The 135,117-nt window shown below is 43.0% G+C and overlaps 1 protein-coding gene across 2 annotated transcripts; it reads left to right on the top strand.

Moving 5' to 3' along the window:
• Nucleotides 1-22,036: 22,036 nt before the first annotated feature.
• Nucleotides 22,037-107,287, top strand: Dnaaf11 (dynein axonemal assembly factor 11). 2 transcript variants are annotated; one of them, XM_048802136.1, is made up of 13 exons: nt 22,046-22,180; nt 23,083-23,241; nt 29,455-29,622; nt 33,095-33,172; nt 46,840-47,012; nt 52,524-52,753; nt 58,583-58,774; nt 61,258-61,335; nt 63,974-64,039; nt 67,582-67,651; nt 68,216-68,311; nt 97,287-97,366; nt 105,547-107,287. In XM_048802136.1, the coding sequence occupies exons 5-13, from the start codon at nt 46,944-46,946 to the stop codon at nt 105,722-105,724; spliced, it is 1,059 nt and encodes a 352-aa protein (XP_048658093.1). In that variant the 5' UTR covers nt 22,046-22,180; nt 23,083-23,241; nt 29,455-29,622; nt 33,095-33,172; nt 46,840-46,943; the 3' UTR covers nt 105,725-107,287. The 2 variants fall into 2 exon arrangements, with proteins under 2 accessions (XP_048658092.1, XP_048658093.1); XM_048802135.1 differs by lacking the exon at nt 23,083-23,241 and having other exon boundaries at nt 22,037-22,180; nt 105,547-107,286.
• Nucleotides 107,288-135,117: the final 27,830 nt, after the last annotated feature.

The raw sequence follows: 135,117 nt of genomic DNA, 5'->3' as shown, positions 1-135,117 counted from the left end.
GTGTCAGTTGTCACAGCAACATGATGTCCTCTCAGCTAGGCAGCCTTCCTTCATCTTGCAACAACGCCTCTGGCCATGCACGGATGGCCTCCCAGCCTCCCTGCCATGTCCTCTCTTAATTGCATCAGGAGAGAGCCCTGCTCCTTCTCTTGTGGGTTGACTATGTGAGTCCATTTAGGCAGCCCAGTGAGGAAAGCAGGGAGCAGGTCTCTAGTGACTCCAGCCACGCTGTCCCATCCCTGTTTTGAAGGTGGGGAAGGGAAACCTCAGAGCAGAAGACTGGCCTGCCTGTGACATGCTCAGTGATGGTGGAGCAGGGCTTCTTCCACCCCAGATCTCCAAAGCTCCTGTGCCATTGCCCCCTCACACCCTCTCTGCAAAGCTTCTCCAAGCTGCTATCTACCTAGCCACTTCCAAACGACTGAGATGCAGAATGATCTGTCTGTGCTGCAGGGGATGCCAACTACCACCCCAAGAGGAATCCCCCTGCTGCTCACAAGGCAGCAGACGTTGACACCTGCCAACTTGGCAGACTTTGCCTCGATGCCACATCTCCCTACCAGGCCTTGATGAAGGTCTGATCATGTATTTTTTAAAAATCCATCCCACTGTGCTGGCTGTGTCCCCTCCATCTGTCCCATGCTGGGTGAAATCTGCTACAGCTGCAAGCTACACCTGCTAGGGAGCCAGGCCCAGTACCCTGGAGCAGGGGTACTTCAGCAGGTGCATGCAAAACCTGGCAACCTCTTTGCAAAAAATTTCTTCTCCTATTGTAGCCTTAAAGGAAATAAAAACAAAGAAAAAACGAAACGGCTGGAGAAAAACACAGGCTGGTGTATCAGGACTTGGATTTTCAACACCAAAGTGAGTCATTTTACATTTGCCTAGTGAAGAGGGAGGGCGCCCCACTCCTCCAGCCCCCTCCAAATCAAACAGCTACCTTTGTGTAGGTGAAACTAAAGTTCAGGCTGAAAATGATCTGCTGTTATTGGGGAGGGGTTAGCTGAAACACAGTGCCAGCGGGTCTGTTTTCTTTCCTTTTTTTCTTTTTCTTTTTTTTGTAAAAGGAAAATTCAAGGAGCACATTCCAGAACCTTGCACCTTCCCAACTTCCTGCTTTCTTCTCCCACTGAGTGGCATCCTTTGAACACCAGCATAACAGACAGCTTGATACTCCGAAGTCAGACTTGGCCCTGGGCTGGGCTGGGCTGAGCCCCAGCTACTTCACTGCTGGGTCTTTGGACCAGCACCTCACCATTCTAAGTCATCATCTCCAAGTCCTCAAATAGGACTCAATGTTGCTTTGTTCATGGCATTTTTATGAGAATTAAACAAGTCCATGCAGGCAAAGCACGTCGCATTTAACACAGTGCTAGACACAAGGCGAGCTCTTTCAAAGCGGGCTCTCCTTGCTTCCTCTTCTTCTTACCTTTGTGGCCGTGGTAATAGCAAGGTTAATAGTGGTAGCAGTGCCAGTTCCTGGGACCTTGGGGGATTTCTCAGTTGGTGGATGACTACTAGAAGGGAGAGTGGAATGAGGTCAATCCGGCTAAATAAATAATTTCTTCCAACATTTAACAGAAGGCAGAGTGGTACAAAGACCAAGTGTAGATTTTGAAGTCAGCAGATGTAGGCAAGCCGAAGACATAGAATTCCGGCTGTTCCATTGCTTCCAGCTTTGTGATTTTGGACCTGTCACTCAGTTCCTTTGGCCCTCCTGCTTCTCATCTGTGTAGCAGGCACGAGTTCATGTCTGTGGCCTTCTCTGAAGTGCTGGCTGCAGTATCCGTGTCACAGGGACTTAAAGAGTGGCAGGAGAAAAATAGCTTCTCTAATTCGATTTTCTTTATTTTGAAAGTGATTCAGCATGATTTTATTTAAGTAAAAAAGAAAATTCAAGTAAACACAAGTTAAAAAAATATGACCCAGCATCTCACAATGTATGAGAAGCTAACCACGACAGACAGCTTGATGCATATCCAAGAAGGCTCCTTGGATGTGGGCTGATAGGGGACCAAGGCAGGCCACGGAGAGAGCAGTGGATGGAGAAGCTGCAGCCATCTGGGGTCAGTCACGTCGCCATTGCCTGCTGGAAGCAGATAGCTCCACCAGATGACAGGCCCAGCTCCCTGCCATCAGCTGTCACAGTGCACCAATGTCACCCCACGCTACCCTCAAAATAGGGGCAAGCTGGCCACATAATGAAATTCAGTTTTGAAGACACCCTGTCTGAAGGGGAGCAGGACCTATGGTGAATCTGGGGCACGCAGTTGGTCACCACATTCTCCCTGCCTCCCTCCCCTCCCTGTTCTTTCAGTGCTCAGCCCCAGGTTTGTTCTGTGGCTGGTGCAGCTCACAGGCACAGTCTAATGGGTGAGATAGACAAAGAGGTGGTGACGTCAATGTGATGAGCAATGACATCTGGGCAGCCCTCCCCTCCTCTGCTTGGTAACAGGCGGATACTTCCCAGGTGTCCTCTGCACTGCTACAGCACTCAGACCACAGACCTGTGTCCAGGGCCTGTCCTTCTTCATGACCACCACTCCAGAGAGGCCACTGCAGTGTGGTTATCTCTCTAGTGCCTAACAGGCCTGCTGCAGGGTACTTAGTGAATAATGACCAGATAGATGCAGTTGAAATGATGTAAGACCTGGTGATGTCCAGTGGACATCTGTTATCATTGCGTGTGTTGCCCTTGGAATGTTTGTGTCCTCCCAAACTCAGGCTGACATTTCATGGCCATTACAATAGGATGAAGAGGTAGGACCTATAAGAGGTGGGTAGGCCACAAGGACTTCACCCCAAGCCTGGGACTAGTGCTCTTATAAAATGGCCCACTCCTGCTCTCTCTTGCCCTTCCACTGTTCCTCATGGGATGATGCAGGAAGTCGCCCTTTACTAGCTGCCATCTCCCTCCAATCTCGGACTTCCAGCCTCCAGAACTGTGAGGCAGCACATGTTTGTTCATTATAAATTACCCAGTGTGTAGAATTGTGTGATAGCAGCACAAAATGGTCTAAGACACACAGTATCCCTTCCTCTCCAATTCTGGTTCTTATAATGTTCTTTCTTTGGGCAATTATCCCTTTTGGGGGAATTCTGGGCTGATGAGCTCAGACCCAGACCCCAAGGACAATGGAAGCATGGGATGCAATGTTGGCCAACCAGATTCTCTTTCTTTTCTCACCTCTCTGGGGGATAGGAGGTGATTAGAGGAAGACCAAGAATGGGGTATATGCTCTCCTGCTGATGGGGTCCCCAAAAACCTAGTTGACCATGTCTTTCATAGAATCCCTGAGGAAACTCAGAGTGTTTTGAATGGATTCCTTCTTCTAATTTAAGTTGGTCAGAACACATTAATCTTTCCTGCTACCAAATACATGCACACACACACACACACACACACAATTATACCTTCTTAAAAAAATTTAATTGAGCCAAAAAATATATAACATAAGGTTAGACACTTAAAAGTGTACAATTCAGTGGCATTTAGTAGAGTCACAGTGTTGTGTACCCCCTTCATCAAGTTTTCTTTGATGGAGAAAACTTTTTATTCACTCCAAATGGCACCTGTACTCATTAAGAGTTGCTCTCCATTCTCCCTCCCTAGGGCCCAGCACCTGCTATTTTTGTTTCTATCTCTGGATATTTCTATTTTCCACATTTCGTATAGTTGGAATCATGTACTCTGGCTTTTGTGTTGGTTTGTGTCACTTCTCGTGATGTTTTCAAGGTTCACCCACATCCTAGCACGTGTCAGCATTCATTTCTAGTAAGGTTGAGAATATTCCACTTTGTGGATATACCACATTTTGTTTATCCATTCGTCTACGGATGGCATTGCTTGTTTCCACCTTTAATATATCACGAACCTTTCTGAAAGGCAAGGGTGAAGTATGGATTTAGCCGGTAAAGAAAACGGGAAGGAATTCGGAAGGAAAGGGAGCAGCTTGTTTCAGGGCATAGGATTCTCCTTCCTGATCTCCCTCTTTCCCCTCTTTCAGGGAACCAGCTGGCTTCTGCTGAGCGGCAGCTGGAGTCATCTTCTTCAACACGCCCCAATCTCTCTTCTTGCCTGTTAAAAAGTCCCCATCCCACCTTCCATTTCCCTTGTTGCCTACACTGTGGCCATCACCGGCCCCTGTCTGTCCTTAAAACACACCAAACTCACTCCACCTCGGGCCTTTGCACCTGTGGAACACCTTCTCCCTGAACTTCCCAAGGCTAGCTTGCTTTCATCCTACAAATGCCCCCTCCACAGAGAGGTCATGCCAACCACCCTAGGTGTGTCCCCCCCCCACCCCGTTCATCCACACCACCCCAGGTCACCTACCTACCTCATTATCAGAAATAATCCCTCTTGTTCATTGGCAATGAGTGACTTTTGTGTGAGCCCCTTTGTTATGTTTTTAATATACGATTCGTCTGCTGTTTCCTCTTTTCACTAGACCAGAAGCTCCAAGAATTTGTTGAGTCACCAGTAAAAAAAGTGGTGCCTGGCATAGAAAGAATTCAACAGATAATTGTTTAATGAGCAGATGGTTGGGCAGGACCCACTGAAGAACTGGCAAGAAATATATTGTGTCTGGTGCAGAGAAAGAACCTCGAGTGGTCCAGAGTTGGAGCGTTGACTGTGTCCCGATTTTCCAAGATGCCCTACTGAGAGCAGTCTCATTCTAATTTAGCTTCAGAAATTCTCTGTTGTTTTTTTTTTTTTAAATAGAACTGAAAGGACTTGAATGTTTTCTAATGTTTCTGTGTCAGAGTCAGCATAGAAATCCTAGAAGGAGTTGCCCTTGAGAGATGGTTTTGCAAGAAGGAGATAATATAGTGGTTGGGAGGAATCTGATTTTTTTTTTCTTAATATGCTGTGTGGCTTTAGAAAAATTTCCTAATTTCTCTAAAGTTCAGGTTTTTTATTGGTAACAATGGAATGTATTGGAGGATAAAAGTTCCCCATGGTCTATGACAAAATGTGAGGTGGGTTGTGCATACTTACTGAAGTTTCACCCTCAGAATCTCCCTGTATTCTGTTGTGCTATGAGGATGATAGGGACTATTATTCTCATTTCACTATTGAGAGACCAAGAGGGTAAGCCAATTGTCAACCACTGGAGGAACCAAAACGAGGGTCCCAGTTGTGTCTCCAAGTCCAGGGCTTCCTGCCTACCTCACTGGAAAGTTGTGATGATTATTGGTTGTTAGCACATGCATTCCGTTTCCTCTCCTGTGCTGCTTGTATCACTAGTCCACTGTCCGTCTCTCCTCCCCTGAAACCTGTGTGGAGCTCATGACACCAGGTGCATTGCACTACCCTGGGAGACTGGAAGCACCTCTTCCTAGGAGAAACTCTTTGCCTCTTCCTCTCTCCACAGCAACTCCTGCCATTCCTCTTGGGGATCTCAACATGCACACAGATGTCCCCTTTAACACTCAGTCTATCAGTGTCTTTCTTTGCTTTTTATTTTTGAATTTAAAAAAAAAGCTTTATTGAGTTGTAATTTATTTAACATTCGTTTGTTCAAATAGTATAATTCAATGATTTTTAGATTTACAGAATTATGACTGCAGTCTAATTTTAGGACATTTTAATCATCACAGAAAGATCCTTTCCACCATTTATGGGCTCTTCTGGTTCTGTTTTCTCAGCTCCAGAGTTTTCTGATATACCTCTGTCTCTGTGGGTTTTCAGGAATTTCATATAAATGGAAGCATGCACTATGTGGCCTTTGTGTCTGGGTTCTTTCATTTAGCATAATGTTTCCAAGTTTCACTTTTTTGTAATATGAATTGCTGTCTCATTTCTTCTTTTGTTATTATAATATTCTATTATATGGATATACCACATTATTAAAATTGGTAGATATATGTTGTTACAACTCCTTGGTTATCATGAAAAATGTCAATATGAAATTGATGCACAAGACTTTGTGGGGATGTATGTTTTTTGGATGGGGCCTAGGAAGTGAGTTGCTAGGTCACATGGTAAAAGTGTGCTCAATTTTTAAAGACAATCCTAACTGCTTTCCACAGTGGGTACACCATTTTCCCTCTTACCCCTGGTGTGTTAACACTCCAGTGTCTCCATGTCCTCACCAACATTTGGTGATGTCAATTTTTTGATAATAGCTGACTCTGGGTGTGAAGTGAGATGTCATTGTGGTTTCACTTTGGTTAATGGTGTTAAAGATATTTTCAGGTACTTCCTGTCTGGCCACTCACTTTCTTTACTGCCTTCCCATTTATAATCTTGTCTTTTACCCCAAATCAGCCATATACTCTCACAGTTCAACCCTAGAGCTCATCATGTCCAGCCAGTGGACCCCCTACAATATTGATTTTGAGCTTCACCCTCTTCACCATTACCATATTCCCAGCTCATTCCCTCTTCAACTTCCAAATTTTTCAACCTTATTGAAATCAAATTCCATGAACCATGGCATCTTGTCACTTGCCTTCTGTCGTGTCTTCATTTGTGCCCTTACTGAGCTTGAATTCCATGGACTAGCATGACATAGATTTTCTTGCACCTCTTTCCATTCACTGCGCTTTCCTGGCAAAATGACAGGCTGAACATGGCTTGAGATAAAGCACATAACAAGACCTTTCTTTAGGTTCACAACCATAGAGAAAGACAGAGCAAGAGCAGTGAAATATTTTCTCCTTCCAATTTTTCTTCTTTTTTTCTCTTCTCTATATAATCTTGCTCCAACTCTCTGCAACTTTCTTTTCACTTTCTCTCACTTTGGTTAATGGTGTTGAAGATATTTTCAGGTACCACAATGACATCTCACTTCACACCCAGAGTCAGCTATTGTCAAAAAGATTGACATCACCAAATGTTGGTGAGGACATGGAGACACTGGAGTGTTCAGTGTATGGGTGAAGTTGCACAAAAGATACAGTGCTGGATTCAGCTGGTTCTCAATGTCTCCTCTATTTCCTCCCATCCTCTTTCATGGTTCTGCACTCAGAGGCCACCCAGATCTTTCCTTTACCCCTCCTGCCTCTCTCACTGGCATGATAGACTTAGAGTCACCAGTGCAGGATGCAGTTCTGTCTAGAGTTGCTGATGTGCCAACCTTTTATTGCTGGAAGCTGCCCCTTTGTACTTGAGATGGGAATAGGCAGTACTTAGTTATTTGGGTTGGAACCATCTTAGATTCTCCTTAGATTCTCCCTATTACTTCTGCCCTCACATGATTGGTTCAAGTGGATACTTCTTTCTTCCAGGGAAATAGGGAAAATAAGAAGTTAGAACATGATATTCCCTGATAAGATGGAGACTGGTGAGTGGACCTGGGTAGGAATTGGAGGGGAGCCAGGATTGAAACAGAGGCTCTGCACAGGACGATGATGAGGTGCTACGAAGTGGGAGCCTGTGGAGTCCCTGTGCCAGAGTTGTATTTTGGCTGTGTGATGACTATGATGTCTCAATACGTGGACGTCAGAAATATTGCTTGGTATGCTTGCATTTGTCTGTACTGCTATCCTCCCTTCCTTGATCAACATCTATTATTAGAACAAACCATTTAAGAGATGTGCCTGGTTCCACTCAGTTCTGCAAAACTGCCAGCCCTGAAGTTCACTCTGAGTTGAGCTACTCCAACCTCCTCTTTTATTGATGAGAAAATTAGGGTCCAGAGAGGAGGAAGTGAAGGAAATGCATGCACTGAGGTCACTGGGAGGGTTAGGCATATTTTTGACACAATGTCTTACTAAAAAATAACTGTTTCTTTTTATGCCTTAGAGGGCCATCTTTGAGTTCTCTACCTCACCCCTGATTCAGCAATCAGCAAGTCCTACTGGCTCCCTGTCCCAACCACCAACTTATACAGCATTTACCACATCTCACTATTCCCACTGCCAGGGCCATCCCTTGACCCTGTTAGCCTCCACACTGGTCATCTGCATCTGCTCTCACCTCTCACCTGGCTCCCTACTCTTTACTTTCTCAGACAGCAGCCTGAAGGGTATCTTTAAAAGTCAATCACATTACATCACCCTCTTATTTAACCCAGGCACTGGATGCTCATTGTTCCAAAATGATCTCTGAACATTGTGATATGGACGGCAAGGGACTTATCTTTTACCTGGTTCTCTCTGAGGTTTCCTTTGGGCCTACTCACCATCTCACTCATCATCCCCCAGCCACAAAGGCCTTCTCAAACTTTTCAAACTCATCTTGGTTATTAACATTATCCTGCTATAAAAAGAACCCAGGGACCTTGGAGAATGATTGATTCTAGGACTGGGGGTATGAAATGTACAACAGGAGCTTGAGTCAACCTGTAGTGCTACAAATTAAGAACATGTTAAAAACAAAACAAAACATAAGAACACAATGATGGATAAAATGACATAGAAATCAGCTAAAAAAAAAAAAACCTCCCAATGTCCAAACATGAACTCATTTAAGCAACAAAGTAAAATTATATTGTATGCCCTACCCAAGGTACAAAACAAATATCCACCATACTGGAAATAAGTAAACAGAGGAGAATAGACCAATCTCCTGTGCAGAAGTTCAATCACCTACAGTCAGCCCATGTTCAGGGGGATGGGATATAACTCCCCACTCCTCCAGTGTGAGCTGTACAGAGGGATGTTCTTCTAGAGAGTGCATAATGAAAAGGAGTAGTGGGGAGGGGGTGGAAAACATTAGAAGCAGAAATCTGACATATAGTCCTTCAGCCAGTGATCGAGGCTAACATCAACAATGATACAATAGAGCCTTGGTGTAATGAAAATGTCACCCCAGCTCTGCAGTCTCCCTCTCAGAACCATCCCCCAAGTTCAATCATGAGAGAAGCTGTGGGCAGTCCCAACTGAAGAACATTCTACAAAATAGCCTGACCAGTGCTTCTAGTCCAAGTCATCAAGAGGGAGAAAAGAGTGACAATCTGTTCTAGCCAACAGGGCCCTGCGGAGACAAGACATGTACTATGGCATCCTGGATGGGATCCTAGAGGAAAAGAAGAACATTAGGTAAAAGCTAAGGAAATCTAAATAAAATATGGACTTCACTTTGCAATAATGTATCAATATTGATTATCTAAATTTAACAAATATACCATACTGATATAAGATACTCAGAATGGGTCAAACTGGATATGGAACATAGGAACTCTCTGCATACTCTTTGCAATTTTTATGTAAATCCTTTAAACTGAAAGTCTATAAATCTAGATTTTTTGGAAAATCTAAATATTCTAATTTTAATTTTAAAAAATGCCCCAATAATGCAAGTAACTTCTCTAATGCATATTAAGCAATTTTTTTTTTTTTTAAAAAGGGCTCTATTCATGGAGAATGGTGACGACGTCTGTTGATTTTTAAAAAGCATATCTTAGGGTCATGAATAAGAATATATTCTTATTTTAATAAAAACAAAATAAAATGGGACTAAATTGGAACGAGCATAAATGAGTGTGAAAGACACAGAAAACTGTTAACAACGTTAGTTTCAGAGCATGCTGTTGCATTGGTGGGATGACATTATTAACTTTTCCCCTCTTATCTTTGTATTGTGCACATGGTAAAATAAATATAAATCTCTCTAAAATGTTTAAAAGTCAATGAACTGGTAGAACAGACCCCAGATAGTTCTGATCAGTTTGGGAGCTGAGGCTCCAGTTCTCCCTACTCTATGGGGTTTGCATTTCAAGTACAAACAAGAGCAGCAGCTGGCGTTGGTAAGTGCTTCGGAGCTTCCAGACCCCTTTGCAGGGAGGCTTTCATCTGGTGCCCATGTAACTCTTAAGATAGAATTTATTATCACCCCAATTGACAAAAGGGGTAAAGAGCTGTTCAAGGGTGTTTTAGTCAGCTTTTTCACTGCTATGACTAAAAGATGTGACCAAAAAAAATTGTGGAGGAGGAAGAGTTTTTTGGACGGCTCATGGTTTCAGAGGTCTCAGTCCATAGGAGGCCAGCTCCATTCCTCAGGGCTCTAGATGAGGCTGAACATCATGGCAAAAGAGTGTGGCAGAGAGAAACAGCTCACAGGATGATCCGGAAGCAGAGAGACTCCACTCGCCAGATACAAAATATATACCCCAAACCCACGCAGGCAATGCCCACCTCTGTTAGAGTCTGTAAACAAGTCAGGATGGCGCCTGGCATTTTGCCAGAGGGAGTGGTTTGTGAAGTAACGCCAGCGAGCCATTAAGTGTGGAGATTCCTGATTGGTTGACTGCTGTATCTAGTTTATGCTAATTAAGATAAGCTGTGTGGAATGTATAAATATCCCTCCGGTCCTACAATAAATGGCTCCCTCTCCTGCTGTATCAACGTACACAAGTTGTTTGTCACCCCCCTGATTATTTTGCTGCAGCCGGACTGCGGCACACCTCCTCCAGCCACACCCCACCTGCCTTCAGTTCCCACTCAGTCAATCCCATCAAAGGACTGATTCACTTATTGGATTAAGGTTCAAATAGCTCAATCATTTCTACTCTAAACTTTCTTGCATTGTCTCACACATGAGCTTTTAGGGGACACTCACCTCCAAACCATAGCAGAGGACGTTCCCAAGCTTTCTCAGTGCATCATTAGAACAAGAAATGAATGACCTGATGTCTTCCCCTTGTGCCTTGCTTCCCCTCATGACCTAGAGACAAGCACCTCCTTATAGTCTCTACAGCAGACTGTGGAGAACTATTTTTGAGCCAGATTCAAAATCTTCTAGAGGAAACAGGCCATATTAACTTCAATTATCTTGAATTGAAATCCTAATGACACTGAGAAGAAGACTTGGTTCCTCTCCTGTATGGTAATATGTATCCACCAATCCTTTAGCCAGTACCTTTAACATAAGCGACCTTGAGGACATTAATAGGACTCCTTTCAGTTATAAGTGGTGTCTAACTCAAACTGACTTGAGAAAAGGAAGATTAATATTTTCTGTGTACAGAAAGCCCAGGGTCCACCTTTAGGTACAGCTTGGTCCAGATGTGTGTTCCATGTCCTCAGGGCTCTCTCCTGACTTCTTCGTCCTCCTCTTCCATATGCTGGCTTCACTCTTAGGTGGGCTCCTCTACTGACATGACCAGAGAGCCATCAGCAACCTCCCCAGAAATAAGTGTCTCCAAGAGTTCTAGGAAGAGTCTCCGTGTGATGCTCTTTGGTTGTTACCACTTCACCTACTGGCCTAGCGGGTCCTGTTTCCACCCTGAGCCAATTGCTGGGGCCAGCAGAGGGCAGAGTTCTTATTGGCCAGACCTTAGACAGGCTGCTAGACTATAGCCTGAAGGAGGGGTCAGTCACACCAAGACCACATGACATGGAGAGGGAAGCTCCTTGGTGAAACTTGGGGTGCCGTTACCAGAAGAAGAAAGAATGGATGCTGAGCAGGCAGAGCCAAGAGATGCTTTCTTCCCTGAAGGTTAAACACTGCCCATAGGGAACCAGATGTCTAGATGACCAGGTTGGGAAATAGGTAAGAGGTGAAAGAGAAAGTACCCACCTGGCTGGAATCCACTGTGTCTGACTACAGTCCTAAGCACTTCTAATACCCAAGTTGGATGTATTCAGAGCTACATTTTACCAGGTAGAAACTTTTAGAATTGGCCAGTCAAGTAACTTGCCCAAAGCCACATAGCTTGTAACAATTTCAAACCCAGATTTGGGGCAAAAGGTTATTCTTTGCACTAAATCATGAATTAGGGGGAAGAAAGAAAGAAATGTGTGTGGCTGTGGAGTAGATATCAGAAGGTTACATTTTTACATTACTTCAGCTTATCTGAAGTAGTTTAGCATTCTAATAAAGTAGTGATTTAATTTTCTATATGATTTTCACCTGGCTTAAATGTCCGAAAAAAAGTGAAGAAGACCATGCAGTTTCTGGAAGACCATGTCTGTTAGTGTTTGATGGATTCTGCAGAAAACTAGCATACATTTAACACAGGCAAATAGGGAAACCCAAAGCAGTGTAATTCAGTGATTGAGGCTTTGAGCTTTGGGGTCAGAGATGAGTTCAGGCCCTAGGATCTCCAACTTGGCACATTACCCATCCCCTAATCTTCCTTTCCCTCATCAGTAGACAGGGACGACCATGCAAGCTGCTTTGGGCAGGTGACGATTCAATAGGAGAATGCATTAGGAGCTCAATGAAGGTGTCAGTCCACTGCCAATGACAGAACTGTTCAGCTGCCCATTAAGAGGGGAAAGGAGGCAGCCCTTACTTGGGAAGGAATCATCAATTAAGGAAAAGCTCTCTGGCTGAGTCACCCCAGAGGGTGACAGTGACACTGCCATTATGCTGAAAGCAAACTTCTGCAGGGCACCCAGCTATCTTTGTTGGATAACTAATAGCTCAAATGTGACCAGTGTTGTATGTACGAACAGCAAGTAGGAGACAGGAGGAGACATCACAAACGGAACACATGCAGAATCTGATTTCACACCATCAGGCCCAATCCTTGGGCAGCCTTCCACCTCCCCCTTTCTCGTTTCAGTGAACCAAATCCAGGAGAAAGGAGGAGGCAGACAGGATCCCCCCACCCCTGGCCAATAGGATTCAGGACTCTTCTCCCAAAGCTTCTGAAATATGCCGGCTTCTCTCCATCACTGTCCTCCCCCTGTCCAGCTGCCGCACGGTGCCTTGCTATCCACTCCAGAAGCTTCTCTGCTGCTCTCCCTGCTCCTTGTCCCCTCTCTCACTCCAACCCACCACCATCCACATTCCACTCGGCAACTAAAATCTTTTCAAGACTTGAATTTGAAAAAAATCACCTCCAAACCATGTGAAGTTTCTGATCTCGATTGGAATAACACCCTGCCTCTTTACAAATACAACTATCTTCATCTCTGCCAATCCCTGGCATCCCCTCCTTGCTCCCTGGTCTCTCCATGCCAGCTTCCTTTTTCTGTTCCTTCTTCAGGAGGCCAACTGTCCCCACTCTGAGAGCTTTTGCATTTCTCTTTCTCTGGGAAAAACCTTCCCACAGCTCTTACCTGTTTCCTTCTCACCCTCAGGTCTCACTGCACATGTCACCTCTTCAGAGAGGCTCTTGATCACCTACTCTGACCAAAGTAGCCTTCCCACCATTTACTCAGCACTCCCCTCTCCTGTCACAGCCGGCAGCATTGACTGAACCTTTTTGCGTAGTATTTATTTGCTTATTATTTGTAACTCTCATGAATAGAGAGGTCCCAGGATGGCCTAAACCTTTTCAGTGTTGGTTCCTATTCTGTCCCCAGCTACAGGAAACTCAGTACTCTTTGCTGAAAGAAAAACCAAGCTCATGGATTAATGGGACCCTCATGTCCACCTACACCATGCAACTTTATACCAACTGCATCTTAGATGCACGCACTCACATTTACACAGGCATATATTCAGAGTTTGATCACTACACACTCTACACATGTATTAAACTATTATACTATACCTCAAATGTATGTACAGATATTATTTGTCTATTTTTTAAAATGCTGATTCTTATTTTAAAAAAAGAAAAAAAAACAGACTTTGTAATAGATGATGTCAGTTCTCCTCATTCATATAAGCAAAATCTTGAGACTACAATTTCTCTCTAAGCTGGAATGGACAACTTTTAATTCCCAAAGATCTGTGGGCAAAGCCTCTCTCTGCTTTTAGGACACATGATGCCCAGCAGAGCTGGGTGACAAGGAAGGTGAGACCCCATTCAGCAGCTGCCACCAAACTTGAGAAGGTTTGATTGATATGTCAAAATCTTTTCACAAAGAACATAAATCAAAGAAGATGACTGACAGCGAAGTAAACATTTTAGAACTACAGTAATTAGGAATATATTAGCAATTAAAATAAACTTATTATCATTAGCAAAATTGGCAGTTACTTTCGATTTCCCTGGGGGCCTCATTTCAAGTTTATCCTTGTAGATTATATTAGGAAGGATTAATATTTTCAGAGATACGATTTTAACTTTTGTGGATCTCATTTACTCCTCTCCCTATCGGCAGTTACTTGAGCTCAATGTTTCTCAAATAATAAACATGTGGACACCAGGGTTTCTATGCACTAGTCCCAGGTGTTCAACACTGAAACTGAATAAAGCTGTTGTTTGCTCATTTCTCAGAGAAAATTAAATTTTTTTTAAGTTTTTTTTTTTTCCTTTCCTAATTCTTTTTCAGGCCTTCAGCACCTGCCACCACTTGTCTCTTAGGAAGAGCCAGAAAATGACAAAAACATTGAACCTGACCAAGGGAAAACCTGGGACAGTGCGTTGCTCAGCTTGGACCGTGGTCCTACGTAGGGACATGTGCCTCTGCATGGTAACAGCGGCAGGAAGGAGCTTTCCGCCTCCCTCACGACCTGTGTTCCTGCTTTTCCTTGCCCAATGGGGAGAGTCTCCGCTGACATAGTAAGGATCCAGGTGGCATCAGTGATGGTTCTTTATTGTTAGCAATGAAAATGACCCTGGTGATAGAATCAAGAAGGATTGGAAGGATATTAAAGAGCTCATATAAATGACAGAATCTAGGTAAGTATGTAATAAAGAATTCAGTTTTAACCAAAAAGAAGTTCTGACCTTTGTCCTCAGAGATGGCTCTTGATCACCTACTCTGACCAAAGTAGCAGTAATTTCTGTTTTTTTGCTTCTGTGGGAACGTTGGGTCATAGTGATTAGTCTAACAATGTGATTTTGGGTAGGGGTTGGCTATACCCATGTAGTTTAGGGTGAGGGATGTCTATGCCAAAAATACTGACAATGTGACTGGCAGTAAAGGTGGGGACTTTTTAGATCACATGGTATCTGTTGATCTGGAGACTAAGATTAATGACATGAACAACCCACCAGTCAACCAATCATGCCTATGTGTGGAAGCTCCAGCAAAAATTCTGGACAACAAAGCTCAGATTAGCTCTCCTGGTTAGCAGTATGGTACTCCACGTGTACATCCCACATTTACACTGGGAGAGAAATGTGTCCTGACTCCGTGGTGTAAGAACAGTTGAAGCTTCTGGACTGTGTGTTTCTTCTTGGTGAATCTTCATCTGTAGCTTTCCCTGCAGCAGTAAACTGCAGTGGTGAGCATAGCAGCTTTCATAAGTTCTGAGGGGTTCCCAAAGTTTTGAAACTGACGGTGGTATTTTGAACCCTCCTACCCGTAAGTGTGCAGTTGGTAACAGAAGTGAGGGAAGTCAAAAATTTTGTAATCGGCCTTGGTGCTTTTCAATAGAATCAGCAAAATTTGCAATGGGCAGGAATTGGAGGTGCTGTAGAGAGCCAGGAAACTGGATGTGGGAACCATATTGACCTTCCCCAGGTGCTCCTTCCAGAGAAGAACCACATGGACAAATTTAGATCCTGTGTCTCCCACACTGGCTGTTTTTGCATGGATAGTAGAAAAATAGGAGCGTCTACATTTTACATTATCAAGCAAGAATCCAGATCCCAGAAATGCCCTTTGATAAGACCCAGAAGATAGATATTGAGCATAAAACATGCCAAATATCTGCTTCAAAAGTACCATTGCATGAGAGAGGATCAATATGAGCAAGAGACTACATTGGGTCAGAGATCCTCTATTCAGAGGAATCGGAAGACTGTGCTGGGAAGGAGCCAGGAATGACTCATGCCCTGACCTTCAGGGGCACCCACTGCCAGGATGGAGCTGGGAGGGACTGGGGAAGCCTGATTGGGTGAGGGGAGCAAATAGAGAAACAGGAAGCAGGTCAGAAGACCTGAAAAGAAGGGGGCATGCCAGGCGCCCATCCAAGAGAGCTGACATGATTGGAAATGAATGAAACAGTTTATCCTATTGCCTTTATTCTAAGTGCATTTGAGACCTGCCACTTAGTGAGATTGTGTTCTTTATGGACAATGATTAACTGAATCAGAGCTTTCACCCTGGGGCAACATGCAAGGGAGGTGTTATTCAAACAGATGTGAAATCATCTCTGACAGTGAAGGGCTTAAGTTTAATTAATGGGATTTAATACATATGCCAGTATTTTATGCTATTCTACTTTTCAGGTGAGAATTATTGGCTTAGTTGAGCAGGAAGGGAATCTGTGGTTATGGAACGTTGGGCTGAAGAAGAGCTCTGGAAACTGCATGGCACCGGGTTCTTTATAGGCTGATTGATCTGGGCACATACAGCACCGGCTCCAGTAGCATCAGAAGGTGTGGGAATGACTTTGATTCATGGTTTTCAAACCCGACTTTTGTTCAGTTACCCATGAGTTGGATCCACGTGTTGCACCTTCAACATCAAGCACCATCAAATATGGTATCCCTGTTCCCAGGCCCACACAGAAAAATCATTGATTAGATTGTCTCAGTTCTCCACACGTCAGTGTTGGACACCTGCTTCAACCTGAGATGATCTTCTCTTATGTGTCTTATATATTAGAATTTGAACAGAAAATGTAGGCTGCTAAAAGGAGGCTTGCAAACCACCAAATCCAGCTTCCCACCAAATGAGGCATCAATTTGTAGAACCCAGACAGGTGGCTCAGCCCACTAAACACAAAAGTGAAAGGGGCTTATCCACTTCTCTATGCAGTCAGCTCCAGCATTTCAACTGTTTTTCATTCCATTAAAACTAGCCACATATTCAAAACAAAAATTTAAAATGTCTCATGATTTTGTTAGTTAGAAATCCTGGCAGGGATTAGATGGGTGATTCTTTTGTTCCATGTGGCATTGACAGAGGTCTGTCATTCCATGATATTCAGTTGACAGATGAGCTGGTTTAGACACTCCTGTGTCTGACTCTTGGGCAGAGAGAGTTGGAAGACTGGGGCTTGGCTGGAGAGGACTTTCTCACTTGGCTTCTCCAGCATGGTGACCTCAGGATAGTCAGTCTTTTACATGATGACTCAGAGTGACAGGAGCCAGCGTTCAGCAGTGATGAAGTTGCAAGAATTCTGTATGAGCTAGTTTTGCAGTCAGAGAGTTTCTTTCCTTGCACTTTATTGGTTGCAATGGTAGGAAGCATGTTCAGAGGCAAAGGGAGAAGAACTGGCAAGGTCCTTCAACCGGAGGGACGGAAAATAATTTGCAGCCAGGCGTTACAAACTTGACCTCTCAAATAGAGATGTCAAGAGCATTAGTTACGGGCAAACACTAGGTGCTATTATCTCTTTTAAACCTTGTCAAAATCTAATGTAGTAACTGTTACTATTTTTAGACAAGAAAACTGAGACTCAAAGAAGTTGAGTAATTTGTTTAGACCTCTGTACTTGGTCACTATCTTCTGAATATACTCAAATTAATAATAATCCTTCTTAAAATGTCAACTCTTGCCTTATTAAGCTAGTGGAGATGGGCAGAAGTTTAAGCAAATAAATTTAGATAATCACAATTTATTCTACACTTAATTTTAAAGAGTATGTTTGCTCTTCCATTTGATTATTGAAGCATCTGATGTTTGGGTAATTCTTACTCATTTGCACTAATTGACGCCCCCGACATGGGACAAGGAGACACTGGACAGTTATCTAATCGTGCTGATCTACTTCTTTTCTCTTTTCCTGCTTCATCCCACCATGAGGGAGCAGTCACCCCTCAGACTGATTCCTAGACTGACTTCAATACTGCAACTCTCCTTCCATCTCCCTGGAGGCAAGCTGGGCAGTTCAGATTGATGGTCTCAGATCTTTTACGTTGGATTGGGACAACACAGACTGGATTTCTTAATCTGAAAAGTGAGCATAATAACAGTGTCCACTTTTGGGGGTAACCACCTATGGGGGAGATTACTTGTTTTTTTTTCTTAATCAACAGTTAACCCATTCTGTCAAGTGCTTTTCTATGGGTGTTATGCATATTGTGTCAATCGCTCCTCCCAGAGACTGCACTATGGAAGGAAGGGAGAGAGGGAGGGAGAGAAAGAGGAGAAAAGTGGGAGGGAAGGACAAGGAAGAACAAAATCAAAGTTGTAGAGGTACTAGAAGACTAGGAGGCTTGGTTTAGTGATTATTAAGCTGAGATGAAGAAACACTTTCGAAGGAAAATTAATGGAGAGTATAATGGAACTGGAACCAGAGTATTGGTTACACATCATAAAAATACTAAGTTATATATAGCAATGAAAATAAGAACCACAGAGCTTTCTAGGTCAATGTGACTGGAGTTTATCCAGCACAAATGAAGTAGGAAGACTATTTTCTTGTGATTGGAATTTAAAAAATAAAAACTCTTCAAGATTTATTTCTTCTACTTTCTACACACAAAATGTTGCAGCAGTTTGCTCAAGAAGTATTGCTCATCTTGTTCCAGGAGCCAAAGACACGAGTCTATTTGGAATGATGATTTGCATAAACAGACAGGCATCATGACTCTTTAAACTAGATCATTCATGTTGAGTGAAATAAACTCGTCTTTACTAGGAGATGTCACGTTGTGATTTATTTCCCAATTTCCTCTGCTGTCAGCAAGCTGTAATGATCACAGCACATTGCACACACGTCCTGCATACCCATGGGTCTAAGGAATGCAGTGACTGATGTGGAGAAGGACACAGCATGACCAGTCCAGGATGGCCCAGGCAAACAGCAAAGACATGTTCCTGGCTTCTCCAGGATCTCCAAACCTCGTTTCAATTCTTGTGCCACAATGAAAAAATGTAAAATCAGACACAAAAAGTCCAGCCAGGAATTTCATTACAAGTGAGAGTAAAGCAAGGCTCAAGCAAAGAACATTCGAAAGAGGAAGAGTGGGTTGACTCCAAGCAGAGAATGAGAACAGAAGCAATTCTGCTTCCAAATGTATTGTTGTTTGATATTTGCCAGGAGAACTGGGGTCTACCTGCTGCAGCCTTCACCAAATAGATATTTAATGCCTCCTTAAACTTGGGGGGAGGGGGGGGGGTTGACCTTAGTAGGTCTTTTCCAGAACAGTTGTGGTGACCTCCACTCAGGGAGTCTCCATCCTCAAGTCAATTCTATGTTCATGAGGATGCTGATGTCAATGACGAGACAAACTTCACCTTAGGGTGCCTGCGCTATTAATGAAATTTCCCTTCTAGAATACGTTAAGAAACCTATGGGGGACTAGGGTTGTAGCTCAGTGGTAGGACACTTGCCTAGCATGTTTGAGGTCCTGGGTTTGATCCCCAGCACCACATAAAATTAAATAAACAAAATAAAGGTGCTGTGTCCATTTAAACTAAAAATATTTGTTTTAAAAAAGAAACCTATGGCCATAAATCCTAATTTTACAATGACCTCAGTAGACACTATCAGGAGTTAGCCACACTGATCTTCTCTTCTTGACAGATTTCTTAATATTTCCCCTTTTTTCCCCCATGTTTATTCTCAGGATTGGTACACCTATCACTTTTCTACAAGAGACTCAATTATTTATTAGCCTTAAAAGCAATTTTAAGAAAACCTGTGACCCTGCTATGTTATTGGTTTGCATCTGCTCATTACTCTAATACCCTTCTTAGTGATCCTGCTGAGGCCAGGAGATGTGGTCCTTGCATGTAGAACAATCACACTTTTGGAAAGGTTTGCTCTCAGACTCATTTGGTTATTCAACAAATATTTACTGGGTATCGAATGAGTGTCAGAAATTGTGCTGAAAGCTAGAACTTAGAGATGGAAGCAAATGAACAAAAGAGGTCCTCCTCTGCCCTCTAGTAGCACTTACTCTAGAAATGAAGCAGTCTAGAACTTAGGCTGGGTACAAAACTCTGGCTTACCTCAGTGATACAATCTCACTAGAATTCAATTTCCTTATCAGCGATATATGATGATATCAAGTCTTTTCCAAAGGCTGCTTTGAGCAGCCTTGTTAATAGAGTTAACAATCTCCAAGTGTGTAGGTGGTGTTGAGCACACAGTGCATAAAAAGAACTTAGGATTGGTACCCATAGAAGGACAGCTTTAATGTTTGTTCACTTATGAATGAGGAACAGAATAATTTGGTCCTACAGAAATTAAGGTTCACAGAAAAAAAAATCCAAGTTTCTGCCCTCGTCCCGTTTTGCTACTATAACCCAACACTGGGTTGTTTGTAAGAAACAGAAATTCATTTCTCATGGTCCTGGAGGCTGGAAAGGCAGAAGCAGTTTCTATGTCTGGTGAGAATACAGCCTCTGCTTCCAACATAGAACACTGTCCGTTAGCCAGGAGGAAAACTATGTCCTTCCATGGTGGAAGAGCCAGAAGGGGTGAACAAGGGCAATTCCTTCTGTCAGACTTTTCCCAGGATGCCCACTATGCCCTCATGTCTTAATCACCTCCTGAAGACCACTCCTCTTAATACTGTTGCGTTAGGGATTAAGAGTCAACATAAACTTTGGAGGAGACAAACGTACAGCAGTTCCTTTGACAACTAGAGAGGTAAGCCTGAGGCTAGGAGTTTAAGAGTGAGTAAGTCTGAGGGTGAGGAGAGACGCCAGAGCCAACATGGCAGATCCCTGAACTGTAATTGCTCTTCAGAACTTTCTAGAGTCCTGGATTGACTCAGAGACTGATATCCTTTGTACTGAGCCTGATCACATGCCACTGTCAACTTAGAAACTAATCTTTCTACCTGAAATACCTCCTTGTTTTAACTTCCTGCCAGAAGCCAGATCCTTTTAAGCCTCAATAAACTTCTTGCTGTCAAAATGCACAAGTTCAAGCACAGGAACATTTGCTAAAATCTCCTGCCACTCTTGGCATTTCATCTTCTCCATGAGTAATCAGATGTCAGTGCTCCAATGTCTCAGAGGAGCATTCAAAGATGATTATCTACACTGTCATCTTCATATGGAAATGGAGGAGGAGTACAGCTCTCAAAGGTGTAATCATCTGCCCAGTGCCACACTGTAACAAACTTGTATGTAGACTTAATCACATTTTCAATGCCACAGCTCATAATCTTTATCACTACTGTCCTGCTTTAAAAAATAAATGGGGGAATGAGAGCAACTAGACTTTTGTGTTTAGGAACAGTAGAGGCCACCTAAGTTAATAGTTTCAGCACTTTTGGGGTCTTGTTGGAACTCCAAATATTTCTCTCACTATGGGGTCATGTCACTTGATGTCCCACCACTCCAGTTCAATTATTTTAGCTTGACATTTAAGGCTCCATTACCCATAATCTGTTCTCTGATGCTACTGTTCAAAAATTCTTCCATGCAGTTCTTTCATTGCCAGAGTGAACAGTGTCCCTGGTCCCTTCTTTCCTCCATCACATTTGACTTTCCTGCTTCTCTGCCCATATTCATACTTTTGGCTCCATTTGAAAAAACCTTTAAAAGGACCAATGATAAATTCTTAACAGGTATCTGCTGAAATAATACATTTATTTGCACTCAGCATTGGTCTATGAATCTCTTTTTAAAATGTAAATATTCATATTAAGTTAAGAAGCATGCGCTCCGTTTGTTTACTGTAACTGGAATGGAAGGCGGTTTTACCTTTTACATATTGCACTTTTTTTCTTTTCTCCAAATGAGATAATAGAAAAAGTTGAAGGGGGTAATGGATGGTGTTTTTACAAAAAACTGTTAGCAGGAAATTGGTGTTGGGCAGAGACTTTAAAGAGGTGAAATATAACAATGACAACTAGCCTTTATACTGAGCCTGTTGTTTTTAAGAAGTATCTTTCATTCAAAGAAATTATCTCATAAAAGATTCACCATGATCCTTTGAGATCCTTTGAGATCCATGATTCCCACTGGTGTTACAGATATAGAAATTGAGGCTAAGGAAGTTTGAGGTCACATAGCTAGTAAAGAGAGTGGAGCCAAATCCAAATCTCCTGGCTTTGGATAAGTTTAATATAAAACACACAGACACAGGAGCTAAATCAGACACACTCAGACACACACACACACACACACACACACACACACACACGCAGCGTGCTGAAAGCCCTGCCTAGGAGGCAGATCCCATTAGGAAGTAAGGGCGTCCCGTGATTCTTTGAGCAACCTGGACAGTGAATTGGGGGTGAGGCAAACAGCCTGCGGAAGCCGGGGGTGGGGACGTGGCCAGGACTAGTTTGGTTGGGAGAGACCCTGTGTCCTCCGGAGATCTTCCCCAGGTCTCCCGGCTTTTCCTAGCCAAGGGCAGAAAACACGGCTCCCCTTGGCCCCGCGCGGCCGCCGTAGAGTCCCCGTTGCCATGGCTCCCGGGTTCCCGCCGGACACACTGAGCTGTGGCTACTAGGCGCGAAGCGAGTCTTGGGGGTCCGGGTCGGGCTTCCCGGACCAGCGAAGCCAACAGGCGCCATGGGCCGGAGTAAGCGACCCCCTCCGCGTTCCCGCCCCCATCCGGCCCTTCCCACCGTCCGCAGATCGTGCGGGTCCCCGCCGCACCGGCCGGTTCCCGGAGGCCCAGGTTTCCCGTCCTCGAAACCCGCGAGGCGGGGAGGGGGCAAAAGGGCGTTGGCCTGGACCGAGGGCCGCGGCCGCGCGCGGGTTCAAGCGTCAGCACCGGGTTGGGGCCCGCGCCGCCCAGCCCAGCCTCGAGGTCCCAGGCAGGTCCCGGTCCCGGGCAGCCATCTGCGCACCGTCCAGGGATAGCATGCCGCAGTGGAGGGCCCCGGAGCCAGGGCATGGGGACAACGTCTCCACCCGCCTCGTCGATTTTGAGCCAGGGACCTCACCTCTGGGCCACAGCCTCCTCATCTCCGACGTGAAGTGTTATTTTACAGACATAGTAAATGTAAAGTGTTTAAAAACATTGTGAGTCCACAAGGTGATGGGTGAGCAGTTATTTATATGAGCTTGAACCATTCTGATCAACACGTTTTGGACCCCCTGCAAATGGCAGTTTAGTTTAGCTCCACCTAATTTATCACACTTGCCACTGTAAAAGTGCTATAAAAATTAATATTCTTTATTCAAGAGACTGTGCTACATGATGCGGTTCCTGCCTTGGAGTTGCTGACAGCCTGGTTGTGGTAGTGGGTGGGGGAGGATCTGAGAAGGTGGAGGGAGGAGTCTGTAAATGTTAGGACCACACTCCAAACAGTCACCAATAGATATTTCCTCTCAGAGCACCATCTGCACCTTTGGTTGGTCCCACCTATTTTATTTGATTTTTCTTCCTAATCAACATAACCTTTTTCTTTGTGGATTACCCTTTGCTCTTTCTCTGAATCTCACTCACTTTCATTTGTTACATCATTAACTTATCAGACTTACAGCCCCACTTGGAGTCATTCAGTGAGGATACACTGATGAACAAGACAGGTGGTCACCTTCCTAGCAGAAGGCAAACACAGATGTTGTGGTTGTAGCCCGTTTGGAGAGGGGTGCCTGAATCCCCAGAGGGCACACAGGGGCCCTTACTCTCAGGTAGGTTGAGGCTTCTCTCAGGTAGGTTGAGGCTTCTCCCAGGAAAAGGAAACATTGGAGGCTTGTGAAAGTGAGAACAGGGCCTCTTGATGGTCATTGGGGGAGCCCAGGTGAGGGATAGGAAAAACAAAACAAAAAAAAAGATGGAGGGCAGAGATAATGGAAGTCCCCAGGAAAAGGCTGGTGGGACTCAAGTCACACAGATTTTGGAGATTATACTGAGAATAGAGAAATCTGCAAGACTTTAAATTCACAAAAGAGTGACAGGGAAACCGAAGGGTTTTGTTCCGGGACATGACTTGGCCATGAAGAAGTTCAAGTAGGAGAGATGGGTCTAAACCCAAATCCTGGCAGCAGGACAAATGACTATTCCTCCTATGAGTACTCACTGTGTTAAGATGTTTTACATGCATTCTCCCAAAGATGCCCTCTGGACCCTGCATTGCACCACACTGCCCCCTGAGGAATCAGGGCAGATGGGCAGATTTGAGGTGGAGAGGGTGGTCCTCTCTGCTGCTCCCCTTCAATCCCTCTCACACATTGCATCTCCCCCATGCTTCCCTATAAATGGCCTCCATATCATGCTAACACTTCAATTTTTCTAGAAGGGTTGGGATGTATAGCATATTAGTTTTTCCTTGAATTTTTGGTAGTGTGTATCAGTGCAGACAGCTGTGCCTTCTTTGTGGGAAGGTTTTAACTGCATATCTGATTACTTTGGAAGGCAGAGGGTTTGCAGCTCACCCATGTCTTCCCGAGTGAGCTTTGGTAGTTTTTATCTTTTGAGGAACTTACCTATTTAATGTAAGTTCTTGAATTTTTTGCATAAAATCATTTATATTATTCCTTTATTGTCATCTTAACATCTGTACAATAGATATGACATCACTTTTCTCACTCCTGATATTGGCATTTCATATCTTCCTTCCTTCCTTCCTTCTTTCTTTCTTTCTTTCTTTCTGGGTAGAAGTTTACCTAATTTTATTTTCTTAAATCTTAATATTTATTGGCTTTGCCTATTTTTGGCTTTCCATTTTATTGATTGCTGTTATAATCTTTTATTCACTTTCTTCTGCTCATTCTAGGTTTAATTTGTTCTTTCTGGTTTCTTAAAGTGAAAGCTTTTATTCATGACTGTTCTCATTTCTTACTACAAGCATTTGGTGCTATAAATTTGTAGCTGTAGTCCATAAATTTTGATATGCTATTTTTTCCATTTTTTCATTCTGTTCAAAATGCTAATTTTCCTTTTGATTTCCTGAAGACTGGTGTTTTTAAAAAATTACTTTCATACATTTTGTCTGGATTTTAAGTTATTTCAGGCTGTGAGGATAAATCCTATCCTATGACTCCATTATATCTGGTGCCTAAATTCTCTGCTACTCTTACAGTTGGTCTGTCCTTGCTCCTACGCTTTTTCTGCCCTTTGGTTCCAAAATGAAAACCTCATCATATGCCACCACTGCAGTCCTCTGGTTTTTACATTTAGCTTTTAATAACCAATTAGCATCTCAGTCTTTCATTACCAATTGTTTGTAGCGTCAATCTGCCCAATACCACTGTCCCTTTGCCTATTGTTTTCCCCATATTTCTCTAATGTCTGCTGTATCACACTAGTGCATTCCCTCCAGCTGCTCTCTCATCTCTTTTCAACACCACTCAGCCTTGATGATTACTAGCTACCTCAGGCTAGGCACTATGTTCCACTGACCATCGGTGTCCATATTGACATTCCTGTAGCAAGGGATCTAACTACAAGTCCCCATCTTAGCGACCATCTGCTTTCATGGATCTCTTCTGGGGTCAATTCTTCCAGGAAGCAGACTTTCAGATGGAGATTAGCATGCAGGAGGTCTGTGCTCTTGGGGAATTTGGACCTTAAGGAAGGCCTCAGCTAACCAACCCCAGGAGCTCTAAACTCAGGATGGGCCTACTGACTTGTCCAAGTTCTGAGGAAGGGCTGGTCTTTTACAGCCACACAACCCTCTCTGAATAGGGCTCTCCTGGAAAAGATGTGACCTTGGTGGACGTGTGCTTCTTTAGCTGGGGTGACTCCGGAAGAAGGTGGACACTCCCAGCATCGAGGGGAATGACTCAGTTTTGAAGGGGAGACTGGGCAGCAGGTTGTATCATCCAAGATAGCCTGGGGTGCCCTCCTCGTTTCTTTTTCTACTAAACATCTACTCTCATTTCCTGATTTAGTTCAGGTTTCACCCCCTACAACCTTCTTCTGACATCCTTCCTCGGACTCAATAGCACTGCCCACCCTCCCTTCTGTCTAGCACTCTTCCTGGATGCTTCTGTCCTCCCCCATCTCATGTTGTGCTCTTTAATAGCACTCTGTACAGCATAGCTCCCAAAGGTATCACTGGATCAGTAGTATTGCTCCTGATGCTCATGAGGATGACCCTGAGCTAGTAAGAAAAGATAGGGCAAATATGTAATTCTGTTTTTTTAAAGTTTCCATTTGAAATGGTTAAAAAAGTTTAGATACTACAAAAGGTAAACTTCCTATTTGTAACTCCTTTATTTCTATTTAATATCTATTTCACATGTATATCTGCTAGGTCTTTCATGATGTTTGACAATACTGCACAATATGCTAGACTCATATTGGTTGATTTTATTCTAATCCAATGAAAAATATGGATATTTATAAAACATGATACTTCTCCGAGTCAATCTGACTCTTGTATTTTGTTATTTGAATTTTTCTAAAATAAGAAAGTGAAGGAATGTTTCATATAGTCCCTTTGTACATTCTTTACCATCAAACAGGTATTGTAATACCATCTCTCTTTAAACAGTCTTATGATGGCATACTAATGCTTCCTAAGAATGTTTAAATTCTTAGAGTGATCTCACCTAAGTGTAGTGCTGCATTATGCAGAGTAGGAATTTCTAAAGGTGACAGTGTTCCTTGGAGTTAAAGAATGTTTGGTTTAGATTAGTATGTAAAACTGCAAAATGCTTTCCCATTTAAAAGTGTGAAACGCTATAATCTCCACATACCATGTAGATATTTTTGCAATTTTCTTCTTGGGGACTCTGGTTTTTGCACTGATGTTTGCCATTGCAGGTGAAGTGGTATTGTGTAACAGCAGTTTCCTGCTGTAAAACCATATGCCACACAGCACTTTGCTTATTTTCAAAAAGTTCAGAAAAGGGCCATCGGGAGGTTTCCTACCATTGTGGCTCTCCCTTCCTCTATGCTTCTCCATTTTTAAGTCTGTCCTAATTGTGTTTACTTGCTGCTGCTGGGCAACCTGCCCTCCTCTCCTTTGTGTGCATAGGAACTAGTTATCCATGCTCTGGGATATCCTTACCCCACCCTTTTAATCTAATAGCGATTTTTTAACATCTTAAATCTCATGATTAGGAGACAGAGATCAACACAACTCTTTTCTGATATCTGCATGTCTCTGAAAGGGATGATTTGATAATTGCATGCAAATGATCAGTTTTATACATATAATAGTAGATGAAAAGAGTTTCTTAAATTTTGAGGATTTAGTAAGAAAATGTGGAATGATATTTGGTACCAGTAGGACTTTGTCAGGCCTGTAAATCTTCATGGTTAAGCAGATTGGAAAAGTCTTAAGACTGTAGAGCTAGGGAAGCCTGTGGTTGATACCTTTAGTGGCCCCCAAGAGCCAAGAAGGGTGTGTGGGTGCTCATATGACCATTCAAGGCCAGAGACCAGGTGATGCTTGAAATGCTACCAGAATTGCCCCAAACACATTGGATCCAATCACGGATGGCAGCTCCTTTGGAGTTAAAGTGAGGAAGGTTACAATTTCAATAGGAATGCCAAACTTAGGCCTCAACCAGGATATGGGCAAGAATATATGTAAAGGCCCTGTGCCAAGTTATAAATAAAACTGCTAAATTAAGAACTTCTTTCTCTCTTGGGAAGTATGCCTTGATAATAACCCTGAAGACTACATTTAATTTAAGCTTCTCAGATTCCTTGGAGTTGGCCTGGGGAGAGCTAGATCTCTGGTCTATTCCTCACTTCTCTTCCCACCCCTGGCTGGATCCAGAGCCCATGCTCATGTATAATGGTGGGTTCTGTAGCTACACACCATTAGGCACTGGAGATCTGATAAATGAATATCTACAACATTTCATTAAGATTGTTCAGATAATATTGGTTGTGCCATTTCAAACCCTTAACCCACATTACATCCTTGAGGAGAGAATTATTTTTGTAGATAAATTACAGATAGAGAATTCATTTTAAATCCATAGTAACTTTATCATATTCTCAAATTGGCTTTGCTCATTTACTCATTATCAGTTGATTAAAACTGTTAGAACTAACTTGGTGTGGAGGGGGTAGTTTTGATACCTTTCAGATTTAGTTTCAGGAAGTTTTGTTTTTTGTGTTTTTGCTTTTTTTTTTTCTTCCTTGAATAGAATACTATGTGTAACTTGCCCCATGAACTAGTGGTGGCATTTCCGGGACTGCACAGTATACCTTACAGGGGTCCCAGCAAGCCAGGGCTGGTGGCTGCTACCCTTCAGCCTCCTTTGCAGCCAGAGTCCCTTCCCAGGCCAGGTTTGCAGCCGTCTCTGCTTATCAGTGGAGCCAAAGCTTAGAGCAGCTGGATCATTCCTTACTTATGGTATTTTAATCTCCGTACCTCTACAGTCCCTTTGTCTTTTTTCCTAAATAACTGTCATTGCAGCACCCTCTCTCCTACCACAGAAGTACCTAAGTACACTTAACTGCACACAAATGGTTGATTCATACATGTTTTTATATTTAAAAAGAAGGACAAACTCCACTTTTAAGGATATGGTATAGAGGTGGGGCAGCCAAAGGCGCTGTGGAGAATATGCCTCAGTTAGATGAATCTGTATATTCGGGAAGCTGAGGAATCTCAAATGCCTCTTATTTGCTCATGTTGAAGTGGCACAGCAGAGAACTTGGGAACACCAGGCCTGGCTCTGGACTCCACATTTAAAACCCAGTTGGCACTGACTGCCAAGGCTCAAGCAAGTTACTCAAACTCTGTCCTTTGATTCCTCAACTGACAAATGTAAATAATAATTCTATATATTCACACTTTAATAGATGCAAAGCATTTAGAGTAGTGCCTGGCACCCTGCAACTGACAATGAAGAAGTCTTTATTGTCCCCTAGAATGGGCAAGCAGTATTCTGCTTAAAAAGTGAGGCTTCAACTATATTGATAACATCTTTTTTCCCCCGGCACTGGCGATTGAACCCAGGGATGCTTTACTATGAGTCACATCCCCAGCCTTTCTCATTTTTAATTTTGAGACAGGGTTTTGCTAAGTTGCTAAGTTTTGAGGCTGGCCTCAAATTTGTGATCTTCCTGTCTCACCTGAGTTGCTGGGGTTACAGATGTGCACCACTGCATCCAGGAGTAACATCTTTAACAGCACTAGGATAGCAGTATTTCTCCATTGTCATTGCCTCTTTGACTTTGGTGCATTTTATAAAGATGATCCATGATTTCATTCCTGGCTCCAGCAGGGGAGCATGGTATGGTCCCCAGCCACTTGGTGCCTATTCTTGATCTTCTAGTCTAAGAAGCCCCAGGCTATACCTCATTCTTATTAGGAAGTGGAAGCAACTCTGCTCCTCCTCTGAGCAGCATTTTATTCCTCCTGAAAGCAAACTAAGTATTGCTTACTTTATAAGATTGCAATCTAAGACTTAATTGTTCTTTTCCTTTCCCTTAAGCTGAACTTAAATTAATAAATGTTGGTTAAATAAATGAGTGAATGGCCCCTCCTTATTGAATGATGGGAGATATTCTCCTATTTCCTCCTCAGTTAGCCAGCCTGCCTCTGGGTGGAACTTGTTCTGTCTCAGATCAGTTAAGGGGTCTCATCTGGTTTGACATGGTGCCACCATGAGAGTCCATAGCAGCACCCTAATAGTTATAAGTTGCCAACTCTGTATGTATTCACACAGTAAAAGATACATAGACCCCACACAGGCCAATGCAAATGTGATATAAGACACCATCACATCTCTTTCTTCCTTCCCTCTGACTCACATGATGGCATCATGGAAACTAGGAGGGGACATCAATTTTCTGATCTCATTTCTTTTGAAAATCACTTGGGCCTGGCAAATAGACATTTAACTGCAAAGAAAAATAATGCATTAAGAATATAATAACCCGATGACGGACAATAGGGTTGGAAACGTAGCATGCAACAAATTTTCTTTCAGTCACGGAAGATCTCATCAGGCGGAATGCGGAACACAACGAGTGTGTAATTTTTTCTCTGGAGGAACTCTCCTTGCATCAGCAAGAAATAGAAAAGCTAGAACATATTGACAAATGGTGCCGGGATTTAAAAATTCTCTATCTTCAAAATAACCTCATTGGAAAAATCGGTAAGTTTCAATACGTTGTTCTAATGATGTTTTAGCATTTTGAATGGGAGAATTCTGGAAAATGCAGTGTTATTCTTAGAGGGAGACAGTAAATAAAAAAGAGCATTAGGGGATTAGGCTAGCCATCTCTTGGGAGAAGTGTTGGAATGTGTCCCTGAACCTTGCCATGTGTAATTGCTCTTGTTGCCTGAAAGACAACAACATGTTGGGAGATGAGTTAAATGTGAGGAACACATTAGTCAACCCGATTCTTTAAAAAGTTTACAAGGGAGGAAGATATAACTCAGACATTTTATGTCACTCTGGGAAACCAAAAGGATTGTGTGGGACTCAATACATCCTACTTAGGTTACCACAGACTGTGATGGTTAATTCTGCTGCATCCTATGTGTGCAAGGCTGCGCTCAGTATCAGACATTGATGGGGTTCTAGTTTAGAATGAAAATGAGAGGTAAATGCAGGGTTAGGGATATGAAAATCAAACACTAGTATTACAACTAATGAAGCTTTTGGAAGAATGTGGATTAGACTTGCAGCCACGTAGGGTTGCTAATACAGCCCCCCAAATAAACTTATCCACCTTGCCACATGCAAGATTGGACAACCACAGATTTCCCTTATCCACGAATGCCTGTGATTTATGGCAAGAGGGTGTTGGGACCATGTGCTTTCTGCTGACAAAAATCCCAGAAGCCAGGAAAGAGTGTGGGACTGAACACAACCAGTTTCTTCTTCCAGTTTACCCATCAGATAAATTGGAACTTCCCCCACTCCCAGCACTCCCACTCTACCCCCATAAGAATTAAGGAGCACAGAGAAGAGAAGCCTCTGGGGTCACGCTAATGGAGGTCTTGCCACTTGGAAACAGGTCGAGTGTTGGCAGCACTGTTGGTGGTAAAAACAAGCCCAGGCTCTGGCGTCAAGCGGACCTGACTGTGAACCCTGCCTCTGCCACTTATCAGCTGTGTGAAATTAGACAAGTCAGGTAGTGTTACAGTTTTGTCATCCATAAAACTGGGCTAATAATACCCAACACACAAGTTGGTGCCAGGCTCACCATGAGCTACGTGCTCTTCTTAGATGACAGCTGCTGTGCTGTTGTCATTTACCCCAGCCAGCCCAGTGAAGGTGGAACAGAGGAGAAGGTAAAGCAGTTGGAGGAAAAGGGCTGGAACCAGTTGAGGCAGCGAGTACTCACCCCTGCTCTGCACTGGAGCCCAGAGGTCAGCCTTCAAGTTCAACTCTCAGTGTGACATGTGGTGCTTCTCAACAGGGGGCATGCGGCAAAGTCTGGAGACATTTTGGTTTTCAGAGGTGTGTGTGTGTGTGTGTGTGTGTGTGTGATGTAGAGGGTGTTACTGACATCTAGGGGGAGAGACCAGGGATACTGCTATCCATCACACCATGCCCAGGGCGGCTCCCCACGAGAATTTCCAGTCCAAGATGTTAGCACTGCTGAGGTCGAGAAACCCTATGGATCATTGAAAACTGGCTCTGGGATTGTAAAAAGCCTAGATTTGCTTCATTTTTGGAAGATTTACTAAAACTCTATATTTCTTCAGATAATTATTTTCGGCATCTTTTACTTTACCAGAAATTAGAAACTCTGGCATATTGTTCAATTAAAAAGACTCTTACAGAACACCACCAGCTTTTCTGCACGGGCTGTTGAAGAGCGGTCCTAATTGTACACATCTAAAAGAGTTCCCGAATTTTAATCTCCACAGCTGGGTCCATCACAATTACTAATTAGTAGCATAGTATTTCATGCCTTTTCAGAGCTGTGAGAAAGCTTAAATTTTTGCTTCCAAAGTATTCTTAAATTAAACACTCTTTTAAATCCTAATAATGGGGATTTTCAGTGCTGCTCCACCCATAGGCATTTAGGCACTTATTTAGCAAGTGAAACTACTTCTCTGGGATTCAAATCTTGTGCCTTTTGAGGTAGAAGTTTGTGAAACAGTTTCTTTCCTAGAGCTCTGTTCCTGCTGGGAGATGCAGATGGGCTGTGGAGGAAGCTCTACGCAGCGCTGATCCAAGTGTGAGCTGAGGACCATCTGGGGTCCCTTTAAAGTGCAGAACCTGTGGGGGCGGCTCTAGTGCCCAACTTCACAACAAGCCTCATAAAGCGGGGGTCTGCAGAGCTTCTTCCACCTGGGAAGGAACGTGTCCCCCTCCAAGTTGATGGCTCTGCTTGTGCAGTGGGTGATAACTGCTTTCACATATTAGGGCTGAAACTCCCTCTTCCCGCTTCCACAGAGGGCCTTGTCATTTTTCCTAATGGAGGCTTTTTTGTTTTGTTTTGTTTTGTTTTTCTTTTCTCCTGACCAACCTGTTCCCTTGGTTCTTGATGAGTTATTTGAAGAAATTCTTCCTAAACAAATCTATGGTTATTCCTATCAGGTGACTTTGTAGGAGTTGGAAGCTATACATATGACAAAGACCAAGGAGGGGAAGGGAATTCTTCTTGGGACAGGTGTTTTCGTGTGGGTGGCTATTTTAACAAGGATGACACTGGGTATTTTTGTTCAGGATGCAGGCTAGACATTCTGTCTATCATAATTCTTGGCACGTAGACACCTCCAAATCTGTTGACTGTGGAATGCTCATCCGTTGCTAGGGAGCTTTTTGTAAACATTAGTATTACTTGAATAATTGCAGAGAGAAACTTAGTTTATCCACAAATCCTCATTTTAAAACATGAGTAGACTGAGACCCCAATTTCTGAAGTGTTACTCTCAGGTCCATGAGAACAAATATATGAGGTTTTATAAATTTTAGATGAGCTATTAATGATGACAAGGGTGATGATTATAAATCATCATGTTGGGTTTTCATAGTAACCCTGAGAAATGGGCAGAAAAGACATTATTTAAGTGAGGGTGTCCCAAACTCACATTCCTTAGCAGGAATTTCATCATTCATGTCATCTTAGAAAGAACTGTTCTTTCAAGGCACAGTGTAATGATTTAGTGCCAAGCTGCGGAGTCAAATTTCCTGGCTGTACCATGTAACCTTCGACAAATGGATTAATTCTCTGTACCTCGGTATTCTCATTTGTAAAAGGGAGACAGCAATAGATTTCACCTCACGGGGTTATTATGGGGATTAGATAATATATGCAGAGTGCTTATAACATTGAGTGACACATAACAGGCACTTGGCAATACCTGCTGTCTTATTAGCTGTTTTTAAAAGTCCCATTCTACCATGGTTCCTGGGCTTGTTTCTACTTGTTGTTTTGTCTATATGGGCATTCAGATTTATTAAAAAAGATAGTCTTGTATCAGGATGGTTTTGGCTTTACGTAAAAGAAACCCAATTCAGCTGTGGCTTAACAGTGAGGATATCTAGTATTTTACAGCATGATTTTAATAACCATAATAATAATCCACTGATCTTATCATTTTCATAATAAATGTGTAAAAATGTCTTTTATTTTGAAGGTTGATTACATTTTTGTATATTTCAGAAAATGTTAGCAAACTCAAGAAGCTTGAATATTTGAATTTAGCTTTAAACAACATTGAAAAAATTGAAAATTTGGAAGGTAAGAATTTTCTTTTATTTATGAGTTAAATCAAAATTTTAAATTAGTATTAAAGAGTGTTACATTTTAAACTAGTATTAAAGAGTATTACATAAACTATAAGTATACTTTTAGCTGTATATCTTATATAAATCTTTGTTAATTCTTGTAAAACTTCAAACAGTAAAGTGTTATATAAATTTCAAACCTGGGAGTGCACGCCCCTTCCTAACCTAGAGCCTCCCCAGGGAGGGCGGGTGCTCTGGTGAGTAGCCGGTGGTTGGCTTCATTTTGCTTTCCCTCACCAGGGTCCTACTACAGTACTGTTTGGGAATTGGTTTCTCCCAGGACATTCCCTTGCTCGCCAGGCATTCGGGAAAGTGGGCTGGCTGCAGATGGACATATCTAACCATCTGTCTGCAGTGGACGCTGGGGGGCTCCGGGCATTTCTCTGTAAGAAGCCTGGCTGCAGTGGGCATCCTTCCGCTTTTCACTCCCTATGCATGGGCACGGGGTTTTTCAAGGATTTTATTTAGAAATGGAATTCCTGGGTTACAATATACATATTTTAGAATATACTGCCAAATTTTTCTCCAGTGTACCAATTTACACTTGTCCCTGGTCATCTGTGCAAGCACTGCTTCTACCCAACTTCTCCGATGCTTTCTGCAAATGATATATTTTTAGGACAAGAATATGATGTTGTCAAATGATGGTTTTATTTTGTGGCTCACTTACTATTATTGAGCTTACCTAGAAACTTCCAGATGTTCGCTGAGTGTCCATATTTCTTCGAGTGTGTATTAGATGATGTTTCATAGCTCCTGCCACCTTTTCTCTGACTTTGTCCTTTTCTCTAATGTGCATACCAGATGTTAATCCATTGTCATGTATGTTACAAATATTTTCTCCTGAACTACTGGTTTTCATTTATTAAAGTTATGATGAGGATCTGTAGAATTCTTACATTTTAATATACAGAGTTATCTTTTCACTTGTGGTGTCTGAGTATAGTATTTCATATTAAGTTCTAATTTTAATGATTTTATTTTTTACAGTTAATCTATACTCCATCTCTAATTCATCATTTCAAAATGAATCAAAATGTATTTTCCCCTTACACTATCTCATAACTGAAATATAGGGACTGTTTTTTAAATTGAGATGATCCACGTGGCATACACTCACCACTTCAAACACACAGTGCAGTGGTTTGTGGTGCATTCATGGGGTGTGCCCTCATCGTCACTGTCCACCTCAGAACATTCTTATCACTCAAAGAGAGGCCATGTTCACGAGCATTCTCTTCCCATTTCTCTCTGCCCCAGGCCCTGGCAACTTCAGATCTACTCTCTCTCCATAGCTTTTCCCTATTCTGAACATTTAATATAAATGAAATCACAAAATAATGTGGTCTTTCATGTCCAGCTTCTTTCATTTAGCTAGTGTTTTCAGGGTTCCTCCATTACCTGGCATGTTCCAGTGCTGCATTTCTGTTTATGGCTAAATAATATTCCATACTATGGATACACCACATTTTGTTTTCCCCTTTCATTAGTTGATGATGATTTGGGTTGCTTCTAATTTGGGCTGTTATGAAAAAGCTCTATGAACATGCATGCACAAGTGTCTATGTAAACATGTGTTTTTGATTAATTTGATATTTGATTCATTGGGTTTTGGTTGATTTGTTACTTAGGAATGGAATTTTTGGGTCACATTGCTAATTCTATGTTTAACTTTTTGAAGAATGACCAAATTGTTTCCCAAAGTGGTTGCCCTATTTGATATTCACACTAGCAATTTACGAGGGCTCTAATTTATCCATATCTTGGCCAGCACTTGTTATTTTCTGTTTTTATTTTTGTTTTTATAATGGCCCTCCTAATGGCTGTGGACTGCTCTCTCATTATGGTTCTGTTTTAGTCAGCTTTTTCTCTGCTGCTGAACAAAAGACCTGAAAAGAACAATTAGAGAAGTTTATTTTGGGGCTTACAGTTTCAGAGGTCTGAGTCTTCAGTCGGCTTCATTGCTCTGAGCCTAAGGTGAGGCAGAACGTGCAGTGGAAGAAGAGTGTGGCTGAAGAAAGGGCTCAGGACCTCACGCCAGGAAGCAGGGAGGGACAGCTCCCTGCACCACAGACAAAGGCATTTATTCCCCCAGGACCCTCTCCTCCAGTCACACCCTGCCCCTGCCTGCCTACAGTGTCCCTAGTTGATCTTCATCAGTGGACTAATGTTCTAATTACGCTAAGGCTCTCATAACCCCATCATTTCACCATCTGAACCTCCTTGCATTTTCTCATCCCTGAGCCTTTGGGGGACACCTCCGATCTGAACTATAACAGGTTCTGATTTTCATTTCCCTAATGACTAATTATATTGAGCATTTTATGTGCTTATTGGCCATTCATATATTTTTGGAGAAATAGTTATTCAAAATTCTGGCCCATTTGTAAATTGGGTTGTCTTTTGCTGTTGAATTGTCTACCTTCTTTACCTCGTCTGTATTGTAGACCCTGATCAGATAGGGGACCTGCAGCTGTCGCCCACCATCTGATGGGTTCCTTTTTATTCTCTTGATGGCCCCATTTAAGGCCCCATCACCTTAATGAGGCCCAGGCTTTTCCTTTCTTGAGATGCCTTGGGTTCTCCTGTCAGGATCATATGAACCTGATATAGAAGGAACTCGAAATGTTTCTTCTATTTTTATTTTATTGGCAGAGTTTGTGAAAAATTGGTGTTAATTTGGTGGAATACCCTGGGAAGCCTTCTTGGTCCTAGGTAGAAAGATTTTTTCATTTTTTAGAATTTTCTTTCTTTTTCTCCCTCTTTCTCCCTCCCTCCTTCCTTCCTTTCTTTCCCCTTTTGCAGGGCTGGGAATGAAACCCTTGGCCTTGGGCACACTAGGCAAGTTCTCTGTTAAGCCCTGTGTAGGAAGATTTTGATGGCTGATTTAAAGTCTTCACTTGTTATAGACCTGTTCAGGTGTTCTGTTTCTTCTTGCGTCTGCTATAGTTTATTTCTTTCTAGTATTCATCCATTTCACCTAGGTTATCTCATTTATCAGCATACATTTTTCTATCTATTCTATTCCTTTTTATTTCTGTAAGATCAATAGTAGTGTCCCCTTTTCACTCCTGATTTTCAAGTTTGAGTCTTCTCTCTTTTGTCCTTGGATAGTAAAGCTAGAAGTCTGTCAATTTAGTTGATATTTTCAAAGAATAATCTTTTGACTTTGCTGATTTTCTCTATTGTTTTATATTCTCTATTTTGTTTGTTTCCATAATTTTTATTGTTTCTTTTCCACTTTTCACTTTTATTTTTCTCTTTATTTATTACTTAAGATGGAAGGTTAGGTTATTGATTCAATACTTCTTTTTTCTGTGTGGTAATTTACAACTGTGATTTCCTTTTGAGTACTACTTTCCTTATTTACATTAAATTTTGGTATGTTGTGTTTTTAATTAATCTCAAAGTATTTTTGGATTTCATTTGTGACTTCTTCTCTCATCTATTGCTTATTTAGAAGTATTGTTTAATATCCCTATATTTATGAACTTCCCAAATTATTTTCTTTAATTGATTTTTAGTTTCATTCTACTGGGGTCAGAGAATATACCTTCTATGATTTAAATCATCTTAAATTTATTGAGACTTGTTTTATAGCTTAATATTTTGTCTAATTTAGAGGATGTTTCCTGTACATTTTTGATGTACACATATACACACATAGTATACACAATGTATATTATGCTTTCCTTGGGTGGAATATTCTAGTAATAGTTGTTAGGTCCAGTCTTTTTTGTTTGTTTGTCTTGTTTTTTGAAAGTTATATTCTATTTACTTGTTCTATTATTAAAACCAGGTTATTGAGGTCCCTATTATTGTTGAATTATTTTCTCTTTCGGTTCTGTCAGTTTTTGCCTTGTGTTATTTGGGTCTCTGCTATTAGAAATGTACACTCTCTTAATTGTTTCATCTTCATGATGAATTGATCTTCTTATCATTATAAAATGTCGTTCATTATTGCTAATAATAATCTTTGACGTAAAGTCTGTTTTGTCTGATATTAGTATAACCCCTCCAGCTCTTCTATTTTTTTCTTCTTTTTTGGTTTCTATTTTATTGGTATACTTTTTACATTCTTTAAAATTACAACTATGTGTGTCTTTGAATCTAAAGTGTGTCTCTTTGGCATATGGATGGATCATGTTTTTATTTTTAACCCATCTCATCAATCTTTGCCTTTTAACTGGAGAGTCTTATCCATTTACATTTAATGTAATCAGTGATAAGGTAGAAATTATATCTAAAATATGCTATTTATGTTTTATGTATTCATGTCTGTTTTGTTCCTCTGATTCTGTATTACTGCCTTCATTTTTTAGTTTCTTTATCATATTAATGTCATATTTAGTGTATTTATTCAGTATATTGTTTTAATTTCCTTTTTGTTTCTTTTACTATATTATTTTATCAGTTGTGCTCTGAGAATTACAGTTAACATCTTAATTTATAATGATCTAGTTTACATTCACAGCAACTGAATTTCAATAGTATACAAAACATTGCTTCTATGTAGATGTTTCTCTCTCTCCTCATTTATGCTGTTTTTGTCAGTTACAGCTTTATATATTATGTCTATTAACATAGATTTATAATTATTTCTTCTTGTAGCCATTTTAAAAAATAAATTGGGAGAAAAATTAGAAAGAAAAAATATTTTATTGCCTTTTATATTTACCTATATAATTACCATTATGGAGGGTCCTTATTTTAAAAGATTTGAATATGAGGATTTAATGTTATTGGGGGAGCATGATACATATGTTTTTAAATTTCAGAGGGAGGAATTACAGACACTTTATAACAATAAATCCAACTCTTTTCCTGTATCATCTTTACTTGGGGTGGCTATATCAGTGTGCTGATACTTTCTTCTACCTCTGAAAGGTTCCTTAGGATTTGTTGACCTTGACCTTATCAAATTTCAGACATAGGTTCAGATTCCTGACTGTTTCATTGTTAGGTGATAGGGAAGGAGTGGAACCTGGGTCTGTACAGTCCTGTTATGACACTTTTCACATTTCTTTGACACTGACTACTATTCCACAATGCTTGCTTTGCCCTGTCCACTTTTCCCAAGTTCCAGCTCTGTTGTGGCAGTGGGGCGTGTTTGATGAAGTTCCCTGACAAACTTGTCATCAACTCTCCAGCTCAGGCCCCAAAGTCCATTGTTTCAATGGCTCTGGTTCATGAGGTTCTCAGATTTTTGTCTTATGGAAATGACAGTAGTTTAGATGTGATCCCTCCTTGCTTTTTGGACTGAACTCTCAAAAATGCCTCTACCTGTTTGAAATCTATATCTGCAGATTGAGGAGACTTAATAATTCCCCTCTGGTGGCACTTTCAGATGGAATTGACTTTGTAGCAGCTCTTTTATGATGCCAGGGTACCCATTGCAAGTGCCTTGGGCCAGGCCTCTCAGCAGCCCACATGGGGGACTGCACCCCCACTCTCCTGCCATGGCCTGGGAATGCTCTGCCCCCCTATGGCTGAGCCAGGTCAGATCTTATTTTTTCATGTGAATTTGAATTACTCCCTAGTATGAGTTGGTTTCAGCCTGAAAGATACCCTGTAGAATTTCTTATAGTGTAGATCTGGTTGTGATAAACGTTCAATTCTTAATTAGACCTACAATTTTTTTTCTCTTTTACTTGTTACTATCATCATAGTCATCATAATCATCATCATTGTTTTTGGTACTAGGTATTGAACTGAGGGGTACTTTATTACTAAGCTACACCCCCAGGACTTTTATTTATTTATTTGTTTATTGAGCGAGGATCTCACTAAATTGCTGAGACTGACCTTGAACTTCCATGTCTTTTAACCTTTATTTCTTATTTTAAATCCCTTTGTTTTGTTATTCTTCAGTCTTGGATATTTCACCAGATTTAAATTTCAGAATAATTATTTTACATTAGCTCCTGTTCATTCTCTAATTCAGTTCTTTTACAACAGGCTCTTTAATTTGGCCATGAATTTTATTCTTCTGAATTCACTGCCGAACTCTGGTTGCCGCTTTTCTGTGATGTCTGTTGTTACTTTATGGATGAGATAGCTTAAAATTTTTTTTCTAGGTACTTGTTAGCATTCTTTGTTTTCAATTTCTTTCCTCTTCCTTTGTGGTTTCTGTTTTATTTGCAGCCTTCAGTTTTGTGCTGTTTTTCTCTTAGTGGTAGCACTTTGTATCTGATTATCCTCACAAAGATTGGGGCTGTGAGGTGGCTGGTGTGGGCTGTGCCCAGGCTCTGTCTGGCCTGGCAGGCTGCAGTCTCTGAGTGGGTGGAGCATGCTGACTGGCAGCTTCGCTTCAGAGCCAGGGCCTGGAGCAGAGGCAGGCAAGCTGCTCTCCCCATGACTCCCATCTGGCAGTAGCTACAACTGGGAGGACTTGACTTAGATCACGGTGGGCTTTGTCGAAGGCCACTAGTGTGCCAAATGGAGATTTATGTGACTGTCAAGGTTAAATATCAACAAAGACATAAATATGCATCGTAAGTTACTTGTTAAAATTTAAGTCACAAAACCTAGAAAATCATCATAGGAAGCTCCTGAGCCCAGTATCAGTGCAAAAACTAAGATGAGTCTTCGTACCTTTTTGGCTTTTTCTGCCTGGGGAATGGAATCACTGCTCTCTCTCAGTGAATACTACAGCCCTGTCACTATGTTATCTATGAACAAATGCGATGACAGCATTTCCTCTGTGTCTTGTGGCAGTGAGATTTCAATCAAAAACTCAGAGAAGTAATTCAAAGGTTGCTCGCTCGGGGCTGGTTATCCGGGCTGGTTGCCTTACAGGACCTGGAGTTTTGTTTTGTGGTGGGTTTGTTCATCCACCACTAGAGGGCGGCATCGTCGCTGTTCTCGTTTAGAGTGCTGTGGGCCGCAGGCTGCGGTCCACCTCCAGCCTCTACCTGACAGGTGTGCCTCTGGTGTTCTACCTTCCTGCCCTAAGAGGAAGGACTGGCTGCAGGGTACTTCGGGGAAATATTTGATGGGGTAGAGAATGAGGGTGCATTTTATCTGATGTCAAATATGTGCTTTTTGTTTAATTTGAAGTGTTTGAGGCTAGAGGGGGGAGATGGATATCTGCACTCAGCCTGCCTACCTGAGTAAATCTCAGTATGATGTTTTAAAATAAGTCTTTTCCTTTTTCTTTTCTTGAATGCAAAACAAAGCTTGTTTATTTTCCTTTTTTCTCTTTTTCCTGTTGAGGAGTCACCAGGGTCAAATCAACTGTTCTGTCTTTGCGTCCTTTTTCTCCCACCTGGAAGTAGGGGTGGGGTTGCTGACAATGTGTGCCCCCCCACCATCCCACCCCTGGGGCAGTCATCTTGGCTGGACCTCTGCTGGGCAGGAGACAGGCTAGGACTAACCTGAAATCAGGAGCACCTGACTCCAGGGACAGGTGTCCTCCACCGGGCCAGCTGGACAAGATTCTGTAGGAGGCAAATGTGCTCTGATTTCTTATGTGCAGGCCAAGTTGAAGGAAAGTTAAGACTCATCACTTTGAGGAACATAATAGACATTTGGGGGGTCATGGGTTCTTCATCTATAAAATACAAAAATATATGAAATTTTCACCTTGTTGGACCCTTTCAAATATCAGCCTTTTCTTAGATAAAATGTTTTCATTTTCTTAGTTAAAATGTCTTCCAGAGACTTCCAAAGTAAACGTCATACTATGTAACCTGTATCTTTACGCAAATACGTTTTCTACATTGATCAAATCCACCTAGCATTTCTGCCAGTGTAAAAGGAGCATTCAGACAGGTAGAGACTTACTTGTGCTTATGTGCGACTTTATATTCATTCTTCATACAGTGGCTGAGTCTACACTTTTATAATTTGATGACTGCATTTTCAAATGTATTGATGTATTTTAAATAACTTTATACATTTTAGTACTTGAAGTATTACTAATTACATCTGCTATTATGATGGTAGCTGCTCTGACTAGCTTTGTGCAGATCACCTGTGCTTTGAGGAGAGGTGTCAGATTGGGACCTCTTCCCCCAAATGAAATTTTGAGGTGGGAGGGGCAGCCAATTTAAAAGTCAATTTTGGAGCTGGGGATGTGGCTCAAGGGGTAGCGCACTCGCCTGGCATGCGCGGGCCGCTGAGTTTGATCCTCAACACCATATAAAAATAAAATAAAGATGTTGTGTCCACCGAAAACTAAAAAATAAATATTAAAAAAATTCTCTTTTCTCTCTCTCTCTCTCAATAAATAAAAAAAATAATAAAAGTCAGTTTTATGTATTGGCAACTACATGCTGAAAGACATGACTCTTATATCATAGTCCTGCCAATATCTTTTAAAATTTATCTGTGTTTTTACTAATTTAATAGACATTGTGTTTTTTGTCCTTTATCACTTAGTTATTTTTGAAGATATGAAGTTATTGAATTTTTATCACCTATGTAGTAAAGTCTGAAATGTATATAAGTGTTTGTTCTTATTCATTTTAGGTACTAATATTTTTAATAATGATTTTTGACAGTTTAACTGATACATAACAATTATATATATGGGGTACTATGTCATCCTTTTATATTTGTCTATCTTTTATAATGTTCAAATTAAGGTAAATTTATCTATTGCCTTAAAAAAATTTTACATTATGGTGAACATATTTAAAATTCCTTCCAGCTTTTACAAATGTATATATACAGCATATTATTATCATCTATAGGCATCCTATAGTGCAATAGCACCAGGACTTCCTTTCCCATCTAAAGATAACTAAGCCATTAATCAACTTTATCCATCCCCTCCTCTCTTCCACTCTCTCCAGCTCTGCTCTCCAGCTGGCCTGGACCTCTCTACCACTGTGAACTCCAGGCCTGTCCTGCCCAGGCCACCCTTTCCTGGGTGGTGACAACTGCCTTCGCTTGTAGACCCAAATTTGTATTCTACAAAAGTTAAGTTTGGTAATTTTAAGATGATGATGATGATTTGGTAATAAATACTGTCACAGAGACCCTCAAGTGTACCAGTTCAGAGAGGCCTCTCAAATCCTAACTCCTCCATTTAGGAGTTGTGAGATCACTGGTAATGTCAGACTTGACTTGTTTTAGAGTTCTAATTATCTATCTCAGTGCCTCCAGGGTGGCCTGTGGTCTCCCTTGGGTCTCTGGCAGCACTAGAGCACCTGTTGTCAGAGGATCCACTTCTAAGATTGTTTTTGGTTACCTGCCTGGCGCTGCTTCTCGGCCTCTGTGCACACATATGGAATTTGTTCTTTCGCATTGTCCTTGAGATTCCTAGGGGCCTCAGGTCCCACAGCACCATGAGCTCAAGGTAGGCAGACGTTTCACGTGGCTTCTGACAGGTCCCAGTGTAACTCCAGGAGCAGGCCTGCCCAGGCGAGCATTCTAGAAACTCCAGCGGAAGCTGTGAGCTGTGAGCTTGTGGCCCAGCCTAGAGGCCCCAGGACTTTACTGTGGCCACAGTCTACTGCAGGCAAGGCACTAGGACTAGGCACAGGGAGGGGAGAAGGGATGGATCCCCGCTGTCCGTGAGGAATGGCAGAGCTCACTGGATGGCAGCCTCTCAGAGCCAGGCGCCCACGCTCAGCTATCTGACACAAATTATTCTCTCTCTCTCTCCCCCCGACCCCTCATTCCGTCTCTCACGGGCGTAGTATTAGGGTTAAGGATTAAGTAAGATACTGCGTGTAAAGAGCTTCATACTGAGAAAGCACTGGACCAGTATATTAGCCACGTGGTTACTAACCTAGTCTACGCCTCGAGGACTTATCTGTGACACCTGAGGACACCAGGATGACTTACACCTTAGTTTTCTATCAATTTCATGTATTTTTTCCTTTTGTTTATTTGTTCAAAATATCAAATATAACCATGTTGCAAATGTTTTGAAACTAGAGTAAAGTGTACTCTTAATTCCATCATTATTGGTGACATTTCAGTGTGTCTTCTTCCTATTTGTCCTTGTATCCTGTTGTAACTGTAGCTCAGGGCAGTGCTGTATCTTTTTCCACTTTCTTCAGATCTGAAGCTTCCCCCATGCTCTGATATAGCTTTGATAACCATCATTTTCACTGTTACTTAATAGTTTATGATTCTATTAGAGTTTGCTTAACAATTTCTCCAAATTGGGCACGTAATTTTCTTTTCTTTTCTTTTTTTTTTTTAATGTGTGCTGATTTATTTCTTATCCTAAAAGTATATTTGTCAAAACATAATGTTCAGCTATCCTGGTCACCTGGTGGCTCTGACGGAATCTGACCCAGACTGAGCCTTGTCAATTCCCTTCTTTTCCCTCTGCTGCTCCCTTATCTTTGAAGTTGAATTTCCTTGAGTTCTCACCTGAGCAACTAACTGACCTCCCTGTTGACTGATCTGCCCCAGTTACCCATGTATCCTTTCTTTGTGGCTTTCCTCATTCTTCTCTTACTCCCTCCCTCTCTCGCTCCTCCCTTCTCCTTTCTTCCTCAAGTATTTCTAAGGCCTCCCTATGCCAAGGAGTCTTTTTTGCGTAGTAAATAAAGCCATAGGCAAAACAGGGTCCCACTCTGCAAGGAGCATGAATTCTAACTGAGGGAGATAGGTCAACACTCAAGCAAAAAAGGAAGAATATCAGATATGGCAAATAGCATACAGAGAATTACAATGTGGTAATGTGTGCACGAGAGAGTGACTGTCATGCGGAAATAGAGGTAAGTCACCAGGAAAGGAAAGGCCGTGTCTGCCACAGGGGAAGGTTGTGTCTACCACACTTTTCTACTGTACAGTCATTACATTTCATGTTTTAATTAATGAGTAACTTGTGGAAGATACTCTGACATCGTGTGTCTATCTTATTCCTCATCATGCTTTCATACGTGTTTTAGCATTCATTAATGGCTTGTAATTCTGCCATTCCTTTTATGTTTATGAGATGACATTCTACTTAAGAAAGAACTTTGCCTTCTCTCCCATTTATTTATTTACTCCTTCACTCATGGCTCCTTGTATCAGTATGGACTCATGGATTCCTGTTTTACTCAGTGGATAATGTTACTGTCATTTTGTTTGCTAATCACATTGCCCCAGGCTGGGTCGAAGGAGCCCTTTCAATCAGGCCCCTGTGTTTTGATGGCTCTTATCCTTCTCTGGGTTCTTCTCTGGTTCATGGCATGATAGGATAGGATGCTCCACTTTTTATCTTCCATTTTCCTGATTTTTTCCCATTTCCCCTTCTTCCTTACTTCCTATATTTTTGGGATGGATAGATTCAGGAGTTATTTTCATATTCCATGTAAAAGGTGACAAGAATTAAAGTATAGGTAAGAAAATAAGAGTGGACAGGAAGTATATGAAAATCGAGGAGTTAAGACTGGGAGGGTTTGGCTGGTGACATGAGGTGGATGATTGAGAGAATAATTTTTCAAGTTCATGATTAGATCTTTGGTGTCAAACCCACATTTGACACAAAAGTGGTAGTGACACTAACAGAATTTAGACATAGACAAACTGTATTGATGACTGGAGAGTGAGAAGAAGTGAGGAGAGCTCTGTTCGGAATATGTTGAAGGTGCTGTGTCTTACAGGAATTCTGACATAGGAAGATGACATTCAACAGGAAGGTCAAATATGGAGTTTTCATGTGGGAGTCCTCAGAGTCTGGGATTAGTTAACTCAGTGACCTTCACTGTTGCCATCAGGAAGACACTGGAAGAATATTGGGTCAGGTTAGAATTAAGAGTTGGAGAAGTCCTACAAGAATGGAAAGGAAAAGATGGCCGTGTAAGGAGAACAAGGAAAGACAGTTGAGAGGTTTGAAAGGGAATCCATGGTCATTCATGCCACATGCCGTAAATTGTTTTTTTAGTGATAAAATAAGCTCTGTTAGTCTTGCTAATGTGAAGATTGTTGCTCGCTTCAAGAGGAAAAAATGTTGTACAATGTTGGGATTGGAAGCCAAGAACAAAGGTTGAGCGATGAGTCGGGACTGGGCAGGAAGAACCAGTGGCTGTAGGTCCTGCCTACTTCTGGGTTCTTCCTCACTTCCTAGTGCCTTTGTGTATTTAATTTTTCATTCCTGGAATACCCATCTCTGTCTCCTTTCTGTATCTTAGATAAACTTGAGGCCAGAGACAAAAGAATTTTAAAAATCACTGTATATTGAAGATCTGGCTGAGTAACTTGTACAGAGCAGGATCCCAGTAACTCCTGCATGGATGGAGGGATGGATGGGTGGGTGGGTGGGTGGGTGGATGGGTCTCTGAGTGAGATCTGGGTCTGGGAACACCAAGGCACAACTAGGTTTTTGGAGGAGCCTGGCTTGGGGTCTGACTAGATAAGAAAACATGGAATCTGGACAAAGGGAGTCAGGTGCTAGAGTCGAGAAAGTGTTCAGGTGAAGGGACGCTGTCATTCAGTGAAGTCAGTTCCATTGTAAAGCTTTCAGAAATGAGGAAAACCTTACCAAAGGTGATGCAGTTTGCAGAGTGATGAACCAGTGTGGAGTGCGTTTATATTGGTGATGTAAAGCTATCCGGAACCAAAGTTTACTCTTAATTTAAATAGCCACAAAACAGAGACAGAAAAAGCAACATAATCAGGGAGCATAAAGGAAGGGTGGTGTGTAGGTGTTTGAAGAAATAAGTGCAGACAGGTAGATCTTCACTGTTTTCTGGGATGGACTTCCTGAGTATTGAAGGCTGGAGAATCTGCCATGTCAGTCCCAGGAGCAGGAGCCGGTCTCAGGCAGAGACAGCCTGACACTGAACCAAACCAGCTCAGCTCTTCTTAGTTCACAGAAAGGACTGCAAACTCTCTGCTCGTGAAAACATGCTTCCTTCCTTCCTGTGGGAGCCCTGTCCAGGGAGCCACGTGATCATCAGAAGCGTGCTCACTGGGTGGCTGCGTCACAGCTGGTCTTCCTGAGGCCCTCTGAGTGTCAGAGAGCATGCTAAGCACCTCACAGGAACCATCATAGTTTAACTTCACAGTAACACGTGCCAATGGATTTACAAATACCGTTAGCATTCTGCAGATGAGGAGACCAAGGCTTGTAACCTGTCTGTCCAAGGTCATAGTAGCAAGGATGAGACAGAGGGAAGACTTCAACTCTTAATTCCTAACCACCAAATTCTCATGGAATGTCAGTGAGTAAAGACAGTTAAGTCAAATTTGAATTTGATTCAAGTTCACGTAGCATTGGCTGGCTGTGAAATGATGGTCGCTGGGCATCATCTTCTATGATGAAATATGTCCTATGTTCCTGGCAACTCCCAGGAGGACACCTTGGGACCTCCTCGTGGGGAGTTTTGCTCTCATGTAATGCCCACCCTTGTAGCCACCACCTTGGCTTTCTTCATGTTGGAAGTGACCAGATCTAAGCAGTCCCCAGGCTGGGCCTTGAAGAGGTGAACAGGGAAGGTGATTTGCCCTAGCTGGAGGACCAGAGGGATGGAAAAAGGGGGAGATGAAGATAGGAAAGTGAAACAAGACTAAGCCTTTGAGCTGGTACCTCTGAAAGTCCACTTCTTGGTAACCACGCAGTTAATCAGCAGATTTAAAATATTGTAATTCTTATACCTGTAATGTGCTTTCGTACACATTTTAATACACTGTGACTTTTCTTCTTTCTTCCTTTCCTTTTCTCCACAGGATGTGAAGGGCTGGCAAAGCTTGACTTGACTGTGAATTTCATTGGAGAGCTGAGCAGTGTCAAGACCTTGCAGTGCAACATCCACCTGAAGGAGCTCTTCCTCATGGGCAACCCGTGCGTGGACTTCGATGGCTACAGGGAGTTTGTGGTGGCCACTCTTCCACAGCTAAAGGTTAAGTTACAGTGGAAGGGCACAGAAAAATGAAAATGAGTAACTCCAGTAATTCCTGGTTTAATCACAGCATTGTTAGGGAGAGTGTTGCTGCAGAGAATGGAATATTCCAGAGAAACAAAATGAATTCTTTGATTTCTAAATTTTAAAGTTGCTTTCATACATGTTTTCCCTTAATTGAAGTATTTCTTGTTGAGTTCAGTTGTTGCAAACCGCATTCATCATCATCACTACTAATTCATCCGCACCACCAGTAGGTTAGTGTTCCAAAGGTAGCTGCAGCTACATACACTTATATTATGTAGTTACTCTGTTTTCATAATTACTTTTTTGTTGTTGCTTTTTATTAGCTCAATTTCTGAGGCAGGGAACCTTGGCGTTTGCTGTGCGTGAGAGTAGTTGGAGGGGTGTTAAAAGCACAGGTTTCTGTACTCCCCACCCTAGTTCCTGGGTCAGGTCTGTCACCATGCACACTATTTGCATTTTTGCTCTTGGATTATGCTGATGCTGCTAGTCCAGAGGCCTCTTCAGCAACAACTGCTCTCTGTGTTCGTCCAGGAAAACATTCAGAACACCTTGTTCTGTCATCTGCTCTCACACCAAGGCAACGTGGACACTTCCTACACTAGCTGTGTGGACTTTCCCCACACATAAGCTGGCAATCAGCTCTCCAGCAGTGGACCCCAGCCGGGTGTCCTCTAATCCAAGTGTCTTCTACCTCCAAGTGGGTAGTGTAGGATTCTACAGATTGAGGGCTCAGTCCTAGAATGCAGGACTGCGCCCCTCATTTTAGGCCCCACGTGTTCTTATCTGTGCTTCTGACAGACGGGCTGTGCGCTGGGCTTTCTTGAGTTTGCTTAACTTGCTTCAGCAGCTCACCGAGAAACACTTACTTATGTTTACCCGCTTATTATAAAGGACACTGATGAGGAGAGGATAGGGTGAGGTCTGTGGGAAGGGTGCACCTCCCTCCAGGGTCCTCCCCGTGTTCAGCAAACCGAGAGCTCTGTGAGCACTGTTGTTTTAATGGAGACTTCATCACACAGGCATGGTTGCTAACAGGGAAGCCAGAAAGGCCTGTTTAGTGTCTTCAGTCTGTCTTCCCCAAGGAGTGAGGTGAGGTGAGGAACCCTCAGGAATGAGGAGTCTTAAGGCCTACTCTCAGAAAAGGTCAGTCCGAGAGTTTCTTTATAACCAGGCAAAGGCAGGGGACCAGCCTTGGGGAGGGAGTTACAAACTAGGAACCATGGTTGACAACCCCAAAATATATATTATAATATGTGAATATAGCCCCATTATATCCCTGGATTTAATAAATTTAGAGCCTAGGAAAATATCATTTTAAGAGGAAGTATACAACTGAGAATATATTAAAGTGGTAATTTTAATTTCATGTCCTTTCAAGAGTCCCCAGCCTCCGTGTGACTCCATGCTGCTACAAAGAGGACACACAGATGGGTCAGTTTTGTGATCAGCATCTTCTCAGGTCTCAGAGGGCATTTATTTCTTAGATTTCTGTGTTCTGTCTGCAGTTGAGAGATTGCTGACTGCTAAATTAGTGGGACACATTCCTTCTAATGTAAAATCTCCTAGAGTAAGAGAATGAGTGATTTAGGTTACTGAATCTAGAATCAAACACAGCAAGACTGATCATCATTGTACAGTGGCTTCTTAGAAAATGAATGAGAATCAGAGTATCACAGGAGCGGAGCTTGTCCTCTAACTCCAGGGCCACCTCTTCAGAAGGACTGAGAAGCTATAAGACTGGATGGCAGCCACAGCTGACCCCGTGTCAGTGCTGCTGTGTCAGGCTGGCTGTGTGAGACTGTCATCCAGGTACTGGAAATGGGATGGGGTAGTGGCAGGTGCTGCGTGCACAGTATCTCTGATCCTCCTGTGTAGGAAACAGTGCAGTGCATTCAGAGATGAGGAGGTCAGGGCTCAGGGAACTGACACCCTTGGTTTACACTGACACATCTGGCAAGTGGGCCAGGTAGGATTTGAACCCACATGTGTCTCATCACTTGCTTCTTCTTTCTGCATGAATGCACAACCACAGGATCAAAGCTTTCATTTCAGAAAGACTGCACTAAGTCAGTAGCTGTAATAGACACTAGCTACAATAGCCTCTGTTGGAAAATGATGTTCGTAAATGTGTTTGTTCATATTTAAAAATGGATTGATAAACTTTAGAATCTTAATTGCCATTTTATTAAGACCTTGTGATCTGGTTGAAAAGAATTATGTTAATAGATGTATTATTTTCCCGGGACTACTGTAACAAAATGCCACAAGCTGGGTATCTTAAACACCGAGAAATTTTTCCGTCTCACAGCTCTAGAGGCCAGCTGTTCAAGAACAAGGTGGGACAGGGCGGGCTCCCTGAGGGCTGGGAGGAGAATCTGTTCCTTGACTCCTTCCTAGTTCTGAAGATTCACTGTCAGTCTTTGGCCTTGTCTGTCTTGTTGGCATGGTACCTTGATCTCCACCTTTGTCTTCATAGTATCCTTCTTGGGTCCCTGTCTTTTCACATGCCATGTTTTCTGTAGACCTGGTCAGGTTGCATTAGGGTCCACACTGCCCATGTGATTAGTCTTCGTGAATTACACCTACATGGACTCTACTTCCAAATAAAGTCAGGAGGTTAGAACTTCACCCAATTCAACCCATAACGACGGAGTAGTAGTTGACTTTAGCAGCCATATGAAGAGTTGTGAAGAGAGTCAGCCCTTGCAAGCATTCTTTCCTCAGTGTCTGGGCCACTTCAGGGAGGAAGTAGTCACTGTGGCCTTGTGGAAAAGAGGGGTGTGAGCAGACAGTGGCTCTGCCTCCTTTCCCACTGCCTGCGAGCTGCCCCCTCGTTCCCCTTGTGTAGGCCTGGATGAGAATTCCCACACAGAGGAGTTCTGGGAGGACCCAGCCAGGCTCAATTCTTCTTTTCTTTGCTGCAGCAAAGCACAATCATGAACAAACATGATTGTGTGGACACTACCTCTGTCACTAACAGTAAGTGTGGACACTACCTCTGTCACCAACAGTAGGTGTGGACACTACCTCTGTGCTGTGGGATCAGGAGTAAAGAAAGTTTAAGGAATACTGGAATGCTCAACGTAAGACTCCATTCCTGCTCACCAGCACCTCTGAAATCAAAAGTGATTTTGAGGGACTGGGGATGTGGCTCAAGCGGTAGCGCGCTTGCCTGGCATGTGTGCGGCCCGGGTTTGATCCTCAGCACCACATACAAACAAAGATGTTGTGTCCGCCGAAAACTAAAAAAAAAAAAAAAAATGAATATTAAAAAAAAAAGTGATTTTGACTTGAAGGCCAATTTCAAAGAAGACCTAATGGAAGTCATCAAGCAGACTGAGGTCCCTGGAGTAGGTGCTGGGGCACAGTCCCAAATTTGATATCAACTCAGCATGAGGTCTTTTGTTTCCTGTCAGTAAGGTGCCAGGGGGCATTTGTCATCCTCCTTTAGAAGCAGTCAGCCTAATTAAATCAATAGTTATTTAAACCAAGTATAAAGACAGATTATCAATTAAATAAATACATAAATAAATGTACTCCATATTTGAGTAAGAGATATCACCTTTACTCCCAATGGTCATTAAAATCCCAGGTGAAAGAACTTAAATTTTTTTAGAATTTTCCAAATTGTTATAAAATCATACACTTATATACAATATGTATATATTTGTGGTATTTAAGTATGTTATTTGTATAGTATATCAATACTTATATATTAATACTTATATTTTATGTGTATTATAGATATGTATTACATTTATACAATTAATAAATTTTTTTATTGGGAATTTTTCAAATGATTACATCCTAACCCTAGCTTAAACTCTGTTAATTTAAGTTTGTGGATCGCAAGTATCACCTTAAGGAATAGGTTTTATGGGAGGCACTGAGGAAGAAAATTCACCAAATTTTATTTATACCATTTGCATGTATAAGTATCTAACCACGAATCCCACTATTATATATAATTATAATTCACCAATAGAAAATACAATGCAAAAAAAAAGGAAAAGGTTTTATTAAATTTATAATTGTGACCTCATCTTACATTGAAGGGTGCTAGAAGAAGTCTGTTTCTCTATGTGGTGGTGTCAGTTTCTGATTTTCCTCAAGTTCTCCTTTATGAAACTCTGCTTTAGAAGTGTGTTTTAGAGCTAAGTATTAGAGGAAAGCCAGAAAATATCATACTTTTTCATTAAAGATAGAGAAAATTGTGTAACTGATCATGTTTTGCTAGTTTGCTTTGATTGCTGAGTGCTTTAGAACCTAATGACCAGCCAATCTGTAGCAACCATGTGTGTTCTTATTTTAAATTATTTTTTCCAAATCTGCACATTACAATTTGATTTATAATTTAACTTATCCCAGTAGTTTTTTATTTTATATTTTACTACATTTTCTGGTTTTTTTTTTCCTTTGAATTCCTTTTGTAACAAATTAACACAAATTTAGTGGCGTAAAACAGTACAGATTTATCTTATAGTTCTGGAGGTCAGAAGTCCAAAATGGTTTTACTGGACTAAATTCAAGGTGTTGACAGGGCTCTTTCTTTGGAGGCTTCAGGAAAATCCCTTTCTTTGCCCTTTTCAGCATCTCAAAGGCATCTACATTTCTGAGCTGTGGAAAGCCAGTCATGTATCACCTCCACAGCTGTCCCAACTCCGACCCTGACACTTCTGCCTTCTTCTTTTAGTTACAAGGACTCTGTCATTCTTATAAGGGTCAGCCTGCCATCTGAAATCTTTAAGTCAATCGTGTCTGCAGTCCTTCTTGCCATGTGAGATAACCTTTGCTGAGGCTACAACGTGGACTTTTCTGGGGAACCATCATCTGCCCAGCACATCTTTCCCTACCTTAATCTTTTTGTAGAATGAGGCTAGGCAAATAAATGGATATCTTTAAACTGAGAGCTTTGTCTTTTCAGATTTTAGTTGGTGTCTTGTTTTAATATTTTAATTTAGAAAATTATAAAAATACCAGAGGGATACATTGACTATAACAATAGTTCACTCTGTATCTTATTGTCAAGGGTAGAACATGGGCTCCTTTGTATTGAGCTCAATTTGGTGAAGATTCAAGGTCTTGATTGTAGAGAGCATTTGGGAAGTGTCATTGTTTTGCTTTGGAGCTGCAATTTGGTTTAAGTATTCAAATCTTTAATACAGTGAATAGTTATAAATTAATATCCATATTTTGAGGGCTTTGCATTAATTCCCAATTGTGACAGAAGGACTGTTTATTGTTAGTACCAGTGAAGGTGCTTTATAAACTGTTAATTGTATGAAACAAACATTGATTTAGAGGAGTGTTTCTGATATTTTGTATTAATTACTTTGTATTAATTCTCTATCACTATGCTACACTTATTATTTCTAATTTCAAGATATTTTATTCAGAATCATTGTGGGCTTCATTTGCGTTCCTACTTTTGAATAATTGTGCTTTTTTGTTGTTGTTGTTGTTTTGTTTTGTTTTTTATTGAAGTGGCTGGATGGCAAAGAAATAGAGCGTTCAGAAAGGATCCAGGCATTGCAAAACTATCCAGTGGTTGAGCAGCAAGTCCGAGAGCAGGAAAAAGCTTACTGCCTCAGAAGAGCCAAAGACAAAGAGGAGGCCCAGAGGAAGCTGGAGGAGCAGCAGGACAAGGAAGACAGGAGGAGGCGGAGGGACCCAGGCTTTGACGGGCGTGGGTACACAGACATCCACACTGCTCCGTAGGTCAATCCTGGCTTTGCTTCTAGTTAAGTCTTATTAGGCCAGCCATCTGTGTCCTCTCCCCAAGGTGTTCACAGTACCACTTACATTGCAGAAGATTAATTTGAAGAATAAAGTATGATATAATTTTGGAGGGGGAAATGGAACATCTCATAGTTCATGACAGTTCTAGGAGGCTCTCTTCCCTTAGAGAAAAATGTCTCTTCTAACTAGCAACTTTAATTTGCATCTAAAATTATCCTCAGAGAAATCTGTATAAAAGATTTACAGGAAAGATGAATTAACAGGTGTACTTTGATTTATAAAGTAGGAATATCTTAGAAAAGTTAAATGCAAATCAAGTGCTAATAAATTGAATAATTCTGATTGCATCACAAAACATTCTGTTTTGTGAATTATATGATGAATATACTTTTAATGAGATTAATAACCCTCTAATTGATCTTTTTTTATGAATCTGATTTTTTCATGCGATTTAAGTGAATTGAAACTGAAGTCAGTTGATTGGATTCCAGACAGTGAAAGCTTTAAATATTTAGATAACAGATTCTCTTATAACTCAGAAAATATGATTATAAAATATTTCAGAGATAGGCAAATGTCTTAAAAGTAATTGGATAGGAAGCTATAATTCCACTACCCAAGTTGATAAATGACAATTGTTTATGTTTGCTTTGCATCTTTTTGAAAGAACAGTGAAATGCCATTAAGAGAGTTATAAGCGTGCTGAGAATCCAGTTCTTTCCTTCAGGTGTCTGCCATCCTGAAGTTGGTATATATTTGATATACATTGACCTCATTATATTTTTGATGCCCTTAAAACATGATTCTGGCTCTTTAAACAAGAGCAGTTTGTGAGTGAGTGTGCATGTATTTGGTATGAATGGCATCTTTCTGTAGCTTTGCTTTTTGTTCAACATGTTTTTGGGATCTGTGCCGAAGAAGACAGGTGAAACTAATTCATTCATCCTAATTATGGAATAACAAACATTTCATTGGATGAATAAATTCTAATTTATTCTAGAGATAATATTCAAAATATTTAGCAGCCAGTGGTTCTCTGGCCCTGGCAGATCAGAATGCACACGGCTTTAACAGACTGAGGCCCTACCAGTGAGTGCCAGCTGAGCAGCCCTGGAGCAGCCGTCCCTCTGTGCGTGGTCACTTGCATTGTTTGCCCTGCTCCATTTTCTCAGACAACGTTGCACACATTTCCTTGTGAAGATATCAAAGTTTGTCTGGGATATTGAATAGAAACACTGTTACAAATAAGTTATGACATATTTTCAACTTATATGTATTGCCAAAATGTTTTCCAAACTTAAGCTCATCTATCAGCAATATAGGAAAGCTCTCATAACATGAGATTTTAAAATATGGTCAACAAAGTTTGTTATTAAATAGCACCTAATTTTTTAACCTAATTGGCATTTGTAAAATCAGAATGAATTTGAATTATCTTCTCATATGTTTATATCCATTCATATTTCCTCCATCCTTGTCTTTTGCTTATATTAAATAAGTTGCAAGTTTTTTCTTCCTGATTTATAGTTTTTTTATGTTCTGAATACAAATTCTTTACACATACCTTCTCCCAGTCTATCTTGTGTCTTTAATTATAAATGCTTCTACTTGTAGAATTAAAAAATATGAATATACTCAAACTTATTTTTTCCTTGTTTTTAATGGAATCCGCCTTAACCCCAGCGTCATCTCTGACTATCTGGAATGAGCCTTTGTTGGCACTGAGGGTAGGGTGCTCCATGCTCCCTGGATAGGAAGCCCGCGCTCCTCACCACTTATTAAGATGCTCTTTTCCCCACTGATAAGAAGTGTCGTCCTCACCAGGTCCTTCTAAACCTGGGTGTACTTCTGGTGCCCCTTGGCTGCTGCATAGCAGCCCCTCCACTTGATTTGAATTTCTCTGAATATATAGTGAATCTTGTATTTGACAGGAGATACTCTCATTTTTTCAAGATGATCTTGGCTGATCTTCGTTCTTTACCCTTCTGCATGAATTTTAGCATCCACTAATCAAATTTCCCCCAAACCCCTAGTGGAACTTTAACTGGAATTGCTTTTAATTTAATTAGCGCAAAGTTGACATCTTCATGGTATTGATCCTTTCCTTGCTGAACTTTGGAATTGTTCTTTGTTTATTTAGATCTTCTTTTGAGTCTTTCACTAAGGTTTTAAATTTTCCATATAAAGGTATTACATCATCTTTCATTAGATTTATTCCTAAGAATCTTGTAGAATAGAATAAAAAAATACAATTGGTTTTTATTGATGTATAAAGAGACAAATGATTTCTGGATACTGATGCTGTATTAAACAGTCTTGCTGACCTCCTTAAAAGTTGCAGTAGCCTATAGGATAAGCTGAGTTTTCTGTGTTAAAAAAATGAAACTACATAGTTTATAAATAGCAACTTTAAAAAAGTTTTTCAATCCTTCTGCCTCCGCTTTATTATTATTATTATTATTTTTTTTTATGGTATCCAGGAAGATCTTCAATATGGGATAGATCAACAGAAGTAAGAAGGGGTATCGGTATTTCATTCCCAACTTAAAAAAAATGCTCTTGGGGTGTGGTTGTGACTCAGTGGTTGAGTGCTTGCCTAGCAGGTATGAGGCACTGGGTTTGATCCTCAGCACCACATATAAATAAATAAATAAACAAATAAATAAATAAATAAATAAGCAAGCAAACAAACAAACAAACAAATAAAGGTATTGTGCTCATCTATAACCAAAAAATTAAAAAAAAAAAACATTTTCAATTCCTTGTCATTAAGTAAAATGATTTCTTTGTAGTTTGGTAAAGTTTCCTTTATGCAGTACGAGGTATTGAGGCCAGGGCCTCCCAGAGGGAAGGCGAGCCTTCTACCACTGAGCTACATCCACAGTCTAGTTTTGTATTTTATTTTATTTTTTAAACAAGGTCTCACTAAGTTGTCAGGGCTGTCCTCGAATCTGCTGTCTTCCTGTCTTAGCCCCCAGAGTAACTGGCATGAAGAGCTTTAATCATCACATACATTGAATTTTTATTGAATGCATTCCCTATATCTATTGAGATAATCATGTTTTACAGTTAGTGTGTTGAATCACATTAGTAGATTTTCAAATATCAAGTTATCCATGAATTTCTAGAATAAACACACTTTATCTATAATATGTTTATTAGTGCATTTTTACATTATTTTTATTAATACTTTATTGATGCGTTTGAGCCTGTGTTCGTAAGTGAGTTTATACTATTAGGTCCTTTTCTCACTGTATTTTTTCCTGGTTGTTTTGCTTCAAGGTTATAATAGGCACATACATTTATTGGAGATCACTTGCAAATCTTGGTTTATAAAAACTCACACAAATTGAAATTCATCCTTTCCTTATATTTTAGTAGAAACTTGTAGCTGAGCTTCTTGCAGATGCTTATCTGCTTCCCCCGCAAGGCTGGCTGGTCCTTCACCACCTTCACCCCATCCAGCCTATAGGAGCAAAGCCTGAGTGTCCTGGAGGGGCCTCCCTGGACTAGTGAGTCATTGGCTAGCTAGGGAGGAGCAGCAGGGTGCTCCTCTTGCCAGGATAGAGATTCTGAGACTTAAGCACAAAAAGTGAACATGCACCTCTCACCTCCGGAGGGCATTAGTGGGAACACTCACACTGAGAGCATTTCTCAGGCCAAGGATCTGAGACTGTCCCACAGGCCAAGTACAAGTGGTGGAAGGAGCCAGGTGGGACTGTCGTAAAGGGATGATGCCCAAGAGGGCGACGACGGTGAGAAACTGTGAGGTGAATCGCCAGTGGCATAAGCTGAGGAGTTGTCACAGGAGTTGACCAGCCAGGCGATCTGGTCCATTGACTGTTTTTGTCAGGGAGCAATGCCTGGAGGACTCTCCTGGTTAGTCTAAGAACAACAAAGCTGCTGGCAAGGCAGAGAAGCCAGTGTTGGGACCAGCCCCTGGGAGAGCAGCAATGGAGAGGTTGTAACAGCAGTGGCCACAGGAAAGACGCTCACCAACTTCCCCCATCCATCCTGCTAAGCCCAGAACCTGGAGGCAGGGGACCCCAAAGACCCCAGTGAGCTAGGACACAGGAGTGAGGAATAGAGGAGCAGTGAGGGATGGAGTAGCCGGTAGGCATCTCCCAGGGCCAGGTGGAGGGGCGGGGGTGCTGGGAGAGGGAGGTAAGTCTGAAGCTTTCCTTGAACTGTGTATCTTTGAATACCTTTTAGCAGACAAGAGACTCTTGTTGAGAGTGCAGATAGGACTGTGGGATCTGCGAATGGTTCAGAAGAAGGTTCTGAGAGAGCAGGTTTGGAGCGGGTGGTCAAAGGGGAATTTTTTTCTTCAAACCCTGATGTGCTTGGTCTGCTCCATCCATCAGTCAGCTACGTATATGATGTGTGTTTTGCCTTTGAAGATTTATGTTTCTTAGCTGACATTTCTGATAGTTTTTCTTAAATTCAGTTATTTTTCTAGTTTTTTTTTTCCTACTATTATTTTAGATTGCAAAGGTGAAAGTCGACCAAGTAGTCACTTTCCAGGAAGAAGTCACTTAAGTAAGGTTCCAATATTTTAGTATAACAATTAGCTAGAACATTAGGTCCCCTTCATAGATTGTTTTCAGTACCATAAAGAATTATAGAAAGTGTCTACTTTCAGTGATTTATATTATTTTACTTATTAAGATACCTTGTTGCATTTTATAATATGTAAAGAAGCTAAGCATAATTTTATTCTATATTCCATTTATAGTATTTAAATTTCATGTTCCAATGTTTTGGGATAATCCCTTGAAAAAACATCTTAGTTCATCTCAGATCAACCAAGCAAACTTTTTATGTTATCTCATTTCAGTTAAAACAACAAAATCAATATTTACTGAGTACTTACTATTTGAAATACTTGGTAATAAAAGCTTCAGGTAACTTTTTCATTTAATATCAGTTTCTAACAGAGTATATATTCCAGGAAGAGGCAAGAGACCATACCCAGTGAACATTCTTGGAATGAGGTCACTTTCCCTCCACTAGAATAGACTCATCTCCTGACAGCAGTGTCCTGCTCTGTCTTTACTGGAACCCTGTCTCTGATGCCTGGCACTCAGGAGATTCCCAACCAATATTTCTTGAGCTTGTGTTGAATGGATGCTAGTATCACATGTAATACCCATTCCGTGATGTATAGAGACACTGTTTGATTCTCGGACAGTCCACAAACAGGGATAAAAGAGAAATCAGGGAACCATCCCCACATTAAAGTCATAAAATCAGAAGTTAACCCTGAAAAATAAAGCAAGCAGAGGCCACACCACAGAAAGCCTTGTGTTTCCTTCAAGAAAATTTTGGAGGTAGAAGATCATTAAAGGACCTGGAAGTAATTGGAGCAGCGTGGGAGGGTGGCATTGATGGCTGCAGCTCTGCAGGAGAGGTGATGGCTCCGCTCAGTGATGCTTGCCTGTCATCAGAACCCCTGCAAAATACGCCAGGATACCTGGGCCCCACTACAGATTTACTGAAGGCACTGTGATGGGGGCCAGGCAGCTGGACTGTTTAACAAGGCCTCCCAGGTAGCATATCACCAGGATCATGAGCCCTCGAATCTGATACAACATGTTCTGAGGATAGAGGACCAGGGCCTGTCTCAGTGCTGTGAAAGTATGTCCTCCAACTTGGCTTAGACCCTCTGAGACACATTGTCAGTCAAAGGCAACAAGCTGATGAGGAAAAATCGGTGTATAAGATATTTAAGGGGCAGCATTAAGGATGAAACTCATAGGTCCATTTTTGGTCTTACGTGCTCTGTACTTATTGGACTTTCCTAGCCCATCTTCTTCAGAGACCATAGACCACTTCCAGGCACCAGAAACACAAGAAGAGGAATACAACAAAAAGAAATTGAATGAAAGTGAAGATGACCTGGAATTCTGGAATAAACCTTCCTTGTATACTCCAGAATCTAGATTGGAAACTCTTAGACATGTGGAAAAACAACGAAAAGATCAGGAAAAATTAAGGTATTCCATTTTTTCCCTTATCACCAGGAGTTTGGCAACACTCTTACGTTATATTTTCATAATTACACATTATTTTATCCATCAGGTGTTAAGCCTTTGTTAGCTCTCACACAAAGATTTTGCTTTTCCTACACACAGCATTTTATTGAATTGTATTGACTTACATTCATTAACATCTAAATACCTTCTTTAGAACATCACAAATTATGAAATTTCAGGTTTTATTTGTATGTCTTTAGCTTTTTAAACCATTTATATGTCTGCTAAGTATGGGTTAGGTTAGAAATACACGTTATCACGGTACAGAGGAAAATGTTGTTTTGTGAGATGAACGAGCTCCTTTGAGTCTATTCTATTAATTTTCAAAATGAAGAATTAAAATTACTTTCATTTTTTATTTTTATGATACAACTTTTTAGGATATTTAACAGTATGATTCCACTTTTGATGTGTTTAGATAAACTTTGATGATTTGCTAGAAGTTAGGATGCTTAAGCTGTTATTTTCAGAGTACTTTTTCCGAAGATAGGCCTGACCTATGTCATCCTATTTCACGTGATTGCTTAAGTCTAATGTGTAAAATATTTTTAAATGATTTTTAAAAATAATACTTCTGGGAATACTTGTAATGCACAAGCTTGAGAATATGATCAATTAGTTCTGAAATATAGTAATCTACATGGCAATGAGATGAATTAGACACAATATATCCCCTATGATTATAAAGCTTTTTCATTAGTAAGAAACACAGGATGGTGCAACAGTAGAGAATCATGTTTTATATAAATCACTTATTTGTAAAACATGGCATTTTGTATGTGGAGAGGTCACCATTGCTCTGGGAAGAGCACTGGAATAACATCAGAAAATGTTGCGACCTGGTCATTGGTTCTCTCTGTGATGTTGGCAAGTACCTTCCTTCTCATTTGTTAAGCAAGGCTTATTCCACCTGTTTTACCACCCACTGTGCAGTTAAGAGAATCAGATAAACCCTTTGCACACTTCAGAGTCACTTGAAACAGAATGTGTGTATGTGGTATTTCTAACATATCTACCCCGTTCCACATGCACACACGTGTGCATGCACATGTTTATATGTGTGTGTGTGTGTGTGTGTGGGGTGTAATCTGTATAGTATTGAGCCTGAAATCAGCAGAATTGTTTTTCTCTCTGACACCTAAAAGAGCTGGGCTGAGCTGGATGGAGGGATGAATCTCTCTGCTTAGTGGACGGTAGTCTGCCCAATCCATGGGCCCGTGGACATGTGTCTCTTTGGTCTCCTGGTATTTTCACCAGCTGGGGAAAGGCAGGGACCAGGCCAGCCTCTCATCCTAATTCAGCTCTTGTCCAGAGTGTATCGGGTGAAGCCAGATATTTCTGGATACTCTTTAATTGTCCTGAGTCATTGAAATAGTAGCTTAATTAGATCTGGAGGCTCAGTTTAAGATGCAGAAGAATGTGAGTGAATTTTTAAATAAAGTTGGCTGACGCAGAATCTCTATTAAAAGGACAATAGAAATTCAAGGCCCACAATTGCCTACAATCCCATCATCTCAACAAATTTTTCCATTTCATCTTCTAGATCTTGTCCACATGTGCCCTATTGAAGTTTTTAAAAATATTTTTTCAGTAATTTTTAAAAATAAAAATAACAGACTAAATTTACTTCACGTATTCCATAAATATTCCCCTTTCTGCTCTTTCCTTTTCCTCCTCTCCCAAAGTTAACAGACTTGGGTCAATGCCACCACACATTTTCCTCCTTCTATAATTGTGTAAGTCATCTCTGCAAATGTAGGACTTGGGGTCTTTAAAAAAACAGAAGACTTATATTTTATGTATTTGTTCTAAATACATCGTGAACGCTTTTGTGGGTTGCTATGGAAAGAGCAAACCCATTTTTAATAGCTGTAAGATAGTTCATAGTGTGAATGTGCCATGATGGACCCAATCACTCCTCCAGTGGTAGACATCCACAATAGTTCTGGGTTTTGCCACTACAAATAATGCTTTGAGAAATGTCTTTTTATATAGATCCTATGTAATGGTAATTTTTATGTCTGTAGAATGGATTCTACTTGGTGTTTTAAAAATTATACTTTTAACTGAAGCAGAAGCTCTACACACAAATGGAGAATTGACAGTTATCTGGGTAAATCATGCATAAAATAAGACTCATTTAAATATTCATGGGCATTTCATCAAAAAGAGTCTTCTTCCCCCATTCAAATTATCTGGCAAATTGTCTTGGTCACATTTTTGCTTTGCAGATTTAGATACAACCATATACAAAATCTGGTTTGATTTTTAATTCCCAGCATAGAATTAAAGGAATTGACTTCATAAGTGAATTGTTGGTGTGTTTATATATATGGTGAATTTTTCTTAAACTGTTTCACAAAAACATATTAATTGATTTTATGCTCTCTTTATTTATTTTCCCTTCCCCCACTGCCTCCTGTTCCCACCTTCCCCCTATTAAGTGAAAAAAAGAAGAATGTGAAACCGGCCCGGACTTTGATCACTGAAGATGGGAAGGCCCTGAATGTCAATGAGCCCAAGTGCGTGAGGACAGGGCAGGACCTGGGGAGGAGACACTGGTGGGTGGTGGTCATGATGGCTTCAGTGACAGGTTTGCTTTGCTAAGAATAAATTGACCACTCTTAACGAGTTGGATGAGTCTAATAATAATGTCATTTTGTGTATATTTAAAAGCCAAACATCTATTATGTTTTCAAGTAATTTTCTTGATATCCAGCAAATGACCTTGCCATATGGAATCTTACTTATTTATGTATCCCATGAAATTTTGGACTACATACAATTTTATGCCTGAAAATTGCCACTGTGCTGTTATTGTTTTTTTATGAATTTTTAAATTCTGCCATGAACAAGCTGGCTGAGAATACTTACAATTCTCCTTTACCTCTACATTATCCTCTGGAACACATCTGCAAATCATTCGAGAGCCAGGGATAGAAATTGGAATAAATATCTCAATAAACTTAATTAGAGAGGAAAACTATTCAAGCTGGGAATCCTCAAGTCTAATCACATCTGATCTACTCTGTCTGTCTGCAAGTTGGAAAGGAGAACGTGGGCTGAAAGGCCTTGCAGAGCCTAAACAGAGATCAGCAAGCCTGTGGACCAGATCCCGTCCGCTTCGTCTCATTAGTCCAAGCCTATTTGCGTCCATCATCTAATTTGCTGTTATTACCGTGAGGGAGGCAGAGTGTGGCGTGGCTCCCGGGCATCGCTCATTCTCGTGGCAATCCTGGATGGTAGGCAGGGTTTCTTTTTCACGGCTCCTAAGCCTGAGCTTCAGAGGTGAAGTGACTCGCCTGAGTTCACACAGCCGTCCAGGGTGAGTCTGATGTGCCACCCGTGCTCACCCAGTTCTGGTGATTGCCATGGTTGAGTATCCAGTGCCCACCACACATACACCTTCTTTATCCAGCCGACAGGAGTGCAGGTCCGGATAGGCCGGGCATTGCAGGCAGGCAACGCTGGGACAGGAGCTGCTTTGTGGAGCTAAAAAGTCCACTGAGACCCCTCTGTGGACCCCCAGTGAGACCACCACTCTTCTCACACTGACCACCGAACCTGCCCCTGAAACCAGTGTACTTAGGAAGAGTCCCTGAAGAACTGATCACTCACCATCTCCCTCTACTACTGCCCAGTTCCTCGTGGTCACTGTCCTCCTCCCGGACATTGCCATCACTATATTGATGTAAAATAACAAACATACGACGCAGAGTCCCTGCTTTCCCTTCCACTACCCCCCACCCTCATGTGCCTGGTCTCTCCCACCATTCTGCCTCTCCCTGAGAAACACCCACCCGTTGGCTGACCGAAGCCTGGGGTGTGTCCTGGATTCTCCTCTGATCAGTGAACCTCAGGAGCCCTTCCTGCAGTGAGCCGAGTCTCACTGCTCCTGGTCGCCTCATCACTACCCCCTAGGAGAAGGCAGCACTCCCTCTTGCCTAGACAGTTCCAGAAGCTTGTTAAGTAGTGGGCGTGGTTTGTGTGTTGGCCTCCTACAATCTGTTCTTGTCGGTTCTTGTCGGTGGAGTAATGCAGGCAGGAGGGCACCCACTCCCTTAAGGAAAAGCCCTAGAAAGTGCCACTGGACACATTCCCTAACTGTGTAAATCACATGACCACACCTGAGTTCATGGGGCAGGAAGGTGTAGGCTTCATTCTTTAAGCCACTTGCCTAGGGGTTCTGTTGCCAGGGACAAAGGGGGGGCAGAAAGTGAGGATGAAGAGCAACCTCTCTGAAAGTGACTTTCAGTGACATTCTCTTAAGGGAGAGTTTTCAAGCTGGCTGGCTGGGGAATTGAGGAACAAGCAGTCCACCTAGAAGGGACAGGACATAAAAAGGCTCCTGTTTGGGACAAGGAATGCACAGGTCATTTGAGACACTGAAGAGGTCTGTATGGCTGGACCTTTGGGAGCAATGAGAGGGCCCGCCCCAGCGACCACTGCTGGCAGCCACATCTGCAGTTGTTTTTTTCCAGACAATTTAGTTTTGGGTTCTTAGTTGGATAAGTGAGGGGCTCAAAAGAAAATTGAATTGCTAGGGAATTGTGGGTAGAGTGTTAACAGCGTGGAAGTTCTACCCGTGACTCAGTCTAGTCCTGTTGAAAGACCTACAGTCCTGAAATCCTGCCTCTGTTTCTTCATCCATAAAATGGAGTAACAAAAGACTGGCAGCATTTCCACCTTCCCAGGGCAAAGGAAAGGTCAGTCACAAAAGAAGGGACAAGTGGCAAGGGAAAGAAAGACGACAGCGCTCTTGAAACCCAAGGAATAGGGTGTCGGATAAAGGACTGCAAATGTCCCATTTAAGTTTCCCTAAATAACTTCAGTGCTGTAGGTGGCTTCCAGCAAACTTGGATGAAATGGGAAAGAAAACTTTAGCCACCAGATGTCTCCATCTCTGCACCAAAGCTAATTTTTTGCATGTCATTTACCTTAAGAGTCTCACGTGTAAACAACGCGAAGTAAGTGATTTATTGACGTGTTGTACGTTTCTGTTGATACTTAAAAATAAATATGGCTATTTTACTGTCCAACTACCAAAGTAGGCTTGTAATTGGAGAATTTTATTAAATTATTATCCAATTTACTCTTGATTACGTGGTGAGGTCACCAGCACAGTAGCTGAAGGACTTCTCCAAATGTGTTATATTTTAGACTTGACTTCTCTTTGAAAGATGATGAAGAGCGTAACCAGATCATCGTGGACTTGGCTGTCTACAGGTAAACCAGTTCCTTATGCACTTATCTCATGGCATTTCCTTGCTTGCATTCTCAGGAGCAGACCTTTGAGTTCCGAAACATTTGGAAATGGAATTTGGTTTGCCACGTGGTTAAATGGAAAAGTTCATTTTTCAAGACAGAATTTACTGTGATTTTTTTTAAAGCATGAAAATGAAAGGAAAAATCAGTGAATCCACAGTCCCATGACTATCAACTCGGGAACACCCCAGAGTCAGGTGATTCGCAGAGCTTTGCTGTGTTCTGATGCTGCTGCGGTGGGGACCTCTCTGCTCTTAAGACTGCCACTTCACTTCAATAGTCCTCTGTGTTTTTCCCAAACACTTTGACATAATAATAAGCTGCAGGTGGTCAGGCCCCTCCTCGGGCACACCTGGAGACCTGAGGCTGATCACCAGGGAGCTTGCCTGTCCCTCCTGCCTCCCCCTGGTCTCACTGATGCTTTATTCCCGAGGGCAGGTGGCCAGGGTGTCCTGCTTGCCTCTCGTCACCACAGCAGAGCATCCTTCCTCTCTTCTTCCTAAGACGCCATGGCTTTGACCCTCTGCCCTCAGCCCGTAGTACCCCTCCTTGTCACAAGTCACATTGCCTCCTTCCTTGAGGGTCACTTCAGGGTCCACTCACACGCACGTCCTCTGCCTGCACTGCTGACATCCTCAGTGTCCTTGTGACTTGTAGCCTCCTGTCCTCCAGCCACCTGATCAGATGTCACCTTATGGAGAGGTGGCCTGCCCCACTGTCTGACTCAAACAGGAGCTAGCCCTGCCCAGCGCTCTCCCCACCTCTCCTGCTTTGGGTTCCTATCTGACAAATCGACCTGTGTCTTAACAAAGCTGAGGTCAGGGCAGGAGCTTTGTTCTGCCTGTTCATCTCCAGCACCGAACTAGTCAGTGCCTGGCACCTCTTGGTTGGCACCTCATGGCCTCCACAAATATGTTAGAATGAGGGACGAGGGCGGTCAGGGGGTCAGTGAATGTGGGTGAGTGTCATTGGTGACATTAGAGGACGTGCCCTGTTCTACTGAACTTCCCGGTAACCCTGGGAGGGAGGAGGAGCTGCTGACCTGGAACTACCCAGGAGCGGGTACATTGTCACAGGGTGAGTCTCAACAAAGCAAATCGTGGCTTCAGAAGTCAGAACATAAATCCTTAGGTCTTTGCTTGTTTAATGGTAGTAAAATAGGTAGAACTTAAACTTCATCTTTTCAACTGTTTCAAAGCACAACTCGGGGTATTTAGTGTGTGCCCAATGTTGTATAATCACCAGCATGGTCTAGCTCTGGAACGTTTTCCTTACCCTTGAAGGAAACCCCATATTCTTTAAGCAGTCACTCTTGGTTTCTTGACCAGTTCTGTTTCTTGGATCTGCCTGTTCTGGATAGTTCATATGAATGGAGTCATACAACACACAGCCTGTGTGAGAGTTTCTTTTACTCACCAAAATGTCTTCAAGGTCCATCCCTGTTGTAGCATGTATCAAATACCTCCTTCCTTTTACTGGCCAAATAGTATTCCATTGTGTGGATAGATGACACATTTCTGTCTATTCACCAGCTGAGGGACATTAGCATGGTTTTCACCTCTCGTTTTGTGAATGGGAGCTGTGTTTCCCACTCCCCATACCCACCAACCACTTGCTGCCTGTCACCTGTTTTTAATGAGTTTCCAGTGCTTTCCCAGCTGCTTCATGTCCTCTAACACTACAGCTCCCCAAGCAGCCGTCTCTGTTGGGTTTCGTTAAGTGTTCACGATTTCATCCTTTGATCCTTTCTACTTTTAGGGGTTTTTTTCCTTTCTGCAGTTTAATGGTACACACAGCCCCTTCATTTGTGGCTCTGTTGGCTGCTGTCTATTCAGAAGTAAAAAATAAAAAAATAAAATAACAGTTTCCTGCATGGCTGGGGCTGGGGCTCAGTGGTAGGGCGCTTGCCTTGCATGTGTGAGGCCCTGGGTTCCATCCTCAGCACCACATGAAAAATAAATAAATAAGTAAATAAAATAAAGGTATGGTGTCCATCCACAACTAAAGTATATATATAAAGGTTTCCACAGTGGAAACTTTCCTCTTCCCCACGTCTGATTTTCAGGGTGGTGTCTTTCTCCTATATAGTAAACCCCTTCTATTCTCATGATTCTGTCTAATGACGTACATTTAAATTCTTTATTATCTTGGCTCATGAGAATGTACATGAAGTTAAATTCATTCAGTCATGTATCCTTCCTGGCTTTACTCAGCAGTTATCTGTAGAAACTTAGAGAATGCTGGGCTAGGAGAGATGGTAAGGATATTCTAGTTAACGTCAAAGTTCCCCTATGGCTGGGAAGGAGGATAGTAAGAGACATCTAACGAGTCTTACAGAAGGAGAAGAGAGCTCGTAATGCTGTGTGGGGTCTGTGGTTGGTGGAGGGGGCTGGTCGGGGACGTTGCTGACATGGGCAATGATAACTGAAGTCTGAGAAGTAGCTTGCTCTACAAAGAACTGGTAGAAGATCTTTTCAGACAGAGAAGGGTCCTGCAGATAGGAACAGACGAACATGTTAGGGGGCCCTAAGCATGGGCAACATTATACATTAAGTTGTAAGAGACCTTGTTTCTATTTTTATTATTATGAAATTATTTTATGAAATCACATAGAGTGCTACTTCATTAAGTATAGATAGGCACCGTGCACATGCCTTCAGGAATTCTTAGGGGGAGGCATGATCAGTAGCTTCACTGTACAGACGAGGAAACTGGGGTTTTGAGGGGTTAGGAACTAGAACCCAGGTAAGGAAGCAGGAAGCCATGAAGTCAATTCCCACAAGGCTGTGTGACTCCAAAGCCTGGGCCTGCAACCCCCATATTGACTTACCTTCCTTAATGTTGGTGTTTTTTGAATCATTGCTGTATGTTCTAATGTCCTCTATCAGTATTTTAAAATATATTACAGATAATTATTTAGTTAAACCACTTATTTTAATGAGTAATGTGAAATAGAAGTCTTCCATTTGCTCATGAGAAAAAGAAAATGTGGCCACCTGATCTTGGGGTCCCTGTCATCACCGGCAGCAGGATGTCCTTTGAGGGAGGAAGCATGCTTGTTTTCCAGGGGAGGTGGTCCCAGCACAGCTGCAGAACAGCTGCAGGTCCGGAGAGGGTCTGAGCAGGCAGCACTGTGGCTGCAGGCCCAGGCCCAGTGGATTCAGCACTCCTGTCTCTTTGAGTTGCAGGGGCTTAAAATAAAATATTCATGAAAGCACATGGCAAGCTGTTTTTGGCAAACCTCTGGTTTTTTAGACCTCAGATATTTTTGGGTTAGGGGCAATCAATGCCAAGTATACTTATAGGTCTGAAAATGAAATTGCTGATATATTGGAATTCCTCTGTTCTAGGGATTAATTAAAAACTAATTTTTAAAGAAATGTTTAGCATGGAGATTTTAAATTTTCTTCACTTAAAATGGGCTTAAGTGTGAATTTGTATTTGTACTTATTTAAACTTACTGTTTTTGGAAACTATAAGATTGGGTCTGTTTGGTTTTGCAGGTATATGGACACCTCTTTAATCGAGGTTGACGTGCAGCCAACTTATGTGCGAGTAATGGTCAAAGGAAAGGTAAGTGGAACCCTGGGACTCTTAACAGTATTAAAAGATAAGCCTTAAACTGAGCTGTGTTGCCTCAGAATTTGCAAATATTAGTGGGAAAAAAAGCAGAGTACTATTTTTTTTTATGCCATGGGAATGGTATAAAGTGCAAATGAGTGCTGACCATTGCATAGCTTGAGACAATGAGCCCTGTAACTCTGTCTCAAGTTGGGCTTTTTAAAAGCTGGTAGCATGGCCACACGTGTGGTGGTCCATGCATAAAGTTTAATAAATATCTAGAAAGTCAGTGATTTCATTCATGGCAACCATAATGTTTATCTATAAACTACTCCTTAGCATAAATGGACACATGAGTGTCTCACTGTTTGTGATTGGTGACCATCCTTTAGATTATTCCTTAAAATAGGTAAAACGTTCCTAGAGATCAAGCCCAGCTCAGGTATTACTTTTTCCTAATAAGTTTGGGCACACTTCCTAACTGAGCAGTGAACCTTGGACTTGTAATGAAAATATCTCTCAAAGTAACTCTCAGGTAACACGCCCTTGGTCCTGATCTCTGCTGCTTGTTTTCAGCCGTTTCAGCTTGTCCTTCCTGCAGAAGTCAAACCTGACAGCAGCTCTGCGAAAAGGTCACAGACAACAGGACATTTGGTGATCTGCATGCCCAAGGTAGGGAACCGCATGTGTGTTAATCTCAAGTCTATGACGTGGGGTCCTGATGGAACTTGGCCTGTCAGGCCTCATGACAACTTGTGCTGGAGGTGCTTTCGTTCAAAGAACCAGGAAATCTACTGGGACCAGCTCAGCAGGAGGCCGAGGTCTTGGAGGAGGAGGAGGAGGAGGAGGAGGAGGAGGAGGAGGAGGAGGAAGGAGGAGGAGGAGGAGGAAGAGGAGGAAGAGGAGCTGGGGCTGGTGTGATGGAGCCAGGGTGGTGCATTCTTCCTCACTTCCCATGCAGTTCTCTGCCACCTTCTTTGATCTCTGAAGACCAGGTCTAGGTGGCAGTTGGGAGGATATGTCACAGGGTTCTGAATGTGCGACTGAGCATTCTATTACATGGTGATTGGTATTTTCTATCCAAATTAGCTTGAGAGGAGAGATAGTAGACCTGGATCTCTAAAAAGATTGTGTTTGATTTCCAAATAGGTGGCTTACTAGTTTTGGGACTTTGGGCAAGTTATCCACATTTCTAGGTCTCTATTTTCTTATTTCACTTTTAAGAGAGAAATGCATGTAACATTCACAGCACAGTTAGCACTCAGTGAATACTGCTCACGTTATTTTAGTATAGTTTTTACGTTATGCACCAGATATTGCTTTATCTCAAACTCTTATTTCGGTGGGGGGGGGGCGGTGGTTATTGTTGGTGTTACATATGTATTTTTTATATGGCAATGGGATCAGTTTGATCCAGTTCCATTTAGCAAGCATTGTTGAGGGCCTAAGTTGTGTCCGTTGCTATCTTAAAGAACAATAAGAAACTCTGGGTTTTTAATGATTTATTAGGGGAATAAGATTAAAAGCAAATAATTTGCTACAATCTGAGAAAAAGCAGTAATGGAGTCATGTACTAGAAATAGTGGAGCAACTGACTCTAATTTGGTGAAGAAGAAAATGGCACCATGAATTTGAAGGGCAAGTTGCGGGTGATACCTGGAGGAGAGGAAGGCCATGTGGCAAGGAGGCAGGAAGCCGGTGCACAGTGTGTGACTGCGAAGTGGCTCTGCATGGCTGTGGCAGGGCATGTGAGAGGGGTGAGGAAGAGAAAGCTGGAGGCCCGCAGCAGGAAAGGCACAGGTGACCTTGGAAGAAACACCGCTCCAGGTGCATCTTGGTATTGGGGACATACTGGAGAAACCAGAGAGGCACTGCTGGGAAAATCAAGGTGAAAAATGACAAAGCTCTAAACAGTACTTTCATTCTTTAACATTGAGTGAGTGCAGAGTAGCAGCCAGACACTGCTGCAGGGGTGAGTGGCAAGGTCTCCACTCTCTAGCATTGAACAGAACACATGCAATTAAGCAAGCAGGTTGATTTCAGGTGGAGATGAGCACTGTGATGCAGACACAGCTGGCAATGGGCAGAGGGGAGCAACGGAGAGCACAGACTGGCCCCTGGAGATCTCACGGAGGTCAGCAAAGGTCAGGAAAGATCCCTGTGGAAAGAGCACTTAAGCTGAGACGTGGTCCAGGAGTGGAGATGATGCCTTGAGCAGAAAGAACAGCAAGCGCAAGGGACTTGGGTGGTATTTTAGTCCACTCTGTCTTGCTGTGACTCAAGATCTGATGAGAACTTAGAGGACGAAAAGTTTATGTTGGCTCATGGCTTCAGAGGTTCAGTCCAGCTGTGGTCCCAGGTGAGGCAGAGCACCGTGGCTGAAGGGTGTAGCAGTGGGAAGCAGAGAGAGAGCTCCCCCTGCCGGGGGAATGTAAACCCCCAGGCATGTTCCCTGGCCTGCCTCCTCCAGACACACCCTCCCTGCCTAGAGTTAGGCCCAGTCAATCTCCACCTGTGGATCAGTCCCCAGATGAGGCTGCCGCTCTCCAAGTCTAATCATTTCACCTCTTAGGATCTCGCGCTGTTTCACACATGAGCTGTTAAGGGACACCTCATATCTGGTCCAGGAACAGGGTGGGGGAGGGCAGAATATCTGGAACATAATGAGTGAGGAGGAAAGTGGATGAGGAAGGTGCCAGAAACACAGGCAAGAGCAAGCCAGCTCTGAACCCAGATAGAGAACATGAGTAATATTCCAGGGAACACCATTGGTAGGCTTTAAGCAGCAGAATAAAGATCTGATTTCTGTTTTAAAAAGTCAATTCTGCCTTCTTTGTGAATTAAGAATCAAAGGGCAGAAAGACTAGAAGCAGCACAAACAGCGAGACAGCTCTGCAGAGGTTGGTTGTGTTAGGGACTACAGCCAGGTGGGAAAGCAGTGATCAGTCACTGAATTCAGTCTGCACTTTCACAGGGGTGTAGACGAGAGTTGGGGAGGTCATGGACACTCTCCCTAGTGGGTGTATGCTGGAGCCGTTTCCTTAGATGGGAAAGACTGAGGGAGGATTTGGAAAAGCAAATCACGGATGGATGGGGCCATTTTAAATTGACATCCAGCTAACATCGCAGGCCTTGAGCTCAGTGGGGAGAATCGACCAGAGACATGAAAATGGAAATTGTGGGTATATAGATAATGGTTATAAACATGGGCCTGAAAAAGATCACGTTAGGAGAATGTGAAGACGGAGGGGAGAGGAGGCCCCATGTGGGAGCAGGGAGACATGCCTTCATTTTGTGGTCATTAGGGAAGGAGCCAGCACATGAAATCATGGATGAGTCATCAGTGAATTAGGAAGACAGAAGTGTTGGTGTCAGGGAAGCCTAAAGAAGAAATTGTCCCATTTATTTATTTATTTATTTATTTATTTATTTATTTATTTATTTATTTTGCTGGGGAAGGTACTAGAGATTCAACCCAGGTGAGCTTAACAGCTGAGCTACTCCCTACCCCTCTTTATTTTTTACTTGAAAACAGGGTATTGTTAAGTTGCTAAAGGCCTCACTAAATAGCTGAGGCTGGCCTTGAAATTTCTATCCTCCTGCCTCAGCCTCCCGAGTTGCTGGGATTGCAGGTCTGCACCACTGTCCCTGGCCTGAGAAAAATTGTTTTGCAAAGAAGGAGCTACTAAGCTCAAGTCCAGGAGCTCATCTCATGGCAAAACCTCTAAGATGGCTGTTGGGGAGAAGGAAAGTCAGCTTTACTGAGAATGCTACACCCGGGAAGGAGGCAGCCCTTTTGTCTCAAGTATCACCTTCCATGCCTTTGAGGAGGTAGGAACATTCATATGAGGATCGGGTGAGGGGCTACCTGCAGGAACCAAGGTTCTAAGAGCCTGAGTCAGGCGGCCTGGTGTCTTGAGAGGTGATGTCTCCTGGTGACAGCCTGCTCTTCTCCATGTGGCAGGATGCTTCAGGACACAGAGTGAAGGCTGTGTCCTGGGAATAGAAGTAAAGCAAGGTGGTGAGCACAGCAACAGGCTCTCACAAATGGGGCAGTCTGAGAACCCCACAGAGCTGATGGCTGGATTTGGCAAAGTGCAGGCCTCTACAGTCCTGACGAAAGCCCTTTCAGTGAGGTGGAGACCTTGGAAAGCTGTCAGGAAGGGCGGCCAGGTGAACTAGTGGGTGGGGTGGAGAAGACAGGAATTCAGACAACCATGTTGGGAAATTCTGTTGTGAACGTGAAAGAGTAATCAGTCGCAGAGACTGGAGGGGCTGGAGAATCAAGGGAAGCTTTTGAGGCTATAAACGGTGTAGCTAGAAGAAACATTAAAGAAGCAGAATAAAAGACTCTTTCCATGTCGAGTGGAAAATTGAAGATGAGAAGATAGGCTATACCTCCCTGGTGGGTTAAAATCATAGTGTTTACAACTTCTAAAGACTGGTAGGGTTGCTTCTGATGAATTTTAGATTCTCGGACTCCTTAATTTTGATCTCAGAGTTGACTATCTGAGACAGAATTTGTTTGAAAGTCTGACAGACTTATTATAGATGAAAACCCTGAAAGAATTTCAGGAAATTAAGCTTTCAAAATTAATTTTTCCATACAAAGTATCTGGGTTTCTCATCTGGGCTCTGTGAATGAGTTAGGATATTTTCTGCTGTAAGCTGCAGACACCCAAATAAAACTGGCTTTAACCATAAAGAACTCTTACAACAAGATAGGAGAAGATGGGGAAGCCCCTCGGCAGGCGGGGTCGGTGTCCTTCTAAAATGCCACCTGTCCTCAGATCGGCTGCCTCCCCGGAGACAAGCCCTAGGGTAACTCCGGCAACCGCCTCCTTGTTCTTACCTTTTCTGAGACAGAAAGAGAGTCAGAGAAAGAGACTCAGGGAGAGCATTCTCTTGCCACCACCGGTCAGAAGTTCCTCTGGATGGAGGAGGCCAGGTAGCTGAACAGCCCATGCAGTCTTGATTGGCTGAATCCTAAGGGATTGAGTCCATCTCTGGCCAAAGGGACAGTACCACTTGAGTGGTTTCTGTCAGTCAGGCCTCATCCCATGACTAGGGCAAGGTCACCTTCATCTAGGTCACTCAGATTTCAAAGGGGAAGAGTGAGAAACCAGTCCAAAGGGGGTTCTGCTGTCAGGAAGAAAAGAACAGGGAGGAGTGTCTGCTGCAGAAAAGATGAACTTGACTGAGCGCCAAGGCTTCTACAGTGATTCCATGATCCTTCATTTTTCTGTAGCCAGTTTTCTAGCAGAGCAATTATAGGTAATCAGTTATGAATCTTTATTTGGAGGCAAAATATAGCAAATAAAATTTATTGTCAAGCAATAAAAGTAACCAAAAAACTGTAAGAATCACATTGTCCTATGGGGTCAGGACAAATTAGGGATGCTTCTCTACTACTAGAGTATCCCACAGGGAAACCTAAGAGATGACGTAATCCCTTCAGCACTGTGACAGAGACTGTCTATGATGTGCTGATCAGCAGCCTTCTGTTTTCTGCTTGGAAACTGCAATTCTAACTAAAAAGGCAGAGTCGTTGGCAACTCTGGACTCTCCTAAAGGGAAACCAAGAGGTATGAATTGTGTACCGTTTGCAGAGTGTGCCACACAACTGGTGAGAGAAATTCTGCCATTACAGTTGAGTCTTTTAAATAAATACACCATTTTGTTTACATTTCCCTTTTTGTTTCTATAGCTGTCTAAATTTTTCATGTTAAATGAAAACTATAACGAATGGCTTATTAAGTAAAAAGCATTTTAGAAGTAGTTGGTTGAAGATAATTTATATAGAAGGACTAAAAACAGTTTTATTGTTTCCTCAACAATAAACTACAAATCATGTTTTTCCTTTGAGGTATACATTTGTGAAGATTTTAGACCACTATGTTAAAGTAACATAGATATATGTTATTGTTCCTTGCAAAAGGTAGTCAATAAAAACTAGACTTTAGACAATGATTTCTTGCTCCAAATTAGATGTTTTAAATTTATGAGTAGTAAATTATATACCTTTATATACCTGTAAGTATATAAAGCTTAGAAAACAAAAGTTATTTTTAAATCATTGAAAGTTATAAATAGACCACACACACCCCAGATGAGCTCTTGCGATTTGCCACTTTGAGGTAAGCCTGGAAGACATCATGGTAAGTGAAATAAGCCCAACACAGAGAGGAAAATACTGCTTAATAGGATTTATATGTGGAATCTAAACAAAATAGTGTTTCCCGGGAGTGTGGGCGGAGAGAAAATAAGGAAACAGAGGTCAAGAACACAGAGGAGCACAAGCCTACAGAACTAAGGTATAATGTGAGGACTGCATTGGTAAATTTGTATTCCATTAGGATTCACACTAAATGAGTTGATTTTAGCTGTCTTGCCACAAAACAAAACAAGCAACAACTATGGGAGATGATGGACATGGTGATCACATCAATAGAATAACCTTTTCACTTTCTGTGTGTATCCCATAACATCATGTCATATGACTTAAATATACACAAGAAAATTTATTAAAAAGAAGCTGGTAGAATTAGGATGAATTTGGCTTCAAATAACAGAAAATTCTGACTCAAAGAGGTTTAAATAACAAACAAAATTATTTCAGCTCACCTAAAAAAGAGATGCGGGTTGGCACTCAGGTATCATTTTAGTTCACTCATACAATACTGTCAACATGGTAAGTGAAACTTAGTACTTTCAGAAATATCCAAGGTAGGTCTCAGTAGTTTATAATATTTGCATATTCTAAAGCAATTAAAAGAATATCAGAATTGGTGCTTGGTAATTTCCTCTTTGTGATAGTTTTTGCAAATAAGCCTGTGACTGGCTGACCTATTTGTGCCTATATGTATCACAATACATCATATTTATTTGTAGAAATCCAATGATGAACTTTGTATCCATTTTCCAAGGACACATTGATTCCTCAAAATGCTGCAATTGATATTTCTTATTTAGATACTTCATTCCGCATTTTTTAACAATGTCAATTTTCTGTTTTTGTTTCTCCTGACCATAAACGAGTCTGGGTCCGTGCAGAGTGGGTGCTGAGCAGTAGAGCAGGTTTCACCAGGCTCAGTCCGTTACTGGTCACCTAGGTCAAGGCTGAGTTTCCTATTGCCCCATCCGTGGGTGCTGAAGCTGCACTCCCCTCTCATGAGGCTTCCCCTGGCTCTGCAGTCCTAGGTGGTTCCCAGCACAGTCTGCAGCAGTCTTTGGTACATTCTGGACTTAGTGACGTACAGACATCACAGTCCCAAGCACGCACCAGCTCCCTGATGCCACTTGCCATGGTTAGAGCTTAGCTGTGGGCACCTCCTCTGTCTGCCCTCTACCACTGAATGGACTGCTGCCTGGGGCAGGAGTGAGTAGCCGATGGAGTGGCCCTGTGGCCTTCTTATAGAGGTGGCGCCAGGCCTGGAGGGGAACTGCCCAGGTTACAGAGGAATGGGAAGCATACCATCCAGGTTTTCTTCTCAGCCTTGTCCACTGGCTGGTGGAACTGCGAGCTCTGGTACTTTTTATATTTCTCACTCTTTGCTTTGAGGATTGGCATATGAAGAACCTCAATGACCATCATCCATGGCCTCTTATTACATTAGATATGGCCACCTGGTGAAGAAACAAAGATCAGTGGGTACCATCTACTAACCAAGAATCCCTCCTCCTCTCTGGGTGAGTTAGTGATTCTTTTTTCAACACAGCTTGATGTGAGCCAGACTGTCCCTTTTCCCATTTCATTCAGAGTTCAAGGCCAGCCCCTCATAGGCTGCCCCTGTCATCTTTCTTCCACTTGCTTTCTCAACATTCCAGCCTCATTGGCTTCCTTGGTATTTCACAAACATGATGAGCACCTATCTACCCCAGGGCCTTTGCACAAGGCCCCTCTGCTGGAATGTCCTCCCCAGGTATTCCATGTTTGCTCTCTCACCTCCTTCAGGTTTCTGCTAAGTGTCACTCCAGCGAGGACTTTCCTGAGCCCTGTGTTCAGAAGCACCTTGCCCGTTGCCAGCACACCTCCTTCCCTCTTCTGCTGTAGCTTTCCTCAAGGCTTTAGACCACCTGGATGTTCAAATATGCAGTTGTTCATTTCTTTGTCTGTTTTCTCCAACAAGACTTTAAGCTCCAGGGTAGCTGGGACTTTCATCTGTTCCGTCACTGCCTTGTCACTGGCACCGTGAACAGACCTGGCAGAGCAGATGCTCAACAAGTATATGAACAAGTGGATAATCAACTACATTTTGATATTTAAAAACTGAATCTGCCCTAATTCCTAAGTATTTCCAGCCCTTTACTGATAATTTTCCATGTGTATTATTCCAGATTGACTTTATCAAATCCTGTCTCTGAAAAAGGCCGTGGCAATTCATGTTGCCATGGGTGTAGAGACAGTGGAAAGAAATCCAATGGACTTTGGATCCAAAGACTTGAGTTAAATCTCGGTATTTTTATTCAGCAGCTGTGAAACTTTGGAAAATTATTAATCTCTCTGATCCTTTGGTTCCTCACCCATTAAATGGTACTTCTAATAATTCAGGCTTCAAAAGGATTATGTAAATTAATGTAAGTAAAGCACCTAGGACAGTGCTCAGAGATAATGCACATTGCATTAGTGCTGATGTTTAAACAAAGCATTGTTCATTACTGTTAATTAATACTGTAGAATAATATTTATTTGTATTTGTTAAAAATGTTTTATAATTATTTATTACTTCATTTTCTTTTGCTGTAACAAAACCCCTGATGCTAGGTAAATTATAAAGAAAACAGGTTTATTTGGCCGAGGGTTCCAATGTCTGGAAAGTACAAACAATATGGTTCCAGCATCTGGCAAACACCTTGGCTATGTCACAACTTGACTGATGGCATCACATGGTGGGACTAGGAGGTCATGGGGTGGGGTCATGAGGCAAGAGAGGAAGCAAGGAATTAGCGAGGGCCAGGTCAGCTCTTTTGTAACAGCCTGCTCTTGGGAACTGGGAACACATTCACGGCAGGAGACCCACACTTGCTTCCCACCAGGCCCCACCTCATCAAGGCGCCACAGCCTTTCAGGATCTTTACATTGGAGCCCACACTTGTGGGTTTTGGCTGGGACAAACCACATCCAAGCCATCCGTAGTGGTCACTGAGACTTCACTGAATTTGTGGATCATAGTGGGAATGACTGGTGCAGTCACGTTATCAAAACTGGACCCCAGTAATGCACTCACCATTAGCGCTTCTCCATTACGACGCGTCTCAGAAGGTGTTGTTTGTTTTAGCTCTTTTCTTTCTATAGCTGCTGCACCTTTTCTAGAGTTCGTTCATAGATTCCATGCATATGATTTTAGCTCCTATTTTGAGTGGGATTATTTCCCTTCCTATTTTCTGAGAATTTATGTTTGCCCTTCAGCCTATTTTTCAGATGTGTAGTCGGACTGAGTTATAGGCACACAAACAATCTGATCATCAGCTTGGAATATTTGGCATATGATCTCACCACAGTCCAACTTAACAAGATTTAACTGAAATTTTGCATTCACTGAGGGGTCTGCTCGCTTGCATCGAGTCATTAAATTAAACTCCCATCTGATTCTCAATTGACAAGTTACAGGAACACTCTAAGAATATGCTTCATGATTTCCTTTGGGTGTTCCTTCAGAATAATTAACTGAGATTAAGGAAGTGGCTGTCTGAACTGAACAGCAAAATGTATTTGCAACTTCAGCTGCTGAGCATCTTGCTTGATGCTGTTTATGCCAAGCCCAGAAGGTGAAGGTCACATATTAAGGTCAGTGAAACAAACAGACCACACTGCAGAGAACAGCCTCAGACTCCTTCTCCCTGTTACTTGGACACAGTTCACGGTACTTTCTCTCTCCTTGGATAAACCCAGCTGGCTGCCACGTGTGTCTGTAGTGCTGGTCACTTCTCAGGCTCCCCTGTCCCCTCATGCCTCTGGTCTTTTATTTCCCATGTTCATCTCATTCCTAAAACTCCCACCATTGAAAAAAGTGGAAGGGCCCAAAGATGATGCCCATGAACTCCCAGCATCATGGCTGCCACCTGCCCGTCTCTCCGCTCACCCACCTCTTCTCCCTGAGCCCATGAGCCCACTGTCTGTGATCTGTCCGCGCCCTAGATGTCTGTGGCATCCTACTGCCACTCGCCTTTAAGGGGGATGTTTTTCCCTGTGGGAATTCTCTCCTCTCTACTGCTTCACTGTATTTTCCCTCTCTGGATCTTATATTAGAAAACATGCTGAAATATGTCCCCTCTAAAAACCCAAACAGAACAACACAAAAACATCCCCTTCTATTTATTGCCCTAATCTAATTTTTTTGCAACACTCTTAAAGCAGACATTTTTATCTGCTGTTTCAGTTCTTCTCTAAAATCTGTAAAACTCCCTAACTCTTCTCCTCCCTTGAAACATCTGAGGCCCCAGTCCTGTCCCCATTATCAAATGCCATGCTGTCCCTCATGCTCTTCCTTAAAAAGTAAAATAGTCCTATAAAAAAAAGTAAAATAGAGTTGAAAAGTAAAATAGTCTTGTCCCCCTCCCGGAAGAATTTTACCACATATTCAGAGAGAAAATACATCCACAGGTACTACCCTTGGCCTTTTATACTGTTTTACACCATTACTCCATCCCTCCATTTAGAGAAAGTTCCTGTTTTTGTTGGTGTGTTCCAGTTGTGCATGGTCTGGATTTGTGCTGACACAATCACACAGGAGTGGCATGTCATTTGCGTTTGGGGCCCCAGTACGTCCCCTTCTCTTTCTCCTCTCTTCCCTGTTCCCTTTCTTTGCTCCACTGCTCTTGCTTCTGTTACTTCTGGTTTGTTAACGTGATTGTTCTATAGATACTCACAAAGGTGAGATCCACTAGGTGACTCCTGTCTGGACACAGCGGAACTTGATCAATGTCATTTCACTTTTCCCCACTTTTCTCCCTCCCCTCCCCGCCGTGATTCCCTCCCTCTATTGAGCTGATCTCCCTTCTATTTTCATGAGATCTCCCCACATTTTTCAAGTCCTTTCTTTTTCTCTAGCTTCCACATATGAAAGAAAACATTCAATCCTTGACTTTCTGCCTTTTTTCACTTAGTTGACATACAGTTCCATCCATTTACCAGAAATGCTGTGATTTAATTTTTCTTTGTAGATCAGTAAAACTCCATGTGTATACATACCCCATTTTCTTTATCCATTCATCTGTTGACAGATGACTGTTCCCAGAAAGAGGCTCCAGCCACCAAGGCAAAGTATTATAATTGGAATTCTGCCAGAGGACATTGAAAGGTCAAAATGTTTCATAAGAAATTAGAAACTATAAAAGTAATACAGTATACTTAAAAAGCAACTAAATGAAAAAATTCCAGAGCTGAAATAGAAGAAATTTCATTTTAATGAGTGAATTCAATAGAAGATTTGACACACCTGAGAAAAGCACTAATAAATCAGAAAACAGTCAGAATATACTGTAAAGTGAAGAGAAATAAAATTTTAGCAGAAACACTAAAAACATGTGGAATACAGTGAGAAGGTGTAACACATGTTTAATATAATTAGTTCCATATAAAGAAGAAAGGGAAAAGGAGGCAGAAATAAGGTTGAAACCGATAATGGCTACCTAGATTATTTAGACTTGCCTCAATTTCTACTGGCTTCCACTCACATCTTGTGTGTGCCTAGTTTATCTTTGTGTGCTGGATGCTCATTTGAAATAAATTAATAATTTGAAATAAATTAATTAGTACTCTTTGGCTTACTGTGTAGCTCATCTTGTTAAACCCACTGGAAGTTAGCTAGGATTTGTGCATATGTACCCTCTGCACAAACTGAAAACGTATTACACAGCTGTTTGTGAGATAGTGTGCTATGCTTTTGAGAGTTGAAAAGTAAAATAGTCTTGTCCCCCTCCCTGAAGAATTTTACCACATATTCAGAGATAAAATACATCCACAGTCACTACCCTTTAGCAAATATGTTTAATGCTCTCTGCTAAGCAGTTTATATAACTTAATCCCTGCAATAAACTGTACAACCTAGGGATGTTTATTATATTTATTTTTTCAATAAAAAATGAAGGCTTATTGAGCTTATATCAATATAATTCTCCCCAGGATCACGAGTTAATAAATATATAATATTGCCGGGTGCCGTGGCACATGTCTATAACCCCCGTTACTCAAGGGGCTGAGGCGCGAGGATCCCAACTTCAATACTGTTCTCAGCAACTTAACAAGACCCTGACTCAGAAAAAAATAATAATAATAAAAAGAACATGGTAAAGTGCCCTAGGGTTCAATCCCCAGAACCAAAACCAAACAAACAAACAAAAGAAGGTAGTATTATATCATTAAAAACATGTGATTTGGGGGGGATGTCACAAGGTTTCTTCTGTCAAAAGTGTAATAAATGTAGTATTAGAGAGATTACTTAATCTCTCAGCCTTTTTCGCATACCAGTTAAGACTGACAACATAGCTAGCATTTATTTAAAATTTACTATGTGCCACACACGACTGAATGCTTTGAACTTCTGTGGAGCAGGTGTTCCTAGTATTCCCATTTGCAGAATAAATTAAAGTATTATGCTGCTTTATAGCATAAGGCATGTATCCAAATGAACATAGTGCCACATAATATTATCTCCACCAGGTAAGTTTTGCACCATTAATGGTTTGGATGTGAGGTGTCCGCCAAAAGCTCACATGTGAGACAATTCAAGAAGGTTCAGAGGAGAAATGATTGGGTTGCAAGAGTCTTAACCCAATCAGTTATTTAATCCCCTGGTGGGATTAACTGAGTGGTAAATAAGTGTAGAGTGTGGCTGGAGGGGGGGGGGCACTGGGGTGTGTCTATAGAGGAGAGACTCTCTCTGCTTCCTGACTATCCTCTGAGCTGCGTCCCTCTGCCACACTCTCCTGCCATGATGTTCAGCCTCACCTTGAGCTCCGTGGAATGGAGTCTGCTGTCTATGGGTTGAGACCTCTGAAACAGTAAGCCTCCAAATAAGCTTTTCCTACCCTACAATTGTCCTGGTTAAGTCCTTTAATCACAGCAGCAAAAAAGCTAACTAAAACAGTAGTTCAATATAATGCAGAGCTCTCTGCCTTCAGAGCTTGGTTTTTAAATTTCTACTTTAAAACAAGGGAGTGCTTGGGAGCCTTCACGAGGGTCACTGTTCTTCTTTCATCTTTGAGATTCTCTCCCCCATTTACAAAATTGTCCAGGGTCAAAATGTAATGAAATCTGCCCTTTTCTCCCTGATCCCTTAAGATACCTGCACAGTTACCTGTTGTTGCCAGTGGAGGAGACTGTATCGAGTTTCCAGGAAGACCTTTTTCAAAACCCTGGGCCTCCTGTGGGTTGGTAGGTTGATGCTCCTGTTTTCTGGGTTTCCTGGAATTTAAATGAACATGTCAACTAAATAAATATTTGTCAGACTAAAACTATATTAGATACAGTGAAGGCCAGGCCTCAGCTGCCAGGTGAATGTGATCCCACCAGGAACGCCTTCCCTGCACAGATGGCCTGGATTCACAGAGGGGTCAGTCTGGGGAGCACTGGGAACTCACAGGCCTCACATTGCCAGGTGAGGCTCCTAGGGACGAGGGAGAAGGGGGTCCTCTGGTTACAGACAGGGCAGGGGATGCTTACGAGACCGGCAGGACGTGGTGAGCTCTGGGGAATGGCCGCATCTTGAAGTGGATTCATGAACTTCCTCTGTTTAATTCCCTTCTGCATCCCCTGGGTCTGTCTATGGTTTAAGAAGGAAAAGTAGAGGAGGTGACCCCAGCCCAGATCCTGGCTGAGAAGACTCCACACGCCGTCTTTTGTCGTTGGTCTCTTAGCCTCTGCAGAACAAGAAGCTGCCTCCTAGAGCAGGCTTTGTCCCTTTTTCCTACCTTCCTGTCGGGGTTAGTGACAGGCCATGCTTCTAAATGCAGGAAACGAGGAGGAAAAGGCCAACTCGAGGCCTCTGTCAGAATGCCTATCCTTCCTCTGTCACGTCTCGACCCTGTGCCCTGAGAGCTGCGCCTCGCCGCCCTTACTCTGGGTGCTGACAAGACAGCAGGAGAGGGCCCTGGCTGGTTTTCTATCCCAGGGTCCCTGATTCTTGGCTTTCCTGCTGAGCAGTGAGGCTGGAGTATGCCTGGATGGCAGCCCGGATGGCTACTCACGTTTCTACCTAGTGGGAGTGCTCCACTGTTGTAGGAGGAGCTCAGGCCATGGTCACTTAGCTGCAGATGAGAGGGACAGAGGGGTGAACCTCGGGACACTGCTTATGTGGCACAAAACCATCCCCAACACGTTGGGATCTTCTCCCGGGGTGGTGCGGGAGCTAGCTACACCCTGTTTCCTACATCTGCAAGCCATGTCTTCTCACCCTAAGGTCCAGCTGCGCAGGCACCAGGAGTGGAGGCTGAGTGTGGCTCTGACTTTGGTCACTCTTTCCCTGGTGGATGAGCTCACAAAGATGATTCCACAGTTCCTCCTGCTCCTCTCTCACCCTCCTCCTGCTTCCTCTCGCTAAAGTCTCACAGCTTCTCCTCAAGATTGGGCTGACTGACAGTGTCTCTCAAACGTGCCCTTCTAACTGCCTCAGCTGGCCCTGCCCCTGCCCCTCTGTGAGCCTCTTGTGATCCACACTCCCAGTCCTCGGTGGCATCTGATCTCTAAGCTTTAGGACACGTCACATTGCTATGGTTTGAGTGTGTCTCCCCAAAGTTCGTGCAGTTGGAACCTCAGCTCCTCCGTGTGGCACTGTGGGAGGTGGGGCTTGTGGGAGGTGCCCTCATGAGTGGATTACTGAATGAACTGTCCTCACAGGAATGGGTTAGCCACTGTGGCTCCTTCCTCTCAGGGGCCCTCTCTGCCCTGAACTTCCAAAATTAGGAGACAGTATGAGGCCATCTTCAGATACAGGTTTCTGTTCTTGGTCTTCCCAGTCTCCAGAACCATGAGCCCAAATAAACCTCTTCACTTCTTACATCACCCAGTCTCAAGTATTCTGCAATATGCAACAGAAATATGACTAAGACAAGATGTTAGTTGAAGGTCAAGTACCCAGTCCTTGACTGTCCACATGCACCTTCTGCCTGTAAGGCAGGGCCTGCTGCTCACCAGCTCCATCCCAGGATTTCTCTGACTCAGAGGAAAGTGCCATTTCTCTTTGACTTATTTTTTCTAAGATGCAAAGTGGAGTGTCAATAATACTGACTTCTAGGGAAGATGCAACTGATCCCTGTTGCCAAGAAAAATACCTTTTGTAGCCACTTGACCTTTTCGTTAGGTGCAATTATAACAGTATTTTTAGAGAACTCTAAGTGACATTTTATTTCTCCTTTGTCCACTTTGTATCTCTTATAAGATCATCTCCAAGAGAAATTTAAGAAATCTCCTATGTGGATAGAAAACACAACAACAACAAGAGCAGAGGAGTCCCTATAAGCACAACCAATAGAGCAGGGTTTTTAAATCTTATTTTTTATCGGTTCCTCTTGGTTATACCTGACAATAGAATCCCATTTTGACATGATTATAAAAGCTTCTAGAGCAGGTTTTATTGTCTGCCTTTGCACGTAGTCTTGGAGGAGAGGGGACTCGCCCATGAACGGAGCCTGGGGAGAGAGGAGACCTGTGGAAGGAAGGAGGCAGTCCCACCTTTCCAGAGTGGCAGCCTTTCCCAGGGGGAGCAGACAGGTGATAAGACCAGGGACAGGGCCTGGCCGGCCCACATTTCTCAGAGCAGCTGGAAACCAGCACTCTGCGGCCAGGTCTGGGGAAGCCGAGGACCCCAGAGATAGAGCCTGAAGACCCCCTTGACTCCCTCTCGCACTCCCCACAGAGAACCCGCAGCAAACCCTCTTGCTTCTGTCTCAGAATAGATCCAATACCTGGCCAGCTCTGGCCACCGTCCTTGTGGTGCCACCATCTGCCTGCCCTGTGACTTCGGCTTCTTCCTCCTGAGGGTGCCCCTTTCCTCCCCTGCCTGCTGCAGTGTTTTCCCAACACCCCAGCTGGGGACCTCAAGGCAGAAGTGAGACCATGTCCTCGTCTCCCTCTGCCCAGGGTGCTCTGAGAGCTTCCTGTTACCTCCAGGGACAAGCCAGCGTCCTCAGCAGTGTCCCAGGGACCTGGCACCTGGCAGCATCACTGGCTCCTGAGTCCCCTTCCCCCTCCTCCTGGCCTGCGCCCCTCGATGGCTGCTGGTCTTCAGGGGCCTCTCCCCTCTCGTGGCCTTGGCACCTGCTCTTCTCTCTGCAGGAAACTTGTCGCTCCCCTCCTCCAAGCCTTCGCTGCGTCTCACCTTCTCAGTAGGGTTTTCTTAAGGCCTGCTTAGTGCTGTCACCGGCCTCTCTGCCCACAGCCCGCTTCCTTCATAGCCCTTGAGTGCTGTGTGTGCTGAACACCTGTTTTCTGTCCACCCACCGCTCTACCTGCTCCCTCCCGGAATGTAAGCTCATGAGCACAAAGGTTCAGCACCAAATGCTCAGGAAATTGCCTGGCCCTTGGCAGAGGCCTTCATGAATGCTCGCGGAGTGAACGCAGGATGGGAATAAGGGTGGAATTTGTAAAGCAGTGGAGGCTGGTTCCGACCGAGGCGCTCCAGCAAGATGGTAAAAGGATATTTCCTTTTAAAACATCATTATTATTCTTGATGTTTGTCTAGCTTAGTACAAGTTCATTTTCAGCTTTGGGCAGCTGGGTGTGGAAGGCTAGATCACACTTCACAAGCATGAGAGAATTGTGAAGGAGCCCAGTGAGAGTTACATTTGTTCTACTTTTTTTTTTCCTACTTTTTTCCCCCCAAATCACAGAAATATCTAATGTAACTATCAATAGTGATTTTTCATATGAATATCCAGTAGTAATATCCTTTAAAATTTTTCTCAGAAAACTTGGTAAGCAGAGCTCTTATTCTTCATATTTTTCTGATAAGTTTTATCAAAATTTAAATTTTCTTTGCTGAAATTATTCATTTATTTGAGATAGAATATACTTCAAAAATATTTGACTAACACAGGTATCTTTAACTGTTCAAAGATTTTAAAATAGGGCTGGGGTTGGGCTCAGTGGTGGAGCGCTCACCTAGCACATGTGAGACACTGGGTTCAGTCCTCAGCACTATATTTTAAAATAATATGCTAGTGGTAATTTACATGTTTTCTGATATTGTAGATTAATGACTTTCGTAAAATGTAAAAACAAATATCATGTGTTCTTTAAATAAGCTGTTTTTAATAGATTCAATGAATTGTGTGTTATTCTTTTTTTTTTGCAAAATTAGGGATTGAATCCAGGGCCTTGAGACTGCTGGGCAAGCATTCTACTACTGAGATGTATCCCCAGCCCATGTGCTTTTCTTAATATGGTCAATCAGAATGTAGTCAAGAAATAGTGAAATCTAAAATCAAAATATCAACAATTAATTTGAATGTCCCCTTTAATGCCATGATTAATGGGAGATCTTATTAATTCTAAGATTTTTCTATTACTAATTACCTTTCTAGGAGTCAGAACTTTGTATATTTACCTATGTAACACCAGTTTTATGGATAATTAACTAATATCAACACTAGAAATATGTAATAAGATGAACAATTTACAAGTGAGCAAATGATTCTCAAATTGCTATAAGGGTTGTTGGAAATGGTAGTCTATTTCAACTGTATGGCTGGCCTCGTTACTGAGCACTATTAATACAGTCTGATTCAACTCTTCCCAATCCCCAAGCCTTATGTCAAAGCAGGTTGATACCTAAAGAACATAGTCAGTCTGGAAGTTTTATAAAGAAAGAACGTTGAGGAGTTTTTAGAAGTTACTTACAAGGCGTAGGTGAAGATGTCAATGTGTATACTTAAGCAAAATGATAGTGGTGAAAAGGTATGCTATGCTCATGAAGAAATTATAGGGGAATTGTTAGCATATTTGGGTCGTCACGGAGTAAGATGCTAAAACACAGTAGTAGAACACTTTGTAAAATTTGGAAAACCTTCAGGCAACTAATGAATCATTAATTAATCAAATTAAATATTTATTAAATTAAACTAAGATTTATTAAGCACCTAGTATAGATAAATGTTTGTGTGAATTAAAGTAGAAGAGCAAAAACACAGTATGCGTCCGTCCCTCAGGTCCTCCTTCCTGCCCCCTCCTTGTTGAGCACATGCTATCACCCTCTGGAGACCCAGATTTGCGCTTGACCCAGTGTCCAAATCCCAGTTTCAAGTAGGCTTAGACTCTTGTCAAGTCTTTTCCCTGCTGCTTAGACTTTAAATTATGATGTGGCTCAGTCACTAGTATCATGGCCATGACTTCTGGCATCTGTTACGGCTCCCCAAATCCCTTTCCCTCCATTAGACCCAGCACCAGCAGGACCATGCCTATACAGAGTTTCAACCTGCAGAGTTTCCACTTCTCCATGTATAGACAGACAGACAGGAAGAGGCATCTCCAGGTCTCTTCTCTTAGCTCTAGTCTGTTGCCATTCATTCATTCATTCCAGAAGTGTACATGAGCACCTACTGTGTGTTAGGCACCTATACCAAGTTCCTAGAATAGGAAGGAGAAGGTAGACTTCCACTGATCTAGCCTCTGGTGGAGTGAGCTGGGAACTGGGAGCCCTGCCTGCCCTATTGCCTTGAACTGAAGACTTAGTGGGGGATTCTTCTTTCTCAGTCTCTGTGCTATTGCTTGCCCAGTGTCTCCTGCTGAGATTCTCTCTTCTCTCTCTAAAGTATTTCAATGGTTGTATGTAAATAGTTATTAACAATGCTTGCATAAATAGCTCTTAGCAATGCTTTATGCTAACTGCATTGAATAAAGTTTCATTGAAGATAAAAAAATGTTATTGTTTTCCAGTGTTGAAATGGCAAAGATGATACAAAAAGAAAATTATATGATTTATAAAACTCAGATTAAAACATTGAAAACAGGAAAATTATGGATAAGGAGAATAAACAAAAACACTTCATCATTCATAACCCCCACGTATATACATTGCAGTTTATTTACATTGATAGTTAAATATTTTCAAGGAAATTGAGTAGATTCGAATAAAAATGTATAATTTACAAAGTACTGCACAAACTAAATGCAAACAAAAGTTAATACATTTATATGGTATGAAAAACATGAGGAAGGAAATATAAAAATCTGAAAATCTGTAGGAAAGTAACAGATAAAGATTAAAAGAATCAATATGCCACCCAGCTTATAAGCACAGAAGAAATGGATAAAGAAAAGAATAGATAAAGTTGCACAGGTGAATGCAAGCAAAATTACTGTATTTATGGAAAAAGCATTTTCAGACGATATAATTTAAAGCAAAAAAAGCATCAAATAAAACCATGAGAATCATTCTGATGTTACAGAAATAATATAAAATAAAGGTCCAACTGCCTTTAATTCAGTAGATAGCTCATTATTTGTGTGTAAAGCATAAGATCTTAGAAACACAAGAAAATGTCAACAGAATCACTCTATTGGAAGATTTATGGACAATATCTTACTTTAATATATATGATCAACAAAAATATGATCACTATTTGAATAATATAATTAATAGTTTTTAATATCTTCTAACCCTTACCAGGAGGTCGAATACCTTCTTATAAAACATCAATAACTTTAAAAGCTTAAATAAACAAAATACTCTGAAAACCTTATTTTCATTTCCAAAGGAAAAGATTTTAGAATTACATCTAATAGTCATTAGAAAAAAAATGTAGATTATAAAATACAGAGAAGGCCAACAGATAAAATTGATACAATAAAAATGCTATCTTAATCTGGTATTAAACCACAAAAGATATAAAAAGTGTAATTGTAAGTTATTTGGGAAATTAAAGATGTAAATATTAGTGAATATATAGATCTGTGATCAATTTCAAATTGATTTTTATGTATGACATGAAGCAATTCCCCACATGGATATGCAAGTCAAACAACAAAGGCTTTACCTTCCTCCTTGAAGTGCTTTGGCACCTTTGTAAAAATAAATAAATAAATAAATAAATTAATTAATTAATTAATGGCCATATAAACGAGGGTCCACTTTTAGGCTTTGTATTTTTGTGCCATTAATATATTATCCTCATGACAGTGCTACTCTATGTTGACTTCGTAGTTTTATAATGAAGCTTAGAAAATATATTTCTTTCAACTTTTTAAATCATCATCTTGGTTATTCCTTGTATTTTTATAAAGTTTTAAGAAGCAATATTCATCAATTTTCATACAAAAACTTTGTTGAGATGAAAATTAGAACAGTGTTAAATTTGTTGGTCAACCTGGGGACAATTAACATCTTAATATTAGTAAGTTTGCCAGCCTGTGGTCGTGGAGTTTCTCTAAGTTAAGTGCTTTAAAATGTATCTCTTGACAGCAGTGTGTGGTTTCAACTGTAGAAGCCATGCATAGCTTTTGTTAAAATAATTCCTACTTTATGGTTTTTATTTTTGAGTTTTGGGTCACCATTATAGATGAAATTACCTTATAAATTCTATTTTTTCAATTACTAGTAGTATATGGAAATAAAAGTGATTTTGTATATTGACATTATCAAATATTCTCAGTTACTAGAGATAGTAATTTTTACTAGAAGTGGTAATTATAAGTTGTATAGAATTTCTCATTTTTAAAAAATTCACTTATCACTGTTTTACTCCCTGTATTCCCCTTCTCTCATAGATTACAGCTCTGCCTTGCCTGGAATCTACTGTTTGAAGAGAGCTATTTCATGCACATTAGCTCAGTGTTTTAGGTATCTGTGGCAGAGGTCAAGTCCAGTGTCCCTGTCTCATGGCCAGACGTAATGCACCTTCATTACTGAAGGGGGTTTTCTGTGGACAGGGTTGATAGTTCATGGACAGGTTTTCTTCTCTGTTGTTCAGCATTTTATAGATGTTGTTCCATTGTTCCCAAAGAGAGGAAATCAATAATTCATATTTTTGTCCTTACATTTAATATATCATTTCTCTGTGGCTGCTTTTAAGATTTTTTTTCCCTTTATCGTTTGTTTTAATCTATATTCCATTTGCTTTTATACAGCTTGGGTTCTCTGTGTCTTGGACAATTTTGCATATGTATTTAAATAAGTTTGGGGAGTTTGGGACCATTATTTCTTTCAATATTTATCTTGCCTGGTCTCTTTCCTCCTTTGAGGCATGTATATGCATAAGCACTTAAGTCTGAGAATCACCTGGAGAAATACAGTTCAATAAAAAATTTAAAAAGCTAGGTGCCCATGCCCCTACTTGTAGCTTGACATTGGCCACCAGGCACAGATGGTTTGCATTTCTAATCATTTTTCTCCTTCTGTTATTCAGATTGAATAATTTGTATAAAATTGTCTTCAATTTACTGACAATTTTAAAACAATTTTTGGCCATCTCTTCATGCTGTTAGTTCTATTCACTGAATTTATTTCAGCTATTATGCTTTTCAGTTACAGAATTTCTGTTTAAAATAAAACCACTACTTGTCTAGTAAGATTCCTGATATTTTTATTCATCCTCTAATTCCAACATTTGGATAACTTTATGATCCATTTCTGTTTTTTTTAAAATGTGAAGTCAGAAACACTTTCCTGTTTCTTCATATGTCTAGTAATATTTACTATGCTCTGGACATTTTGGAGTATAAATTGTAGAGACTCTCTATTCTTTTTTAAAAAATATCTTTATTTTTATTTATTTATTTTTATGTGGTGCTGAGGGTTGAACCCAGGGCCTCACCAATGAGTTCATCCACTGAAAGGTCAAAGCCCTCATGATCCTATTACTTCCTCAGCCCCCACCTCTGCATGTTGCTGCACTGAGGGGAGAACTTTAAACACCCGGGCCTTCGGGGATATCCAGATCCAGACCATTACAGTGTGTTTTCCCCTCCAGTAAACTATGAGCTCCTGAGACAAGAACAGCATCTGGGTCAGTAGCAAGTGGCAGGTCATCAAAACAACACACAACAAACAAACAGAAACCCAAAGCTTGTTGATTTAAGTTGAGTGGGTAAGTAAAAAAAAGAAAGAAAGAAAGAAAGAAAAAGTATATTTTACAATAAAATTAGGGAATGTTTTCTATTTGAAAAATATTAAGTCTGTCAACTTATTTTATACCATATACCAAAATAAATTCCATGTGGATTTAATACTTGAAAATTATTTTTAAAAAATTAAATATCTACTTTCATTTTCTACAAAGAAGCAAGATTTTTCAAAAACATGAAACAATGCCAAAAATTACACAAAAGCAATGGTTTTGATTAACATATAAAAGCTATATTTAAAAACTACCATTCAATAATTATTTGTTATTGATTTACATTGCTGAGGGTCTATTAAGTGCCCAGCACAGGTATTTCTCTCTGGTGGTGTTTACATTTTAGTGGAGGAAAAACAGATCATGAACAAATAAAGAAGTTGATATACAGTTTTCAAGCATTTTGATATGGGCCACTGTAAGAAACACACACACACACACACACACACACACACACGTAACCAAATAAGAGACACTATTATGTATAAATTACCTCTTCAGAGAACTACTAAAATCCTAAAAAATTAGGAAATTATTACAAAAGAAACATAGAAGACATGAGAAATATTTCTGTTTTATAATAAAATCTATATTGGTTCGTCAGAACATCAAACATTCAAAACTCTACCCTGCTTCTTATTTCTTATTTTGTTTCATAAACACATAGGTAATATGTGTTTATAAAACAAAATTCAGAACTATTAAGCAGTTTACAGGGCATGGCAGACTCCCCTTCCATTCCCATTCCTCAACCATCTTACTTTTTCTAGAAGCAAACACTTCTGCCAATTTTCTATCAAAAACATTTTTAAAAATCCAGTACTAGTGAGAGTACAATGAAATAGTACTCTCATAAACTGAGAAAAAATTTAATCTTTTTGGAAAAAAATTATCGAAATATATCAAGCCGTAAAATATATAAAATATATATTATGACTTAATTTTGTACTCTTTTCAAAGGAAATAAATAAACAAGACAAATTTATGTGTATAGATAGACACCATGGTATAATTATGAGAAATTGGAAACAACTTAAATATCCAAAAATGCTTCCCTTACAGAATGGTATGCACATAAAACAAGGTATTATGCAATTATCTCTCACCAGGATAGCTCGAAGGATACAATCCTGAATGTCAATGTAAAATATTTCATCAATGCAGTGACCATGTTTTTCAGGTTCACCAAAGCATCCCAGTTCCTAGAGCAATTCTGGTACTCTGCAGACATCCCATAAGTATGTTCTATAAATGAATTGCATTCAGAGAAGCCTGGGGCTGGGGATGCTGCTCAGTGATAGTGTTCTTGCCCGGCATGCACAGAACTCCAGGTTTGATCCCTAGCCCAGCAAAACCAAAACCAAACAAACAAGAGAAAAGCCTGGAAGCTGTGGGATCAGCCAGGACCAATTTCAAAACTTGCCTGATCTTAAGAACCACTCAGACCTTATTAAGATACAAGACTTTCTGGCCACTCTCTGCAGATTTTAATTAGAAGATATGAAAGTCTGTGTTTTATCAAATACCTCAAGGTTTGAGAGCCAGAGGAAATCAGTAAGCATTTAATGAAAAATCAGGACATACTTGAATATTAGAAAGTATATAGGACTTCTACAGGAATTTTTTTTATATACATGAATAATAACCAAGGGAAGATATTAGACAAGTGACAGGAAGTCTGGGAAACCAAAGAGGTAGAAAATTTGTAATAGCCAGAGGCCACCACCATTTCTGGGACAGAGAGGGGAGATGGTATTGGCAGAAACCAGGCCCTAGAGTCACCTGGAAGAAATCATAACATCCACAGCCATCTTGAGCAGGGTCTGGAGCCACAAGGAGACTCCCCTACCGCTGGAGAAATTGCTCAAGCAGACAGGGGTTGTGGGCAAAACTCCTGGAGCTGACTCTCCCCCTCCTTCAGTGCTTCCAGAGGCCAGGCCCAGCCAGAGCCAGATGTCCCGGGAGCCGGATAATGAAGTCTGCAGGGTTCCAGGTTTCATCTCCCTGGGATACAGAGCAGAGCAAAAACAGGGCAAGAGTAGACGTGAAGGCTAACAGGCTTGGTACCCGTGTTGTGATTTAGGGCCTCATGTCACATCCTCATGAAAATACTGCAGAGGTCTAGACTGAAGAGGGTGAAGGTCAACTATTAATGTTATATTATTTTAAAAAAAGTATGCATTTAAATTCATATTAACTTCCACATTCCTCCACTCTGGGACAATTGTGGGTAACCAACTGTATTTCACCCTTTAAAGGATGTATGAGCTCTAAGTGAACTTGAATGCAGAGTCCAGAACCTACCTTGTGTGAGACAGTGGTCAGCTAAGAAATCGGGACATTATCTTTAGGCAGGATGAGGCCCAACAGAGCAGCATGATTGGCCAGCAATGCAAATGTGAATATTCTTAGATGCAGTGCGAAGGCCAGCACTCACAGTTAGCCGGTTTTGCAACAGGATTGTACATCCTTGGTATTTTCAGAGTGGGGTTGGGTGGGGGCAGAAACATGAGTAGAGTCACATAAAAAGAAACAAAAAGTATATTTTTATCTAGTGAGAAAAGAGGACACTTGTTATTTCAAAGCTGTCACACCATGGGACTTAGTATTTTGTGGACATCACATACCTTGCCTAAGGAAAATAAGGAGTGAGATTAAAGCATTACTCTTGAGCTGAGATGAGCAACTATGTCACTAAGGTCCCTGCCCCACGTGACAGCTCTAAGCACCCAGGGAGGCTCTGCAGATCCGACTGTGGCCCAGCGTTTCCACCCCGTCTCCCGCTGCTCTCTGCCTAACATCCTGTGCTAGTTTTTGTGCTCATTTATTTTCCTATCTTTGTGCAGGTGTTTTTTCTCTCCCTCCTGGAACACTCTCTACCCCCTACATGGCCTCCATCTTCTGGAATTTAAATTTTTACCACACCTCAGCCTCCTTTGATGCTTTAATCCTGCTCCCCATCCCCTTCCCTGGGCTTAGACCTCTGGGTGTACCGTCACTCATCTTCATGGGCTTCAGTGTACTTTAATTGTTTATATATTTTTCTTCCTCATGAGATGGTCATGGATAATTTTGCAACCTACCATTGCATGTCTATCCCTAGTGCTATGCTTGGCACCTGATAGGTGCTCAGTAAATATTTCATTGAGCAGATTTAAATGGGGTAATAGTTAAAACTCTGAGAGAAAGTGAAATCTCTTAGAGAAAGAGAAATTTATATGATTTTCATGAATATTGTTATTTAAGAAGCAGACTAAATTCACAGATAAGTTTAAAAAGTTGGTTGTTTTATATTTTTTCTCAGAAAATATCTCTGATTATATTCCATTTTCCTCATCCATTCATTCTTCTACTTCACAAGTAACAACAAGTCTTAACCTAATCAGGGGGTGATTCTTATTCTTATTTAACTTCATGTTATTAACTGTTAAGTTCAATTATATGAGTTCATTCTTTCAGGGTCAAAAATGGTCATATATTGGCAATGTCTGTGGTTCAATCTAAAAAATAATGATTAAGAGCCAAGTCTTGCCCTTACATCTGCTACACAGCTCACACAGTCTGCATTTCTTGATGTGAGCAACTTTGATAGTTGAAAATGCAGCATGTGCATTTTATTAAAGACACTATGATTATCTGCGTGCAGCTTGATTTCTCTGGAGGTAATGAGACCTCAGCCCAGGGCACAATGCAAGCAAAGCCTGGCAATAGGCTTTTGCATTCTGGAGCAAAGTGAACTCTATCACTACCTCCATGTTCACTCCTAACTTCCCACTGCATGACTCTTTCAAAGTTAAAATCATGCAACATCATTAAAATGTTAATATGTACCTTTGTGCCTATCCCACAATTGAATTTTCAAGTAGTTGATTACATTTCTCTCTGTGGGTTCAGGAAACCATTAGACTCACATTATCTAATTTATTGGACATATTTTGGTCCTTACAACTTTCCCATTAGTCATCCCTAAATACACTTAGCGCAGATGAATAAGGCAATGTTTGATGTGAATGAGCATCGCTTCCTAGAGAAAGAGCAGCCCAGGACTGCAGGATGGTGGGAAACCTAATGTCAGGGGCTCTGAGCGCAGTCCTCCGATGACGTCAGGAGAGTTTTACCTGTGGGTCACGTGAGTGTTGGTGTTAAGAAGTATTTCAGTGTTAATATGATTGTCAGTGTTCGTATTTTTTCTTATTGCTGATTCTTTAATTCTCTGTAACTTTTAAACTTAAAAGAATCCTTGAAACTAAATGTGCTGAAAATATCTTTTAAAAATAAGAAACACATTTAGATTCTGGTGCACAGCAAATTCCCTGTGAAGAAAAGTTCCAAATTTGTGACTCTATTTGCATTTCCATAAACACAGAGAATCTTTGTCTGTGCTTATTATGTGACAAATAACAGTGTTAGAAATGGGGTGTTTTAAGACTCTAGTTATGCATGCGCTCCCATTCTTACTGGTGCATTTACTTACAATGTGAGACAATATAAAACTTGTAATTGGGGTTCAAGAGCTTTTTTCCCAAAAACTGATATTTTAATGAATTTTAACCAACACTGACCTTGTTTAAAGTAAAGTATTAAGAGGTAAAAAACATGTCACTGCACCCTGGGAAGCAGCTTCTGAGATGGAAATGAGTATGCAAAATATTGAGGAGTGCCCAGAGATCAACCCCTGGAAAGGGAGGGAGCCAGCGCAGGCCAGGCAACCCTCGTGAGCTCTGCGGCTGACACAGATCCTTGGAGTTGCTCAAGTGTGCTAAAGGGAGTGTGCGATTCTCCCACCTCCGTCAGAGAGGCTCCAGTAGGCTTCAGGTTCTCACTCTCACATGGGAGTTCCAGGTCCAGGTGTGTCAAGGAAGGAGGAGCAGAAGTTCCCGAACTGAAAAGACTCTGTGGTCCCTCCACAGATGAGTGAGGGGGAGACACAGATATTGTACTTCAGGCCTGAAGGAGATACAGAGAGTCCATCAGACGGCCAGCACACGTAGGTCTGGGGCTCACTCTAAGCATGTGTCTCTCTGGCTAGGTAAATACAAGTGAAAATTCATTAAAATTTCACAAAACCGTAACTTGAGTTTCTCACATTTCAGAGGCTCAGCAGCCACCAGTGACTGTTGTTGAGTTGCACGGCACAGGACATCTTGATCAGAAGTATTGGGATATTGGGAAATATCGGAATAAAAAAGAATAGCAAAAAGTTTTGTCAGATTCTCTGCTGTCCCATGCGGCATGTGACCCCGATGCTCAGAGGAGGTGTGCCTCCCTGAGGCTGCCAGCAGGTGCCTGCCCTAGCTGTTCATCCCCAGGGGCCACACTCTCCTCCCCTGAAACTGAGGGGACTCGCCTTCTGGTCTTTCTCCTTAATTCTGTTTTCATTTTCATTCACAAATGTTATTAATATGGTTCAGTGAACCATAAGTGGCATCTATAGCAACTGAAAAGCATTTCCATTCTCTTAAGGATGGGTCAGGAGATGAGGAAGTATTTGTATCCATTCCGCTCGTTAAAGATACGGAAGATAATTAGTTGTTTTTATATTAAAATAGCGTCGATATATATACCCCCCCACATTAACACCCCTCCCCCAAAATGGAAAATGATAAAAATTATGACAGTGTGTGTATGTACTTTGCTATATTGTGAAGTAGAGCAAATGAAACATTTTAGAATTAGCCGACTCCCAAGCCACTCGTGTTTGATAATAAAACCCCGCTCGGTGGGGTGGCCTTCCCGTGTGTCACCTGCGGTAAGAGTTCAGTGCACATTGCTCTGGTGGCTTGAGTCACTGATTCCCCCACACCAGTCTCCTACGAGTGTCTGTCATGCAGACTGGGACTCTTATAGTGCTTCCCAAAGCTCTCCCAGGCTTGAAATCCTCGCCCCTGGTAGTACCCATTACTTTTTCTTCCTGGGGGTCTCAGCGGGCTGTCCCTGGCCATCACACAAACCCTCTGTGAAGCTGTGGACATTGTTCATCCCCTGTTGGGTGTTCAAGGCCTAGATTGAAAGGTGGAGCTCAAGCAGATCTTCCCTTCGGCACGGCCTTTGGAGAGAGAGAGACACATCCGTGGTCTCCTGGGTAAGGGAGCTGAACTAAATCACACATACACGCACATGTTGCCTTTTTATACAACATGTTAGAGACTATACAACTGCACTCCGTAAAAGTCTGGCTCTTGCCCCACCTGGGGTGGGGGGCGGACACAGGAGAAGGATGCCATCCAGAGCGGGTATCCACAGGAGCCCTCAGTCCACAAGTTTGTGCTGCAGTCCCCAGACCATGATTCATTCCTTGGTTTTCTCGTCCATTCATTTATTGAAGCATATACCTGACGAGCCATGGGCTAAGCTTACTGGGGCACTGACCAGAGGAGCAAAACCAAAAGTCCTTCAAATGAGAAGCAAATTATCCTGGGTGTTAATTTGATGTAGAGCCCAGCTAAGATAGGCTTGGGGTTGAGGTTAGACCAGGGCTAACCACTCCCACCCACAGGCAGACTGCTGAGTCCAGCATGCCTCAGGCAGCAGATGGAGCGGGGTGGTGAGAGGTCCTTCAAGTCCAGCCTGGTGCTCTCCCTTAGCCAGTGGCATGGACCTAGACCACAACTGTGTGCTACTCCAAGACAGGCAGAGCAGAGAAAGGATGGCAGGTGGCCTCCGCCTTCACGTGCCAGGGAGATATGGCCAGTGAGTGAGTCCTTCCCTTGCAAAGAGGAATCAGGTCATTCTCCTTGGACAAGGAAGAAGCCCTTATCTTGGTTGCTGGATCCAAGCAACATGAGAAGAGGTTTTAAAATTTCTTCTGTCTGCCCTTGAGATAGAAGATCTTTTAGGAGTGTTGCTGGGAGATCAGCAGGGCTGTGTGTGTGTGTGAATAAGACACGTAGTGTACCTAGTGTTGGAGGCGTGTGCCTAGCATGTCACTGGAGTCTGTAAGTGCTAGCAGATTCTCTCCCCGTCCCCACTCGGGTATCTGATGAGTTTCTTGGGGAGCAGCCTGGTTCTGAGTAATGTGGGTGGGGTGTTAGCTGAATGGAATCAATCACTTTTACTATTGAGGGCTCCAGGTGCTTAGCACTGAACTAATTTAGTTTAAAAAAAGCAGTTGAAGTACAGAAATGTTTAGACTCAGAAGGGACCTTTGAGACCACAGAAATTCCCTCATCATTTTACCAGAGACCAGGTCCAGGGAGCCAGGACGATGGGGAGTCCAGCTTCCTGTTAAGGGGCTTCCCACGCTGCAGCACTCTTCCCTGGGGGCACTGTGTGGGCAGCATCTAGGTACATCAGTGTCCCCAAGACTCTCAAGTGGTGCATGCTGTTGGCTCCCAGATAATGTTTATTAAGCTAATTCACCAAATCCCATTCTTGGCTTTGGCAATAGTCGGCTAGCTTGTGGCTGTGTGGCTGTGGTGAACAGATCCAATTTGTGATGTGATCTTCTCTAGACTTTGTATAAAGGCTTTAATGTGGGATATGTAAAAAAGAATGAGAAGCTTTTAGCATCTTTTTTAAAAAATAAATATAGTATATATTTTTGAAGGTAAACCAGGGAGTAACTCATCACTTGTTACGTGTTGTGCTTTTATTTTAGGTAGAAGAAGTAATCAGAGGACGAACATCCAAGCCTGTGAAAGCCACCTCGAACAGCCCCAGAGAGCAAACCAAGGAAAGGTACCACTTCCCCGGCTGTCCCTAGTGTTATTATGTGGCATTCTTCATTGTCATTCGTTGGTTAAAATGCAGCTCCTAAGGTGATACAATTATTTAAAGTTTAAAAACAATTTATACCATGAATGTTCATGTTTGTCCCCAAGTCCTTACACTCTGGATTTGTCGGGCTTGGGAACCCTAAAAACCCATGACTGCTGACCTTGACTGGACACAAGCTCTGGGCCAGGCACTTTTCTGGGTGCTCTCCCCACATCAACACATTTAACTCACAGGTTTACCTTTGCTGTACACAGGGGAAGCTGAGGGAGACAGAAATCACGAGCACCCTGGAGGTCATGCAGCCATGACCTACTGAGACAACTCTCGGGACCCCTGCTTGTACTGCTGCTCCTACTGCCTCTCTTTTATGATCCACTTGTCACCTGAGACTTCATGACTCTGAGGACTGCGTGGTATACAGTCCCTGTGACGGCCCTCCTGTCCATCTCCCCACTGTAGGTCATCTTTGGCCTTTGCTTCAATTCATCTCCCAGCTGGACTCTCCCTCTCTCTTGAGAATATTCTACATCCTTAGTGTTCCCCAAAGTTAGAAAGCCTCTCTGCCTCCCTTCGATTCCTAAGTGGGGATCCTGGCTCTGCCTCCCGGAACACTCGAGAGCAATGCCAGCCTCCCTAGAACATGGCAGCCTGCAAAGCATTTCACGCAAGGCTCTCCCGTTTCTCAGTTCTCCTTTAGAATGAGGTCCCTGCTCTTCCAGCTCTCCTATTCTTGTGATTTTCAGACTCTTCCCATCCAGATGGTAAAATCTATTTTGAACCGAGGCAAACTATCTTTGTGACACAAATGTATATGCTAGAATTACCATCATAAAAATACCTGAACAAGAGCTATATTTATGTTTTGCATAATAAATTAGACACTTGTATATTCAAAGACAACTGTTGAAGTTGAACTGTTATAGAGATTTTTAAACATGGGATTTATTTGAACGACAGGTATGGAATTGAATTCCTACTGAAAAGTGGGTTGCTGTTTTTAACCACGGGAATCACTCGTATTTCCCAACTTAGTGATTTCCATTGCAGATACAAGATTCCAGGGTATCATGGCTATTATGAATATTCACAGTGGCAATTAACCCCCAGCACCCTTGACACATATAAAGAGTCTGAATCTAATTTGTGAGGAATCACAGGGATGGGAAGCCAAATCATTGCAAACAGTTTGGAGCTGGTTTTCAGACCCCAGGAAAACTATCATTACCGTGATTACACTTGAGGATTGGAGGTATCTTAGCACAGTTGTATATAGTTGAATATTTGCAGAGTCTTTCTTTTTCATTTTCATTACTGAGAAGTGCTTCCCTCATAACCATACATAAAACATCTCTGTGAAGGTTGGTTGTTTGTGGGGCTCCCTAAACATTGCACAATCTTGTTGCACTTTTTTTTTTTTTGGTACCAGAGATTGAACTCAGGGGCACTCAACCACTGAGCCACATCCCTGGCTCTATTTTGTATTTTATTTATTTAGAGACAGGGTTTCACTGAGTTGCTTAGTGCTTCACTGAGTTGCTTAGTGCCTCACTGTTGCTAAGGCTGGCTTTGAACTCGTGATGCTCCTGCCTCAGCCTCCCTAGGTGCTGGGATTATGGGTGCACGCCACTGCGCCCAGCTTCTTTGTGCACCTTTTCACACTATGTTGTGCCCATCACATCTGGCTGGGCAACGCCATTAACCAAACGGCTGCCCGTGAAGCCTGTATGCAGGTGCAGAGAGGGCCGCAAGAGGCCTTGGCCCTCTCCTACTGGAGTGGCCTGTTTCCTACTGTGGAGGCACAGTGGGTGGAAAGGACCCATGGGGCAGGGTTCTGCTCGTCAAAACTGGAGGGTGACTTCTAGAGAACTCTTGTGGTCCCATGACACTTTAATGCCAAGGAAGAGGTGCAACTCCCCAAAACTGCAGGTATCTATTGAGTGGTGACCCTGTGTTACCTGGTGCTACACATCGTCTCATTGTCCTTGATCTTCAAAATAGCAATGCTAGTACATAATTAGTGAGGTTCAGAGAGGGTGAACTTGCCCAAGGTCATGCAGTTGGAGAGTGGCAGGACCAGGACTGTGAGACTTGGGCTGCCCACTTACTCTCAACTTGGCATCTTTTGGTGAACAAGAAGATCTTTATTCTAGAGTAATCAAAATTTTAACGTTTTCATGATTGGTGCTTTGTTTGTCTTCTTGTAGAAGTCCTGCCCTACCTTGAGGTCAGAAAGATGGTTCCTTGTGTTGTAAGGCCTTGTGGTTTTGCCTTTCATGTTTATGTATGATCGGTCAGGAACTGATTTTTGCTTAAAGTATGTCCTCCTAATTTTTCCAGTATGGACACCTTCCTGTCTCATTGTCTCTTATTAAAATTTATCCCTCTGAATTGGTCACCAAAGTCTCTCTGTGTCACAGATCCAGCATTCATGTGTGGATTGGTCTGATTGTTCTCTCTGTTCCACTTCCTTAAATTCCACAGCGTTATAATAAGTCTTTGTAAATGGTGAGAAACATCTTCTTCCCTTATTCTTCAAGAGCAAGTTGGCTATTCTTGGCCCTTTGCACTTCCATATAAATTTTAGAATCAACTTGCCAAGTTTCACACATGAATTACATTGTCTATTTTGCATTACTACAATGAGAAAACTGAAGCAAGATAACTTACAAACTGTATTGAGTTCATGGTTTTAAAGACTCAAGGTCATGATGCTGGCATCGGCTCTGCTCTGGCAAGAACCCTCCTGGCTGTGCCACATTGTGAGGTAGGCACATGTGTGAGGAAGCAACCACATTACCACACAGGAAGCCAGAGAGAATCAGACCTCAGATTCAGGCTGTTAAGACCATTTCTTCTCCTGAGAACTCACTGGAAGACCCGCATTCCAGTCTGTGTGCAGCATGCCCTCGTCACCTAAGGTCCTCCCCTAGGTTCCTTAAGCTCCCACATAGTCACACTGGAACCAGACTCCCAACCAGCCTGTGACAGGTAGGGGGACAAACCACATCCAGAGCATACCACATGCACACTCACTCTCTCATACACATGTATAGGGATTTATTTTGAATTGGAGGTATAGATCAATTTAGGGTGAAAAATTTTATAATATTAGTATCTGTCTTTTTCTAATTTGTATTTGATGTCACTCTAAAATTTTATAAATTTTTTTATAAGGGTACCCATGTTTTATTAATTTTTAGTTGTGTGAATTTTTTTTTTTTTTGGCCAGGTAACCAGGGATTGAATTCAAGCCCTCAACCACTAAGCTACATCCCCAGCCCTATTTTGAATTCTATTTAGAGACAAGGTCTCACTGAGTTGCTTAGTGCCTTGCTATTGCTGAGGTTGGTTTTGAACTCGCAATCCTCCTGCCTCAGCATCCCAAGCCATTGGGATTATAGGCATGCACCACTGCACCTGGTGGTGTATGATATTTTTGATACCGGTATAAATACATTTTATTTTATTTATTGCATGTTGCTAGTATGTAGACTCATAATTTGATTTCTTTATTGCTTTGTTTGTTATGTGATAAAATACACATAACATCGAACTGACTGTTTTAACCACTGAAAGTGTAAATTCAATTATACTTATTTTGGTCAAAATTTTGTGTAGTCATCAGCACTATGTAATTCACTTTTATGTTTGATTTAATATCCAACAATTTATCTCTCTTACTATTTCATTAATTCATCTGAGGGTTCTTTTAGATTTTCTATATACCCATAAAGATGATCCCTTTCTTTCTTCCCAATCATGTTCCCTTTTATTTTTCGTGCCTTATCATATAGGGAAAGACCCCATAATAATGTTAAATGGAAAACTTATTTCCAGCACCTTAGTCTTATTGCCAGTTCCTGAGGGGAGCTTTTGTCATTTTATTACTAAGTCTAATATAGTTGAAAGTTAGTAAAAGTGGTTTTATGATCCATGCTTTCATTTGCTATTATCAGAAGGTTTTGTGTTTTTCTATTTCCATCCTTATTTCTTCTCCTTCTCATGCAAAGTGCCCTTTGCCCTGAGATTATTATTTTTGCTACGAGTTGTCCTATTCAGGATAGTAGTTCTCTGGGAAGCCTTCAACCAACCCAACTTTTGTACCTGACTTGCATTAGTTAGGTTGTTGTGGCTAAGATGGATTTTAAAATTTAAGGTGTTTAATTACCCCAAATTACATCTCCTGTGGAAGTGGGTGGTCTTGTGGGTGGTTCAGTCACTGGGCAATCAAGGCCTACCCAGTTTAGCCTTTCCACTCATGCTGCAGAGGAATCCTGCAGCTTCAGTGGCAAATCCTCTCATCAGCAACCTCCAGGGGCAGGTGCCCGGGGGGGATGCAATGGTAGGCAAAGTTGTGGCCCTTCAAGATGGACCTGTCCTAATACCCAGAGCCTGCGAATAGGAAATCTTATGTGTCCAGGGGAAATTAAGGTGGCAGAAGGTACCAGATGACCTGACAATAGGGAGAGTGCCCTGGAGGATGCAGTAGGCCCAGTGTAACCACATGGTCCCTTATCAGTGAAAGAGGGGAGGCGGGAGAGCCAGAGCCAGAGAGACGCAGCATGAGGCCGACTCGACTTTTTATGTGCACTTCTGCTTTGAAGATGGAAGGGGTCCCGAGCCGGGGAAGGTGGGCAGCCTCTAGAACTGGTCCAGGAGGCAGTTGAGCCCTAGAACCTCCACAAAGAAGGCCATCCTAGAACTTTGACTTTAGCCCAGGGAGACCCATGTCAGACTTCTGACCGACGTGACTAAGAAAATACATGCATATTGTTTTAAGCCTATGAGTTGTGGTAGTTTCTTTGTATACGTGTTCCAACAAAATTTGGGGGGCTCTAGCATTTCATTTGATTTTTACATAATAAATATTCCTTTTTAAAAATTTTCAACTTTTTTTTTAACAAAAGACAATCAGTTAAATTTTACTTTCCTTTTTAATTAACACATTCTTAGTAATTGTACACTTTTGTGAGTGCACTGTGATATTCAGTCTGTGTGTGCAGTCTGTACCGAGAGGGGATCAGGACAGGCTCCTGGTCAGCAGATATGCATCCCCAAGCACTGGTATGGGGCGGGGGGGGTTTAGTCAGCTTTTCCACTGCTGTGACTAAAAGACCTGACAAGAACAATTTTAAGGAGGCAGCCTTCAGGGGCTCTGAGTCTGCTGTACTTTGCCTGGCCTCCCACACTTACTCTGAAGTCTCAGCGGAAGCCTCCATGAATCCCCAACTCCAGCTTTCTATATTCCTGAAGAACCAGCCCCTCATGGTTGATGCCAAAGTTTGCCACCATCTCCAGCAGTAGCTAAGCCTCTTGGGACCATGGCTGCAGCCTCTGAGTGCCCAAGGAGATGCTCACCACGGTGTGGCCTTGCTATTGAAGCAGTATGCTCCTTGGTCTCTTCTCAAAGCTATTTTTACTTTTACAACTTGGAACCTGAGCTGCCATCAAAGCCATCTTTCCGATTGTTTTTGTGAAAAGCACTTAGCATTTCTTTCGTTTCTGTAATCTCTTCAACAACCACATCTTCCTTAGCCACAGGTTTACATGCAATTTTTTGGCCAAATTGCAAGTTTTTCAAAATTTCTGCTCTGCGTTCTGCTCCTGATTATAATAAACTTAACAAAGAGCCGCCAGCAATATCCATGCTACCACCTGAATAGCATGTTGCCTTGAAATTTTCTCCACAAGATAAATTAGCCCTTACCTGTAAATTCAGCCTCATAGAAAGTCTCAGAACATGGGCAAAATGTAGACAAGTTCTTCCCAGGAATATAACATGAATCGCCTCTATTCCATCTCCAACAGTGTCCTCCTCCTCCTCTGACACTCCAGGAGCCCAGCCTTTACTGTGGACAGTCCTATTGGCACTCTAATCTTCCGAGCAGTTTCATAGCTGTAATTCCCACAGGTCAGAGACTCCATGCAATGGAGGCAGCATGAAGACTCCCTCTTCAAATCCCTATTCTTGTGATCATGCCAGAAATATTTCAGACATGTTGTTCAGAATAACAAGATTGAGTTTATTAGAAGAGATAGGAAGGGGGAGAAGAGGACAGTCCCAAGGGAGAGAGTGGTCCTCTCAGAGAGGACAGGGCTGCTGGCACCCCTCTTCTGCCCTCCCAGTTTTATAGGGGGGGGGGGCGGGGGCCCAGTGTAGTTCTCCGAGAGTCCCACCCAGGTCCATGTTGACCTCTGACTGAGCAAAGGTACTGCATGGACTGCTTCCAAGAGAGGATGGTGTGGTGGTCACAGAATTGGGAATTTTAAGAAAATTGAGTCCCCCTGGTTTTGCTTCAATTTCCTGCCCCTTCAATCAGTTTATTACCCTTTGAATAACCTCCAGTAAGTCTATTTGTTAGGGTCTTGATGTTTTAGTTGCCAGGGTGATTGGGAGTTGTGACACAGTTTCAGGGATAGGGGAGGGTCCAGGCCACCTGGTAGTGTGTGACATGACCTTGAAACAATGGTTTTTCTTAAGGGGATGCAGCTATGACTGGGGGAGGTCGTAACATTTCAGGACCCGTCTTCCAGGTGCTCACCTGTCGTATGAGGCTCCTTGGGGTTTTCAATCCCTTTTACTGTCTTTTCTTTGCTCACCCATTCATGGCTGACTAGCAACCTATTAAAGTCACTGAATTCCACAGCACACAGGCATCTGGGAAGAAGCTGTGTCCAGGGGCTGCCAGTGCTCCAGCCACGTAGGTGGAGCAGCCATTCCCCTTTTCTGCTCGACTGCATCCTTGGGCATCTTTCACAGCACCTTCGGATCCCACCCCTTCCACCTCCTCAGAGAACGCACAGCCCATTTGTGACTTCTCCCTTCTCCTGTGGAACAATGGTGTATAGTGTGCAATTGGAGGTTTTAAAAGACACTAGTTTATATACTTTGACTACTTTGTACTTTCCTCAGCAGATCCACATGTATTTGTAAATATACTTAAAGGGATTAAAAACTCAGATGCCTGTAAGTGCTTAGCAGAGCACGAGCATGAGGGGGAGGGGTGAAAGGTGAACCTGACCTTCTTCTTCCCAACAGAAGGCTTCTGCTGGGGGATTGAGTCTAGGAGCACGAGTGTGGAGCTCTCACATAGGACTGACTGTTACTTTCTTCAGTTTGGAGAGCATTTATTACCTAATTTCATTATTCCTCCAGTAGAACAGTAACAGTTTTCGCTTACTCAGCACGTACTTACATAATACACCTGTATGTTAGGGATACAAGATGAACAAGAGAAAACCTTGTTCAAAGGTGTCAGTCTGCAGGAAGGCAGGCCATCACGAGACAGTAATGTGATTCTACAGCAAATTCTGTGTTAGAGCAAAATGAGGTACTACCAGGGACCTTGTCTCTCTGCACGACTGGATTCCCTGGTGCCTGCCATAGTGGTGCTTAACATATACCACCTGTTGAATGAATAAATGAATGGGCTAGTGATTCCAAAATAATTTGGCTAAGTATCAAAAACCACTAGGGAGACTTTATAAAAATACTTATCATTGGGCCCAACTCTAGGCCTATTGACTAACAATTGCCAGGAAAGTGACCCAGGTCAGTTTCCTCTATGACAATGACTTTGGGAATCACTGGGTAGTGCAGTGTCTTCCTGGTTCTGATTCATTTGTGCTATTGCTGAGAGAACTGGGTGGACACAGCAGGAGCAGGTTCTCATGGGAGAGGAGGTTAGTGGACTATTTGTTGTGCAACTGAACCTCAGTCCAAATGCCCCTGCTAAAGCCCGACAGGCTGGATTGTGAAAGGCAGCAAGCTCTGGCAACCTGACTGGCTGCATTTAGGAGTGAGACCTGTTGGATCCTGGCTGTGGGACTCTGCCAGGTGTCTATCACTTCAACTATCAAAAATCCTTAGGTAAGCAGAGCCTCCCAGGTGACCCCTCCTTCAGATACCTGTGCACCAGCACAGCTCTGCAATGCCTCTGAGCACTTCATTTCTTATGGGCCAGAACTGTGCTTCCACAAGGCCCTATGCTACTCAAAGCCGAGGACAGTATCTTGTTTTCATCCCTGTGCTACATAGATATCGAAACTTGCTAATGTTTGCTGAAAAATAAGTTGATTCTGTTCAAAACTTGATTATAAACGGTGTGATGTTAATTTCCCTTTGCCTTTTTTTGTTGTAGAAGCAAGCAAGCTGAGAAACTAGAAGTAGATCCTAGCAAGCATTCCTACCCTGATGTGACTACCATAGTTCAAGAGAAAAGCCACAGGCCCAGAAGACTGGCATCTGAACACAAAGTCATGCCAAGTGAGGAAGACGCATACTTTGAAGATAACCCTGAAGTGCCTCCACTGATTTGAGACATCAGGCTGCACTGTCATTGGCTATGACATGCCACGCCCCCTTTGCTCAGGGCAGAGAGTCAATGGTCGTCATTTATGGGGTAAACACAGAACTACCTTTCATTTTGCCACTCCTGTGTTTCAACTCCTACTTTGTACAGTAGTATTCTTAAGCAAGCTTGAAATTAAAATGAATATCTTTAATATGCTGTAACTCATTCTTTGTCTATAATAAAGGACTGTCTAGTGAAAAATTAAGTGAAGAGATAGGATTATTACATAAAATATTGATAATAAGTCACCAAGTACCTGCTTATGCAATAGTCATAGGTGTAAGGACTGACTATTAGATTGGTACTTCACCAAACCGGCCAAGCTCAGAAGTTAGAGCTGTAATTTAGACCCAATTAGAATGCTTTAAAGCAGTTTTAAACAGTGTTTCAATATCTCTTCTCCTGACATGTCTGCTTTCTCCGGTGGCTCGGTGACAGGGCAGGAATGTGAGTTCTGACATTAGATGCCCTGTATCGGGGTTCCAGCTGAGTCACTCTGTGAAGACCTTCAACAAGTTCTCCCATCCCCCAGCCTAGTGGCTTCATCTGGGACCATCGGTGGTGGTGCTCGTCCCGTGGGGTGTCTCAAGATCAGCACCTAGTCCAGCGCCTCCCGTGCCCGGGGCCCTGCTCCTCCTCCTGCCCCCTCCTCCCCTGCTTGCTGGATGGCTTTTCTCCCATTTCCTTTTTCTTCACCTTCTTCCTCCCCATCATCCCTTCCTGCTCTACTTCCTCCTTATTGGATATCTTTACTTCTTCTCTGTCGAGAACACTATGGACACACATTCATCATAAACCACAGGGGAAATTGCTCCAGCCATAATACAGCAGCAACTAAAATCAGATTTCCCCCAAACAGCCATTCAACAGGCGCTTCCTGAGTCTGTCTTGAGCGGTGCAACTGTTCACGTGGGACTCCTCAGTGCTGTGGCTTGGGTGCAGTCCGAGGGTGTCCTCCCAAGGTTGATGCACTGGGAGCCGGATTCCATGTGGCAGTATTGGAAGGTAGTAGGACCTTTAAACAGGAGGGCCTAGTGGGAGGCCCTTAGGTCATTGGAACTGCTGCCCTCAGAAGGGAGTACTGTCTCCTGGAGTGAGTTCTCACAAGAGCAAGTAGTTATAAAACCCTGAGCCTGACCCCTAGCTATCTGGCTACCTTCCTCACACTTGTGTTCCTATCATCATGTGACCCCATCCAGTGTGAGGCCAAACTACTGGGTTGTCTGATCCTGGACTTTGAGCCTCCAAACTGTGAGCTAAATAAACCTCTTTTCTTCACAAAGTCAGCATGCCTCAGGTGTTTGCTTACAATAGTGCAGAACAACTAATACAAGGGCAAAACTGTAGCCAAGTATATAAACAACCTCATGTCAAGTGGTGATAAGAGATGTAAGGAGAGTGAGCAGGGCAAGGCATTCAGGGCAGTTGGGTTCTTTTTTAGATAAGGCCTCTCTCTCAGAGAAAGGCTTCTGATAGGCTCTGTTAATAACTTATCAGAGAACCAAAATGCATCAGAGGGAAAACTGAACCACTGGGAACGTGATGGGATTGAGGGGTTGGTTACAGGAATGTGGTTGTCACAGGTGTGGGAGGAGCTGGGAGTGAGTGGGGAACTGGGGGAAGATACCTAGTGTAGGTGACAATCGGAGCTTGCAGAACCTGAGCTGCTGAAGAGGACAGTGTCCAGGGACTTCAGGAAGATCCGTGGAAACTTGCCTGGGTTTGGCTGCTGCCTGTGGGATGCCTGGCCACACTCCCCGGGTTGGGATGGGGATCAGCATAGCTCTCCTTGGGCCGCTGGTCAGGTGATTGCAGCTGGGGACTGGTGCATGGTTTCCTTCTTTCTCTACCTTCTCCGTTATTTTTCTCTCCCCAAGCACTTTAGCTGGTGATCGTTCTGGCCAGGTGGGGCCACCAACCTTCATTCCTGCAGTTTCTAGGCCACTGTCAATCCCACCTACATTGGGTTACTTAGTTTCCATGTAGGGTCACTTGTAAGTACTAAGAAATGCCCCAGGAACCACCTGAATCTCACTATATTCCTCCTGTGCTCCCCCCACCCTCTGTGGGCAGCAGCCTTTCCATTTCCTGTGACAGCCCAGCTGCCCAGCCAGTACACTGCGTTATTCTTGTCCTGTTGGCTCGCTGGACATGACTGCAAAGGGGCCTGACGTTGGAACTTGCAGCTAGAGGGCCACTGTCACGTTCTCTGTTGTGCACTCTTCCCTCTGGAACCAACATGCCCCCACACCAGCATGGCCCAGAGTTGCAGGAACAGGGATTTTAGTCGATGGCCCTGCAGTGCTCCTGCTGACAGCACCAACTTTCAGCCATCGTCCACATCCAGGCCGGTCAAGCCTTCCGACCACTGCATCCTGACCTATATTTGACTACAACAGAAGTGACTCCAAGAAAAAACTGCTGAGGTTTCCTAAAATCTAACCCACAAACAGCAGAATGCAAGAATTACATTAGTCTTCTAAATTTGGGAGCAATTTCTTTTGAAGCAACGGCAACAAGAGCAGGTTTGGGAGCTGGGAGTGGAGTGCTTACCTAGGACAAGCTTGAGACCAGTGGCCCAGGCTTGGGACCAAGGAATGGCCAAGCTGGAGAGACCTGGAGGAGGCTCATGCGCTTGGATGTCCAAAGGGAGAGGTGTTACTTTTCTGAGGCCCACCTCCATTTTGGGGTTCCTACTTTGTAACCCAAATTCACTGAGAGGCTCTTCGAAGGGTCCCCTAGGGCAGCTCTGAAGAATGTTTCCTGAAGTTGATGACTCATAGGTTGGTGCTTGATTCATGCCAGGAAAATTAGTCTGGAAGGCCAGAGAAGGACCGCGAAGAGTGTTCAGCCTTAGGGGAGAGTGTGCAGATTGGGACCGTGACTCTTGAATCTGGGTTTCTGTCTGCTCTTTCCAAATTCTTCCTGTGTACCCTCCTGCCTCTTTCCCTCTGCTGGTTACTCAGTTTCTTATTTCCAGAAGGCTCCTCTGCTGGTGCCTCCCACATCAGCACCAGAAGGCACAGGAAGGGCCTTCAGTCCTCCTACCTGTGCCCAGGAAAAAGAAAACCTCACCAGGTGTGATGGCCGGACACGCTCCAGCCTGGGCACCTTCCCTCTGTTTTCTTCCAGGCTCTTCCTGAGCTGGCCTGTCTTTGTCACTGTCCACCACATCCCCACTGTCCCCAGCACAGCTGTTCACAGCTCTGCATTCTGCTCCCAGCTACCATGACAAGCCTGCTGGCAGCGGGGCCCCCTCCATGTGAGTGGTCTCCAAAGGTCAAGAGGAGACAACTGACAGTGACCACTGGTGGGGGCTTGAGCAGGCTCAAGACTCCAGGCCTGAGCGCAAGGGTGCCGTTCACTCACGGAAAGGCTGCCCTCCGCTTAACAGCTGGGGCTGCACCATGCAGCGTGTGTCTGTCACCATCTGCAATCTGTCACAGCCTGCCTGACACATTGGGATGGAACGTGCTGCCCTTCTCCTGTTGCTGCTCGCCAGGCCAGTGGGTCTGCCGCTCTGTAGCAGATCTTAGCTAAAGTGAGCTGTTCCTTCACACGTCTGCCCCTTAATTGTTCTTCCTCTCCTTTGTCCCTGTGCTTCCTTGTCACAGGGACAGCTTCTGCTTGCCCGTCTGCGGGGCCTCCCCACTCAGCACAGACGTCTGAGCACCTAGCAGGTGTAAGGAGCACCTCGGTGCACGAGGGCTTCTCCACGGAGAGCTCACTCTCCCGGTTTGTTTTCTGCCAAGGACTCCTTTGTGTCCAGAGGCCCCTTGCCACATCACTCCTCTGCTTCTTCCCCACATCCCTGCTCCTGGAGGCTCTACCAGCAGGACGCTGATGCCTCTGGAGGCTCACTTCAGGTCTGGGCTCGTGTCCACATCCCCGTCTCGTCTCCTGAACACCCTACAGATGGTCATCGGTCACGTGGGAGTCTTCTTCCCACTGTTTCCTGCCACGGCACCTTCCCTGACTCTTGTCTTGCTCTTGTTCTGTGGAGTAGCTTTCCAGTCACCCAGCTTAGAAGCCACCATCACTGCAGCTATGTCCAACATTCAGTGGCAACAAAGTCTGGCCAATCCTGCCTCAAACAGAACATCCCCAGCTCCCTCCCCGTCCGTCTCTGCCACCCCCACTCAGTGCCCCCATCGTGGCTGTGCCCGTGCTGCCTGCTCCTTTCCCTCTTCCATATAAACACCCCCTTTGACTGTCACCTAGGGAATGAGTCTGAGGACACCAGGCCTGACCCCTGAGGGGCCTATCACACCATTTCTGAGACCCAGTGTGGGTTGTGTCTGTTGACTTGTCAGGGACATCTGAACTGGGGTGGGGGGTGTGTGGGCTCTGGAGGTCCAGGTGAGCGCCACTCAGAGTTGGAGAAGAGGAAGGTCGGGTTGCCAGGGTCCAGAGAGAGAAGATTCCCGCAGTGGAGGGGAGGCAGGACCAACACACAGGCACCTATTCCTCGACAAAATCATCAGTTGTTGGAATCATGATCAACAAGTGGAGTCCTCTTCAGAGACAAATGAAGTCCAACAGGGGCCATTACCTTGTCTCAGCTGCTCTGGGAAAGTGTCCCAGTTCACAGTGCTTCAAGGGCAAAAATCACTGACCACAGGGACCCACAAGCAACCCCTGCAGCACCAGGGTTTTAGAGAATCATGTCCCTCACTGCTCCCTTCCACATCAAAGGAAAGACTTTGAAAGCCTGTTCTGCTTACTGTTGCTACCAATAGACCATTCTGTATTCAGTGACAAAAAAAAAAAAGCAAGATTATTATGCTCACAGTTTCTATAGGTCAGAAATAGTGACAGGAACAATGGGGACAGCTTGTCCTGTACATAAAGGAGTTTTTTATGTCCTGAGCTTCAGCCTGGAAGACCCAGAAGCCTGGATAAATTGAAGCCTGGAGGTTGGACTCATCTAGAAGCATCCTCACTGATTTTGTCATGCATCCTGTTGCTAGTATAAGGCATCTATATGCTGAGCCCTTGAGTCCTCTTAGCAAATCACCAAATCCAGAGATGGTCCTGTGGGTCCCCAACACACTCCTCCATCAAATTCTCTCCCCCTCCCTGCCCCATGAGTCTTCCTTCTGCCGTTCTACTACTCCTGGCCAACAGCCATGAATAGAGCTGAGGTGGACCCAGCTTATATGTATGCCAAAATGCATACTCCCCAACCTAATTTTTATTCACATTTTCCTGTTTCATTAGAGTTTACCTGCATTACTGTATATCTCAAAATTCTGTGGAATGAAATGGTATAAATATATAGATGAAGGCTATTTTATCATGTGCAAGGTAGAAATTAATAACCCTATATTTTTGCATATAAACAGTAGACTACTAAATGCTCCTTGGGTTAAAAATGAAATAAATGAAATTACTGGGTTTAAATAACAATCAATACGTTCATGTCAAAAATTGAAAAAAGATGAACGTACAGCTCTCTTACAAATAAATAAATACCAAATATTTTAACATATGAATAAGTGAACCAATAGGATATTACAACTCGTTCAGAAGACAGTACAGGAATCACTAGCACGTAGGCAACAACATTGCTGAAATGAATTTACATTTATAGATACCAAACCAGCCTGGCCAGAGGCAGTGATGAGTTGCACATCCCTGACGTAATTTGCATGGTTACCAGTTTTCCACAACTTCCTCAGTTGTGAAATAAACAAAGAGCAGTGTCCCGCAGGCCACCCAGTAATCCAGGGTGGCCCATTTCAAAACCTCTCGCAACTTTTCTTGACACTTTAAATGCATTTTTTAAAAAAAAAAAATATCAAATACAGAAACAAACTTAGAACTCAACCCAGATAGTTAGAAGATAAACATGGACACTCAAAGTGTACAACCAGGGGGTGGGGATGTGGCTCAAGCGGTAGCGCGCTCGCCTGGCATGCGTGCGGCCCGGGTTCAATCCTCAGCACCACATACAAACAAAGGTGTTGTGTCTGCCGAAAACTAAAAAATAAACATTAAAAAAAAAAAAAAAACAAAGTGTACAACCAGAAGAATGAAAAGTTAAACTCCATTTATGTATGATGTGTCAAAATGCATTCTACTGTCATGTAGGACCAAATAGAACAAATAAAAAAAACGAAAAAGGTTGCACTGAGATTTCCTCTCACTCTAGTCAAAGTAACAATTATCAAGAATACAAGCAACAATAAATGCTGGCAAGGATGTGGGGGGAGAAAGGGTACACTCATACATTGCTGAAAAAAAAATACACCCTTCAGTGCCTGATTCATAGAACACTTGAAATAGTCCTTGAAGGAAGGGAACAGGGGGAGGGGGCGAGAGAGGCAGGTGAGCTTTGTGACTTTGGAAAGTCACTCATCCCAGACAGCACATGGGTAAGTACCCTGCCAGAACTCCTCCTGCCTGTGAACTCATTTAAATAAGGGAAAGGTGTATAGCATACACTTGGGAAATCACTTTATTTAATTATAAATTTAATAAATGGAACCAGTGGCAAAAACCACCCTGAGTATGGATGTCGATGAGATGACATTACTCACCCCATGACACAGAGCTACATTTAATCCTAGTAAATGCACCTATGTCATATCTGTCAAAGTTTATGCTCTGGCTTCTTTGCAACTCTCTTGTCACACTGAGAGGTCACTTAGGACACTTTCTGACTAGAGCAGAAAGGGCCAAGCCTGCCCACCACCTGTTTGTATATAGCCCATAATAGAATGGGTTTGCGTTTTAAATGGTTAGGGAAAACATCAAAAGAATATTTGGAATTCCAAATGCCCTGTCTACAGTTACAGTGGAGACCTATGGGTGTGTCCATGGCAGGCATCAGAGTTCAATACTGAGGACAGATGCCTCATGGCCCTCAAAGCCTGAGACATTTGGTATCTACCCTTTACAGAGAAGTGCTTCGACAGGTGGACTGGAGAGCAGTTTCTCATTGAGGACTGTCCAACCGAAGGCCCTAAAAGTAGGGAATTTCTTTACGGGTTCATGGGCTACAAAATCACCTCTCAGGTCGCTTCCTGGGAACCCAACATCTAAAGGCTGCTGCCAGTTGTCCACCCATCCCCAGCTAGAGCCTCGGTGACCTCCAGCACCCCGCGTCCTGGGGGCACAGACCTCAGGGTGAGCAGCTCTGACTGTGTGCCCAGGTCAGCACTACCTGGGGTGAAGCTGGGCTTTGCTCCAGCAGGAAACCAGAGATTCACCTGCTCTACCTTCCTCTCGGCTTTCCCAGTTGACGCTGTGCAAGTTTGCTCAGCAGGATGGAGGGGACAGACACAGGAAGAGCTTATCTTACCTGCTGCCAACCTGTCTCTCACCCTTCCTGAGTTCCTCTGCCTTCCGCCCCCATGCTGTGCTTGGCCTGGCTTTGACAGGTGTGACCAGTGATCCAGCTACAGTCCCCAGACCATTAAAATAACTTTAAATTTCTTTGGACTCAGACTGTCTTTCAGACTGCTCCTCACACCCTCTTTTGTATTTTGGGAAATAGAGTAAATTTACCCAGAGCACGACTGTGATTCTATTCTCTGTATCGAGATGGATTATGTACTACTTGAGGCAGGGGCTGGGATTAGGCCATTACAGTGTCCCCAGCACTCTGCACAGTGGAAAATATTTGTTCATTGAATTGGAAGAAAGTCCTCTTGTCTCCCCTCAAAAGCACACACAATTTTGAACCACCTGAAATGGTACAGGAGAGGAAACCATCTCTGCTCATGGTGGATTTATGTTGGAGTCCTTCTCTCTAGTTTTCATGCCCTTGTTCCTCTATTTCAGTTGGCACTTGTGGAGCTCTATGGCTGTCAGGGCCCTTGACGAGATTGTGTGGCACCTGTGTGAAGGCCAGTGTGACTCCACAAGGTCACCTCACATCCCCACCTCGTCCATCCTGGCTGCTTCCAAGTCTGTCTCCTGTGTGGCATTGGTGGCAACTTGAGGGCGGCCTGGGGACAGGAATGTGCCTCTGCATCCTCTCACCTGACTCTGAGGCAGTCACCCCTTCTGCCCGTGTTACTTAGGTCATGTCATGGATGGGAGCTCAGAGGCACAGAGAAGAGAGGCCACGTCCTCAGGCCCCTCCCACCCAAGAGCCGCTCTCTTACTCTGTCTTCCTGTGCTCCAGCCATGGCTCTGGCCAGGGGCCTCTGCTCCGGCTCTGGTCATTTCAGGAGCTACGCTCACTTGGCTTGCCACAAGAGGCATGAGGTAGATACAGCTGCCTCCCACAGGCACCCAAGCCCATCAAGGCACAGGAACCAAAGCTCCTGAAGTCACTGAAGGGTGCTGGGCACCGCTGAGCACTGGACCACAGGGTGGATGCCAAGTGTCACATTCTGAGACCACCCTCCACAACCGGAGGTGATGAGCCTGTCCCTGGTACGTGAAGCATGATGGTGGAGCAGGGAGGAAAGTAATTCATTCTGGTTAGAAGTGCTAAGAAGGGAGGAGGGACTCTGAGGGGAGAGGCCGGAGTGCCGAAATACAGGAAAACACGTGAGCCTCTCTGCAGATTTAGATTCAGCAATGCTGGATCCGACACCTCTTAGACTGTCAAACTCTGCTGTGTCCATTCCCACTCGGCCTCTGGCTGCTCCTGGTGGGAGCACTGACAAGGCTGAGGAGATAATAACAGATAACATCTGCTTTACAGATGAGGGAGCTGAGGCTCAGGGAGGCCTGGACACAGCCCAGGGCCACGCTGCTGGGAAGTTGGCCCTCAATGGCATTTAGACCTGAATCCAACCCAGATCTCTTCCCTGGGTGCCACAGTGGCCTGTCCAACTTGAGAATGTGGAGATAACCCTGTGTGTGCCTTGCCCCACCCTTCAGCTACCCCTTGGACTTGACCGACGTTGCCTCCGGCTGAGCTTGGAAACCAACAGCACCAACAGGCACGTAGTTAACTGGTAAGGATTTATGTCATGTTAGTTTGGATTCATTTAGCTGCATGTAACATAAAATAAGCATAAATGGATAAAAAAGAGAATAACATCTATTTTTCCCTCATAGAACCATAATCCAGAAGTGGGGAATCCAGGGCTCTTATGGAGATTCCATGGTGTCATTAGGGAACAGCCTTCTAATTTTCTGCTCCTGTAAATGACTTCTCTGTTGAGCGTTAACTCAGGGCCTGATAGAGCTGCTGGAATGCCAACCATCACAGTCACGGTCAATTTAGACAAAGGAAAAACTGCACATTCATAATTTCCTATTGGCTGTCTTCCAGGAGCCTTCTTGGATTCCTGCACACTTTGACTTCCTTCTCTGCTAATTGGCTGAAACTTAGCTACACAGCAGCTCTGAATTCCAGGACAGACGGGGGCATGGAGTTGGAGTCTGTTCTGCATGGCAATCAGCCCAGCTAAAACCCAGCCACAAAGCCAAGGCTGGCCATCTCCACCACACCCGGCAGACCACTCGAGCGCACGTGGAACCACAGTGGACCACGGTCCGAGATTTCTCTGCTGTCTTGCTCCAGTGTGTGACCTCATGTCAGTCACTGACTTCTCTGGTCTCCTCCTTTATCAGATGAGTGTAACCTGCCTGTTTCACACAGGGGTTGTGAGGGTCCAACAAGTCAGTACCCATAGCAAAGGGCCACTCCAGCTCAGCCACGTTCTCAGGCAGGGCTGCCGTGTCTGGTTGAACAGAAGTGGCTGCCCCAGGTCCAGCGGTTGAGTTGTCCTGCACCAGGACGTGGGCTTTCCCCCCAGGTAGATTCATGGCCCCATTCTACAGAGAAGGAAACCGAGTCCTGGAGCAGTTGCACAGCTCACTGGTGTGCACAGAAGCGAGCGGCAGGCTGGGATCTGTGCTGGGGTTCTCCTGGCTCCCCACCACCTCATCCACGCTGCATCCCTCAGGGCATGACCGTCCTCACAGGCTCCGTCCTCTCGGATCCCAGGGTGTTTCAAATATTCTGTTTTCTCATCAGATCATTCGTCAGACATTTGGTCACAACCTGTGATTTTGAAATTGGTTTCTGTCACTGTCCTCTCCAGGTGAAGCACTGGGTCACCCAGCGCCACCCCTGGTGGCCCTGTGTCTTTCAGGGCATATCACCTGTTCTTCATCATGCCCTGAGAGCAAGACAGTAAAAGTCTATGCCAGCCTTTAGTGTAGTCTGAAATGTCAAGACTCTACCAATTGGGAGTAAATGTGGCTCCAAGTGACTGAAAACTCAGCAAACCACAGTTCAGTGAGGGAGAGGTTTATGGGGCCTCGGTCAGGCAGGCCAGGGCTGGACTGGTGATGAGAACCCTGGCTCTTTCCATCCTCCCTAGCCCCTCATCTTCAGCACCAACCTCTGACTTCACAGTTAGGAAATGGCTGCTGGTCCTTCAGGCATCATGTGGGGATTCCGGACAGCAGGACAAGTCAGGAAAGCACAAACGGCCGAGGTGACTTACTGACAGCACACCAGGCCCTACGCAGTAATGCCCACTAATGGTGGTCCCATTAGCCACCACTGCAGGAGGCCTGCAAGGTGCCTGGACATCAGGGGCTCTAACTGCATGGCTTTGCCGATGTCGCTCTATGTCCGGCATGGCCAGCTGGGCCTGCGCTGGACACAGCCCTCACCCAGCAGGTCCTTGGACTCGAGCTCAGCCAATTCCCTGCACAGGAATGTATCAAGACTTTGATGACCAAAGAATTACAGATTCATAGACTCCACCTCAATCTTCCCTTTTCTAGTCAGGAAAATTCTCATACTTGACTCTGATTTATGACGTGTGTACTGGTGGCCAACACAACGCCAAGCGCATCACGCATGGCAATCTCCAATCCCAAGGTAACCGGCAATGCTGGGAATATGGCCTCGTTTATTTTATAGATGGGAAACTTAGGGTTTATTGAGACTGAATGATTTCTCCAAATTGATTTAAATAAAAACAGTCTAGATTCAAACTCAGGTCTATCTTATTAAAAAACCATGAGCTTCTCACTAAATATGTTTCTTTTTAAAATTTTTTTATTCTAATTTGTTATGTATGACAGCAGAATGCATTATAATTCATATTACACAGAGCACATTTTTTCATATCTCTGGTTGTATACAAAGTATATTTACACCATTTGTGTCTTCATACACGTACTTAGAGAAATGATGTCCATCTCATTCCACCGTCTTTTTTACACCCTTTGCCCACTCCCTCTTCTTTGCCCTATCTAGAGTTCATCTAATCTTCACATGCTTCCTCACCCCGAACCCAACCCTGAATCAGCCTCCTTACATCAGAGAAAACATTTGGCATTTGCTTTTTGGGGGATTGGCATCATATTAGCATTATATTCTCCAACTCCATCCATTTACCTACAAATGCCATGATTTTATTCTTTTTTAATGCTGAGTAATGTTCCATTGTGTATATATACCAAAGTTTCCCTATCCATTCATCTACTGACAGGTATCTAGGTTGGTTCCACAATTTAGCTGTTGTGAATTATGCTGCAATAAACATTGATGTGGCTGTGTCCCTGTAGTATACTGTTTTTAAGTTCTTTGGGTATAGACCAAGGAGAGGGATAGCTGGGTCAAATGGTGGTTCCCTTCCAAGTTTTTCAAGGAATCTCCATACAGCTTTCTATATTGGCTGCACCATTTTGCAGTACCACCAGGAATGTATGAGTGTGACTTTTTCCCCACAACATCGCCAAAACTTATTGTTGTTTGTATTCTTAATAGCTGTTATTCTGACAGATGAAATCTTAAAGTAGTTTTGATTTACATTTCTCTACATTTACATTTCTCTGAGAGCTAAAGATGTTGAACATTTTTTCATATATTTGTTGATTGATTGTATATCACCTTCTTAGAAGGGTCTATTCAGTTCCTTGGCCACCAGAAAACTTCTAGAACTAGTAAATAAATTCATCAAAGTAGCAGGATATAAAATCAACACCCATAAATCTAAGACATTTCTATAATCAGTGACAAACCCTCTGAAAGGGAAACAAGGAAAACTACCCCATTTACCAAAAAACAACAACAACAAAAAAAAAAAAAAAAAAAAAAACCTTGGGAATCAACCCAACAAAAGAGGTGAAAAACCTCTACAATGAAAACTACAGAACACTAAATAAAGAAATTAAAGAAGACCTTAGAAGATTGAAAGATCTCTCTTGTTCTTAGATTGGCAGAATTAATGTTGTCAAAATGACCATACTACCAAAAGCACTATACAGATTTAATGCAATTGCAGTCAAAATTCCAATGACATTCCTCATAGAAATAGAAAAAGCAGTCATGAAATTCATCTGGAAAAATAAGAGACCTAGGATAGCCAAAGCAATCCTTAGCAAGAAGAGAGAAGCAGGTAGCATCACTATACCAGACCTTAATCTATACTACAGAGAAATAGTAACAAAAACAGCATGGTATTGGCACCAAAATAGACTGGTAGACGAATGATACAGAATAGAGGATGCAGAGACTAACCCACATAATTACAGTTATATTAGACAAAGGTGCTAAAAACATGCATTGGAGAAAAGATAGCCTCTTTAATAAATTGAGCTGGGAAAACTGGAAATCCATATGCAACAAAATGAAATTAAGCTCCTATCTCTCACCATGCACAAAACTCAACTCAAAGTGGATCAAGGACCTAGGAATTAAACCAGAGACCCTGCATCTAATAGAAAAAAAAGTAGGCCCCCCAATCTCCATCATGTCAGATTAGGCCCCTACTTCCATAATAAGTCTCTTATAGCACAAGAATTAAAATCAAGAATTAATGAATAGGATGGATTCAAACAAAAAGCTTCTCAGCAAAAGAAACAATCTGTGAGGTAAATAGAGAGCCTGCAGCTTGAGAGCAAATTTTTGCCACTTGCACATCAGATACAGCACTAATCTCTAGGGCATATAAAGAACTCAAAAAGCTAAACACCAAAATAACAAATAACCCAATATGTTTCTTTTATACATACTGCAGCAAACAGGTTTATAAGAAAAACACAAAATTCCATCTATTTTCAGAGGCAAGATCATAGCCTTACCTCCATGGACATATATAAAATCTACACTCCCTCCTTGTATCAAAACATTGCAGTGACTTTTATTTTTTATTGCAATGTCTCTTTAAATAAACTCTTTACTATTTTTTCCCCATTAATTAGCCAGGTTGCTAAGCTGGCACAGTGAAGTGGTGTTAAAGTGTCCCCAAATTAATAGTGCCTCATCAGCACTGAGGCAGGGTGTGCAATTACCTCCTGGAGTGTTAGCAGGGTGCAGTTAGCACCCTCAGCTGCTGACTGCAGACACGAGTGGACACTCAGCAGAAATGCCAGTGGGTCTGCTGCAGGCTTCAGCAAATCCCAGGGTCAGAGAAGGCCAAGCCCTCGCTGCCCAACAGTGTCCTTCCCATTCTCTGCTCCCCGGTGGTGCTACCCTCTGCAGCTCAGCCCCCAGCTCCCAGAGCCCAGGGCTTCCAGGCTTGCATTCCAGGTTGGACTTTTCTATCTCTGGCTGCCCTTTAGATAGAATCCACGACATGTTAGGTAAGGAGGCAAATTGACTGTGAGGTGAGCTAACAGGACATGACCTGAGTGAGTTCCCAGCCCCACGGAAACACCACCTCCTGCAGCACTGGGTACAATCTTCAGGAACTCCTCTGACGGCAGAGGAGCTGGTGGCAGGTAAAGGGAGTACAGAAGGAGCCTCCCAGGGGTGCGTGTTCCAAGTAGGCCTTCCTACAGCCCAGCTGCGCTGACCTGGTCTGTGCTGTGGATCACTTCCCAGCATTAACCTCAGTGATGCCCAAAGCAACCAGTGTCTGGTCTTCACCTGTTTCACATGGGTATAAAAATTCCATTTGACATGACATTTTTTCATCCAGCTATTTACAAAATGGAGCAAACTCAAGCCAGGATCTCACATTCTCATGACCTGGAAACAGCCTTCTCTGGACCAAAGATGGCGGGGAAGGGGGGTACTCAGATTTGAAGGGAGGCTATGGCTGAGGGAGGCACCATGGTGGAATGCAAAGTCTTGGGAGACCTGGGCCCTCCTGGACCTGCCCCAGAGACTCCAGCAGCCATTTGCTTATTTAAATAGCGTGGTGAATGGAGTCCAGAAGCAGGGGCACCCAATGAGGGCACTCGATATATTACAAAGGAAGGACTAGAAAGCAATAGGGGAGGAGCGAGCCTCTGTGTGTGCGTGTGTGTGCATGCACATGTGTGCTTGCACGTGTATTTGCATGTGCAAGTGTGTATGCTTCCATAAATGCTGCTGGTCAAGTGCATATTATCTGAATAGAGAAAAATGAAACTTGACTCCTACCGTGCACAAAAATCCACACCCAAAATGTGGCTCCTAGAACTAAATGTGAAAGGCAACACAGAAAGCCTCCTAGAACAGAGCCACCTCATTCCCAAGAGGTTACTCCCACTCACTGAGCAGGCCACCCTTGAGGTACAATTAGTAGATAACAAGATAAGGATGTTTTAAAAGCATGAATAAGGGCAGCCAATTTCTCTTTTATTTCCCTCCCTCCATCCAGTGAAATCTGTTCTTGTTCTCATGTGGGGAGCCCCTGGACAAAGTGTAGGATGCACCTTGCAGGAAAGCCATCTTCTCTCTGTCCTAGGCTGGGTCCACACAGCAGCCTGCACTTTCACACATCCAGGAGTGGATGGCTTCCAGATCTGTGCTGCAGAACACTTGTATCCCTCCAGCCTCCACCAAATTCCTCATCCCAGAGTCTAGACTCAGGACACTGTTCTGTTCCCAGATGGCCTGCTCTGGAGGCAGAGGATTTGCAGAGTTGTGCAGAAATATCTGCAGTTCATTCTTCTTCCTCAGATGCAGGTGGCAGGTGATCTTTGTGCACAGCTCCATTGGTCAGAATCTGTCAGCACAGAAGATGAACGTAGCATTCACCTGGCCCAGGTGTCTGTGACCACCTCTGCAGGGGAAAAGTGACTTGTGTCTCTTGAAGGCCAGCTGGGCACTCAGCCTTGGCCAGGAGCACTCAGACCTCATTTTTAACCTGGAGAGCTGTCCACCAGCCACTGCAGTCCCAATTTTATAGATGAACAAATTGCAGAGTTATATCATTGGTCCGTGATCACCCAGTGAATGGAGCAAAATGCGAACCCCGGCCTGGCCACCTCCACAGTGCCCAGGCCATTCAAGAGGACAGGTAGAGAGACCCTCAGAGTTGCAATGCAGCCATGAAGATGCCCAGGTTCTGCCCACTCCTAATGGAGGTTAGGCTTCTCAAAAGCTGATGAGCAGGGCTGGCCTGGCTCCATCCTCCATATGACTTTCTAGGAGTTCCAGAGAGAAGGTCCAGGAGGTGCTGCTGGCCAGGGCCTACAGAACACCTCACTTCATTAGTTACCCCGATGCAGGCCATCCTGTGAGCTGACGGTGTTAAGTGAACAAGGACAAGTCACTTTCATCTCCTTTTTGAGATTTATTGTTAAAAATACAATTTAAAAAGTATTATTTCATCGTCAGTGACAATTCACAACAAACTAGAAAACTAAAGCTCACCAGCACATCCTTCCATGCCACATCTGGTCACGGGAGGCCAACCTAATACTGCAGAACTGATAATACCAGCATTTATTAAGCACTTACTGTGTTTCCTCCTTTTGCTCAAGCAAATACTGATTGAGCACTCACTGCATTGGAGGGTGAGGACAGAGCAATAAACAAAAAGGGCAAAAATCCCTGTTCTTAGGGAGTTTGCATTCTAATGAGACAGAAAATAAATGAACAAAGAACCAGATAAACAAACCAACCATATGATGTATGAGGTCCAAGTTACAATGAGAAAGAGAGTACAATAGAATAATGGGGTTTGCATGTGAGGCATCCCCAAAATATCACATATGATATAATTTAAGAAGGTTTAGAGGAGAAATAATTTGGTTATAGCCTTAACCTAACCTGTGAAGTAATTTCTGGTGGGATTAACTGAGTGGTAACTGGAGGCAGGTGGGATGTGGCTGGAGGAGGTGGTTCATTGGGGGTGTGGCCCTGGGGTATATATTTTGTATTTGGAGAGTGGAGTCTTTCTCTCTCTGCTTCCTGATCACCATGTGAGGTGCTTCCCTCTGCCACACTCTTCCACCATGTTGTTCTGCCTCACCTCGAACCCCAAAGAACAGAACCGGCCTTCTAAGGACTAAGACCTCCAAAACTGCGAGCCCTCAATTCAAGTTTTCTTCTCTAGAATTGTTCTGGTTGAGACCTTTAGTCACAGCAGTGGAAAAGCTGACTAAAACACGGGGCAACATTAAACCCTGTGGCTATGGATCCTGCCCTTAGAAGGTGGCATTTAAGCAGAGAATGGGTTTCTCAGGGACGAGGGTTCCAAGAGACTGTAGATTGAGGAATAATCGCCAAGGGCCTGCAGCGAGAGTGAACGCATTTTCTTGGAAGGTGAGCAGTGGCTAGACAGAGGGCTACTGGGCCAGACTGTGGCACTCGTGGAGAATTGCCAGCTCTTTGCCTTCATCCCAAGTGGAACAGGAGCTAAAGGGGAGGACCCTGGAGGATGGAAGGGTTGGAAGGCATATATAAGGTGATTTTGGAAGGTCCCCTTGAGCTGCTCCATCAGCAAAGGAAAGGCCAGAAGTTGTGGTAGCAAAGCAGAGATAATACTGGCTTGGCCTGGGGGTGTGGAGAGGGGCAGGATGTGGCATAGACCAGGAGAACGACTGGATTTGGGATGTACTTTGAGGAGAGACACTCAGGATTTGCAGATGCAGTGTGTGTGTGTGTGTGTGTGTGTGTGTGTGTGTGTGTGAGAGAGAGAGAGAGAGAGAGAGAGAGAGAGAGAGAGAGAGAGAGAGAAATCAAGAGTGGATTGAAGTGTTGAGAAGCCAGAAGAGCAAGATTGGAGGTCTTGAAGGTGGGTGGGCCTCCTCGTCTGGGGTAGTGGAAAGTGAGGAATTTGGTCTCAGGTGTGTTTCAAATGCTTCTGGGATCTCCAAGGAGAGGTGTTTGCAGGTGGAGCCTGGAATTCAGGCCTGGGTGAGAAATACTATTTCAAATCCTTCCCCACACTCAGAGGAGGGTGTTATTAACCTCCTTGTGCATGAAGGAAACTCAATTACAGAGGTTAAGTGCAACTTTCAGGATCACCCAGCTAATGAGTCAAGATCTAAACCCAGTTTGGAAACTGTCTTCGAGTGCTTAAATGCATTCCAATTCCACTGCTGAAGGTTTTAGATGTAAAAAGAAAATCCTCATGTGAATCTCCCATTTTAAAAAATAAAATTGTAGCTCAGTTCACATTTTTCTCTAAGCTCAGATCTGGAGCCAGCTGGCCTCCCACTCACTTGAAAAAAAAAAATGTAAAATCCCATTTTCAGACAGCCTTTCCTTGGCTTAAAAAGCAGTCACGCTTCACAGTCCACCCAACAGAGACTTGTTTTTGGCAGGGACATCAAGAAATGATGTCATTCTCTGAGGACAGGGAAAGCCCCATGTGCCTTTGATTTCCCCTTCAAAATCCATCTTCTCTGGGCTCTTCATACCTGTTGCTGTCTGAAGTCTGAACTGAGGCAACATTTTTTGGAAAGAGTATTTTTAAAGCTGCAGGGAGAATATTGAGTTTGTTTATGTGCTATGATCTCAAAATTCTAAGTTCTAACCTTAGTAAATAATCACATAAAAATGTCTTATGTGTCCTACTTATAATACTGAAATCTTCTTAATCATCTAATATCCAGTGGAGGAATGATTAAGTAAATTATAGACGTCAAGAATTACTTTTAGAAACATTTAATGTTACATAAAAGAGTTCTGTTAAAATGTTAGACTTCAAAGTCAGGATGCAACATTGTATTTTTGTATAGTTATTACCTTGCAGTGATTTTTTAAAAATATGTTGGTCTTCCTTCTGTTTATTTACATATATATTTATTGGTGCATTATAATATACATAGAAGTGGAATTCATTGTGGTATATTCATGTATACATACAACATAATTTGGTCAATGTTATTCCCCTGTTCTTCCCTCCCTCTTGATTCCCAACCTTACTGATCTGCTTTCTATTTGCATGAGATCCCCCCACATTTTGTTTTATTTTCAATTTTTTTCTCTCTAGGTTCCAAATATGAGAGAAAACATTCAACCCTTGACTCTCTGAGTTTGGGTTACCTAATTTCACATGATGCTCTTCAGTTCCATCCATTTACCAGCAAATGACATCATTTAATTCTTCTTTGTGGCTTAGTAGAACTCCATTAGTAGAACTCATTATCTTTATCCATTCACCTGTTGATGGTTCCATAACTTGGCTATTGTAATTTGTGCTGCTGTAAACATTGAAATGCATTATGTCCCTAAAGTAGAGAAAGGAGGAGGGGAGGGAAAGGAGAAGATCTGGGGAATCAATTTTGGACCAAATTGTTGTGTGCATACACAAATATGTCACAATGAACCCCACTATAGCTTATAATCATTGTGGTCTTTCACCAGATAGTACTCCATGTTTCATGGTGCTACTCCAGAAAGGCCAGTGACATTGGCTACACATATAGCACCTTTGTCCCTCCAAGTTCTAGCACCTCTGTCCCTCACGACACCTGTCCAGTGGCATCTAGCTGGATGAGCAGCAATTATTCTCTCCAGAGTGCATTCACTTCCACACCAGTGACCTCAGGGAGATGTTTTATAAATTAGGTTATAGACCCAGCAACTTCATTAGTTTGCTTTGTTCCTGTCTGATGAGCATTTCAAGGGGTGGTTGTTCTGGCACACAGGCACGAGAGCAGTTTCTTTAGGTAACACTCGCCTGCCCTTGTTGCCACGTAGATGAGACAGAGAGAGTCAGTGTCCTTCAAGATAACATGGTAAGGTTCTTGGAAACAGAAAGGGAGTATTTTAGGACATGATGTTTTACTGTCTTGCCTCCTTCCCAAGATAAAGACCCCAGAGCCAAAGACAGGTTAACTTTCCTCCAATCCCAACAGGCAAAGGTGACATAAGCATCAAATAATCACAGTAGAGAGTTCAATTCCAAAAGGGCCTTTGGGGTGTCAGAGGAGTAATCCAGTGGTTCCTTAAAGTTCCACCAGCATGTTGGAACTCCTATGTCCCCAGAACTGTGCAGCCTCCAGAATCTCCCTTGGTCACAGTTCCTCTGTAGTTAGTTTCTACTGGGCTTAGTAGATGCTCTTTCTTTGCATACACATATTAATATTTCCTCAAATATTTAAGAGTACCTGTTATGGCTTAGATATGAATTCCCAAAAGCTCTTGTTTGAGATAAGGCAAGAAGGTTCAGAGGTGAAATGGTGGGCTATGAGGTTTAACTTGATCAGTGAATTAATCCTCTGATGGAGATTAACTAAATGGTAACTGTAGGCAGATAGGGCACGGGTATGTATTTTGCCCTTGTTGAGCAGACTTCTCTCTTGCTTTCTGGTGTAATGTCTTAAGCTCTTTCCCTCCACCACACTCATCTACCATGATGTTCACCTCACCTCAAAGCCCAAGGAATGGAACCAGCTCTCTATGGACTGAGAACTCTTAAACCATGAGCCCCAAGTAAACTTTTTTCTCCTCTAATAGTTTTTGGTCACAGCAACAACAACAACAACAACAAAATGCTGATCTAAACAGCGCCCCATGCATATCTGAGCAGCTCCTGACTCTGTAGTGCACTCCCTTCTCTCTTGTATCCAGCCTCACAAACTTCAGCCTCCAACAGCTCCTACCTTTGACCTCTGGCTCTCATCAACTCACCAGAACTTTGCTCTGTCTGGACTTCTTCTCTCTCAACCAATTTTTAAAAATATCCTTTAGGCAGAAAACTGGAACAATCATGAGGCTTATCCGGTGTTTCTTCTCTCTCAGGGATCATGGTTATGCAATGCCTATTGTCCACTCTGCCTGCTTTTCATATACAGTGTACGGAACTCAACATCAAATAACCCGGCTGTTTTAGTCAGCATTTACTCTGATGTGACCAAAACACCTGACAAGGAAAATTAGAGCAGAAAAAGCTTATTTGGGGGATCACGGTATCAAAGGTATCAGTCCATAAGTGGATGACTCCATTTCTCAGAGTCTGAGGTAAGGCAGGACAGCACGGCTAAAGAGTATGGCAGAGGAAAGCTGGTCAGAACAGGACACCAGGAAACAGACAGGGCTGCCCTCACCATGGACAAAATATAACCCCAAATCAACCCTCCAGTGGCCCACCTCCTCCAGCCACACCTACCTGCCTATAGTCACCACCAGTTGATCCTCAATGGGGGACTAATGCACTGATTGAACTTTTAATCACCAATCATTTCACCTCTAAACTTTCTGGCTCTCTCTGTCTCATCTACGTGGCCACAAGGGCAGGCGAGTGTTCCCTGTAGAAACTGCTCTCTTGCCTGTGTGCCAGAACATGAGCCTTGGGGGGACACCTCAGGTCTAAAACCATAACATTCCACCCCTGCCCCCTAAAAGTAGCTCATGTCCACCTCACAAAGCAAAATGAATTTAGTTCTTTTCTAAGAGTCCCCATAGCCTCAACAGTTCAAGTATTACCCCAAAGTCCAAGTCCAAAGTCTCTTCTGAGACTCAAGGTAAATTCTCAGTGTGAACTCCTGTTAAAGGCAAGAGCAGTTTACAAGTGACCCATATATAAAGGTACAGAGTAAATATCTCCATTCCAAAGGGAATATATAGGGGCATAGAAATAAGGGATGGGGACAAAGCAATGCTGACATCCAGCTGGGCAAACAAGTCCCATAGTAACCTGTTTGGCATCTGGAGCACGTGGCACTGTGACAACTCTCCAAAGGGCTTGTGTAGCTCCACTCCTCTGGGCTTGCTGTTTTCAACCCTCCTGGCCTCTCTCAGCTTGTATCTGCTCAATTCCTACAGCTTTTCTCAGCAGATATCCCACATTTTTGGCATTTCTTCATCTCGTGGGTCTATAGTACAGTTTTACCTTCCTCCTCACATTTGCCCTGTGAATCAGGAGCAGCCAGTAAGTACTCTGACCCTGCTGCACCTTCCCTGGACTCCCTGGCCTTCCTTTGAAATCTCAGTGGAAGCCTCCATGACCACCTAACTCCAGCACCCTGCATTCCCGCAGAGCCAGCACCACGTGGTTGCTTCCAAGGCTTGCCACCATCTTGAACAGTTGCCAAGCCTCCAGAGACCTTAATGGCAGCATCCTCTGAGTGCCTGTGTGGCTGACCATGGCAAAATAAAACCTTCCTAGGCTGCCCTGTACAAGCAGGGTACCCCACTGGTCTCTCCTCAAAGGAATTCTTACTTTTGCTCCTTTAAGCCAGAGATGGGTATGGTCTTGCCAATTCCTGAGATGCCCTCAAGCCATTTTTCTTATTGTTTCTAGGCAAAGTCTTTAGCATGTCCTTAGTAGCTGAAGTATTTTCAATAACCACACCTTCCTTAGCCCAAGTCCTGCTCAGATTTCCAAACAAGCTGCGAGTTTTTAAAATATTTTAGCTCTGCTTTCTGCTCCTGATTATCACAATAAACTTGGCTAAAAGCTGCCAGCAATATCCATGGTACTTCCTGAATACTATGCTGCCTAGAAATTTCTTCTGGCTGATTAAGAAGTTCATCAACTTTAAATTCAGCCTTACAGAAAGTCTTATGTCCTGGGAAAAATATAAACAACTTCTTAGAACGTAACATGAATGGCCTCTAGTCCAGTTTCCAGCAGAGTCCTCCTCCTCCTCTGACTCTTCATGACTCCAGTGTTTACTGTTCTCAGTCCCATTGGCATTCTGGTCCTCTGAGCCCCCGCCAGAATTGCCCATTAAGATCCGTTTACAAAAATCTGAAGCTTTTTCAGCTTGCCTTGCTAACCTTTCCAAAATTCTTCCCACAAACTCGAAAAAGCTCCCAAAGCTTCTGAACTACCTGCTCAGGTTAGTCACAGCAAGGACCCCACTTCTTGGAACAAATTTCTGTTTTAATCAGCTTTTTTGAGGCTGTGACCAAAGGACCTGACAAGAACAATTAGAAGGGGAAAAGTTTATTTGAGGCTCATTGTTTCAGAGGTCTCAAACCACAGGTGAACAACTCCATTCTGCAGGGCCAGAGACAAGGAAGGACATCATTGCAGAAGGAGCTGATGGAGAAAAGTAAGTCAGGACATGGCACCAGGAAAGAGAGAGAGAGAGAGAGAGAGAGAGAGAGAGAGAGAGAGGCGCCATGGACAAAATATAAACCCCAAAGACACGTCCCCCAATGACCTACCTCCTCCAGCCACATACTACTTGCCAACAGTTACCACCCAGCTAATCCATTCAACCAGATGAATGCACTCATTAGGTTCAGGTTTTAATTACCAATCATTTTACCTTTAAACTTTCTTGCTTTGTCTCCCACATGAGCCTTTGGGGGACACGTCATGTCTAAACTGCAATACAGACATATGAAAAGATGAGTTGATATAAATGGAAAGCAAAACAGGCAACTGAAACCAAAACATGGAAAATATGAAAAAGAGTTGCTAATTTCATATTTTAAAATAAATATGCACAATATATTCTAAAAGATAAAGGATTCAGAATTTTGTCAGTGAATCAGAAACCATTGAAGAGTTGAATTTTAGAACTGAAAAATGCGGTAACTAAATTTAAAAACACAATGGATTTTTTTTTTAACAGTGAAATAAGCCAAGCTGAAAGAGGAATTTGTAAATTGAAAGATATCAAGAACAAGGCAAGAGGAGGAAAAAATCCAGATAAACACAGAAGAGAGGCTAGTGAAACCTCACAAGTTTAGGAGGTCAAGAATGGGGCAGAAATTATATTAAAAGAGATAATGTTTGGGAATTCTTTATGTCTAAGAAAAAATATTAAGGATTTGAGAATCTCCACACTCTCAGGCAGGATAATTGAGAAAAAAAAAATTGTAGTTAAGCACATATATTAAAACTACCAAAAATCAAAGGGAGAAAACCGAACTTTAATACAAATATAGAAAACAATAAAGCAGGGTCTGCTGTTTGGAAGAAAGGGTGGGGAGTTGGGGAAGATTTGACCTCACCCAGGAGATAATTAGTCCTGAACTATGGATCTGAATTTTCTTGGTACCAAAGGGAAACAAAAGGCTTCAAAGTAGAGAAAATGATAGGCAGAGGATCTGAGGACTGAAAGCATGGGACACGTGGTTCTGTATGAACACAGTACAGCCCTAATGTTGGAAAGACAACTTGAGGACAGATGGTGAATGCCCTTGAAGGTCTCCGTGGGAGCTTGAACTTCCTCCTCAAGTAGCGAGGAACCATGGACATTTTTAACTCAGGCTATTATTTAAGGATCCGGGTACCACCACTTTTAAGAGAAGAGGAGAAAGAAGGCCAAGTCTTCTTGTACAATATTTATGGAGAGTGCAAAATGGTCTTCATCCTTTTCCTCTAAAACCATACAGAGCTCCATGTTGGAGGAAGGATGGAGCAATCATTTTCTCAGAATCCCACTCTGTGCATAGGATAATAAAGACAAACTTTTACAATGATAGCAGTGTCATCCTTCATTGGGTCCCTCTGGGAGGTCTTTCATTGGCACTGTCTCGTCATCTCACACTCTAACTCTGGGAAGACCTTTCACATGGCCTTCCCTCTCTCTAAACAACCCAGCCCTACCTTCATCCTTCAACTATCCATTCCAAGATAAATACTTCCATGAGACTTTCCAGGCAAATCCATGGTATTTTTCCCACATACCTACATTATTTTGAAAATATTTCCAATATAGCAATTGTTTCATTTCATCCCAGTAGTGTACCTAGTACTAGTAATGCACTGGCCCAGGTACTAGCAATCCTGCACTAGCCTGCAAATACCTCCAGGCAAGAACAGCCCTTACCCACCACCTAGCAAGGATCCAAGTTGCCAAAGTAGCCACAATCCTGTAATTGGTCCTTATGGAAGAAAATCAGGGGCCAGCTGCACACTGGCTCTTAGAGCTTTAACCTGAATATGATATATCAGTCACATAGCTGCACCCATATCTACAGGGGCAAGGAAATGTGACACTATCATGTGCCAAGAGAATTGGGAATGTTGAGTGGGTATTACCAGTGATGCACAGCAGCTGATCCTTGCAACGAACTAGGAGGGTAATATCATATTTTATTTAAGGATTAAATAATGTGTGTGCAAAGTGCTCTGAAAGCCGTGAAATGCTACACAAGTATTGTTTCTGAGTTATCGTAGAAGCACGATGTTATGGGTGTTCAGATAGGGGAAATAGTAACTCCAGCATGAGAGACTAAGGAAAGACTTCATGGAGACGATGGCAGTGGTAAGATAAGCAGAAAGTGAACATGTGCAATGGGGAGCAGGCGTTCCAGGAGGAGGGAACAGCAGAGGTCAAGACAGCACAGTAGAGGGCACGTCTGAAGAGTGGCATGTTTAATGGACCTCGAGAAGCATGCATGTGCCATGAACATAATCTCCGTGGAGAGGAACTTCTGAAGGCCAGCTGGCAAAGAAAATGCCAGAAGTGCCATTTTTAGAATCAAAGGTGCCCCACGTGCAAGAATGCAGATGCTGTGGCTGGCCAAGGAGTCTGACCCCAAGACCACCGTCGTGCTAGCAATCTGAGGGCCATCGTCCTCTGGAGAGCTCATTATGCAGCATGGCATATGAGCTGCCTGTGACTCTCACGCCACCCAGACAGTGCTTCAGAGATGAGATCATCGTCCTCTTAAAAAAAAAAAGGAAAAGAAAAATCACCATTTAAACAGCAGAAATGCTCAGCCTCATGCTGTCAGGAAAGCTGTCACCATGGAAAAGAAAAAGAGAAAGTCCCCCAAATTAGTGTTGAATCTCATCCAAGAACTGTCAATATTTTTGGAAGCCCCCAGAGAACAAATGCTTTCTTGAGACTGGCAAGATCCACAGTGTTGAAAAGAGATCCACTCCAGGATGATTGATGGTGGCCAGTCAGTGCCATATTCAGTGGGTGACATCAAAGACGGGCAGCCGAACGCTTGGGAGGAGAATAAAAATGCCCATGTATGAGCTGATGAGATTGCAGGGAAAATGTTCCAGGAAACACAGAGCAGAATACAGATAACAAGCCTGTGTTTATATTTGTCACCTGGGTTTTATGGGCTTTTGTCCTTTACTGCTACATAAAACAGAACCTTGAAATGGGCCTCCCCACATCATCTATGTACAGGTGTCCTGACAGGTGTCTGATCTTGGTCATTATCATATCAATAGGAGTCAAAGAACTCTCAAATAAGGATGATGAAGGAGGTTAGTTAGCAAGAAGGATAAAGATGTGGGAAAGCTACAGGGGAGCCACAGGACAAGCGTGCTGGGTTATCATCACCTCACACCGTCACCCACTGCCCCAGAATACATGTGGTCTTGGGTCAGACAGCTCTGTCACACCCCAAAGAGGCAAACAAGTAAAGACTGAAGGCTCTATGCTGACCGTACTCCCGGCCCCTGACTGCAAGTTCCTCCTGGGAATAGGATCTGGGCAGTGTGTCAACAGCCCACCCTGCATGGACCTACCTGTCTATGCACCTGAGGGTGCTCAATCCCCAGGGCTCTGCTGGGCTTCTTTTCTGATGGGGAAACTAGGACAGGGAAGTTGGTCAGATAAAGGAGTCACTTTCAGCTTCTACCTGTGGTCCCTCAACCTAGACTTCTTCTGCTCAGGTAAGCCGAGTATTCCCCCTACCTCTGGCCCATCTGTTTTGCCTTAAGGATATTAGACTCCATTAGCCATCCTACAGCCCCAGTATGCCAGATCCTCTGGCCTGACAGTAGCAACCCTGTTTCTGGGGGCTCCGTGCAGCCTCTAGATCTCTATTGTTGTAGGATCCTATCATCCCCATTGCTCTCTGCAGAGCTTTGAAGGACCTCTCCTACGTCAGTCCTGACCTACAGAGAATGTGGTACATGGATTCCACCATGCCCACTCGCTGAGGCCTCCCCGTCCTCCCTCCTCCATTCACCCTGGCAATCAGCATTTCAGCTTTGCCCTGCGTGAAGCATCGTTTGATCTGTGCTTCTTGGATCACAAGTTCACTCCATCTCCTGGGGTCTTGGCAAGATGTTAAAATCTGTATCTCAAGAAAGTGCACGTGAGTCAATAAATGGCCCTGCTTTGGGTTCTGTCCCCTGATCAAGCATCCTTGGAGTCCACTAGGATGGCTACTCCCAGCAGCAGAGGGGAAATCATGGCTAGGTCTAGATCACGTGTTTTCATTATAAAGGAGCCATCCATACCTCATGGGTTCTCCCAGGCTCATTTGACTATATTTAGTGTATTACAAACTAAGGAAATGAGAGGCGCCATGGATGAGGCGGTATTTTGTGAATCTTGGAGAGCTGTTTCTTCTGAGAGGCAAGGAAGCTTTCCCCTCCCTGGAGGTCTGACTCCAGCAAGGTTAAAACCCATGCAACTCAGAAAGCCGTGCAGATTGAACCAGGAGAAACCCGCAAAGACAGCTTCATGGAGAAGGCAGCCAGTCATGTCCCAGTGGCCACCAGCTGAGCAGTGGAACAAGCTCTGGGGTGTGGCAAGTAGGAGGGGCCACTCTGAGCAAGAGCAGGTAGCCGGAGGCCTCCTCTCCCTTATCCTTGGCTTTTTTCCTTATGGCTCCACAGAACCAAACACAGCACTGGCCCCGAGTGGGTTAAGTGCAGAGAAATCCAAAGGAGATTAAGCGTAATTGGATGACTCACATGGAAGAAATTGCTCCCTCTTCTGAATTATCATATTCCTTTTCGGTATCTCTCTGGGTCACCTTTAATTTTAGATTGTTGCTATTTGTGTGCAGGTCTTAATTTCTGTCCTTCTCCAAATTTTAAGCTTTATGAAAGTAGGGTCATTACTTCTGCATTTCCCCAAGGACCCAGCACAGAACCTTGGACATATTAGGTGTTCAATAAGCATCTGTTGGATGAATGGAGTGAGGGAATGAAGATGGTGCCATTTTATTTGCCAGGTTTTCGAGTGGATATATTTTATTGAATATAAATAGTAAATCAGCATAAATGTCTGTCGGGGGGGCTAGAGGAAACTCTGAATATTAATTGTTAAAGAGAACTGAAGGTGTTTAGGAAAAGAAAGCTCAGAAAATGGAAACTTTTTTCCCATAGGTTATTTCTCATTTATCCATTAATTACCCCAAATTTCTGTTTAACTGTTGTTAATATATCTACTAAAATTATCTAATGATTGACATAATAAGGTAAGATCTCAGCCCTTATGCTGCAAAACTAGCTAGCTAGCTTCTATCACACTTAGCAGCTAATTTCAGAGGTGAGACTAAGTACCCAGGTCTGTGAATACAGAGATTTAAAAATTATCTTGTACTCTCAGGCGACACCCACACCGTGTTTCTCATGGAATACACATAGCACTGGGGCTGGGTGATGGGCTGTGTTCTCATTTCACATCCCAGTCTTCGCAAGCCCTGATGCCATGTGGATAGCTGACTTACAAAAGAGCCGAGAGTTCATGTGAGAGGAATTAGCATAGGATGAGGCTGCAGGAGAAGTTGGGCCCGTGATGGACACGGAGGAGTTGGACCTGATGGGCTGCCCATGGGTTTTCTCACAGGTGGGATGCCCAGGAGGAGGAGGGAGCACGGATTTCTACTCTTCCACACATAGACCTTTGGTCCAAGGGGAGTGGAAGCTGTGTTCAAGATGGCTTGGGTCAAATCTGTGGAGACCGAATGTGGGCTCTTGGAACCCTTCAGGCAGAAGAACACCAAGGTGCAGGGCAGAGGCCTCATCTGTCCTCAGGATAGGCCTCCTTCCTCCTTTGCCCATCCAGGGACCTACTTGTCATGTCCCATAAGCACTCAGTTTGGCTTTTTCTAATATACATATTTTTTAGTTGTCAATGGGCCTTTATTTTATTTATTGATATGCGGTGCTGAGAATCGAACCCAGTGCCTCACACATGCTAGGCAAGCGCTCTACCACTGAGCCTCAACCCCAACCCCGGTACTCAGTTTTATTACATATATTTTAGCAAATTTTCTCCATGATTGATCCAGCTGTAGGTTTGTTTTCAGATGCAAAAAGATTGATATTATTCGAAGCTGTTTTTGAAATTAGTACATCTTTCAGATTTTCCTTTCTTTATATGTGAATGTGTCTGGGAGAGTAAATGCTCCAAAGGTTGACACACAGGCTGCATTCACACAGCGCCGTCTCTGGCCAGGGTCAGAGAAACAAGGAAACGCGTCATTCTCAGACATGAATGCATTTCACTCCAGTGCCTAGAAGTCTAATGAGACTTGAGCATAAACTCCCCTCTACTCCCTCTGGCCCCAAACCACACTCACAGACATACACACATGCGCGCGCGCACGCACACACACACATACACACACACACACATATACATATGCTGCAGCCCGTGAGGTGGATGTCTCCAGCTCTGCCCTGAGCCCATGTTGACAGGCTGGTCCTCTCTGTCATCTCTCTCCTCTACATGTCTCTGCCTTCCCCTACTCTACATGCCCCTTGTCTCTTAAAGGCACACCCCTCTCCACACACATGCACCTACATACAATGGCAGCCCATTCCCACTCCTGGGAATTAGTACTTGCTTAGCCAGAGACACTTCCTTGATCCAGAAGGTGTTTCATGGCAACCATGAAGGGAGATGCCCATCCCCAGCCTTTATCAGCATGGGATTTTGTTGCCCACAGTGTTGTCCCTTGGGCCATGACCATGTCTGAGGATGCAGTCAGAAGTTTGGGGTGGCATTGTGCCTTTACCACCATCTGGCTCTGAGACCTATGGAAAATCACTTGGCTTCTCTGTACCCCGAGCTCCTCTGCTAGTTGGGGACCCCATTATCTGCATCTTTGGGCTTCAACCAATGTGATCATGACAGTGCTTGGGGAAGGGCAGGGCTGCAGTCCTTATTTGACATTGGTAACTGGGAGAGCACCTGCCAGGCTGCTCTTCTGTCCATGTCCTCAGGGTCCAATGGGGCAGTGACAGCTGCCCATGAAGGAGAACGAAGAAGATGTGGCACTCGGAGGCAGACATCAGTGCAGCCAGTGGCTTCAGCGTGTGCATTGGGGGCAGAAACGTGGCCTCCTGAGTCAGATGGCCACCTACCCAGTGGGGCCCTAGGGAATTATCTAACCCTCCTGAGCCCAGGTTTCCTTACAATCTCTCTGAGACTCCACTTTGACGCCTTCCACAGGGAATGATAGCACCTGCTCCCAGGATCAGGCAGGACCCTCCTCAGGCACAAGGAAGACTCAGAATGTACCAATTGGCCGTGGATCCAGTGAAACCCAGGGAGGGGGCCGAAAGAGGATGAAGACATGAACACTGGGAGACAAGTAGCAGGGTCTCCGCAGTAAGATCGGTGGACTCCCACCCCGTTCACAGCCAT

This window comes from Marmota marmota, unplaced genomic scaffold, assembly GCF_001458135.2.
Source record: "Marmota marmota marmota unplaced genomic scaffold, marMar, whole genome shotgun sequence".
NCBI classification, from domain to species: Eukaryota; Metazoa; Chordata; class Mammalia; order Rodentia; family Sciuridae; genus Marmota; species Marmota marmota.
Note: the sequence above shows the minus strand (reverse complement) of the source record. Positions and strands in the feature narration are given on the sequence as shown.

What these genes read in the sequence shown, in the direction of transcription:
- Dnaaf11 (XM_048802135.1), top strand. An exon ending in CCACTCTTCCACAGCTAAAG is followed by an intron (nt 47,013 to 52,523) that starts GTTAAGTTACAG and finishes TTTTTATTGAAG; the next exon opens with TGGCTGGATGGCAAAGAAAT. An exon ending in GTGGACTTGGCTGTCTACAG is followed by an intron (nt 64,040 to 67,581) that starts GTAAACCAGTTC and finishes TTGGTTTTGCAG; the next exon opens with GTATATGGACACCTCTTTAA.